This window comes from Hyla sarda, chromosome 8 (genome assembly GCF_029499605.1).
Source record: "Hyla sarda isolate aHylSar1 chromosome 8, aHylSar1.hap1, whole genome shotgun sequence".
NCBI lineage: Eukaryota > Metazoa > Chordata > Amphibia > Anura > Hylidae > Hyla > Hyla sarda.
This window is the reverse complement of record NC_079196.1, coordinates 17,729,318-17,873,496: the sequence shown is the minus strand read 5'-3', so window position 1 is coordinate 17,873,496 and position 144,179 is coordinate 17,729,318. Positions and strand designations below refer to the sequence as shown.

The 144,179-nt window shown below is 45.3% G+C and overlaps 1 long non-coding RNA gene and 1 pseudogene across 1 annotated transcript; both read right to left on the bottom strand.

The window, feature by feature from the left end:
* Positions 1–56,791: 56,791 nt before the first annotated feature.
* LOC130284963 (uncharacterized) lies at positions 56,792–115,795 on the bottom strand. The gene is made up of 3 exons (XR_008847202.1): positions 115,672–115,795; positions 114,743–114,841; positions 56,792–57,661 (listed from the first exon to the last, which is right to left on the bottom strand). It is a non-coding gene; the product is annotated as an uncharacterized LOC130284963 (long non-coding RNA).
* A 19,209-nt stretch (positions 115,796–135,004) lies between these two features.
* LOC130290116 (U2 spliceosomal RNA) lies at positions 135,005–135,150 on the bottom strand (annotated as a pseudogene).
* Positions 135,151–144,179: the final 9,029 nt, after the last annotated feature.

Genomic DNA, 144,179 nt, shown 5'->3' with positions numbered 1-144,179 from the left:
AGGTAAGGAGGTGGTGGATGATGGGGAGAGTAGTGGCGGTGAGGAGGAGGAGGTGGAACAGTCAGAGATTGTCGGAGAGGCTGAGGGGAGGGTGGAGAGTGTGGTGCTGGATGGTGGGGCCCCTGCTGTCTGTGTCACCCCTAGCCCCCCCCTCAGTGAAGACCACCTTGCTGCTGCTCAAATGGTGGCCTTACCTGTGTCATCTGCTGATGAGAGCGAGGAGGACAGTGATGGCGGGGTGCTCCGGGCCATCATCCTGCAGGAATCCCCCACTCATTTCCAGAACTTTTCTTTTGGTGATGATCTGGGCCCTGAAGGAGGGAAGAAGAAAGGGCAGAGGAGCAAAAAGAAGAGGAAAGTGGGAGAAGTCACCCGTTTTGTATTTAGTCCTTTCCAGCAGTCTGGGCCGGCTGAGAAGTCGGTACAGGCTGCTGGGCCCCCCACTCTGCAAGACCCCACTTCTGAGGTGGAGCGGGGCCAGCACGGGGGGTACAGTGTGAAATCCAAGATGGCGGAGGGAGATGCTGAGAAGCCCTCCTGTCCTGTCGGTAGGGAAGGGCAGGACAGGCTTGAAGTGGGGGGCGGTCCCCTGGGCATTGCTGGTGCTGCAGGGCACTCCCCTGTGAGGGGGGGGAGTGTCCGGGCATCAGCTGGACAGTCCATGCGGTCGTTCAGTGCAAGTGCTGACATAATGGAAACTTCCCCTGTGAGGGAGGGGATTTCCTACACGTCACATGGTGAAGGAGGGGCGGCCCTGCTCATGGAAGTGACGTCAGGAGATGGAACTAGTGACATCAGCGGCAGAGATGTGATGCCAGAGGCAGAGTTAGTGACATCGGCACCAGCAACATTACAGTCTATCTCGGCCAGCTCAGCCAAAAGTAAGAGTGAAAAAGTTACTGCACTGAAAGGGTTTAGTAATACCTGTGTGGATGAGAGGAGTGGTAGTGCTGTGAATGGGAGGAGTGGAAGTGCTGTGGATGAGAGGAGTAGTGGTGTGAATGAGAGGAGTGGTAGTACTGTGAATGGGAGGAGTGGAAGTTCTGTGGATGAGAGGAGTAGTGGTGTGAATGAGAGGAGTGGTAGTGCTGTGAATGGGAGGAGTGGAAGTTCTGTGGATGAGAGGAGTAGTGGTGTGAATGGGAGGAGAGGTAGTGCTGTGAATGGGAGGAGTGGAAGTTCTGTGGATGAGAGGAGTAATGGTGTGAATGGGAGGAGTGGTAGTGCTGTGGATGAGAGGAATGGTAGTGGTATGAATAGGAGGAGTGTCATGGATGGGAGGAATGATTGTGGTGTAAGTGCTGGTGGCTCTGGTGTGTCGGGGTCTGGTCCGGCTGCCCCCCCAGTCGCCAGGAGTTATGCAAGTGTGGCGGCTGGGGGTTCGGGAGGTTCAGGGAGTTCTTTACCTTTGGAATCTGGAAATGGTCACTTGCAGCGGCGCCTCCTGGAGGCGCTTAGGAGAGGAGAGAGGACGCTCCAGGTAGAGGGAAAGGAGGTGGACCTGTCTTTTTGGGTGGAGAGACATGGTCTTGGAGCGTTCCGAGAAAAAGATGGGGAGATCGTATGGTCCCTCCATACACCCGGGCAGGAGGCTGGCCGCAGGAATGTGGCCCGTTTGGTGTGGACTGGCAATGATGCGTGCCCACAAAGGGGCAAGGTGGTGGAGCTTCTGCTCCAGATGGGTTTCAGGGCTAGGGACATCTTTGCCCTGATTCACCCCTTCGGCTCCTCCGAGTTTGACGTCAGCTTTGTTAGGCCAGAGGGACTTGATCTTTTCTGGTCTAATTATGAGCTGATGAAGAACGAGCCCGGATGGCGTGATTTTGCTGTAAAAGCGGTATCCCGCCAAAGCATGCTGAAGAAGGTGACCGTATTAACCCGTAATGAGTCACTTTCATGCTACGATATCATGACCTGGCTGGGCAGGTACGGGGAGGTGACGGACGTCCCCCGAAAGAATTTTGATGAACACGGGATCTGGTCTGGGGCCTGGACGTTTTCAGTCCGTCTCAGGCGTTCAGGGAACACAGTCACCCACATCCCTTCGGCCACCTTCCTTGGACGCGACAGGATTCAGGTCTTCTACCAAGGGCAGCCGAAGCTGTGTCACAGGTGTGGTGACCCCAACCATTTTAGTGCAAACTGCACTCAGCAGATATGCGCCCTCTGCTGTGGGGTGGGTCACCTGGCAGCCACCTGTGGGCAGATTAGGTGTAACTTGTGTGGTGACTTAGGTCACCCTTTCAGCCGGTGTCCGCGCTCCTTTTCCTATGCTGCGACCACTCCTGCTGGGGAGAGCCTGTCGGTTGCCTCAGTGGGGGAGGGGACCAGCCATGGAGAAGGGGCACCAAAACCAGTGAGGGAGAAGCACAAGACCCCCTCTAAGCTGAGGCGAGAGGAGAAGCGCAGGTTGGAGAGGGTCCAGGAGATTTCCCAGGTGCCAGGGGTAGCTCTGGGTCCCTCTCCAGGCACTGGCTCAGTTGGTCAGCAATCTGAGGTTTTGGGTGAGACTGAGTTGGATGAGGAGGTCGGGAGAATTCGCAGAGAGGAGGGTGAGATTGCCCTCTCCTCCAGTTCTTCCCAATACGAAACAGTGGATGAGGAGGAGGAGGGAGGGCAGAAACTAAATGGTGACCGTAAAAAGAAGAGGAGGAGGAAAAGGGGAAAAAGTAAGGAGGTTCTGTTCCTCTCTTCTGTTACAGCCCCAGACCTGAAAAGGAACATCCCAGTCTCCGACCCTCTGATCGTCCTCTCGAATCGGTATGAGGCCCTCGGGGATACTATCTCGCCTCCTCCTCTTGAGGGGGAGGAAGAGGGGCGGGAAGTGGTGCAGCCTCAAGGGAGCGCCGAGCCTTCCACCCCTGAGGTGGGTTCCTCAAGGGGAAAGGCAACTCTGGATTCCAAAGGTAAAGATCCTGGGATGGATTTATCCCACAGCCTTAAAAGGGGTAAGGGGTCTTCCTCTGGCTCAGATGGGGGTGGGGGAAAGGAGAGGAAGAAGGTGTAAGGGATAGAAGGCCGTCTAACTCAATCACCCTGTATGGCGGCACTCACCCCATTGACGCTGGCATCTATTAATTGTGCCAGCATAAAATCTGATACGGCTAGATTTGCAGCCTTTGATTTTCTCGGCCGCGTTGAAGCCGACATTTTCTTTTTACAGGAGACCAGGTTGTCAGATCTTGCCTCCCTGGTAAAAGCCAGGAGAGAGTGGAGGCGCGGTCCCTCCCACTGGTCTCTTGCGGCTGAGCCGTATAGTGGGGTGGCGGTCCTTTTTACCGCTCCTGTTGAATGCCGACGGGTTATTGAATTAGAAATGGGGAGGTGCCTGATCCTAGATGTCCTCATGAAGGGGCAGGAGCTCCGGCTCATTAACATCTATGCCCCGCAAACTAAGCAGGGCCGTAAAGATCTCTTTATGAGGATTAAGCCCTTTCTTTTTACGAGTCGGCAGGTGATCTTTGGAGGGGACTTCAATAATGTCACGAGGTCCCAAGATAGGAGAGGCTCCAATGGTCCGCTGACTTGTGATAGTGTGGCACTGATTAGCATAGCTAGAGAAGCTCGCCTAGAGGATGCCCACATCCGGAACCCCTCGGGCCACGCGGGTTTCACCTATCATCAAGGTAGTCGCAGGTCTAGAATAGATAGGTTTTATTTAACCCCTTCAGGACCAAGCCCATTTTGGCCTTAAGGACCAGAGCGTTTTTTGCACATCTGACCACTGTCACTTTAAACATTAATAACTCTGGAATGCTTTTAGTTATCATTCTGATTCTGAGATTGTTTTTTCGTGACATATTCTACTTTAACATGGTGGTAAATTTTTGTGGTAACTTGCATCCTTTCCTTGTGAAAAATCCTAAAATTTGATGAAAAATTTGAAAATTTTGCATTTTTCTAACTTTGAAGCTCTCTGTTTGTAAGGAAAATGTATATTACAAATAAAAAAATTTTTTATTCACATATACAATATGTCTACTTTATGTTTGCATCATAAAATTGACGAGTTTTTACTTTTGGAATACACCAGAGGGCTTCAAAGTTCAGCAGCAATTTTCCAATTTTTCACAAAATTTTCAAACTCACTATTTTTCAGGGACCAGTTCAGGTTTGAAGTGGATTTGAAGGGTCTTCTTATTAGAAATACCCCACAAAAGACCCCATTATAAAAACTGCACCCCCCAAAGTATTCAAAATGACATTCAGTCATCATTTTAACCCTTTAGGTGTTTCACAGGAATAGAAGCAAAGTGAAGGAGAAAATTCACAATCTTCATTTTTTACACTCGCATGTTCTTGTAGACCCAATTTTTAAATTTTTACAAGGGGTAAAAGGAGAAAATGTATACTTATATTTGTAGCCCAATTTCTCTCGAGTAAGCACATACCTCATATGTCTATGTAAAGTGTTCGGCGGGCACAGTAGAGGGCTCAGAAGGGAAAGAGCGATAAGGGGATTTTGGAGAGTACGTTTTTCTGAAATGGTTTTTGGGGGCATGTTGCATTTAGGAAGCCCTTATGGTGCCAGAACAGCAAAAAACCCTCACATGGCATACCATTTTGGAAACTAGACCCCTTGAGGTACGTAACAAGGAATAAAGTGAGCCTTAATACCCCACAGGTGTTTCACGACTTTTGCATATGTAAATGTGTGTTTCCCCCCAAATTTCACATTTTTCCAAGGGTCAATAGCAGGAAATACCCCCCAATATTTGTAACCCCTTCTCTTCTGAGTATGGAGGTACCCCATAAGTTGACCTGAAGTGCACCATGAGTGAACTACAATGCTCAGAAGAGAAGGAGTCATATTTGGCTTTTTGAGAGCAAATTTTGCTCGGGGGGCATGTCGCATTTAGGAAGCCCCTATGGTGCCAGAACAGCAAAAAATACCCACATGGCATACCATTTTGGAAACTAGACCCCTTGAGGAATGTAATAAGGAATAAAGTGAGCCTTATTACCCCACAGGTGTTTCATGACTTTTGCATATGTAAAAAAAAAAAAAAAATTTCCACTAAAATGTGTGTTTCTCCCCTAATTTCACCTTTTTGCAAGGGTTAATAGCAGAAAATACCCCCCAAAATTTGTAACCCCATCTCTTCTGAGTATAGAGGTACCCCATAAGTTGACCTGAAGTGCACTATGGGCGAACTACAATGCTCAGAAGAGAAGGAGTCATATTTGGCTTTTTGAGAGCAAATTTTGCTCGGGGGGCATGTCGCATTTAGGAAGACCCTAAGGTACCAGAACAGCAAAAAAAAACCCACATGGCATACCATTTTGGAAACTAGACCCCTTGAGGAACGTAACAAGGGGTACAGTGAGCATTTGCCCTCCACTGGTGTCTGACAGATCTTTGGAACAGTGGGCTGTACAAGTTTTCATTTTCATGGACCACTGTTCCAAAGATCCGTCAGACACCTGTGGGGGGTAAATTCTCACTGCACCCCTCATTACATTCCGTGAGGGGTGTAGTTTCCGAAATGGGGTCACATGTGGGGTTTTGTTTTTTTTGCGTTTGTCAAAACCGCTGTAACAATCAGCCACCCCTGTGCAAATCACCTCAAATGTACATGGTGCGCTCTCCCTTCTGGGCCTTGTTGTGCGCCCCCAGAGCACTTTGCGCTCACATATGGGGTATCTCTGTAGTCGGGAGAAATTGCGTTACAAATTTTGGGGGGCTTTTTTCCCTTTTACCTCTTGTGAAAATGTAAAGTATAGGGCAACATCAGCATGTTAGTGTAAAAAATAAAAAATGTTTACACTAACATTCTGGTGTAGACCCCAACATTTCCTTTTCATGAAGGGTTAAAGAAGAAAAAGCCCCCCAAACCTTGTAACGCAATTTCTCCCGAGTACGGCGATACCCCATATGTGACCCTAAACTGTTGCCTTGAAATACGACAGGGCTCCAAAGTGAGAGCGCCATGTGCATTTGAGGCCTAAATTAGGGATTTGCATAGGGGTGGACATAGGGGTATTCTACGCCAGTGATTCCCAAACAGGGTGCCTCCAGCTGTTGCAAAACTCCCAGCATGCCTGGACAGTCAACGGCTGTCCGACAATACTGGGAGTTGTTGTTTTTCAACAGCTGGAGGCTCTGCTTTGGAAACAGTGGTGTACCGGACGTTCTTATTGGGGGAGGGGGGCTGTGTAAGGGTATGTGTATATGTAGTGTTTTTAACTTTTTATTTTATTTTGTGTTAGTGTAGTGTAGTGTTTTTAGGGTACAGTCACATGGGCGGGGGATTACAGCGAGTTTCCCAGCGCAAAATTTGCTGCATCTCAAGATGCGAGAAACCCACTGTAAAAGCCTCGCCCATGTGAATGTACCCTGTACATTCACAGGGGGGGGGTGCATCAGCTGTTGCAAAACCACAACTCCCAGCATGCATGGTCTGTTAGTGCATGCTGGGAGTTATAGTTTTGCAACAGCTGGAGGCACACAGGTTAGGGAACACTGAGTTAGAAACAGACAATGTTTCCCAACCAGTGTGTCTCCAGTTGTTGCAAAACTACAACTCCCAGCATGCCCAGACAGCTGAAGGGCATGCTGGGAGTTGTAGTTCGGCAACATCTGAAGGGCCAGATGTTGCTGAACTAAAACTCCCAGCATGCCTGGACAGTCAGTGCATACTGGGAGTTGTAGTTTTGCAACAGCTGGAAGAGCACAGATTGGAGACCATTATACAATGGTCTCCAAACTGGGGCCCTCCAGATGTTGCAAAACTACAACTCCCAGCATGCATGGTCTTTTAGTGCATGCTGGGAGTTCTAGTTTTGCAACAGCTGGAGGCACACAGGTTAGGAAACACTGAGTTAGAAACAATGTTTCCCAACCAGTGTGTCTCCAGCTGTTGCAAAACTACAACTCCCAGCATGCCCAGACAGCTGAAGGGCATGCTGGGAGTTGTAGTTCGGCAACATCTGAAGGGCCAGATGTTGCTGAACTAAAACTCCCAGCATGCCTGGACAGTCAGTGCATGCTGGGAGTTGTAGTTTTGCAACAGCTGGAAGAGCACAGATTGGAGACCATTATACAATGGTCTCCAAACTGAGGCCCTCCAGATGTTGCAAAACTACAACTCCCAGCATGCCCAGACAGCCAAAGGCTGTCTAGGCATGCTGGGAGTTGTAGTTTTCAGACTCCTAGAAGCAGCAGTGAAGATCTTCACTGCTGCCTCTGAGGACCACATACTTACCCGTCGCTGCTCGTCCACGTGGCCGGTCCCGCGCTGCTCCTCGGTCCCGCCGCTGGATCAGGTAAGTCCGCCGGTCCCCTCCTGTTCCCCCCCCCGTGTGCCGCAGGTCCCCGCGAGCCCCCGCAGCCTTCGTCCCCCGTTCTGCCCGACTTCCAGGGGCGGGCAGTGCGGGGGATCTGAACTTTCACCCCAGATCACTGTGATTGGTCCACAGGGACCAATCACAGTGATCGCTGACCAGGACCATCAATTGATGGTCCTGGGGGTGAAGCAGAAGTTGTCCCCTGCTGGAAACAGCGGGACTTCTGCCAGTTAACCCGTGCGATGCTGCGCATCGCCGGGTTAACTGAATGTCATTTATAAACGCCGGGATGCGCGAACGCACTGCACAACCCGGCGTTTATATATGCCATTCTGCGGGAAGGGGTTAAAGGAGGAAGCCGTCTCTTCCGCAGTGTCCGTGGTTGAGGTGGAGTTCTCCGATCACTGTATGATTTTGTTTTCCCTGAATGTTTCAGAGACCCCCCGGATGGGTAAAGGTTATTGGAAGCTGAATTCGTCCCTCCTGGAGGAAGCGGAGATAAGACAGTCCTTTGAGGATTTTCTTCAGAGTCAGGTACCTTTACTGGGCCTTTGTAGTAGTAAGTCAGAGTGGTGGGAGATATTCAAGAAGCGGGTTGCGGGGTTCTTCCACCAGCTCTCGAGCCTCAGGTCCCTGAACAGGTATCGCCTGTATCAGGGACTGAGGAGGAAACTCGAGCTTCTCGTCTCGACTGGAGGTAGCCGAGAGGATATCTCCAGAGTGAAATCCTTGCTGATGAGGTGTCAGTACGATAGGCACGCATCTTTGGTTTTTGAGAGGGATTACGGGAGGTACCGCTCGCCCGACCCTTACAGAAACTGTAAGATGTCAGTGAGTAGTAAAGTCATTTCAGGACTGATTGATAGTACAGGATCTCTGAATCGGTCCAGATCAGGGATCTTGGAGGTCGTCAGATCCTTCTACTCGCACCTCTTGGGGAGGAAGGATCTAGATCGAGACAAGATGTCGGTTTTCCTGACTGAAACCATTCCTGAGCCAGGGGTAGACCCCTCTCTTGATGTTTTGGCAGAAGAAATCAGGGAAGAGGAAGTGAGACTGGCGATCGAGGGGCTTGCCCCTAAGAAGTCACCAGGTCCGGATGGCTTAACATCCGAGTGGTACAGGACCTTTAAGGAGTCTTTAGCTCCCCTCTTGACTGAGGTATTCAATGAGTGTCTCTCCTCGGGCACTCTGCCGAAGTCATTGAGGAGGTCAGCCCTGATTCTTTTGTCAAAGGGTAAAGATCCCAGCCGTTTTGAGAATTGGAGGCCCATAGCTCTTCTCAATACGGACAGGAAGCTTCTGGCTAAGATACTGTTTAATCGGCTGGTGAAGTTTGCACCCCGGCTCCTTTCGCGGGCCCAGCACTGCTCTGTTCCAGGCCGAAGCACCTTAAGTGCGGTCCTTAGTGTCAGGGAGGCAGTGGAGCGGAGTAGTGCGGGTTTCTGGAAGGGGTACTTGCTGTCCCTGGATCAGGCCAAAGCGTTTGATCGGGTGAACCACGAGTACCTCTGGTCCGTCCTCCTGAGATATGGCTTACCGAGTCCTTTTGTTAATTGGCTTAAGATCTTGTATGCAGGGGCAGAGAGTTTTCCACTGGTGAACGGTTGGTCTGGCCGCTCTTTTGAGGTGGGGTCCGGAGTCCGTCAGGGTTGTCCTTTGAGCCCGCTGTTATACGTGTTCGCAATCGATCCCTTCGTCCGGAGGGTAGATTGTGGGCCGTTGGCGGGAGTCGGGATGAGTCTGGCGGAGCTGGATGTCGCCCAGAGAGTGGTGGCGTACGCTGACGATGTCACCATTTTCGTGTCCTCGCGAGAGGAGGTCGATGTGGTGATGTCGGAAGTGGACCGCTACTCGGAGGCATCCGGGTCTAAGATCAACCGGGATAAGTGTGAGAGTCTCTGGCTGGGAGGGGGAGATCCCACGTTTGATCTCCCGGACACCCTTCCAGGGCCCCAAGAGTCAGCAAAAGTTTTGGGCATCATATTCGGCAAGGATGATTATCCCACCAAAAACTGGGATGGTAAGCTCCAGGATGCCGCTCAGAAGGTGGACCAATGGAAGAGTTGGTCTATGACCCTCAGGGAAAGGGTACACCTGATCAAATCGTACCTGCTCCCCTTGTTTATCTATCTGGGCAGCGTATGTATCTTGCCAGAGGCTTACCACACTAGGATCTACAGCCTGTTTTTCCAACTGTTATGGGGAAACAGGATGAACCTAGTCAAGAGGGAGGTTACGTACCGCACGAGGAGACTAGGGGGTTTATCTATGGTAAACCCTGTGGTGTTCTTAACAAACACCTTCTTGAAAGCCAACATTGCAAACCTCTGGTCAGAGAGGGCTTCTCCGTGGGTACTCTCGTGCAGGGAATGGTTTCGGCCTTTCTTCCAGGAATGGGAGACAGGAGGGCAAGTGAAGGACCTCCGTACGCCCCATGGGCATCTTCCGGCTTACGCTACCCCGACTCTGAAGGTGATACGTCGGTGGGGTCTGGGAGTGTGGGAGATCAGGACCCAGTCAAGGCAGTTCCTTGACAAACGGGTTCTGTTGACCCACTTCCAGAAGCCTCTGGCGCTCAGGGACTGCCCAGGTCGGGATCTGAGGGTGGGGTTGTACCTTTTAAACATGAAAAGGATCCCCCAGAAGTTTTGGGACTTGGCCTGGCGCTGCTTTCAGGGGAAGCTATATGTGAGGGACAATTTGAAGTGTAGGAACTCTGATGACCGGGGATGTCCCCGAGAAGAGTGCGGGGACATGCTGGAAAGCATGGACCACTTCCTGCTTCATTGTCCCTTTAATATAGGGGTTTACAACAGGGTGGGCGCTTCCATCGGCTGGAGTCAACTTGCCGGCCTTACCTATCAGGAGTGGGCTTATGGGGCATTCAGGAACCTGGGTGGCCGAGATCGGGGCACTTTATTCTTAGTTAGTTTAGTGGTTAAGTACTACACGTGGAATGCACGGTGTTTAGTGTCGACCCAACAGAAAATCCTCTACGAGGTGGAGGTCTGTAGGAACATCACTGGTGACCTCGGGAAGATCAGGTCTTTGGAGTATGGCAGTCTTGGTACCAGTAGGGCTTCTCTCCTATGGAGAGGGTTTTCTTTTGATGTGCCCTAGGTACTAGACCTTTTAGGTAGAGTACCTTTATTTTGGTTAGGGACAGTGTTATAGGGATAGAGATAGGATGAGAACAGGGTTAGTTTGAATGGAGGGATAGGATTAGGGAGAATTGTAGGGGGAGTTAGGGAAAGAGTGTAAAATTATTTTGAATGTATCAAGTCTGCCATCCTTCTCCCTGGTGGTGGGCTAATGCATGTGCACGCTAGCTTTTTGTTTTGTTTTTAAGCTGATATGGTATGAAGGGCTTACAGGCGACCAAACTTGGGCCTAAAGTGGTTTGTGGTTCAGTGTGTATAAGTTTGTGTATAAGTTGGTTGGGAGGAGTGTTAGGTGGGGAGGGTGTGCTTGTGGGTGGTGGTGTTCATCTTTGGGGGACCTGACATGGGTCAGTTAAGGACTGGACTTTGTGAACTGTAAGAACGGTATGGACTCTGACCCATGTACAGGAGGGGTGGTATGGGTGAGGGTACAGTTTTAGTGTAGGGTTTTTCCTAGGGTTTTCTATTGATCTTGTAGGTGTTTTCTGTAGTGCATATATTTTGTTTATATTATATTTTATTTATATAGTATATTTAGTAATTTTGTACGTATATTGTGTTATATCTATATTGTTATACCTATATTGTTTCATATTGTTTCATGTTATAGCGTTATGGTAGCCGGACCAGTTGTTGTGTTGATATGTGATTTATTTTGTTTATTTCAGTTATTTGGTCTGTTTTATGTTTTCTTTGGTATTTTCATTAGTCCCGGATAGAGGATCCAGTTAATTTGGACATTTTGTAAGTGAATGTATGTGTGATATGATTATTTTGATTATTATTATTCTTATTATTATTGCTATTTTTTTTTTTTTTTTTTTTTTGTTTATAAAAAAAATGTGTGTGTGTGTGTGTGTGTATGTATATATATGTATATATGTATATATGTATATATATAAAAAGATTAAAAAAAATATAAATAATGTAAAAAAATAAGTAAAAAAAATATATAAAAAAAAAAAAAGTAAAAAAACATAATAATTTTTTTTTTTTTTTTTTTTTTGAGGTTTCTGTTTAGTTTTCTTGTTGCGTGTTCCCAAGTATGGATGGTTTTGAGTTATAGTCGGGTAATGATAACTTTTATGTTTATATTTTGACAAGCCAAGTTGTGCTATTTTATTTATTTATTTATTTTTCTTATGTTCATTTTCGGTAAGCGTGTGAGTGTTTGATTTAGATATTTTGGGCATATTTTAATATCTTAGTATTTTTGTATCTTAGTAAAGCTGGGCTGGCCGGTTAGGCAGGGTTTTGTTTGAGGTTTTGTTTTTGGTTCTAAAGTATTTCTTATTTATGTTATAGCTGGTTAAGCTTGCTTTGTGTTTTGTATTTGATAAGTTTTGTATTTTTCTAATAAAAAGAGTGTCAGCAGAGAGCACTTGTGGTCAGACAGGAAAGAAATTCAAAAAGAAAAGAACTTCCTCTGGAGTATACAGCAGCTGATAAGTACTGGAAGGATTAAGATTTTTAAATAGAAGTAATTTACAAATCTGTTTAACTTTCTGGCACCAGTTGATTAAAAAAAAAAATATTTTCTACTGGAGTACCCCTTTAAGTCATTTGGAGACCATGAGCTCTAGCAATTCTGGCTATATAAGATAGCTCATTGGACTGACTCTTTTGTACAGAACTTTCTGTAATGTTCTGTATCTCCTTACCTAACAGCACCATCATATAGCAGCAAAGTATAACATAAATAGAATAAAGTGTATGTGCCATACAAACATCATCAAAAACAGTAAAAATTCAAAGTTCTGTAGCATAGCGATAATACAGGTTGTGCTGCGTCAAAACTAGGGATCGACCGATTATCACGATTTTGGGCATTATCGGTATCGGCAATTATCTTGCCGATAAGCCGATAATGCCCCGCCCCCCGCACCGCCCCCACCGCACCGCGACCGCCACCCCCTCGACCCGCCGCACCTCACCCCCGACCCACCGCCCCGAGTCGCACCCCCCACCGTGATGCTAGGCGGTATACCGGTATGGATTTTTTCCCATACCGCTATACCGGTCGGGCCCCTCTCCCACCCTCCGAGTCAATAAAAAAATTTAACTTACCCGTAATGGGGGTGGTCCAGGCCATCCTTCCTTCATGTAGTGTCCGTGGGCGTTCCAGGTGGAGGGTGGTCCGGGCTGTCCTTCTTCTCCCACGGTCTTCTTCTCCACTCCGGGCAGGCTCCAGCCTAGTACGCTGCATAGACGTCGCTGCGCACGGGCGTCACTGCGCAGCGGCGTCTATGCAGCGTACTAGGCCGGAGCCTGCCCGGAGTGGAGAAGATGACCGCCGGGGAAGAAGAAGGACAGCCCGGACCGGACCACCCTCCACCCAGAACGCCCCCGGACACTACAGGAACGATGGATGGATGGCCCGGAGCACCCTGGCAGGTAGGGGGAGAGAAGCGGGTGGCGGCGGCGGTCTATGGCCCCGCAAAAGCCACTGCAGATCATTGATTTAAAGCGCCCGCTTTAAATCAATGATCTGCAGCGGTGTTGCAGGGGGTTAAATAGCCGATAACTTATACCGAAATATCGGTATAAGTTATCGGCTATCGGCCCTAACCTGCACCAATTATCGGCCCTAAAAAAACGATATCGGTCGATCCCTAGTCAAAACAACCATAAAAAAGCACTGTAGTGGGACACTGCAGTATTGTTTTTTTTTTTTTGGCAAGCTGCTGGTTTAGCCCTGGGGAGACTGTATGTGGAGTCCGAAGATTCTCCCCATTCTTTACTGGTCAGGGTGACCTCTGCTTTGAGCCATTGTGGTGTCCCAGCACCAATAACTGTCCTGTGGCTATGGACTGTTTTGGGCAGCTTTGTAGCGCCCACTAGAGACTTGTTGTTATATTAATTATGTTTACATTCTATTGCAAAATGTTATGAGTAGCGCTGCGGCCAGATGCACTGGCTGCAAGCGCACTCCTGCCCCGCCCTCCCGTGCTGGCTCTGCTGCGGTTTGCATCACGGGACGCTCCCGCATGCGAACGCAGAGCTGTCACTCACCTCCCCGCGTCTCTGTCCCCTTTGCTGTACCTTGCTACTGGCGCATGCATCCTCGCCTCCTAGGGCGCGTGCGCCAGCTTCCTGTGATTTAAAGGGCCAGCGCACCATTGATTGGTGCTTGTCTGGTCCTGACCTTATTTAAAGGGGTATTCCAGGAATTTTTTTTATTTGACTATGCTACAGGGGGTGTAAAGTTAGTGTAGTTCATAATATAGTGTCTGTACCTGTGTTTGACGGTTTTCTCACAATTCTTCTGTGATTTTCACCCCAATATTTATTTTTCCCAGCATACAAAATTACTCATGTCTCGGATTTTTCCCAGGTTGCAATGCGGTCGAGACCTGACATCACTAGTCAGCTGATGACAGGGAGCCTGTCTGCTTCAATGGGTGGGGAGAGCAATCTGCAAGTAATGCAACAGCTGGAGGCACCCTGATTGAAAACCACAGGTCTGCAGCTCATTTATGTTTCAATGGGTGGGGTGGCTGATGTGTGGGAAGGAGGAAAATGGAATTGTGGGATTTGTAGGCAAACAAGAAAACTGAAAACAGGAAATAAAAGTTCACAAAAAGCTAGCCACAGTGTTATGGTAATCTCACAACATAGCCATTTAGCCCCAAGACGAGCGCAGACCCTTCCTAAGCATGTCCATTACTGTCTGCCAGGTATATACTAAAATTACCTTATGGTGGAGAACCCCTTTAACCCTGCACTTCCTCTTGACCCCTGCCGGATCTTTGTGCCTTGACCCCTGCCGGATCTAAGAGAAAGCGTACTGTTTGTGTCTTGCCTTGCCGTGTATCTGACCCCTGCCAGTCCTGACCTCCTGCCAGTCTGTCTCTATGACTCCGTCTCATTCCTTCTGTGCCACGCATCTCCTCAGCAGCCTTTGTGGACGAATGGGCCAGGGGTAACCACTTGGGAGCCGCCTGCCGCAGAAAGTCCATCCCACTTTGCAGCGGGTTCTGGTGAAAACCTGCGGTTCCCTGGTCCAGCTCACGCCATCGTCCACTACAGGTATAGTGGATCCACACCATCTGCCTTTACACAAAATAATATATTTTTCTGAATTGATTATATTACTGATATATGTATATATGTTATTTTGTGATACTGTACCCTTAAGAGAGAGCAGTGAACCCAATGTGACCCTGCCTGCCAATGGGAACCCCTAAATTCTCCCCCTTTTATAGTGTAGTGGGGGAGGAGTCACCCCAGTTCTATGTTTCTAGTAAGCTGAGCTACAGTGTGGTTCAGGTGTGCTGTGTGTCGTGTGCTCTGAGGAGAGGCCTACCTCAAATCTACTCTCTCAGCTGGTCATCCTGCAAGGATTACTTACACGGTGGATGTTCATGCCCCTGCAGAGAGGGCTTCAGTACCTTGACAGGACCCTAGCTACCAGGATTCATCTCCCTTGTCTTACAAGTCAGTATTAATCTGTTTGGCGAAAGCACCACAAGTCTCAACAAGGCAACAGGGCTCCCAAAGGAGTTGCTATGCACTCTCTCACCCAAAACAGACGGTCCATGTATTACCATCTGCACCAGCTCATTAAAGACAGTTTTCCGTCCCCTGAAGTAACCTGGTGTGTTCATTTACTCCCAGTGTCTGGCCCAGGAGAAGCTGTCTCCAACCTCGGATCGTGTATAGGATAACAGTGCCCTGGCGTCATGAAGTGATCAGGTACAGTGACCCCTCGACCTACGATGGCCCTGACATATGATAATTTCAACATGCGATGGCCTCTTTTTTATGTCGGGGCCATCGCATAAACGGCTATCCTGCAGCGCAGACTGCTTCAGCTACCACCTGATAGCCGTTTACGGTGCCCCGTGTGCTTCGCTGACGATCACTTACCTGTCCTCGGGGCTCCGGCGCATCCTCTTCGGGATCCCCTGCATCGTTGGCGCTCTCCGTCGTCGTCATCACGTCGCTGCGCACGCTGTCCCGTCATCCAATAGGAGCGGCGTGCGTAACAACGTGATGGCGGCGACGGAGCACGCGGATGCCGGGGAAGCAGAGGCCTTGCCGGAGCGTCGGGGACACCCCAGGGACGCGGCGACAGCGATGGACGGCGACATCCCAGGCAGCGGTGACGAGCGGTGATGGTGCAGAGCGGCGGGGACAGGTGAGTACAACTTCCTCTAACAGTGGTCTTCAACCTGCAGACCTCCAGATGTTGCAAAACTACAACACCCAGCATGCCCGGACAGCCAACGGCTGTCCGGGCATGCTGGGTGTTGTAGTTTTGCAACATCTGGAGGTCCGCAGGTTGTAGACCACTGTCCTATACTTTACATTGCACGGATCCCTCAACATGTGATGGTTTCAACAAACGATGGTCCATTTGGAACGGATTACCATCTTATGTTGAGGGACCACTGTATTTCCACTAACACCACCCGTGGCACCAAATAATATCTAATTTATAGGAGGGTTCTTTAACAATGGTCTGATCACAAAAGGGGGGAAATATATCCTACAGCTGATTGAAGGGGTAGCTGGACACTTTGGGGGAGATTTATCAAAACCTGTGCAGAGGAAAACTTGCCCAGTTGCCCATAGCAACCAATCAGATCGCTTCTTTCATTTTTATGAAGGCCTGTGAAAAATGAAAGCAGCGATCTGATTGGTTGCTATGGGCAACTGGGCAAGTTTTCCTCTGCACAGGTTTTGATAAATCTCCCCCAAAGTGTCCAGCTACCCCTTTAATCAGCTCAGTGGCGTTGCTAGGGTTGGTGTCACCCGGTGCGGTAGAAAATGGTGTCACCCCCATACCTACCCCCTCCCCCCAGTAAGTTTTTAGCCTGTTGTGACAGACACCACTGTTGTAGCGCATTGTGAGAAATTCCAGTATAATAATCAGATATACCAGTTGCCACAGAATGGGAAAGTGTTAAAGAAGTTTTCACCATTTAAATATACAGCTCCCAGAATTACTTAAAGGGGTACTCCACTGGAAAACATTTACTGTTATATCAACTGGTGCCAGAAAGTTAAACAGATTTTTAAATTACTTCTATTTAAAATCTTAATACTTACAGTACTTATAAGCTGTTGCATTCTCCACAGGAAGTTGTGTAGTTCTTTCCAATCTGACCACAGTGCTATTTGCTGACACCTCTGTCCATGTCAGGAACTGTCCAGAGCAGGATAGGTTTGCTATGGGGATTTGCTCCTACTATGGACAGTTCTTGACATGGACAGAGGTGTCAGCACAGAGCACTGTGGTCAGACAGAAAAGAAATTAAAAAAGAAAATAACTTCCTGTGAATCGCTTATACAGCAGCTAATAAGTACTGGAAGGATTAAGATTTTTAAATAGAAGTAATTTACAAATCTGTTTAACTTTGTAGCACCAGTTGATTAAAAACAATGTTTTCCAGTAGAGTACCCCTTTATGCAGTGGTGAGGTTATGCTGGGAGTTGTAGTTTCACTGACCATAACTGTAGAACTGACAAGCGACTACAGCTCTGATAGGACACAGAGAGGAGAATACACAATGATATCAGTGACTACAGGTGACGTCTTCTCTATAGTGAGGAGAATGTACAATGATATCAGTGACTACAGGTGACGTCTTCTTTATAGTGAGGAGAATACACAATGATATCAGTCACTACAGGTGACGTCTTCTCTATAGTGAGGAGAATACACAATGATATCAGTGACTACAGGTGACATCTTCTCTATAGTGAGGAGAATACACAATGATATCAGTAACTACAGGTGACGTCTTCTCCATAGTGAGGAGAATACACAATGATATCAGTGACTACAGGTGACGTCTTCTCTACAGTGAGGAGAATACACAATGATATCAGTGACTACAGGTGACGTCTTCTCCATAGTGAGGAGAATACACAATGATATCAGTCACTACAGGTGACGTCTTCTCTATAGTCTTTCCTTATCTAATTCAGATGGTACATACCGCCGGGTCCAGCTAAATCTTTTCTCTGCAGAATGTGACGCCCAGACGTCTCCTCACTATGTCAGCGCATTCTCATCCTCTATATGAAAACAATTATTATTATAAACCTGCCAGACACTGTATCCTCTAAATATAATACTACTATACACTATACTCTTTGATTATAAACCTTCCATACACCGTACCCACTGAATATAATAATACCACACACTGTACATTCTGAATATAATACCAACACATACTGTACCCTCTGAATATAAATCTGCCACATACTGTACCCCTGAATATAATACTATCACATACTGTACCCTCTGAATATAATACCAACACATACTGTACACTCTGAATATATTACTACCACCCACTGCGCCCTCTGGATATAATACTTAGAGATGAGCAAACTACAGTAAATTCAACTCGTCACAAACTTCTCGGCTCGGCAGTTGATGGCTTTTCCTGCATAAATTAGTTCAGCTTTCAGGTGCTCCCGTGGGCTGGAAAAGGTGGATATTGTCCTAGGAGAATCTTTCCTATGAATGTATCCACCTTTTCCAGCCCACCGGAGCACCTGAAGGCTGAACTAATTTACGCAGGATAAGTCATCAACTGCTGAGCCGACAAGTTCGTGACAAATCGAATTTACTGTAAGTTCGCTCATCTCTAATAATACTACCACAAACTGCGCCCTCAATATAATACTACCACCCACTGTGCCCTCTGAATATAATACTACCACAAACTGCGCCCTCTGAATATAACTTTGCCATACAGTGCACCCTCTGATTATAATACCACAACCGCAGTAACACCCCTCAACATCCGTTAGCTGATGCTATTACCACGGGAGGGGGGTATTGGTGGTGTTGCTAGTGGATGATCGGGGTGCTACTACTGGGGGGGGTGTTGCTGAAGGATGATGAGGGTGCTACTGGCCATCCCCCCTGGCAGTATCACCCCCATCATCCATCGGCAGGATCATCCTCCTGGCAGGAGCACCGCCATCATCCACCATCAGGATCTGCTGATGGAGGTGCTGCTGGGGGGGGGGGGGGTAGTTGCTGGCAGATGATGAGGGTGCTACTGCCAGGGGGGGGGGGGGAGCATTAGGTAGGCAGCAGTTCCCCCACATTAGGTAGGTAGCAGTTTCCCCACATTAGGTAGCATCTTTTCCCCACATTAGGCAGCATAGATTCCCCACATTTGGTACCAGTTTCCCCACATTAGGTAGGTACCAGTTACCCCACATTAGGTAGCAATTTCCCCATATTAGGTAGCACAGATTCCCCACATTCGGTAGCACAGATTCCCCACATTAGCTAGCATAGACTCCCCACATTAGGTAGCATAGACTCCGCACATTAGGTATCATAGACTCCGCACATTAGGTAGCATATACTCCGCACATTAGGTAGCATAGACTCCCCACATTAGGTAGCATAGATTCCCCACATTAGGTAGCATAGACTCCCCACATTAGGTAGCATAGACTCCCCACATTAGGTAGCATAGACTCCCCACATTAGGCCGCAGGTTCCCTTACAGGTTCCCCACAATGCGTCAAAGTCTCCACACACACACACACGCACACACACACAAAAAAAAACCACATACAACACAGAGAGAGACACACACAAACACACACAGTCAGAGAGACACACACTCACAGACAGACACACAGTCACACAAATACACAGAGTCACACACACACTCAGAGAGTCACACAAACGCACACAGTCACACACACACAGTCACACACACAAACATAGATAGAGACAGACACACACATACCCATCCAGCGCAGCGATCCATCTCACCGGGCGCAATGCGAGTGACGTAACTGACGTCCCCCTGCGCGGCCATGCGGTGTGACGTCAGGCAGGCGCAGACGTGGGAGCGGAGGCCGGGCACAGTACTGGTGAAGGTGAGGGGGAGGCGTGATGACGGACGCACTGAAAGGGGGGGGGGTTGCTAACGGACGGCCGCACCGCACACACAGCACAGGGGGGGGGGGGGTGCTGACGGATGGGAGGCCGGTCGGGCACAGTAGGAGGGTGTCAGTGTAGCTGGGGAGGGGGTGTGGGTGCTGCGGAGCATCTTGGTGTCACCCCATTAGGTTGGTGTCACCCGGTGCGGGCCGCACCCCCCGCACCCGGGTCGCAACGCCACTGAATCAGCTGTAGGAATAGAGCCCTATGATTGGGTATTTCCCCTTTTTTGCAGGTACCAGCCCTGTTGCCCACGGGCACTAACCTGGTACCATTATATCCTTATAATGTATGTAAAGTCTTCTTTGCTCCTGTTTCCAAACAGAAGATGCTAAGAAGCTGTTTAATTTACGCCATAAACGATCAATAACAAATAGCAATAGCATGACAATAGCCTTTAGTGCTTCATGGGATGGGGAATACATTACAGATGCCCATAAGAGCTGGAGGCCATAAATCTACTGTACAGATGCATAGTAATATTTTATGGCTTTCCTCTTCCCGTCTGGCGGCGGACGCTTCTCTGCATCTTTTCGTTTTGTGGTTCCCTTCTTTCCCGATTATCAATTACTATTATTACAGATCAGTTACCTTGCGATCATGATAACGTGGGTGGCAGATACGGGAAGACATGCCTACGTGACATTATAATACATGACCCTCTTAGGAATACTGAGCGGGATGATAGTAAAGGGGGATGAGCTGCTCAATTTACACCAAAATTCGTATTAGTCCAAATCCAAATATGGCATCAGAATAAATCCCTGGATCAACCTTCCGTCCTTATAAATCTAGAATCCATAACCTGTAATGTTATTATTCTCCAAAAATGCATCCAGACCTAAAATTATTTTACAGAGTTCCCCATAACACCTCCTCCAGGAGAGAATTCCACAGTCTCACTGCTCTTACAGTAAAGAACCCCCGTCTGTGCTGATGTAGAAACCTTCTTTCCTCTAGATGTAGATGATGCCCCCTTGTTATAGATACAGTCCTGGGTATAAATAGATCATGGAGAGATCTCTGTACTGTCCCCTGATATATTTATACATAGTTATTAGGTCGCCCCTAAGCCTTCTTTTTTCTAAACTAAATAACCCTAATTCTGATAATCTTTCTGGGTACTGTAGTCCTCCCATTCCCCGTATTACCCTGGTTGCCCGTCTTTGAACCCTCTCCAGCTCCACTATATTTTTCCTGTACACTGGTGCCCAGTACTGTACACAGTATTCTATGTGTGGTCTGACCAGTACTATACACAGTATTCTATGTGTGGTCTGACCAGTACTGTACACAGTATTCTATGTGTGGTCTGACCAGTACTATACACAGTATTCTATGTGTGGTCTGACCAGTACTGTACACAGTTTTCTATGTGTGGTCTGACCAGTACTGTACTTAGTATTCTATGTGTGGTCTGACCAGTACTGTACACAGTATTCTATGTGTGGTCTGACCAGTACTGTACACAGTATTCTATGTGTGGTCTGACCAGTACTGTACACAGTATTCTATGTGTGGTCTGACCAGTACTGTATACAGTATTCCATGTGTGGTCTGACCAGTACTGTACACAGTATTCCATGTGTGGTCTGACCAGTACTGTACACAGTATTCTATGTGTGGTCTGACCAGTACTGTACACAGTATTCTATGTGTGGTCTGACCAGTACTGTATACAGTATTCTATGTGTGGTCTGACCAGTACTGTACACAGTATTCCATGTGTGGTCTGACCAGTACTGTATACAGTATTCTATGTGTGGTCTGACCAGTACTGTACACAGTATTCTATGTGCGGTCTGACCAGTACTGTACACAGTATTCTATGTGTGGTCTGACCAGTACTGTACACAGTATTCCATGTGTGGTCTGACCAGTACTGTACACAGTATTCCATGTGTGGTCTGACCAGTACTGTACACAGTATTCCATGTGTGGTCTGACCAGTACTGTACACAGTATTCCATGTGTGGTCTGACCAGTACTGTATACAGTATTCTATGTGTGGTCTGACAAGTACTGTATACAGTATTCCATGTGTGGTCTGACAAGTACTGTACACAGTATTCCATGTGTGGTCTGACCAGTACTGTACACAGTATTCTATGTGTGGTCTGACCAGTACTGTATACAGTATTCTATGTGTGGTCTGACAAGTACTGTACACAGTATTCCATGTGTGGTCTGACAAGTACTGTACACAGTATTCTATGTGTGGTCTGACCAGTACTGTACACAGTATTCCATGTGTGGTCTGACCAGTACTGTACACAGTATTCTATGTGTGGTCTGACCAGTACTGTACACAGTATCCTATGTGTGGTCTGACCAGTACTGTACACAGTATTCTATGTGTGGTCTGACCAGTACTGTACACAGTATCCTATGTGTGGTCTGACCAGTACTGTACACAGTATTCTATGTGTGGTCTGACCAGTACTGTATACAGTATTCTATGTGTGGTCTGACAAGTACTGTACACAGTATTCCATGTGTGGTCTGACAAGTACTGTACACAGTATTCTATGTGTGGTCTGACCAATACTGTACACAGTATTCCATGTGTGGTCTGACCAGTACTGTACACAGTATTCTATGTGTGGTCTGACCAGTACTGTACACAGTATCCTATGTGTGGTCTGACCAGTACTGTACACAGTATTCTATGTGTGGTCTGACCAGTACTGTACACAGTATCCTATGTGTGGTCTGACCAGTACTGTACACAGTATTCTATGTGTGGTCTGACCAGTACTGTACACAGTATTCTATGTGGGGTCTGACTAGTGATTTGTACAGCGGTAGAATTATTTCCTTGTCGTGGGCATCTATGCCCCTATTGATGCCCCCATGATTTTATCTGTCTTCTGTCTGCCCGACACTGGTCACTACACCTAAATTTACTATTAACTAAGACTCCCAAGTCCTTTTCCACATAAGTCGTCCCAAGTGTTCTCCCATTTAATACATAATCCCAGCCCGGATTTTGCCTCCCATGTGCATTACCTTACATTTATCAGTGTTGAACCTCATCTGCCACTTACCAACCCAAACCTCCAACCTATCCAGATTCATTTGTAACAGTGCACTGTCCTCTATTGTGTTATCTACTATACACAGTGCACTGTCCTCTATTGTGTTTACCGCTTTACAGAGTTTAGTATCATCTGAAAAGATTGCTACTTTACTATTCAACCCCTCTACAAGGTCATTAATGAACATATTAAATAGAACAGGACCCAAGACAGACCCCTGTGGTCCCCACTAGTAACAGTTACCCAATCAGAATAAGTACCATTAATAACCACCCTCTGTTTCCTATCACTGAGCCAGTTACTTACCCACTTACACACATTCTCCCCCAGCCCAATCCTTCTCATTTTATGCACCAACCTTTTATGTGGCACCGTATCAAATGCTTTGGAAAAATCCAGATATACGACATCCAGCGATGGCTGCTATCAACCTGTGCCACTTCATCCACCCTGTGCCGCTTCATTACCCCCTGTGCCACTTCATTACCCCCTGTACCACTTTATTACCCCCTGTGCCTCTTCATTACCCCCTGTGCCTCATTACCCCTGTGCCTCTTCGTTACCCCCTGTACCACTTCATTACCCCCTGTGCCTCTTCATTACCCCCCGTGCCTCTTCATTACCCCCCTGTACCACTTCATTACCCCCTCTGCCACTTCATTACCCCCTGTGCCACTTCGTTACCCCCCTGTGCCACTTAATTACCCCCTTGTGCCACTTCATTACCCCCCTGTGCCTCTTCATTACCCCCTGTACCACTTCATTATCCCCTGTGCCACTTCATTACCCCCTGTGCCACTTCATTACCCCCATGTGCCACTTTATTACCCCCATGTGCCACTTTATTACCCCCATGTGCCACTTTATTACCCCCATGTGCCACTTTATTACCCCCATGTGCCACTTCATTACCCCCCTGTGTCACTTCATTACCACCCTGTGCCACTTCATTACCCCCTGTGCCACTTCATTACCCCCCTGTACCACTTCATTGCCCCCTGTGCCACTTTATTACCCCCCTGTGCCACTTCATTACCCCCCTGTGCCACTTCATTACCCCCCTGTGCCACTTCATTACCCCCCTGTGCCACTTCATTATCCCCTGTACCACTTAATTCCCCCCTGTGCCACTTCCTCACCCCCTGTGCCTCTTCATTACCCCTGTACCACTTCATTACCCCCTGTGCCTCTTCATTACCCCCTGTGTCTCATTACTCCTGTGCCACTCCATTACCTCCTGTGCCACTTCATTACCCCCTGTACTACTTCATTACCCCGTGCCACTTCATTAACCCCTGAGCTATTGCTCACCCCCTTTGCCACTTCATTAATCCTTGTGCCACTTCCTCAACCATGTGCCACTTCATTACCCCCTGTGTCACTTTCTCACCCCCTGTGCCCTTTCATTACCCCCTGTGACACTTCATTACCCTGTGTCACCTCCTCACCCCCTGTGCCACCTCATTCCTCTCTGTGCCAATTTATTACCCCCTGTGCCACTTCATTATCCCCTGACACTCCATCACCCCCACTCTGTGCCATGTCATCACCACCTTTGCCATTTCATAACCCCCTGTGCCATTCCCCCCCTCCCCGCTTTTAATAACCTCCCGTGCCATTTCAATGCCTTTCCCCTTGATCCCCCTGTGCCACTTCATTACCTACCCCCCGTGCCCTGGCCTGTGTCTCTCAGTGTGCTCTGGTGGGCTTAGGTGTAGGCTCAGTGCCTTATCAGCTCTAACTAGTGACATCCTTGATGCTTCGCTGCGCAACGTCAGGGGCGTCACTCGTCAGAAGTCCTGGCAGCCACCACTGCTTAGTGATTAAAAGTGGCCGCAGCTCTGGCTGCAGGTTCAAGATCAGGCAGCATGGGCCTTGGCCACTTAAGAACAGAGGTGCTGAGGGACGGGACGGTTCTGCAACACCCCTGGGGACTGCAGCTGACACCCTAATGTGTTGTGGCACCCAGTTTGAAAGCTCTGCCTTCGAGGATCATCTGTCATTTTTCGGTGAAGCAGCAGGCCCCTATACATTTCACCTGCATTGGCCACTACAGGAGAAACGTAATATTACATGGTGCCCATTCAAATCAATTGGTGGCCATGTTGATGCTCAGAGTCCTTCAGAGGAGGAATCCTTCTTTGTCTAAAAGATGAGAAGGGGGGAGGGGGGTAGCCTATGTTAACCCCTATCTTGATGTCCATAGGTTGTTTCATGTATCGGTCGTCTTCTCCGACCTTGTCAATCAGCAGATCATTGGTCAATTCCTATAATACAATATTAGTAAATGGCGCCTCTGCTATATTAAAGGTTTTTCCATCACGTGGCCATTAAAAGATTTCCTCTGTTGATATTGGGCTATGTGGCCTTCTTCCCGGCTGTCCCTGAGGATATCTCTTGTATTTCTTAGTGCCCCTCTTCTTTGTTGTTCTTCCCTCTTGCTCCTCGGTGTCTGACCTCCTTCCTTAGTTTCCTGTTCTTCCGCTCGGCGTGCCGCCTTATCTCCCTCTGTCTATCTTACTTTCTTTCCGAGCCGCTTCTCTCTGCCCCATTTCACAGGCTCAGATCTCCCTCTGTTCCTCTCTTGTTTGCCTCTCAGATAATATAAACTCTCAGACAATGCTCTGGAGAGCGGAGATCTCACAGGCGCCCGGCTCTGAACTTGCGCGCACAATGCTCGGCGGGGAGTCGCAGCATGGGGATGTGATTTCGAGAGGACACAGATTTTTTTTCAGCTTCCAACTTTCTTTTGGTCTAATGCCAAGAGAAAAAAATATAAAGTGGGCGCCAAGGCTACAAAAAAAGGGGGTGCTCTGATTTTTGCCTCCCCCCACCTTTCTGCAGCTGAACGTCGTCTTAAAACACCAAACTCCTGCCAGCTTTCTAGGACGCAGTGGGGCGCTTGTGTACTAAGTTGGGAGATGCTAATGCCGGATACGGTTTGATCGGATGTGGACAGCGGGGCCCTTTGATTGGGAAATCAATGTAGGAATTTGTTTAAAGAGTGAAGATGTAAAACTTCCCTCAATGGCAGAACAAAGCGCTCGGCTGCTGTGAAGGGACCTCGATAACGTTCTGGAATTGTTTTCAACACAACCAACTTGGTTATTGTTGTGACTGCTTGTTCCCGTCATCAAATGTCTTTATCATGGAGAATGTCTCCTTGGCCCTTGCTGTGATCAGCATTTGGTGACATAATATCCTTAGTTATTTATTTTTTTGGTACGCAGAGTCAATACTTGTTCGTTGGCGGCTCCGCGTGACATTAGATGCTTTATTCCCGGGCACATATACATATATTGAGTTGTGGCCTGGTTCCCCAATGATCTCATTAAAGTGGCCACCGTCCTTACGAGATAATTACAGATCTGATGGCTGTCAGGCACAGGCGCTCTCCTTCAAGATGTTGGACAGTTCCTTGCTTGTCTGTCTCCAATACACATTTTTTTTCTCTGTTGGAGGAGGGAAGGGGGAGGGGGGGAGGAATATAATGTGCATTGTGTTGTAATGAATATATTTATTGGGATTGTATAATATTATTGTATGAATAAAGATAAAGTATGGGGTTCCATGCTGAGGACTAACATGAGATATGGAGCTATGCTGGAGACTAGGAATGAGATGGGGAACCATGCTGGGGACCAAAACTGAGATAGTGAGAAAGGCTGAGGTCCAGGAATGAGATAGTGAGAGAGGCTGAGGTCCAGGAATGAGATAGTGAGAGAGGCTGAGGTCCAGGAATGAGATAGTGAGAGAGGCTGAGGTCCAGGAATGAGATAGTGAGAGAGGCTGAGGACCAGGAATGAGATAGTGGGAGAGGCTGAGCACCGGGAATGAGATAGTGAGAGAGGCTGAGGACCAGGAATGAGATAGTGGGAGAGGCTGAGCACCGGGAATGAGATAGTGGGAGAGGCTGAGGACCGGGAATGAGATAGTGGGAGAGGCTGAGGACCAGGAATGAGATAGTGGGGGAGGCTGAGGACCGGGAATGAGATAGTGGGAGAGGCTGAAGACCAGGAATGAGATAGTGAGAGAGGCTGAGAACCAGGAATGAGATAGTGAGAGAGGCTGAGGACCGGGAATGAGATAGTGGGAGAGGCTGAGGACCAGGAATGAGATAGTGGGGGAGGCTGAGGACCAGGAATGAGATAGTGGGAGAGGCTGAGGACCAGGAATGAGATAGTGGGAGAGGCTGAGAACCAGGAATGAGATAGTGGGAGAGGCTGAGGACCAGGAATGAGATAGTGGGAGAGGCTGAGGACCAGGAATGAGATAGTGGGAGAGGCTGAGGACCAGGAATGAGATAGTGGGAGAGGCTGAGGACCAGGAATGAGATAGTGGGAGAGGCTGAGGACCAGGAATGAGATAGTGGGAGAGGCTGAGGACCAGGAATGAGATAGTGGGGGAGGCTGAGGACCAGGAATGAGATAGTGGGGGAGGCTGAGGACCAGGAATGAGATAGTGGGGGAGGCTGAGGACCAGGAATGAGATAGTGGGGGAGGCTGAGGACCACTATGTTTTTTAAGAAAAGCATCCAGACCACTTTTGAACTTATTTAATGCATCAACCATCTAAACATTGGCCCAGAACAATCAATCCATTATTTCATAGCGACCAATCACAGCTCTCTCACATCTTACAAATCTAATCGAGCTCTGGTAAAATGAACATGAGCTATGATTGGTTGTGCAGACATATTGATAAATCTGAGCCATTGTATGGCAGTAAGTTCCAGTCTCACCGCACTTAGTTTTTTTTTTTTAATACTACAGAATCTCTCCACAGAATCCTCCCGCCCAGAGATTCTGCTGCAGTAACCTAACATTAGTGTGAATGGGTCTTTCCCCCTATTGGGGGAGTGGCGGGGGGGGGGCGTACATAGACTCATCGGACCACCTACGGCACAATCACAGGGGTCTGATAAGTCAAGATGGCGGCTGAGATTTCATAACCTGCCTCCGGGGCAGCTCTTTGAAGTAGATCTGGATGACCATATAAGTAGATCACAGATGACACTGATCAGTGCTATTCCTAGGCATAGCAATGAACAGTATTAGCATTTAAAAGATTGCAATAAATAGTCCCCTGTGGGAACTTAAAAAAATTGAAAAGTAAAAAAAAAAAAAGTTAAAAAGGCCCTCCCCCAATCAAACAGGAAATCCCCCTTCTTTTCCCATTTTACAAATAAAATAAATATATTTGGTATCACTGTGTGCAGAAATGCATAAACTAATAAAATATATCACATCTTAAAAAAGAAGAGATAAAAAATGATCAAAATGTCACAGATAGGCAAAAGTGTTACCGATATAAACTACAGTACACTGCACATACATCCCCATATACGAAAGAAAAGGAAACTTATAGGGGGTAAGAATAGGGCCATTTTAGACATACTTCTTTGTTAAAAAAAGGTTGAGTTTTTAGAAAAGTAGTATAATAATAGAAAAGTGTGTAAAGATGGGGATCATTTTAATCGTGTTGACCAAAGAATAAAGAGAACATGTCAATTTTACTGTAAAGTGCACTGCGTAAAAACGAAACCCTCAAAAGTGGCACAATTGCAGTTTTCTTTTAAATTTCCCACCACAAATAACATATTTTGTGGTAAAATAAAAGGTGTCCTTCCGAAGTACAATTGGTCACACAAAAAACAAGCCCCTATATGGGTCTGTGGATGGAAACATTAGAGTTATGGCTCTTAGAATGCAATAAGGCAAACATGAATATTTCCTGTGTACTCAAGGGGTTAAAAGCGTTACTGCAAGTAACAAACATATATATACGAACTACAACAAGTAATGAGGGAAGCAGCGCCCACATCTTGTCCGATCTATGTTGATCGATGTTCATACCCAATGTTTCCCAACTATTGTGCCTCTAGCTCTTACAAAACGACAAATCCCAGCATGCTGAAGGCTGTCTGGGCATGCTGGCAGTTTTGCAACAGCTGGAGGCACACTTGTTGGGAAACAGTGATCTACTTGACAACATTAAAAGTCTATGATATGAAACCCCCACCTAAAAGCTGTAGTACAAAAAGCAACATTTCCCCCATGCTCCTGTGTTGGCGTTACTAGCGGGATGTTCTGACATTTAGGTGACAACCTGTATGGACATGCTGGGAGTTGCTGCTTTGCAACAGCTGGAGGCACACTGGTTGGGAAACACTGATCTAGTTGATAACATTAAATGCCTCTGATATGAAACCCCCACCTAAAAGCTGTAGTACAAAAAGCAACATTTTCCCCATGTTCCTGTGTTGGCGTCAATAGCGGGATGTTATGACATTTAGGTGACAACCTCTATGGACATGATGGGAGTTGTTGTTTTGCAACAGCTGGAGGCAAACTGGTTGGGAAACACTCCTATAGTCGATAATATTAAAAGGGTATTCCAGGCCAAACCTTTTTTTTTATATATCAACTGGCTCCGGAAAGTTAAACAGATTTGTAAATTACTTCTATTAAAAAATCTTAATCCTTCCAATAGTTATTAGCTTCTGAAGTTGAGTTGCTTTTTTCTGTCTAACTGCTCTCTGATGACTCACGTCCCGGGAGCTGTTCAGTTCCTATGGGGATATTCTCCCATCATGCACAGCTCCCGGGACGTGACATCATCATTGAGCAGTTAGACAGAAAACTTCAGAAGCTAATAACTATTGGAAGGATCAAGATTTTTTAATAGAAGTAATTTACAAATCTGTTTAACTTTCCGGAGCCAGTTGATAAATATAAAAAAAGGTTTTTCCTGGATAACCCCTTTAAAGTCTATAATATTTAAAGGGGTACTCCACTGGAAAACATTTTTTTTAATCAACTGGTGCCAGAAAGTTAAACAGATTTGTAAAAAAAAAAAAATCTTAATCCTTCCAGTACTTTTCAGCTGCTATTGCCATTCATCTGAAGTTCTTTTCTTTTTGAATTTCCTTTCTGCCTGACCACAGTGCTCTCTGCTGACACCTCTGTCCATTTTAAGAACTGTCCAGAGCATGAGCAAATCCCCATAAAAAAATCCTCTCTTGCTCTGGACAGTTCCTGACATGGACAGAGGTGTCAGCAGAGAGCACTGTGGTCAGACAGAAAGGAAATTCAAAAAGAAAAGAACTTCCTGTGGATCATAACAGCAGCTGATAAGTACTGGAAGGATTAAGATTTTTTTTTTATAGAAATCATTTACAAATCTGTTTAACTTTCTGGCACCAGTTGATTTAAAAAAAAAAAATAAAAAATGTTTTCCATTGGAGTACCCCTTCATCCCTCACCTAAAATGTATTAGTAGTTACAGTATTTAGTTCTGTATAATGTAGTGCAGAATTTTTTTTCGTAATGGGCGACACTTTCCCTTTAAACGCTTTTGATGTCGCGGAGAGTCTTTGACCACAGTGGGTCGAGTTTAAGAATTTGGCGCCATCATTAAATGGCGTTAATTAATGCAAAAGCTTATCAGCCTTGGGTAACAAGGTTGCGGCTCAATTAGAGCTGTTAGGGGAAGACGGGTGCCATGACTGCCGAATTTCAGTCGCGGACTACTTAATGCATCTGTGTCCTCTCATCAGCGCGACGCTTCTTCTTCTTCTTCTTCTCTCCCCTCCTGTTGGTTATACAGAGGTGATAGATCACACCAATAAATCCCGCAGTGTGTAAGCGGTAATATCCAATATATTTTCAAATATAGTTCAATTATTTTTCACATATATCATAGCAAAATTGGGCCGGCGCGCGGTAGAATTAAGGTCTGTGAGCGGAGTGGGGAAGCCTTAATGAGTTTTCTGTGCGATATTATGCATGAGGTCAAGTAGGACGCGGCTGGGAATTTTACAGTGACGGCCAAAGCGCTGGTGTCTGGCGACTGTCGCCGCACTAAAGTCTTCTCTACTGTATACGGATCTGTCCTGTTACTATAACCCAGTGTTTTCAAATTGTTGCAAAACTACAACTCCCAGCATGCCCGGACAGCCTTCGGCTGTCCGGGCATGCTGGAAGTTGTAGTTTTGCAAGAGCTGGAGGTGCACTGGTTGGGAAACACTGATCTAGAGTATATGATGTGAAACCCCCTACCTAAAAGCTATAGTACAAAAAGCAACATTTTCCCCCCCAATATTCCTGTGTTGGCGTTACTATGACATCCGGGTGACAACCTCTAGGGGCATGCTGGGATTTGCAGTTTTGCAAAAGATGGATGCCTAATGGTTGGGAAACACTGATCTAGTTGATAACATGTGTGGTAGCGGGGTGTGATGAGGGCAGATGTTGTTACCCTAGGGGCAGATGGCATTAACCCCTTGTATTCGTGACGCCAGGGTTAGGTTTAGCCTATAACCACCCGAAGGTATACCGCTGGATCCTGGGCTAGGCACGGGGGGGCAATGAAGATTCTGAAGCCAAGTTACGGACAACGGTAGCTTTACTGAGGGTAGACAGATGGTAAAGTCTATACAGTTCAGCCAGGGCCCAAGGAGGTGACCAGTGACGCAGAGACCTTAAGGGCTTGCTGGGACTTATAGTAGGACTGGACAATTGAATGCAGACCACGCTGACCTGACAGATGACAGGGACTGACTTGACTCATAAAGCTGTGACTTTATCTTACTTGACTTGATGGCGGCTGCAGGACTGGACTTTGAGGCTCCAACACTCTGGACACACACACTAGACAAGACTGCACTGGACCTCAGCAGAAGAGAGAGAAGCTCCACCCAGGGCTTATATGGGGGAGACTAGCAGGGAGCCCATAGGTCACTTTTGGGATCACCTGGTCACTGGTACCTCCTGGGTAACAATCACATGACATATCACATGGCATAACTCTTAATCACATTTTATAACACTTTACATGGTAAAACATATTTACAATGGGGAAACAAGTGCAGGGGCCTTGGGGACACTGAAGGAGGCCACCTGACAGGACAGCAGGAGCACGGGGTAACACCTCCCGTACTGGGACACCTCACATGAAAAGTCTATGATATGAAACCACCATATAAAAGCTCTAGTACAAAAAGCAACATTTCCTCAATGCTCCTGTGTTGGCGTTAGTAGCGGGATGCCGTGACATCTGGGTGACAATTGCTATGGGCAGCTTTGAATTGTAGTTTTGCAACAGCTGGAGGCACAACAGTTGGCAAACGTTGCTCTAACTGCACAGACAGCCAGACCCATCACCCGACAGTAACGGAAATTACCATTTCTAAGGCGTCTGGAACGTCCTTCATTATGTAATGTGACTGAATTTTAATATAAAATAATTTCCAGGGATAATGTTGCGCTGAGCAGTGTCTTATTGTGTGTGGTATCTAAACTATTCATGTGTGATACTGTCTGTTTAAATGATGTATCTACGTCTGCTATTTTGTGATGCTATTTATGCTGTATCTAAGCCTGTCAGGTTTGTTACTGTATTTTACCATCCATTGTATCTCCTAAAAACATTTTTAATACGTCTTTGTCGCCCACAGTAACCAATCAATGCACAGCTTACATATTTGAGATCAGATGGCCACATGAAAGCTGGGCTGTGATCGGTTGCTATGGGCAACAAAGGCAGTTTTATCATTAGAATAGTATTGGTAAATGAGGCCCAATGTGATGTCATAGCAGCATAAAAGAAAACCACTAGTGATGTCACATGGCCTCACCTGACAGGAACCTCTAGTGATGTCACAGCAGCTCACCTGACAGGAACCTCTAGTGATGTCACATGGCCTCACCTGACAGGAACCTCTAGTGATGTCACATGACCTCACCTGACAGGAACCTCTAGTGATGTCACATGACCTCACCTGACAGGAACCTCTAGTGATGTCACATGACCACACCTGACAGGAACCTCTAGTGATGTCACATGACCTCACCTGACAGGAACCTCTAGTGATGTCACATGACCTCACCTGACAGGAACCTCTAGTGATGTCACATGACCTCACCTGACAGGAACCTCTAGTGATGTCACATGACCTCACCTGACAGGAACCTCTAGTGATGTCACATGGCCTCACCTGACAGGAACCTCTAATGATGTCACATGGCCTCACCTGACAGGAACCTCTAGTGATGTCACATGACCACACCTGACAAGAACCTCTAGTGATGTCACATGGCCTCACCTGACAGGAACCTCTAGTGATGTCACATGGCCTCACCTGACAGGAACCTCTAGTGATGTCACAGCAGCTCACCTGACAGGAACCTCTAGTGAAGTCACAGCAGCTCACCTGACAGGAACCTCTAGTGATGTCACATGGTCTCACCTGACAGGAACCTCTAGTGATGTCACATGGTCTCACCTGACAGGAACCTCTAGTGATGTCACATGGCCTCACCTGACAAGAACCTCTAGTGATGTCACATGACCTCACCTGACAGGAACCTCTAGTGATGTCACATGACCTCACCTGACAGGAACCTCTAGTGATGTCACATGACCTCACCTGACAGGAACCTCTAGTGATGTCACATGACCTCACCTGACAGTAACCTCTAGTGATGTCACAGCAGCTCACCTGACAGGAACCTCTAGTGAAGTCACATGACCTCACCTGACAGGAACCTCTAGTGATGTCACATGACCTCACCTCACAGGAACCTCTAGTGATGTGACATGACATCACCTGACAGGAACCTCTAGTGATGTGACATGACCTCACCTGACAGGAACCTCTAGTGATGTCACATGACCACACCTGACAGGAACCTCTAGTGATGTCTCATGACCACACTTGACAGGAACCTCTAGTGATGTCACATGACCTCACCTGACAGGAACCTCTAGTGATGTCACATGACCTCACCTGACAGGAACCTCTAGTGATGTCACATGGCCTCACCTGACAGGAACCTCTAATGATGTCACATGGCCTCACCTGACAGGAACCTCTAGTGATGTCACATGACCACACCTGACAAGAACCTCTAGTGATGTCACATGGCCTCACCTGACAGGAACCTCTAGTGATGTCACATGGCCTCACCTGACAGGAACCTCTAGTGATGTCACAGCAGCTCACCTGACAGGAACCTCTAGTGAAGTCACAGCAGCTCACCTGACAGGAACCTCTAGTGATGTCACATGGTCTCACCTGACAGGAACCTCTAGTGATGTCACATGGTCTCACCTGACAGGAACCTCTAGTGATGTCACATGGCCTCACCTGACAAGAACCTCTAGTGATGTCACATGACCTCACCTGACAGGAACCTCTAGTGATGTCACATGACCTCACCTGACAGGAACCTCTAGTGATGTCACATGACCTCACCTGACAGGAACCTCTAGTGATGTCACATGACCTCACCTGACAGTAACCTCTAGTGATGTCACAGCAGCTCACCTGACAGGAACCTCTAGTGAAGTCACATGACCTCACCTGACAGGAACCTCTAGTGATGTCACATGACCTCACCTCACAGGAACCTCTAGTGATGTGACATGACATCACCTGACAGGAACCTCTAGTGATGTGACATGACCTCACCTGACAGGAACCTCTAGTGATGTCACATGACCACACCTGACAGGAACCTCTAGTGATGTCTCATGACCACACTTGACAGGAACCTCTAGTGATGTCACATGACCTCACCTGACAGGAACCTCTAGTGATGTCACATGACCTCACCTGACAGGAACCTCTAGTGATGTCACATGGCCTCACCTGACAGGAACCTCTAATGATGTCACATGGCCTCACCTGACAGGAACCTCTAGTGATGTCACATGACCTCACCTGACAGGAACCTCTAGTGATGTCACATGGCCTCACCTGACAGGAACCTCTAGTGATGTCACATGGCCTCACCTGACAGGAACCTCTAGTGATGTCACAGCAGCTCACCTGACAGGAACCTCTAGTGAAGTCACAGCAGCTCACCTGACAGGAACCTCTAGTGATGTCACATGGTCTCACCTGACAGGAACCTCTAGTGATGTCACATGGTCTCACCTGACAGGAACCTCTAGTGATGTCACATGGCCTCACCTGACAAGAACCTCTAGTGATGTCACATGACCACACCTGACAGGAACCTCTAGTGATGTCACATGACCTCACCTGACAGGAACCTCTAGTGATGTCACATGACCTCACCTGACAGGAACCTCTAGTGATGTCACATGACCTCTCCTGACAGTAACCTCTAGTGATGTCACAGCAGCTCACCTGACAAGAACCTCTAGTGATGTCACATGACCTCACCTGACAGTAACCTCTAGTGATGTCACAGCAGCTCACCTGACAGGAACCTCTAGTGATGTCACATGACCTCACCTGACAGTAACCTCTAGTGATGTCACAGCAGCTCACCTGACAGGAACCTCTAGTGAAGTCACATGACCTCACCTGACAGGAACCTCTAGTGATGTCACATGACCTCACCTCACAGGAACCTCTAGTGATGTGACATGACATCACCTGACAGGAACCTCTAGTGATGTCACATGACCTCACCTGACAGGAACCTCTAGTGATGTCACATGACCACACCTCACAGGAACCTCTAGTGATGTGACATGACATCACCTGACAGGAACCTCTAGTGATGTCACATGACCTCACCTGACAGGAACCTCTAGTGATGTCACATGACCACACCTGACAGGAACCTCTAGTGATGTCTCATGACCACACTTGACAGGAACCTCTAGTGATGTCACATGACCTCACCTGACAGGAACCTCTAGTGATGTCACATGACCACACCTGACAGGAACCCCTAGTGATGTCTCATGACCACACTTGACAGGAACCTCTAGTGATGTCACATGACCACACCTGACAGGAACCTCTAGTGATGTCACATGACCTCTCCTGACAGTAACCTCTAGTGATGTCACAGCAGCTCACCTGACAAGAACCTCTAGTGATGTCACATGACCTCACCTGACAGTAACCTCTAGTGATGTCACAGCAGCTCACCTGACAGGAACCTCTAGTGATGTCACATGACCTCACCTGACAGTAACCTCTAGTGATGTCACAGCAGCTCACCTGACAGGAACCTCTAGTGAAGTCACATGACCTCACCTGACAGGAACCTCTAGTGATGTCACATGACCTCACCTGACAGGAACCTCTAGTGATGTCACATGACCACACCTCACAGGAACCTCTAGTGATGTGACATGACATCACCTGACAGGAACCTCTAGTGATGTCACATGACCTCACCTGACAGGAACCTCTAGTGATGTCACATGACCACACCTGACAGGAACCTCTAGTGATGTCTCATGACCACACTTGACAGGAACCTCTAGTGATGTCACATGACCACACCTGACAGGAACCTCTAGTGATGTCACATGACCACACCTGACAGGAACCTCTAGTGATGTCACATGGCCTCACCTGACAGGAACCTCTAGTGATGTCACATGACATCACCTGGCAGGAACCTCTAGTGATGTCACATGACCACACCTGACAGGAACCTCTAGTGATGTCACATGACCTCACCTGACAGGAACCTCTAGTGATGTCACATGACATCACCTGACAGGAACCTCTAGTGATGTCACATGACCACACCTGACAGGAACCTCTAGTGATGTCACATGACCTCACCTGACAGGAACCTCTAGTGATGTGACATGACATCACCTGACAGGAACCTCTAGTGATGTCACATGACCACACCTGACAGGAACCTCTAGTGATGTCACATGACCTCACCTGACAGGAACCTCTAGTGAAGTCACATGACCTCACCTGACAGGAACCTCTAGTGATGTCACATGACCTCACCTGACAGGAACCTCTAGTGATGTGTCATGGCCTCACCTGACAGGAACCTCTAGTGATGTCACAGCAGCTCACCTGACAGGAACCTCTAGTGATGTCACATGACCTCACCTGACAGGAACCTCTAGTGATGTCACATGACCTCACCTGACAGGAACCTCTAGTGATGTCACATGACCTCACCTGACAGAAACCTCTAGTGATGTCACATGACCTCACCTGACAGGAACCTCTAGTGATGTGACATGACCTCACCTGACAGGAACCTCTAGTGATGTCACATGGCCTCACCTGACAGGAACCTCTAGTGATGTGTCATGGCCTCACCTGACAGGAACCTCTAGTGATGTCACATGACCTCACCTGACAGGAACCTCTAGTGATGTCACATGACCTCACCTGACAGGAACCTCTAGTGATGTGACATGACCTCACCTGACAGGAACCTCTAGTGATGTCACATGGCCTCACCTGACAGGAACCTCTAGTGATGTGACATGACCTCACCTGACAAGAACCTCTAGTGATGTGACATGGCCTCACCTGACAGGAACCTCTAGTGATGTCACATGACCTCACCTGACAGGAACCTCTGGCCTGTGACCCACTTATGATGTCATAGTAAAATACTTTACCATGGAGATGGTTATGTCACGTTGGGTTATGTTAGTTTTATTGACAGTAGAACTGAATATTCATTAATTTCCTTTCCTTGCAGCCATCACACACCATGAAATCCATTCTGTGACCCCTGGAGCAGGTATTAAATACACAATTTCTTGGTGATTTGGTTTTTACTCAGAATGAGTGATTAATATGATGTCTTATCCATGGGCTGCGGAATGACGCTCTGCATACTGAGCAGACGCTGTATGGGCTTCTTCTCTAGTGTTCTCCTAGTCAGTCCTATCAGGAAAAGAGCAAAAGATAAAAAGGATAGCCATCTTATCTGATAGGACGTGCACTCAGGTACCTGGAGTCCGCGAGACCCAGGAAAATGCAACGCAACACCGCTCCAACCTCTCTCACTCTCTCTTTAGCCCCTCACGAGTCCGCCCCCGTGTGACATCAGGCCCCACCCCCTCAATGCAAGTCTATGGGAGGGGGCGTGACGGTGTCACGCCCCCTCCAATAGACTTGCATTGAGGGGGCGGGGCCTGACGTCACACAGGGCGGAGTCGTGGCATCACGATCTTCTGTCCCCGTGGTCGGGGACCAGAACCTCCAGAGCTTCCGGAAGCAGATACGATGGGTGCTGCATGCTATATTGCGAGGGTCCCCAGCGGTGGGACCCCCGTGATCAGACATCTTATCCCCTATCCTTTGGATAGGAGATAATATGTCTAGGGGTGGAGTACCCCTTTAAGGACCAGGCCAATTTTATTTTTGCATGTAGTTTTTTTATTTCCTCCTCGCCTTTTATAAATCATAACTCGTTTTTTGCGTGACCGATTGTTCTTTGTAATTACATCACTTATTTTACCATAAAATGTACGGCACAACTAAAAAAAAATTATTTTGGGGGGGAAATTGAAAAAACAAACACATTTTAGCAAATTTTGGGAGTTTTTTTTTTCACGCTGTACACTTTACAGTAAAAATGACATGTTTTCGTTATTCTGTGGGTCAATACAATTTAATATGATACCCATGATATTTGCTTTTCTATTATTGTACCGCTTTAAAAAAAATCTCAAACTATTTTAACAAAATTAGTATGTTTGAAATAGCTCTATTTTGACCGCCTATAACTTTCTCCTTTTTCCGTATCAGGGCTCATTTTTTGCGCCGTGATCTTTAGTTTTTATCGGTACCAGTTTGGCTTATATTTTACTTTTTAATCACTTTTTTATTTTCTTGGAATAAAATGAATTAATATTATATTTTGATAGTTCAGACATTTACCCATTTTGTCATACCAAATATGTTTATTAATTTTGTTATGCTTATTGGAGGTAAAACGGAAAAAAGGAAATTTTTCCAATTTTTTTTACCTTTTTTATTTAAATTTTTTTTACCTTTTTTTTAAAACTTTTTATGTCCCCATAGGGGACTATTGTTATGCTATACGCTCCGGCCTCACACGCTGGCTGTGAGCGCATGGTCCTCTTACCTTCTGCTGCCGACGGGGCTGGGACTCCCATTCCGGGACGCACCCGCATGCGAGCCCCAGTCCGTCACTCTCCGGGTGTTTCTCCTGCCCCTGCCTCTCTGCTCCGGCGCGCGTGTCCCCGTCCCTTAGGGCATGCGCGCGCCGGAGCTTTAAGATTTAAAGAGTCAGTACACTCATTAGTGTAACCACCTGTTGCTTATTTATAAATTCCTCCACCCTCCTCAGTTCTCTGCCGGATCTTTGTTGCCTTGTGCCCTAGTGAAAGCGTTCCTCTGTGTTGCCTTGCCGTGTACCAGTTCTCCTGCTTTTGTGACTTTGACCTTGCTCCTCTGCCGCCTTCCTACTGAACTCCTACGTCCCCATGCTACTGTGCCGCCTGCCCTGACCTACTGCTATCCAGACTACGAGTTGCCTCATCCCTCCTGTGCCTCACATCTCCTCAGCCGCCTGTGTGGTCAAGCCGTGCCAGGGGTAGCGACCTGGGTGTCGCCTGCAGCTGCAAGTCCATCCTGCTTTGCGGCGGGCTCTGGTGAAAACTAGCGGCACCTTAGAATCCGCACCCTGGTACGGTCCGAGTCATCTGCCACACAGGTCCAGCGGATCCACATACACCGGAGTTCCTGTCTTCAGAAACGTGAGTGTTACAACTATTTATTGCAATCATTTGATTGATAATACTGTTCAGTGCTATGCATAGGGCATAGCACTGATCAGTGTTATCGGTCATCTTCTGTTCTGGTCTGCTCGATCTCAGACCAGAGCCGAAGACCCCAGGAGAGGGACAGAGGTAGGTGAGGAAACCTCCAGCATGCATTTCAAGTGCCGCACTACTGCAGATGCCGCGATCTGTATTGATCACAGAATCTGAGGGGTTAATGGCTTACATCAGTGCGATCGCTGATGTCCGCCATTACCGACGGGTCCCTGCCTGCTGATAGCAGCCGGGACCTGCCGTGCATGATGCGAGCACCGTTCCAGTGCTCTCGGTCATGTACATGACGTAAATGTATGTCATGGTGCGTTAAGTCCCACCGCACCATAATGCACATTTATGTCCGATAAAGAAGCACTCCAGGATTTTTTGCTTTTTTATATAGTGCAACATAGGCTATTATTAAAGAATCCTGTAGATTTAAAAGTACAAAAAGCAACATGGTTCCATGCTCCTGAGTGGCGTTACTAGCGGGATGATATGAAACATAGGTGGCCACCTCTACGGACATGTTGGAAGGTGTAGTTTTGCAACGGCTGAAGGCACACTGGTTGGGAAACACCGTATTAACCCTTTAGAGGTCGGCGATTCATTAGGCCTCCTCCTCTGGATACATTATTATGAGAGAGCTGTATCCGCTTGTCTGGTATAAAATAAGAGCTGTCCCCTGCACGTAATATCTCAGTGTGATTTGCGCTCTCTCACAGCTCGTCCCCCTTTGCCCTTCTCCTTTGCAGCGCGCAGACAGACAGCTCCGAGACGGATGTAATTCTTCAGCTCGGGGTGCCATGATTACAGAGGGCAGGTCCATCTCTTTGCAGCCTCGATGAATATTTATGTAATTTGTGGCTGTATTGCCTGGGCTAGTAAAAAGGGAAATGTCAGGGAGACTTGTGTCTCCTGCGTCATCCTGCCCCCTGGGTCCATTTATTGCTCTGCCCTCTTGTCAGGCCCATTTATGGGTGCAAAGACATAATGGAATGTGGTTGGAGGGGGGCACCACGAGAATAGCGGGGTAGTAAGTGACATTTACATTTACAGAAAGCAGAATAGTGTCATTTATAGATCTTCATGGAGCCGCAGCGGGAAAGCAATCACATTTATATAATAGGGCAGTGGCCTTTAGATAACTCATCCAGACAGTGAACTTTCCACCTATAACATGTCCTCTGCTCAGCTGCCACTATAGGATTTAACGTTCCCCCATGTGGACAAATGTCTGGGATAAATACTTTGTTTATATGGACTGTCTGATCCTTTGATTGCTACTGATTCTTTCCCCATTCTGCTACTGATACCGCCTGCAGGCAGCTAGGAGGTACTACACAGCAAGATTAAAGGGGTACTCTGGTGGAAAACATTTTTTTATTAAATCAACTGGTGCCAGAAAGTTAAACAGATTTGTAAATGACTTCTATTTAAAAATCTTAATCCTTCCAGTACTTATCAGCTGCTGTATAATACAGAGGAAATTCTGTTCTTTTTTAATTTATTTTCTGTCTGACCACAGTGCTCTCTGCTGACACCTCTGTCCTTGTCAGGAACTGTCCAGAGCAGGAACAATTCCCCATAACAAACCTCTGCTGCTCTGGACAGTTCCTGACATGGACAGAGGTGTCAGCAGAGAGCACTGTGGTCAGACAGAAAAGAAATTCAAAAAGAAAAGAACTTCCTCTGTATTATACAGCAACTGAAAAGTAATGGAAGGATTAAGTTTTTTTTTCTTTTTATATAGAAGTAATTTACAAATCTCTTTAACTTTCTGGCACCAGTTGATAAAAAAAAAAAAAAAAAATAAGTTTACCACTGAAGTAACCCTTTAAATCTATGTTACTGATGCCCATCTCCAAGGGTGGGGCCAAGGATTTCTGAGCAGCCGGCCCCGATCACGGGGACCCCAGCGGTCCACACTCTAGGACCACTTGGAAATGCCCCATCTCCATAGACAGCAATGCATTTTTGAGCCGATTTTGCAAAAAGAATTGAATGTCAATTCTTTCTGCGGAGGCCAAAAATCAGAATTCCTGCCGCAAAAATTCAGCTGTGTGCAACTGAATTTCCTAGCTGAATTTTTCAGCCGGACTACACTCGGAAATTCTCTTGTGTGAACAAAGCCTAACTGTTCAGTGCTATGCATTGGCATAGCACCGATCAGTGATATCGGCGATCTACTTGTAGAGCCTGCCAGAAGGCAGACCATAGAAGCGGATCCAGGAAGAGCAGCACAGAGCAGGTGAGGGGGCCCATCTTGACTCATCGGACCCCCCCAAGTGCACTGCAAGTGGTCCGATAATTGTTACTAAGCCCCACTAATACTTTAGATGCCATGCTCAATATAGATCATGGTATCTAAAGGGTTTATGGCGGGTATCCGTGATTAGCTCCTGCATTCGATTCCTAGATTGTACATGCCGCACGGAGTAGAAATTGTACCCTGCGTCCTCCAGGGGTTGAAAGGAGTTTTACAGGAAAAAACACGTCTGCTTACTTCCAACAACAGCGCCACACCTGTGTATAGGTTGCGTCTGGTATTGCAGCTCAGCTCCAGTAATAAGCTGCAATATTACGCCCAACCTGTAGACAGGTGTAGCGCTGTTTTCGGTAGAAAGAATATATTTTTTTGTATCCCATACGGACTTTTGTCAGCTTCCTAGTGACGATTATTATCTCCCATTAAGGGATCCAAATATTTTTCTGCGGCCGAGCAGCGAGGGACGGGAGGCAGTGACATACAATTAGCTCCTATGCATGATAGCAATTTGTCACATTTAGGCCCGATCGGAGAGGAGAACTTCTTGCTCGGCCGAAGATTTACTGCAATAATTCCTACTCCGAAGAATGGAAGTAAAACATGTTCTTAAATGACCCATTGATTGAATGAGAAGGGAACCTGAACGTTATTGCTCTGGCTGAGAGATAACATTCAGCGTTCACTGACCGGGAACACTCTGTCTCGTCCTATGGAGGATTCGGGTCATTTGGGATTTAATGAATAGTAATGGGAAGAAACCGACGCACTTTATGTTAGGACTATACACCCCATGCTGGTTTATAGGAGGCCAAATTACAGTGACCCCTCGACCTACGATGGCCCCGACATACAATCATTTCAACATACGATGGACTCTCAGAGGCAGCATCAACATACGATGCTTTTGTATGTCGGGGCCATCGCATAAACGGCTATGCGGCAGCGCAGACTGCTTCAGCTACCACCGGATAGCCGTTTTCGGTGCCCTGTGTGCTCCGCTGACGATCACTTACCTGTTCTCGGGGCTCCGGCGCGTCCTCTTCGGGATCCCCTGCATCGTCGGCGCTCTTCATCGTCGTCATCACGTCGCTGCGCACGCCGTCCCGTCATCCAATAGGAGCGGCGTGCGTAGCGACGTGATAGCGGCGACGGAGAGCGCGGATGCTGGGGAAGCAGAGGCCTTGCCGGAGCGTCGGGGACGCGGCGACAGCGATGGACGGCAACATCCCGGGCAGCGGTGACGGTCCGGAGCGGCGGGGACAGGTGAGTACAACTTCCTCTAACAGTGGCCTTCAACCTGCGGACCTCCAGATGTTGCAAAACTACAACACCCAGCATGCCCGGACAGCCAACGGCTGTCCGGGCATGCTGGGTGTTGTAGTTTTGCAACATCTGGAGGTCCGCAGGTTGTAGACCACTGTCCTATACTTTACATTGCACGGATCCCTCAACATGCGATGGTTTCAACAAACGATGGTCCATTTGGAACGGAATACCATCGTATGTTGAGGGACCACTGAATTCCAATAATACATAATAAAGGTTTATTTTATGGGACATAACTGCAACATGGCTACTGTGGACCTGCAGCTGTTGCAAAACTCCAACTTCCAACATGTCCATAGAGGTGGCCACTCAGGTGTCATAGCATCCCGCTAGTAACGCCACTTAGGACCAAGGAGACAATGTTGCTCTTTGTACTAAAGCTTTAAGGTGGGGGTTTCCTATCATAGTTTGTCATTTTATCAATTAGATCAGTGTTTCCTATTCAGCGTGCCTCCAGCTGTTGCAAAACCACAACTCTCAGCATGCACGGACAGCCAAAGGCAGTCCGGGCATGCTGGGAGTTGTAATTTTGCAACAGCTGGAGGAACCCTAGTTAGGAAATACGTCTGTTTTTGGTTTTGCAACATCTGGAGGTCCACAGTTTGGAGACCCCCCTCATGTATTCTATGGGTTGCCCAACAATCCCTTAACCATAAAGTGAAACATGTTCTTTTTTTGCCTAATCGGTTTCTATCCTCTAATAGTCATTTTATTTCATTTATTTCATTTTTTTTGTACATTATTATGGGAGACGGGCATCTTACTTTAGCTGTTTTTAAAGGGGTATTCCAGGCAAAAACTTTTTTTATATATATATATATATATATATATCAACTGGCTCCTGAAAGTTAAACAGATTTGTAAATGACTTCTATTAAAAAATCTTAATCCTTCCAATAGTTATTAGCTTCTGAAGTTGAGTTGCTGTTTTCTGTCTAACTGCTCTCTGATGACTCACGTCCCTGGAGCTGTGCAGCTCCTATGGGGATATTCTCCCATCATGCACAGCTCCCGGGACGTGACATCATCATTGAGCAGTTAGACAGAAAACTTCAGAAGCTAATAACTATTGGAAGGATTAAGATTTTTTAATAGAAGTAATTTACAAATGTTTTTAACTTTCCGGAGCCAGTTGATATATATATATATATATATATATATATATATATATATATATAAAAAAGTTTTTGCCTGGAATACCCCTTTAACAGCATTTAGAGAAATGCCTTACAGCAAGCTCCAAGGACAATTAGCGTGAATAGGAAAGGTGTGATCCCATGCTCTTTGGCTTTTCCACAAGGAGGGGGTGGCTGAGCTGTGAGCAACATCTATTGTGTGAACCTCTGCTATCTATACAATGAGGCCAGGTTCACACGTCGGTCATTTCCTCAGTGTGGACATAACCTGAGGCCACTGCCCCAACTACATTGTGTTTCCAATCCAGAATGCCTCCAACTGTTGTAATACTACAACTCCCAGCATACCTGGACAGCCTTTGGCTTTTTGGCCATGCTGGAAGTTGTAATGTTGCAACAGCTGGAGGCACCCTGGTTGGGAAACACTGCATTATAATGCTCTGAACCCCCATCTTCTAATAGACCGTGGGGGGAGATTTATCAAACCTTGTGCAGAGGATCAGTGAAGCAGTTGCCCATAGCAACCAATCAAATTACATTGCCCATAGCAACCAATCAGATTCCAGCTTTCATTTTTAAGGCCTCTTTAAATGAAAGCTGGAAACTGATCCGTTGCTATAGGCCAGTGGTCTTCAACCTGCGGACCGCCAGATGTTGCAAAACTACAACTCCCAGCATGTCCGGACAGCCGTTGGCTGTCCGGGCATGCTGGGAGTTGTAGTTTTGCAACATCTGGTGGTCCGCAGTTTGAAGACCACTGCTATAGGCAATGGAATCTGATTGGTTGCTATGGGCAATGGAATCTGATTGGTTGCTATGGGCAATGGAATCTGATTGGTTGCTATGGGCAATGGAATCTGATTGGTTGCTATAGGCAATGGAATCTGATTGGTTGCTATGGGCAACTGCTTCACTGATCCTCTGCACAAGGTTTGATAAATCTCCCCCAAAATGTCCACCATCATAAAGGATCTGACTTTCCGTGATGGCCGCCATTAAAGAAAAGGCAATTCTTGTGAAGACTTTGACGTACGGGATGTTATCTTATATTTTTCCCCCTAAAACATTTCTGTTTTTACTGTTTTGTCTCAAAATCATCCCCCCCCCCCACCCCAAAAAAAATAAAAAATAAAAATAAAAATGAATTTAGCATTTTATTGTTTTTTTTAATTCATATTTGTATAATTTTTTATATATATTTATATTTATTTATATTTTTTTGTAATAATGCGCAATTAAGAATCTGTCAAGAAGAAATCTGGAAATGATGTGTAATGTGATTTTTCGCTCATCAAGTCTTAGGTGTCAGATACGGCACAAATAATGTATCTGTAATTCTTGTCAGAGCCAGAACGGCGTGGGTGTCAATGTTTTAGACTAGAAATCGAGAAGTGCAACTCGGGGACTTATTTTTTAATTTTTGGCCTGAGACTATGATGTCACGGCAACCTAAATGACTGATAAAAGTAACCAAAATGGTGGAACTCTGTGGGGAAGATTTATCGGGAAAATGGGAGCAGTTGCCCAAAATAACCAATGTCATTGGCGAATCATCATAAACATTGATACATAGGAACTTAAATTTGAATTCCAAAGCTCCACCCACATTCTGTTGGAAACCCCAGTATAACTGCCAGAAACAGTGTTTCCCAACCAGAGTGCCTCCAGCTGTTGCTAAACCACAACTCCCAGCATTCCCTGAAATACATCTGACTGTCCAGAAGAGAGTTGAAGAGAATAGGTAGTGTGGGAGACGGAATATGAGGTCGGGATAAAATGAGGGGATGTGAGGCGGGATATGAGGTTAAGAAATGAGGACAGGATATAAGATCGGGACAAGAGGGCGGGATATGAGGTCAGGATATGAGGACGGGATATGAGGACGGGATGTGAGAATGGGAAGTGAGGTCAGGATATTAGGACAAGATATAAGGTCGGGATATGAGGAAAGGATATAAGGACAGGATATGAGGTCAGGATATGAGGACAGGATATGAGGACAAGATATAAGGTCAGGATATGAGGACGGGATATGAGGACAAGATATGAGGTCAGGATATGAGGAGGTTGGGAAGAGAGGACAGGATATGAGGACGGGATGTGAGAATGTGGGAACTGAGGTCAGGATATTAGGATGGTGTATAAGGACAAGATATGAGGTCAGGATATAAGGACAATATATAAGGTCGGGATATGAGGAAAGGATATAAGGTCGGGATATGAGGACAAGATATGAGGTCAGGATATGAGGATGGGATATGAGAACAAGATATGAGGTCAGGATATGAGGATGAGATATAATGTTGGGATATAAGGACGAGATATGAGGACCAGATATGAGGTCAGGATGGGCTGGATATGAGGTTGGGAAGAGAGGACAGGATATGAGGACGGGATGTGAGAATGGGAAGTGAGGTCAGGATATTAGGATGGTATATAAGGACAAGATATGAGGTCAGGATATAAGGACAAGATATAAGGTCGGGATATGAGGAAAGGATATAAGGTCGGGATATGAGGATGGGATATGAGGACAAGATATGAGGTCAGGATATAAGGTCGGAATATGAGGAAAGGATATGAGGACGGGATATGAGGACAAGATATAAGGTCGGGATATGAGGAAAGGATATGAGGACGGGATATGAGGACAAGATATGAGGACAAGATATGAGGACGGGATATGAGAACAAGATATGAGGTCAGGATATGAGGATGAGATATAATGTTGGGATATAAGGACGAGATATGAGGACCAGATATGAGGACAGGATGGGCTGGATATGAGGTTGGGATATGAGGAGGTTGGGAAGAGAGGACAGGATATGAGGACGGGATGTGAGAATGGGAAGTGAGGTCAGGATATTAGGATGGTATATAAGGACAAGATATAAGGTCGGGATATGAGGACAGGATATAAGGACAACATATAAGGTCGGGATATGAGGATGGGATATAAGGTCGGGATATGAGGACAAGATATGAGGTCAGGATATGAGGATGAGATATAAGGTCGGGATATGAAGACAGGATATAAGGACGAGATATGAGGATGAAATATGAGGACAGGATATGAGGTCAGGATATGAGGAAGAGATATGAGGATGAGATATAAGGTCGGGATATGAGGACAGGATATAAGGACGAGATGTGAGGACGAAATATGAGGACAGGATATGAGATCGGGATATGAGGAGGTTGGGAAGAGAGGACAGGATATGAGGACGGGATGTGAGAATGGGAAGTGAGGTCAGGATATTAGGATGGTATATGAGGACAGGATATGAGGACGGGATATGAGGACAGGATGTAAGGACAACATGTAAGGTCGGGATATGGACGGGATATGAGGACAAGATATGAGATCAGGATATGAGGATGAGATATAAGGTCGGGATATGAGGACAGGATATAAGGACCAGATATGAGGACAAAATATGAGGATAGGATATGAGGTCGGGATATGAGGATGAGCTATAAGGTTGGGATATAAGGACAGGATATGAGGACCAAATATCAGAACGAGATATGAGGACCAGATATCAGGACGATATATGAGGACAAGAGCATCATTGTTGCTTTTCCTTTCCCACAAAGTTTAGGTAGGAAGATCGGGCAGTGCCAGTTATTCTGCTAGTACTGCTATACAACATATATTTATATTCATGGTGATCACAATGTTCAGGGACAGGACATCATGACACCCAATTTATACCTCAAACGTGCACTTTGGCCATAAATAGGCGGCCATTCTCCATTAGTCTACACGAGATACGGAAACAGCCGAGCTATCTGCAGAATGAGTGGAGGACTTTTCGGGCGGCAGGGAACCCGTTTCTTTGATTGTGAAACCCTTCAGTGAGACCTTTCTAGACGATCTATCGTTGTCCCGCGGAGGCAGACATGTTTCCTGTCCCCATAGACTCCTCCGAGCCCAGTGTTCCTTGAGTCTCTTCTAGCTTCAGATTCTGCCCTAAGAATCAGCAAACAAGGAATTGATTTAAAGGCCGCCACGTGCCATCCCTTTTTATGTGGCGCGCAGCCAAATTATGAGCCGCGCAGCCAGCTGTGATGGTATCTGTCGCCATCCTGGGAGGGTTCACAAGGTCGCCATCGGATTTATCTGTACACAAGAACTGTGATTTAAAGGACGGCGTATTCACCTGAAATAAATGGGAATTATTATGTTAAGATATTGATTTACTTACAGTACCGGTGATGAATCTCCGTGGCTGGGCCTAATATGTATTTTTTTTTATTTATCTTTTATTTCTCAGATGTCTGGAGTCCGATAACTGCACAGATCCATTTATCTTCCATAAGTTGTGCAGCCGAGCATTGAATAAAGGTTAGTGAAGGGGAATCAGGTAGCGGGGCCCGCATTGATAGTCGCATTACACAGGTGGGAATTCAGCTGGAGGAGAGTTTATGGATGAAACAAACCAGATAATTGTTAAATTATTATGTAGCCCAGTTTTACATGCAACCTTTAACCGTGCGGGGAACTTTCCCTATACTATCACTGTTGTCTTTCTATGTCAGCCTGTTACGCTTCTGACCTCTTCTTCCTCTGTTATATTAGCCATTTTTAGCACATATGATGATATAATTTATTAAAGGGGTACTCCGGCCCTGAGACATCTTATCCCCTATGCAAAGGATAGGGGATAAGATGTCTGACCGCGGGAGTCCCCAGCCCCAATCTTGCATTCGGCACCCACCTCTTTGAGCTGCACGCCGCGCTGCCGGGTGCCGACCACGGGGCCGGAGTATCGTGACGTCACGCCCCCGCCACCCGTGTGACGTCATGCCCCGCTATGCAAGTCTATGGGAGGGGGCGTGACGGCCGTCACGCCCACTCCCATAGACTTGCATAGCGGGGGCGTGGCATGACGTCACACGGGGGCGTGACGTCACGATACTCCAGTCCCGTGGTCGGCACCTGGCAGTTTGTGAGCTCAAAGAGGTGGCTGCCGAATGCAAGATTATCCCCTATCCTTTGGATAGGGGATAAGATGTCTTAGGGCCGGAGTACCCCTTTAAGTCACAGAGTCACCCATGCTTCTTAGAACAGCACAACTCCTGCTTTCTCAAGATACTTTTGTGATGTGTTGAGCCACACAGCACTAGACCTACTGTAGGTCCCTGAAGAGATTTGTGTACGCAGAGGGGCCCTTGTGCAGCAATTCTTTTCTGACCTGCAGATACTCATTCTTGGTGTTGAAGCCTGAAGCAGGATGCCCTCACAGTGTGGACTGGAGACAACCTTTTGGATGAAATCCTCCAATCTCTGCACAGTGAATGTTACCCAGATCTCTCTCTCGGGATAGATGGTTCTTGCAACTGGAGCAGGATTTGAAACTCGCTTAAAGCAGACTTTAGCTCAAACAGAACTATGTATAGGCCTGAACTAAAGCTAGGAGTTACATTCTGGTGTACATTTTGGTGACGTAATGGTCTGTTCACTCTTTTCTGGCTAGTGCCAGGCTCAACAGTTTTTTTTTTTTGTTGGGGGTCCAGCTTTCCAGAGAGAGGTGATTGGACTAGGGACTCCTCAGCCTTTTTAGAACTTCTACATAGAAGCTGACTGGGAGTTTATCATGTTACCAATGGTTCACTCATCTACACATCAGCGATACCTCAGTGTATCCTGTAATTGCAGTGTAATTCACTGAAACAGTTATGCATATGTGGTATCCCAGAGCGGGGTTACCTTGTGCTACCATGAACACTGTTCAGGTGGCTGTTGCGATCTGAGATTTATGGGGGAGATTTATCAAAACCTGTGCAGAGGAAAATTTGCCCAGTTGCATATGGCAACCAATCAGATCTCTTCTTTCATTTTGCAGAGGCCTTGTTAAAAATGAAAGAAGCAAGCTGATTGGTTGCTATTGGCAACTGGGCAACTTTTCTTCTGGACAGGCTTTGATAAATCTCCCCCTATGTCTTTAGATGTATTGTCTTAGCAAGAGAAGAAGCAACACCTCACTGCTGCAGCTTTCACACCTTCCATGGGACTCTACCTCCAAGCACAATATTTCACACCCAGAAGCAGCTGCAAGCTTCCTGGCAAATCCAGCTGCAGGGGTAGAGGCATGTCAAGCAGAGCTTTAGGGATAATAGCAAAGCTGACGAGCTCTCTAGCAAAGGAGGACTAGGTTTGTGTATCCTCCAGGCTGGCCTGTCCAAAGCGACGGACTAACATCTGGGGTCTTTCTGCTGTATGCTCTTAGGTCAGTGGCGTCTCCAATCCAAGGAAACATAGTTGAGGCAGTCAGCCTAAAGTAAAGCCTTCTAAGGAGCAAGTTTAACAAATTTCAAGGACTGTGACAGTGACATATTACCAGCTAAGGAATTCCTCAGTCACACAAGGGGCAGGGGTACCAGTGTAATGGATGTGTGTGTGTATAATGTGATGATCCGTCTTGGGGATTAGCTCTGGGATCGTCCTTGACCATGCCACAGGATGCGTTTCTTCTCAATAAACCAGCAAACAAACGCTTATAATGCAAATCTGGCACCTTGCCAGTTTTATTAGACAGGTTGCAGGGTAAGAAATAAACAAAAAGCAGGAACAAAACAAAATCCTAGACCGTCTGGTCACTGACTAAACAGATCAGCTTGTCCTGACTAACAACCGCTGAGCTTCCCTCAGCCGGTTAAACATATGTCCCCTGCAACCTTCTACTCACAATGTCACTCTCTTTACTCACAATTCATGTCACTCTCTTTGAGCCCCTCATAGCTCGGGCTGTGTACTCCTCAGCAGCCTCTGTCTCTTCCCTACAGCCCACAAGCTGTCTCCTAGGAAGAGCCCCCAATAGACTGAGTCTCCATCTCATATACACCTCCCTTTCCTCCTGCCTCATTACTTAAGAAGCAGGTGAGAGCTTCTGCAGGGTGAGCCAAGGAAATACACCCTTTCCTTGCCACACTGCCACAATATATATATATATATATATATATATATATATACATATGCGTGTATGCATTATAAAAAGACTATTTGACAAAGCCCATCCCCCACGCTACTCTGCTCCTTGCTTTCCCTCCTCCCATCGTGTAGAGGAACTTCCTTTCCTGGCCAACTCCTAGAAGTTTTCTCAAAAAATCTAACAGAGAAAGCATACCTTATATGGTATGCCAAATCTATACTCATCTCCCTATTAAGGGTGGGAACGTATGCTAATTGCAATGGCTATATAACTTGGATGACTGCCTAATAAAGCTAGAATTATGTTAACACTGACAATGTGTGTCTGTGTGTGATTTACTTTTGTGCATGCACTCATAATCAGTTTGGAAGGTGGCTAGATATTTACTAGGTCACTGAATAGATCCATATCAGTTTTTGGCGCCTGAACAGGAACTCTGTGTTATGATACCATGAGGCAGTCGCGACACAAGGCATCACTATGGACCAAAAGAGATGGGACGCAGCCGTGAGTCAGATCATCTCCAAGAGTATGGTAGGACACATTTCTTGTTCCCCTGCCAAGTACCACTGTCTCCCCCCTTTGGTTCATCTTGGTGCTTGTCGACTGTCTCGTGGCCAACAAAGACAGGTAACATAAATTCTTGCCCAGAGTCATTTACCTGAACCCGAGTGTGTATGAAGTGAGTGAATAAGTGGGATTCTGAGAGGAACTGGGACTGTGTCTCTTGGGGGATTGAATTGTCTTGGAGTAAACTAATAATTGAGCCTCCAGACGTCTGTCTGGGAGGAAGAATATTAGAGGATATTGGTGCAGGACACAGGTTATACTGTCATAATTATACACTGCAGGAAGGTGTGTCTATGGCAGAGTGTATACCAGAGGGTATGACACGGGACTCTCCAACAATAACATATTACCGGGACCTGTCCCAGTGCAACTAATTGCATATGTGTCATGTTCTGTCTTAATGTGTCCATGGACTATTGTTAGTTAATTTAGAAGAAGTGAGGGAGTAGATCTTTCCTGTCTAGTACCAGACTTAGTTAAAAAGGCAGAACTGCATTTAAATCTGTCTGTTAATTGAACCCTAATGTTTTAGAGATATCTGATACGAAAAGGAGGGGTTGAGAGGGGTTTGTAGTTGGTTTGCAGATGGCAAAGCAGTTTGTGCAACAGCTGGAGGTCCCACAAATAGGTACCACCTTGAATAGCACAAGGGGGGCCTGTGAACCAGATGTAGTACAGTGAAAATCAAAGGTCACAGAGCTGCAGTTTAGAATGACCTCACTGGTAGAATTGTTGAAAGGAGAGAGAGGGAAGGGACTGCTGGACAAATGTGAAATGGGTGACTGAGCTGTAGGAAAATGAGCAAAAATGTCAAGGGAAGGATGTATGAGTTTGCAAAGATGGGAAACATATAGAGATGGTAATGAAAGCTGGAGAAATTGAAAAAGTATGCAGATGTGTGTGCGTGTGTGTGTGTAAAGGGATGAAAGGAAGGTATGATGGGAGTTGTAGTACACTCCGAAATTTCAAAACTGTGTTTATGTTGTAAACTAAGTTGTTGAGTAGGATTGCCTAATTATCTCTCAAAGAATGTCCCTTAGTGGTATTGGCTATAATAGCTTGAGTAGACAACTGTATGCATTGTGTTTGTTGAGAAAGCTGATAAGTTAGTCCAAAAGTTAATGATATATACAAGTGAAAAGACAAGAAAAAGAGGAGCAGATTGTTGTTAACAGCTTGATCGGATTAGAGAGAGAAACAAAAATGGAGTCTCGAGGTTTTGATGAATACTAGAGAAACAAAATGGAGACTCAAGGATTTGATGGAAAAGCATGTGGTGAGTGAAGAATGGACTATGGATATTAAGGCAGTTGAACGTTTGGAATATACTGATGGTAGATGGACAGAAGTATTCATAAATAGCAGTGTTATATACAGTCATATACAACAGTGTGATTCTTGAAAGCAAATTATGATTTGATTTGTTTATATTGTAGTCATCTGGACTGTTATAATTATAATCAAAATAATTAGGTAATAAAATTAACACTGATGTACAGACATTCATTTTGGAAGTCTGTTGATAGGATGTTAAATAAGAGATAAATTATATATCGAATGAAGAGAGCCTTTGTTTCAGGGAGTGGATTGTAACTTCCAGTGTTATTAGTCCAATGAATGGAGATGGAATGGAGTTGTTTTTCCCAATGGTGGAGGCAAAAGTGAAGATGATGATGAGGAGTGCTTAGTGCTATGGAATGCAGAGCTCATGGTAGGTCTTTAGGAAAGCTGAGTGAGAGCATGGTTGAAGCTGTTTGTGTAAATTTGTGTTGTAATGGATCCTTTTAGATTGGTAAAGAACAGAAGAAAATCCACGTGGTATTTATTGAACCTATTTGATGATATTTCATTAATTTCCTAATAAGTTTTGTTTTCACAGTTGCGCAGGATGGATGCCAAAAAGATGCGATTAATTGTCTGATTATATTATAGGAGTAACAAGAGAAGAAGTTTGGCCAAGAAAAATAAAAGATATTTTAAAAAAAGTGATCACTATTTAATTGTTACAAAATTATACTATTAATTAAGCATTTAAAATCAGCAAATGGTTTATTTCATTATAAACAATGAAGGTGATTTTTCCAATTTTTTGAAAGAGCTCTGTATATTATTTATTCTTTTACATTTTTGATGAGAATGTGTGTTGGGCCCTGTGTGTTGTATGTTGAGTATTTGTACATGTTGGTATTGTTATTGTATGTCTTCTTGTAAAGTGTTCAAGGGTTATTGATGACTGAGCTAAGCTGAGGGAAAACAAAAAGCTAGACTCAAAGGGTTGGTTACCAGTGACGTAGAGGAGTAGAAGGAGAAAGGTGGGGCTTATAGGGAGGTTGTGACTTTCTGTTTCAGGAGAGGAGGCTGTCAGTCGACTTGAAGAAAATATACGGTACATTTACCATTTGAAATTGAGTATGTTTATAGTACCTGCATACACAATGTGATTTACCTATACATTCTACATTGCATTTATTTGAATAACATCAATTGTGAGTGGATCACTTTATAATGATTATTTAGTGTACAGTGGGGATCAAAAGTTTGGGCACCCAGGTAAAAATGTATATTAATGTGCATAAAGAAGCCAAGGAAAGATGGAAAATCTCCTAAAGGCATCAAATTAGATCAGACATTTTTATAATATGTCAACAAAAGTTAGATTTTATTTCCATCATTTACATTTTCAAAATAACAGAAAACAAAAAAATGTCGTCTGCAAAAGTTTGGGCACCCCGCAGAGTTAATATCTTGTACTGCCCCCTTTGGCAAGTATCACAGCTTGTAAACTCTTTTTGTAGCCAGCCAAGAGTCTTTCAATTCTTGTTTGAGGTATCTTTGCCCATTCTTCCTTACAAAAGTCTTCCAGTTCTTTGAGATTTCGGGGCTGTCTGTCAGGCACTGCTCTTTTAAGGTCTATCCATAGATTTTCAATTATGTTGAGGTCAGGAGATTGTGAAGGCCATGGCAAAACCTTCAGTTTACACCTCTTGATGTAATCTCCCGTGGATTTTGAGGTGTGTTTAGGATCATCATCCATTTGTAGAAGCCATCCTCTCTTTAACTTCAGCTTTTTCACTGATAGCATCAAGTTAGCATCCAAAATTTGCTGTTGACATATTATAAGAATGTCTAATCTGTAATTTGATGCCTTTTGGCTTCTTTCTGCACATTAATACAAATTTTTACCTGGGGTGCCCAAACTTTTGATCCCCATTGTAATCTAAAGATGCTGAATAAGAAGTCCGTTCTTTGGTAGCTTTGCTACTCTCAGATTATAATTAATTGTCTTGAACCTATGAGGTTAAGAATTCAAGAATCATGATAAGATTCCATGGTTGATGCTGAGTTGTAAATGTAAGCTTGCTCCACGTTGTACAAAGATGTAATACATAAGACAGGATATATGGTGACCACATGCAATAAACCACTCGATCTGAGCTGTTGGTTCAGAAAGTAGAGTGGAAGATGATCACTGAGATGTGTGAGTTGGCTGAAGGTAAGACATAATGAGTATGGGTACACTTTTATTACCGACCACAAGTATGGGCCTATTGGAGTAAAAGTTTTCTTGAATCCTTGGGCAAACCAATCAAATGTAGAATCTGTAGGTTGTAATTCGAGTGTTCAAAGTCCTAGAGCTGCCAGAGAAGGTGGCCATCATAAAGATTAGACCCACATGAAGGAAACAACCCCAGAAGCCAAGGGGACTGGATGGTGGAGAAGGCTGCCAAGGCTGCAGTGCTCCTGTCCTCCCACAATTATGGTACAGAGTATACAGGTGGATGGGGAGATGTGGATCAGTCTGGTTAGGTCTATTGCAGAAACCCGCAATGCATGCTGAGAGAGACCAATGGAAGAAGAAAGAGGTGGTACGGGGCAAAGACGGCATCTGGAGAGTTGGTATGAAACTTTGTGTGCCAACAGTCTTGTACCCCATGTTAACATATATGGCCCCATAAGCAGAAGGGAGCTATGTGTGTAGTAATGTCCGTACATTGGGTGGCCTCAAGATTTAACAATGCAGACTTCAGACTTGTAAAGACTTCATTATTTACATCTGTTATGATCTAGGTAAAACAATAAAGGTACCTGACCAACACACTCCATAATCATCTTACCTGTTTCAGAGACTATGAGTAGACTTCATCTAACTGCCTAAGGTGGACCAATATAAGTATGTCCTTGTCTGACTGTACTGACCATATATACAGTAAAAAATATGACTAAGACCCTTCTGTAAAGTTGTGCCTAGTTCAGATTCTGTAATTGTTACCCAGTTCATTAAACCCATGATTGTGTCTCAGGAAACAAGTGAGGAAAGAGACATCTAGGTATGATGATCCCGTATAGATGTATGAGATGCAACAACGGATTGTTAGGATGTGACATTGTATGAGGAGAATCAGTGGGTGAACATTGGTGTCCTGTACAAATAGCAGGGTGAAATAAGCATCTTAGTGGGTGATAATATTGTAAGGAAAAAGAAATACTTGGTGTAAAAATATAGAAAGGATAGGCCTAGCCAGTGGGACGAGTAAATGTTAACTACCGTAAGGTATGGGATACTTGGGGATATGAAGCTCAGAACCCGATTAGAAGGGAATTGGACTGGAGAATGCACATTAGCCAATACTCTTATGCCCATACACATTTTCACTACCGGACATACAAAGGAACCCAAACCACACTCCAGAAGTAAATGTGCAGCCCCTGCTGGGAGCCTTGACCCCCATGTGTATATTGATGCTATAGGAGTCCCAAGGGGGTCCCAGATAAATTTAAAGCTAGAGATCAAGTAAAAGTCGAATTTGAGTCTATAACACCCCAGATTTCAAAAAATAAGAATTTAGACTGGATTAATTATATCTATTATAACCAGCAGAGATTCATAAATTTCTTAGTGGATGTCCTTAAAGGTCAGACCGAACAACTAAGTGCCACATCCATTATGACATTCCAAAATCATATGTTATTGGATATTGCGTTAGCAGAAAAATGGGGGGGGGGGGTATGTAAAATGTTTGGGGAGACCTGTTGCACATATATCCCAGCCAATACAGGACCCAATGGAAAAGTAACCATAGCCATAAAGAAACTAGAAACCTATCGGCAGAACTTAAAAAGAATTCTGGAATCTCAGACTCCTGGGATCAGTACTTTGATTGGATAGGAGGGTGGAAAAAGACTTTAGCCCAAATAGGAATAACCATACTTATAATCCTGGTAATCTTGCTTTTGTTGTGTGTTGTGTTTTGCCTTGCTTAAAGAAGATGTGTGAGAAGGCTGTCGAGAATGCCACACCAGTGATGACGAATTTGGACTTCGAGACTACTGAAAAGCCTATACCCTATTACAGAGCTTCAACACCATCTATAGAACCAGTGAACCATAGGGACAGCATCTGACTCCATATGTGTAAAGTCTGAGGCTAAGGGGGTCCATGAACAAGCCATGGGTCGCCTAAAGTACAGTGAAGCATTTGAGAAAACAAATTGGGGCAGATGAGTTAGGATGACAGAAATTAGGGAAAGGTAAAATAGTCATTTTAAGGGGTGATTGTAATGGATATATATATATATATACGTATGTGTGTATATATATATATATATATATATATATATATGCATGCGTGTATGCATTATAAAAAGACTATTTGACAAAGCCCATCCCCCATGCTATTCTGCTCCTTGCTTCCCCTCCTCCCATCATGTAGAGGAACTTCCTGTCCTGGCCAACGCCTAGAAGTTTTCACCAAAAAACTAACAGAGAAAGCATACCTTATATGATCCCATACTTCTCCCCGATCACAGACTGTAATATGTTGTTGTTTTTCGGCTGTGTTTCTTCGATATCGAGTGATGGTGCGGAGTGTTAGCATAGCATGTGGTACGGTGTATAGCTTAGGGAACCTGTGCTGTATATTGTACTGTCATGCTTTGTGTGATTGTAATTTATTGTATGACTTGTAATGACGACTGAATGACAAATAAAGCTCTTTCAATACCTCCCTAGTGAGGGTGGGAACTTATGTTAATTGCAATGGCTATATAACCTGTACGACTGCCTAATAAAGCTAGAATTATGTTAACGCTGACAATGTGTGTCTGTGTGTGATTTACTTTTGTGCATGCACTCATAATCAATTCGGAAGGGGGCTAGATATTTACTAGGTCACTGATTAAATCCATATTACTAAGACACTGCATAAGTCATGTCAGGGGTATTATTCTGTCAAGATAAGTACAAATATATAGATGCCCACACTGCATACTACAGATGTGAGGACATAGCCAGTATTACTGTATATGATATCTTGGGGGGGATATGGGGTAATTCACGTCCTGAGCCCCCATAGCAGTGCACTTACTGGTCACAACAAAGCACAGATGCAGAAACTGTATTCTATGGGCGTAGCGCCAGGCTGCATACTTCGCCATTCTTCTGGTACTTGCTGTCCCCTCCCTGCAGCAAAAAAAAAGGGAATATGACTGAATTGTTGGCAGTAAGAAGAAGACAGTCTGCTAAGTCTTCCTCCAGCACAAGAGAACATTCCAAGAAGTGCGAAAACCTTTTACCATCTGCAGACTCCGGTTAATTATGTCCTTTCTTCTACTTTGTCTTAATTAGAAATTGTTTTAGTGACAGTTTCAAAAATATAATCGTCTCATTTGTGGCATATTTATCACCTGTGCAAAAACTGCAAATCAAATCCCAGCGCGAGGCGGTGGAGGAAAGTAGAGAGCGCCGCATAGTTTCCTGCCAGACGCCAAGGGAATAGAAATGCAGGAGACTTCAGAATCAAAGGCTGACCGTAGGCAAGGTCATGGCTTCTATAGAGCGGGGGGGGGGGGGGGGGGGGGGGAAGTCTCCAACCTGTGGCTCTACAGCTTTTGCAAAACTACAACTCCCAGCCTCTGGCTGTCCGGGCATGCTAGGAGTTGTAGTTTTGCAACAGCTGGAGAGCACCAGGTTGGAGACCACTGCTATAGGGGAATACCATGAGTTTGCAAAGAGGCCCTTGTAGAGTGGGGGTTAAAACCTGGCTAGTTCCATCCCCTTTGTTATGGGGGTAAGATGCTATTAAAGACTCATGTACATCAAATGTCAGGAGCTGCCCTCCCTTCACTTACGGTGACTGCTAACTACAGCTGGGATTAAAGATAGCTCTAATTTCAGCATTTAGCCTCTTAGATGCCGTGGTCAATAGTGACTGTGGCTTATAGGTGGTTAGATTCTGCATGCTGGTCCTGTCTGCTCCCTGACTGCTCTCACTGCAACACTATATATGCAAAACTATAGCTACTGGAGGCCATAGTTGTGGCTGCTAAACACAGCTGGGATCGGAGATGGCTCCAATTCCAGCAATTAGCCCCCTAGATGCCGCAGTCAATAGTGACCGTGGCTTCTAGGTTGTTGAATTCTGCTTGCTGGTCCTGCCTCCGATTGCTCTCACTGCAACACAACTATGGCTACTGGAGGCTACGTGAATGCCTTCAGGCTGATAATAATAGGGCCTTAACACCCATAACAAAGGGGATGGGACAAGCCAGGTTTGAACCCCCACTTTGGTGGTCTCCCACCTGTGGTTCTCCAGCTCTTGCAAAACTACAACTGCCAGCATGCCTGGACAGCCGCATCAAATGTCTGGTCAGGGAGTATAAAGCCAGCTCAGGAGCTGACCCCCTCCACACAGCTGGCATCAGAGATGGTTCCAATTTCAGCATTTAGCCCCCTAGATGCCACAGTCAATAGCAACGGTGGCTTTTAGGTGGTTACATTTTGGAAACCGGTCCTGTCTGGCCTCTGATTGCTCTCACTGCAACACAACTATGGCTACTGGAGGCCATAGTTGTGGCGACTAACTACAGCTGGGATCAGAGATGGCTCCAAATCCAGGAATAAGCCTCTTAGATGCTGCGGTCAAAGTAGCTGTGGCTTCTAGATGAGAGAAGAATACCATGAATAACCCAATCAGGGAAATTATTCAAAACCCCACCAATAGCCAAACAAAAATCCACAGAAACTGGGTTGTACGGTGTACAAAGATAAAATATTAATTTTTATAAATCACTATTAAAATTCAAGAGTAAACATAAACAGGTGCAATAAATGTGACTAGTGAATAAATATAAAAGAGTCTAATTTGGCAACACACAGCACCATAGAGAAAGGGTCATAATAAACCACAAGGTAGTTCAGAAAGATACAGAAATCAAAGGGATAATGTGAATACTGTCCCTAGACTACCTGCCGTGACCCTATAGGGGACTCCGTGGATGACCCCTATATTCTTCCCTTACTCGTATATAGCTGCCCTGGCTGTTTGATACATAACTGGGGCACTCGCCCTAGAAAGGGCGACCCCCATATCTCCGAACCCTATGCCCTACACTACAATGCCCTATTGTGTCCAAATAATAACATACAAACACAAAGGATAAAGTGTGGTGCAAATCAGGCAAACAGCTTATAAGGTGCTATTTTGTACAAAATTCAATGAAGATGTATAAATATATAAACCATGTCCATAGATTATATGACCTTATCCTCAACGCTGCGTTTCGTCACTGTAGTGGATCATCAGGAGCCTCGCTGAGATGTTCACATGTCAAAGCATGGTTAGGTTCTGCATGCTGATCCTGTCTGGCCTCCGACTGCTCTCACTGCAACACAACTACAGCTACTGGAGGCCATAGTTGTGGCTGTTAAAGGGGTACTCCGGCCCTAAGACATCTTATCCCCTATCCAAGGGATAGGGGATAAGATGTCTGATCGCGGGGGTCACACCGCTGGGGACCCCCGCAATCCATGATCGCTCCATGTCTGAAGCCTGATGACCACGGGGCCAGAGTGTCGTGAAATCATGACTCCGCCCCTTGTGACATCACGCCCCACCCCCTCAATGCAAGCCTATGGGACGGGGCGTGATGGCCCCATGGTCCTGAGGCTTCAGACACGGAGCGATCATCGCTTTGTGCAGCTGAGGCAGGTCGGTGCTGCATGAGAGAATGCAGGGGTCCCCAGTGGCGGGACCCCCACGATCAGACATCTTATCCCTTATCCTTTGAATAGGGGATAAGATGTCTTAGGGCCGGAGTACCCCTTTAAATACAGCTGGAATGAGAGTTGACTCCACCAAAGCAGCTGGTGTAGATTTTAACGTCTAGCATGCAGGAGAACCGGAGCAACACCTGATTCATTAGGAGGTCATAGCCTCTTAAAGGGGTACTCCGCTGCTCAGTGTTTGGAACAAACTGTTCCGAACGCTGGAGCCGGCGTCATGGAGATGCCTCCTGACGTCATAGCCTCGCCCCCAAATGATGTCACGTCCCACCCCCTCAATGCAAGTCTATGGTAGGGGGCGTGACGGCCGTCACGCCCCCTCCCATAGACTTGCATTGAGGGGGCGGGGTGTGACGTCATATGGGGGCGGGGCTATGGCGTCATGAGCTTCTGGCGCTGGCTCTAGCATTCGGAACAGTTTGTTCCAGACACCGAGCAGCGGAGTACCCCTTTAATGAATCAGCCAAATGCTACGGGCAAGAGAACTGTACTAAGGACTGGCATGTGAAATCTGGTCCCTGACATCCTTGGACAGCTCTTTTGTGTTGGCAATGGTGGAGAGTTTGGAATCTGGTTGATTGATTGCTTCTTGCTCCCACGTGTCTTTTATACAGGTAACAAGCTGAGATTAGGAGCACTCCCTTTAAGAGAGTGCTCCTACTCTCACCTTGGTACCTGTATTAAAGACAGCTGGGGACCAAAAATACTTATTTCACTGAACAAAATGCAAATCAGTACATCATTTATCTGAAATGTTTTTGTTTTTATTTTCTTGTTATACTGTCAAATAAACCGACCATTAAAATTATAGACGGTTCCTTTCTTTATCAGTGGACAAAGCTACAATATCAGCAGGGGGTCAAATACTTATTTCCTTCACTGTAGAACCTGTACGATTTGAGTAGTGTTCATATTGTAGTATAATCTCCAGGCATAGCCGGACCTATTTAGGTTAAAGGGGTCCTCCGGTGGAAAACAAATTTTTTTTTTTCAAATCAACTGGTGCCAGAAAGTTAAAACAAATTTTTAAATTACTTCTATCTTAAAAAATCTTAACCCTTCCAGTACTTATCAGCTTCTGTATGCTCCACAAGAAGTTCTTTTCTTTTTTCATTTCTTTTCTGTCTGACCACAGTGCTCTCTGCTGACACCTCTGTCCATTTTAGGATCTGTCCAGTGTAGGAGCAGATCCCTATAGCAAACCTCTCCTGCTCTGGACAGTTCCTGACACGGACAGAGGTGTCAGCAAGAGAGCACTGTGGTCAGACAGAAAATAACTACACAACTTCCTGTTGAGCATACAGCAGCTGATAAGTACTGGAAGGATTAAGATTTTTTAATAGAAGTAATTTACAAATCTGCTTAACTTTCTGGCAACAGTTGATTTGAAAAAAATAGTTTTCCACCGGAGTACCCCTTTAACCATTGATAGACTGGCTTCTATGGCTCCCCCCTCCCTCCCCTCCCCCTCTGTGTATTACGGCAGATTAATTGCATAGGTTGTGTCTGTACGTTTTTGCTTACTCTTTGCATTTTTTCCATATTCTATTTTGCTCTTTTCATTTGTATTTTCTCCACATTTATTGAAGGCTGCCGTGTAAATTTGCATCGCCGAAGCCGCTCTCAGTTTTCTGTAAACTGGTATTTTCGGGGGAAGATGAGTTCTTAGGAGCACTTGAGAAAAAAATTATTGTGCCTATATTATTTATAGCCTACATTTCCCGAAAAAGATATATTTTATGGGGATTGTTTAGTTTTAAAGGGTGATTCCTCTGGGAATTGAGCTGTGAAAACAAACCAGGTAGATGAGTGATGAAAGATAGGCTTAAAGAGGTACTCCGACATCACGGGGAGAATACAGCATCCCTAACCTGTCTGCCCCAGTTCTGAAATATATTTGTTTTGGGGGTCCTGTCATTTGTTGTAGTCCTGTAATTCCTGGTTTTAAAGGGGTATTCCGACCCTAGACATTTTATCCCCTATCCAATGGATGGGGAAATGATGGATGATCGCTGGGGCCCCACAGCTGGGACCCCCGTGATCTCTGTGCAGCAGCTGGCATTCATTTAGAACGCTGGGTGCTGGCGGCCCCTTATGATGTCACACCATGCCCCCTCAATGCAAGTCTATGGGAGGGGGCGTGGCGGATGCCACGCCCCCTCCTATAGACTTGCATTGAGGGGCCGTGGTGTGATGTCACGAGGGGCGGAGGGGCATGGTGTGATGTCACGAGGGGCGGAACAAGATGTTAGGAACGCTGGAGCCATGGAGTCCCTCTTTAATTATTGGATGAGCAGTTGCTCAGTACTACAATTCCCAGTAGGCATTGCCTTCTCTTATTTTTTTTTATAATACATAAATGTAGGTGCCCTACTGTGGTAGATGTAGACAGTAACGTATGACTAACCCTCAAAAGGATGTTAAAATGGATGCGCATTAAAGGGGTACTTCGCTGCTCAGCGTTTGGAACAAACGCTGGAGCCGGCACCGGGAGCTTGTGACGTCACGCCACCTCCCATAGACTTACATTGAGGGGGTGGGGCATGATGGTGCGGTGCTATGACGTCACGAGCTCCCGGCGCCGGTGCATTGCCGTGGAATGAGATTTGCCATAGAATGAGATGGTCCGCCTCCATCATATCCTACTGGCTCTCTCGTGTCACGTGACATATTTAAACGTCACGCATCGATGCGCACAGTAGTGTCAGTTTGGCTATCACAGGGAGAGGATCTCCTCACCCTGTGATAGCTGAAGCTGTACGGAGCTCTCATGGCCTCTGTGGCCCGACAGAAGTTCACACACGTACGCAGCTCATACGGCTGCCTCATATACATTTACTGTTGATCCACAGCGCTATGGGGATCCCGATGCCCGATGGCGCTGTCATCAGTGTGCGTCCCCGCGAGCGCCCCACGCCCGCAGCTCTACTCCCCGTCCCCCGCAGCTCTACTCCCCGTCCCCCGCAGCTCTACTCCCCGTCCTCCGCCCCCCGCAGCTCTACTCCCCGTCCCATTAACGCTCAGGGAGCGGGGAACAGAAAGTAGAGCATCGGGCGCAGGTAAAGTTATTCGCATAGTGCTGCGCATGCGCAGTACTACTTTACCTGCGCCCGATGCTCTACTTTCTGTTCCCCGCTCCCTGAGCGTTAACGGGACGGGGAGTAGAGCTGCGGGGGGCGGAGGACGGGGAGTAGAGCTGCGGGCGTGGGACGCTCGCGGGGACGCACACTGATGACAGCGCCATCGGGCGTAGGAATCCCCATAGCGCTGTGGATCACTCCCTGAGCGTTCACAGGGGACGGGGACGGGGAGTAGAGATGCGGGGGACGGGGAGTAGAGCTGCGGGGGACGGGGAGTAGAGATGCGGGCGTGGGGCGCTCGCGGGGACGCACACTGATGACAGCGCCATCGGGCATAGGGATTCCGATAGCGCTGTGGATCAACAGGACATGTCATAATACAGTAAATGTATATGAGGCAGCCGTATGAGCTGCGTACATGTGTGATCTTCTGTCGGGCCACAGAGGCCATGAGAGCTCCGTACAGCTTCAGCTATCACAGGGAGAGGAGACCAAACTGACACTACTGTGCGCATCGATGCGTGACGTTTAAATATGTCACGTGACACGAGAGAGCCAGTAGGATGTGATGGAGGCGGACCATCTCATTCTATGGCAAATCTCATTCCACGGCAATGCACCGGCTCCAGCGTTTGGAACAGTTTGGTGCACCTGTGAGGCCGGCAACATATCAGCCTACTTGGGTGGGGGGGGCTCATAGCCTTTCTCCCTCCTCCCATTGTATGTGTGTTCAGCCATACTGGAGTGAACTGGGAGCAGGCTGCGAGTCGGACCTAATTGCCCACTGGCCCCTGGTATCGCCCATACGGCACGGGTAGGTTAGTGTTAGGTAGGTCCTGTGCCACTTGAGAAACCTTGGCATTGGTGTGCGGGCTCAGGTATGTCGTTCATATAATGATATACTGGCTAATGTCTCAATTTTAACATCATTTTGAGGGTTAGTCATATGTTACTGTACATTCACCACAGTAGTGCACCGAAATGTATGTATTACTCTATATGTTACACATCCACACCGTTTATCTGGTGTAGGAGGCCATTGTGGCACTTGTAGTCCGCTGCAGGAATCCCCCATTGTATGCATTTTATGCTGGGGATCGGCCTTAGCAACAGACTACAAGGGCAGGATCTGCTCCCCCAGTATAAAGGCACAACTGCACTTGGGCACCTCCAGCCATTAGAAACCACGTCTTTTTTTCTTGTTTTTCTTTTCTTTTTTTATCACAGCCCTCCCACCCTGCCGCCTTCTTCTCTCCATTAGCACTCCTGCCAGCCGCCCCAGAGCATCTGCAGAACATTGCTCCCCACAGCAGACCATCTCTTCACACAAGTCTTGAAAAGCTGCTGTATTTATTCCCTGTCTGCTCCTCTGCCTGTGGCATTGCTCAGCACCAGACAGCATGCTATAACCACACCTCATTCTTCACTAAGGCTGAGTTTCCACTTGCTTTTTTTTCCCGGCAGTTTTTGGAAATCTGCCACTGCAGTTTTTGAGCCTAAGTCAGAAGTGGATCCATAAGGGAGGAGAAGTGTAAGTCCTTCCTTTATATGTCCTATTCCTTTTGAATACATTTCTGACTTTGGCTCAAAAACTGCAGCGGCAGTATTCCAAAATCTGACAGAAAAAAAAAAGGGGTGGGAAACTTAGCGTTAAAGGAGTAGTCCAGTCCTGAAAAACTTAGCCCCTATCCTAAGGATAGGTGATAAGTTTCAGATCGCGGGGGGTCCGACCGTTGGGGCCCCCCGCGATCTCCTGTACGGGACCCCGGCTTGTTGGCCATAGAGCGCATGTCGACCACAGCACGAAGCGGCGTCCGACACGCCCCCTCAATACAGCGCTATGGCAGAGATGCCAGAGATTGCCAAAGACAGCACTCCGGCTTTGCCATAGAGTTGTATTAAGGGGGCGTGTCAGCCGCCGCTTCATGCTGCCGGGGCCCTGTACAGGAGATCACGGGGGGCCCCAGCGGTTGGACCCCCCCATGATCTGAAACTTATACCCCATCCTTAGGATAGGGGATACATTTTTCAAGACTGGAGTTCTCCTTTAATGTCCTATTAAAGATATATATATACAGGGGTGTGGACATCTACAAAAAAATCTACTTGTCCAAGGGACTAAAACAGAACACAATCTACTTGTCCCTCATGAAAATCCACTTGTCCTGGTAGATAAAATAATTTCAACCAAAATAGTCTGTAAATAAGGGTCCACCTCACTAGACCACCACGGATGGTTAACAGGTCTTTGTAGACACCGCTGTCAACTTTGACAGCGGCGATCTAAAGGGTTAACAGCCGCATGCTAGGCTATTAGTGGCGGCCCCCGGCTACTGATATCAGTTGGGGGCCGCCAGGTATGGAGCGGGCTCAAGTCAGGAGCCCGCTCCATACACCCTGAGCGCCAGTGTGAGCTGCATACTTGCGTACCATGCCAGTCTGCGCCCGCTCCTGCACCTCACACCGGCATAATAAAAATAAAGGGGGAAGTGGGTCCGGCCTTGCTTGCCCGAAACATGGCTTAGTGCATGAAAAATTCACCTGCCCGGTGCACAGAACTATATGTCCCGGGCGTCGGGTGATAGGATTTCCACATCCCTGTATATATGCACACGTGTATATGACAGGGAGATGGTGATATAGAATGTAGGGGCTGGTCAAAGGTGATGACATCAGTCAGGGGGCGGGGCTAGAGTTCAGAGACAAAATCCATCCACACCTCCTGAGACTGCAGAGAATGATGCCTTGTCTTGAGAGAGGGGAAGGAAATGGGGGGCTGCTTAGACAACATTACACTGACAATGAGAGGACTACTCAACTTCCTGTAAGAAGAGAGGAAGGACATGAGGAGCTTCTGAGACATAACCTCACTGAAAGGGAAAGGACGACACAACTTCCTGTAAGGAGTGAGGGACAGAGCTGGGAATTGCTGAGACAATACCACATTGACAATACAACTTTCTGTCAGGACAAAGGGAGGAGCTGAGCAGCTGCTGAGACAACCCAACACTGACAGTGAGAGGACTACACAACCTCCTGTCAGGAGAGAGGGAGGAGCCAGGCAGCTGCTTAGACAACATTACACTGGCAATGAGAGGACAACACAACTTCCTGTAAGAAGAGAAGAAGGACATGGGGAGCTGCTGAGACATAACCTCATTGACAGTGAGAGGACTACACAACTTCTTATCAGAAGAAAGAGAGGAGCCAGGAAGCTGCTGAGACAACACCACGCTGAAAATAATAGAACTACACAAATTTCCTGTCAGAAGAGAGGGAGAAATTGGGGAACTGCTGAGACACCACCACACTGACCATGAGAGAATTACACAACTTCCAGTCAGGAGAGGTCGGGGAGCTGCTGAAACACCACACTGACAATGAGAGGATAACACCACTTCCTGTGAAGAGAGAGGGAGGAGCCAGTGAGTTGCTGAGACAACACCATACTGACAATGAGAGGACTACACAACTTCCTACACATACAAGTACTGGCTGTGAGCTACAGTTCTATGTGAGATTGTCAACAATATCCTATATCTTCGCTACCTGAATGTTCAGGGTTTTTTTTTTTTTTCATTCTGTTTAATTTAATTCTAAATATTCTAGAAGCCTTTATCCGCTCCTCGGGATGTGCCTGTGGGGTGAAGGTGACCCCTGTTTAGTCTCCCCAATCAATGTGTGGTGGCCCAGTATGTGAGGTGTTACCCTGTACCCTTGCTGTCCTGTCAGGCAGCCTCCCTACAGTGCCCCCTGGGCCTCCTTCCAGTACTTATTAGCTGCTGAATACTACAGAGGAAATTATTTTCTTTTTGGAACACAGAGCTCTCTGCTGACATCATGATCACAGTGCTCTCTGCTGACATCTATGTCCATTTTAAGAACTGTCAAGAGTAGAAGAAAATCCCCGTAGCAAACAAATGCTGCTCTGGACAGTTCCAAAAAATGGACAGCAGAGGTCAGCAGAGAGCACTGTGCTCGTGATGTCAGCAGAGAGCTCTGTGTTCCAAAAAGAAAAGAATTTCCTCTATAGTATTCAGCAGCTAATAAGTAGTGGAAGGATTCATATTTTTTTTAATTGAAGTAATTTACAAATCTGTTTAACTTTCTGGCAACCAGTTCATTAAAAAAAAAAATTCTACCGGAGTACTCCTTTACGGTCTCTGAGTCAGTGGCGTTGCTAGGGTTGGTGTCACCCGGTGCGGTAGAAAATGGTGTCACCCCCCCCCCCTCAGTAAGTTTTTAGCCTGTTGTGACAGACACCACTGTTGTAGCGCATTGTGAGAAATTCCAGTATAATAATCAGATATACCAGTTGCCACAAATTGGGAAAGTGTTAAAGAAGTTTTCACCATTGAAATATACAGCTCCCAGAATTACTTAAAGGGGTACTCCACTGGAAAACATTTACTTTTATATCAACTGGTGCCAGAAAGTTTAAACAGATTTTTAAATTACTTCTATTTAAAATCTTAATACTTACAGTACTTATAAGCTGGTGTATGCTCCACAGGAAGTTGTGTAGTTCTTTCCAGTCTGACCACAGTGCTATTTGCTGACACCTCTGTCCATGTCAGGAACTGTCCAGAGCAGGATAGGTTTGCTATGGGGATTTGCTCCTACTATGGACAGTTCTTGACATGGACAGAGGTGTCAGCACAGAGCACTGTGGTCAGACAGAAAAGAAATTAAAAAAGAAAATAACTTCCTGTGAATCGCTTATACAGCAGCTAATAAGTACTGGAAGGATTAAGATGTTTAAATAGAAGAAATTTACAAATCTGTTTAACTTTGTAGCACCAGTTGATAAAAAAAAATGTTTTCCAGTAGAGTACCCCTTTGAGCAGTGGTGAGGTTATGCTGGGAGTTGTAGTTTCACTCATCATAACTGTAGAACTGACAAGCGACTACAGCTCTGATAGGACATAGAGAGGAGAATATACAATGATATCAGTGACTACAGGTGACGTCTTCTCTATAGTGAGGAGAATACACAATGATATCAGTCACTAAAGGTGACGTCTTCTATATAGTGAGGAGAATACACAATGATATCAGTGACTACAGGTGGCGTCTTCTCTATAGTGAGGAGAATACACAATGATATCAGTGACTACAGGTGACGTCTTCTCTATAGTGAGGAGAATACACAATGATATCAGTGACTACAGGTGACGTCTTCTCTATAGTGAGGAGAATACACAATGATATCAGTGACTACAGGTGGCGTCTTCTCTATAGTGAGGAGAATACACAATGATATCAGTGACTACAGGTGACGTCTTCTCTATAGTGAGGAGAATACACAATGATATCAGTGACTACAGGTGACGTCTTCTCTATAGTCTTCCCTTATCTAATTCAGATGGTACATACCGCCTGTTCCAGCTAAAACTTCTGTCTGTAGAATGTGACGCCCAGACGTCTCCTCACTATGTCAGCGCATTCTCATCCTCTATATGAAAACAAGTATTATTATAAACCTGCCAGACACTGTATCCTCTAAATATAATACTACTATACACTATACTCTTTGATTATAAACCTTCCATACACCGTACCCACTGAATATAATACTACCACACACTGTACATTCTGAATATAATACCAACACATACTGTACACTCTGAATATAAATCTGCCACATACTGTACCCCTGAATATAATACCGCCACACACTGTACCCACTGAATATAATACCCCCACACACTGTACCCACTGAATATAATACCCCCACACACTGTACCCACTGAATATAATACTACCACATACTGTACCCTCTGAATATAATACTACCACCCACTGCGTCCTCTGAATATAATACTACCACACACTGTGCCCTCTGAACATAAATCTGCCACATACTGTACCCTCTGAATATAAATCTGCCACATACTGTACCCCTGAATATAAATCTGCCACATACTGTACCCCTGAATATAATATCGCCACATACTGTACCCTCTGAATATAATACTACCACCCACTGCGCCCTCTGAATAAAATACTTAGAGATGAGCAAACTACAGTAAATTCAACTCGTCACAAACTTCTCGGCTGGGCAGTTGATGACTTTTCCTGCATAAATTAGTTCAGCTTTCAGGTGCTCCCGTGGGCTGGAAAAGGTGGATACAGTCCTAGGAGACTCTTTCCTAGGAATGTATCCACCTTTTCCAGCCCACCGGAGCACCTGAAGGCTGAACTAATTTACGCAGGATAAGTCATCAACTGCCGAGCCGAGAAGTTCGTGATGAATCGAATTTACTCTAAGTTTGCTCATCTCTAATAATACTACCACAAACTGCGCCCTCTGAATATAATACTACCACAAACTGCACCCTCTGAATATAATACTACCAGCCACTGCGCCCTCTGAATATAATACTACCACCCACTGCGCCCTCTGAATATAATACTACCACAAACTGCACCCTCTGAATTTAGCGTTGCCATACAGTGCACCCTCTGAATATAATACCACAACCGCAGTAACACCCCTCAACATCCGTTAGCTGATGCTTTACCACGGGAGGGGGGTATTGGTGGTGTTGCTAGTGGATGATGGGGGTGCTACTACTGGGGGGGTGTTGCTGGAGGATGATGAGGGTGCTACTGGCCATCCCCCCTGGCAGTATCACCCCCATCATCCATCGGCAGGATCATCCTCCTGGCAGGAGCACCGCCATCATCCACCATCAGGATATGTTGATGGAGGTGCTGCTGGGGGGGGGGGGGGGTTGCTGGTGGATAATGAGGGTGCTACTGCCAGGGGGGAGCATTAGGTAGGCAGCAGTTCCCCCACATTAGGTAGGTAGCAGTTTCCCCACATTAGGTAGGTAGCAGTTTCCCCACATTAGGTAGCATAGATTCCCCACATTTGGTACCAGTTCCCCCACATTAGCTACCAGTTACCCCACATTAGGTAGCAATTTCCCCACATTAGGTAGCACAGATTCCCCACATTAGGTAGCAATTTCCCCACATTAGGTAGCACAGATTCCCCACAGAAGGTAGCACAGATTCCCCACATAAGGTAGCATAGACTCCCCACATTTGGTAGCACATATTCCCCACATTAGGTAGCATAGACTCCGCACATTTGGTAGTAGTTTCCCCACATTAGGCCGCAGGTTCCCTTGCAGGTTCCCCACAATGGGTCAAAGTCTCCCCACATTAGATCGCTGGTTCAACCCCCCCACACACACACACAAAAAAAAAAAACATACAACACAGAGAGACACACAAACACACACAGTCAGAGAGACACACACTCACAGACAGACACACACAGAGTCACACAGTCACACACACACACAGTCACACAAATACACAGAGTCACACAGTCACACACATACATACACAGTCACACACACACAGAGTCATACACACAAACATAGATAGCGAGAGACAGACACACACACTCACCCATCCAGCGCAGCGCTCCTTCTCACCGGGCGCCTGCGAGTGACGTAACTGACGTCCTCCTGCGCGGCCATGCGGTGTGACGTCAGGCCAGCGCAGACGTGGGAGCGGAGGCCGGGCACAGGGCTGGTGAAGGTGAGGGGGGGTGTGATGACGGACGGGCGCACAGTGCAGGTGAAAGGGGGGGGGTTGCTGACGGACGGGCGCACCGCACACACAGCGGAGGTGAGGAGGGGGCTGCTGACGGACGGGAGGCCGGTCGGGCACAGATGGGGGGTGTCGGTGTAGCTGGGGGGGGGGGTGCTGCGGAGCGTCTTGGTGTCACCCCATTAGGTTGGTGTCACCCGGTGCGGGCCGCACCCCCCGCACCCGGGTCGCAACGCCACTGCTCTGAGTCACTGGTCACCTCCTTGGGCCCTGGCTGAACTGTATAGACTTTACCATCTGTCTACCCTCAGTAAAGCTGCCGCTGTCCGTAACTTGGCGTCGGAGTCTTTATTGACCCCCCCCCCCCCCCCGTGCCTAGCCCAGGATCCAGCGGTATATCTTCGGGTGGTTTTAGGCTAAACCCTGCCCTGGCGTCACGAATACAAGGAGTTAATGCCATCTGCCCCTAGGGTAACAACATCTGCCCTCATCACACGAATGTTTGCGCGCCAATCCTATTTCCATGTAAATGTCAGCTTTTTGCATCAGTTGTAGAGGGAATGTAATGAATGTTCTGCCTCCATTTAATCCTCTAAGACGTCTCCACAACAAGTTGACACAACATTCGCCTTCTTCCTCTTATCTTCCGTCATCCCTTTAAGGTGCAGCCTCAGATCCGTCCGCTTTCGCGTATCGCGGATGACTCGTGTGGTTAAACTTGCTGGAGGGGGTTTCGGGGGGGGGGGGTCTGGGGGTTGCGGAATTGATAATGTGTTTGTGTTCCAGCCGAGATAGAATATAATCTGCATGTCTGCGGAGGGCGTTAATTCCTTACCCCCCCCCCCCCCCCACAGACTGAATATGACCGGTCTTTTGTACTGAATTTCTGAAATGTCAAATTTCCATAAAGATGATACACGGGAGCCGTAGAACATGCATTCAATTACCATGTAGCCGTAACAGCGGGAAAAAATAAGCCTCCTCCAGCCAAGTGCTGTGCGCCAGCTGCTTAACCCTTTCACTATCCTCCAGAGTAGTGTGTTCCATTCAGGGTGTCTTCAGCTGTTGCAAAACTACAACTCCCAGCATGCCCGGACAGCCGTTGCAAAAGTTGGTGGCACCCTGATTGGGAAACACTGACTTACTGCAGCATATACTGTATATATTAGTATCCTCTCCCCTCAGTCTTTCGTGTCCTTTTATCTCTCCCTGTGTCACAGTCATTAGTGTCCCCTCATCTTTCCCTGTGTCACAGTCATTAGTGTCCCCTCATCTTTCCCTGTGTCAGTCATTAGTATCCCCTTATCTCTTTCTGTCTCAGTGTCACGGTCATTTATGTCCCTTCATTTCTCCTGGTAGCACAGTCATTAGTGTCCCCTCATCTCTCCTCCTGTGTGTCACTGTCATTAGTGTCCCCTCATCTCTCCCTGTGTCACAGTCATTAATGTCCCCCTTATATCTCTGTGTGTCATACTCATTGATATCCCCTTATCTCTCAGTGTCACAGTTATTAATGTCCCTTCATCTTTCCTTGTATCACAGCCATTAGTGTCCCCTCATCTCTCCCTGTGTCACAGTCTTTAGTGTCTTCTTATCTCTCCCCGTGTTACAGTCATCAATGTTTCCTCATCTCCCCAGGTGTCACAGTCATTCATGTTCCCTCATCTCTCCCTGTGTCACAGTCATTAGTGTCCTCTCATCTCTCCCTGTGTCACAGTCATTAGTGTCCCCTCATCTCTCCCTGTGTCACAGTCATTAGTGTCCCCTCATCTCTCCCTGTGTCAGTCCATTAGTGTCCTCTCATCTCTCCCTGTGTCACAGTCATTAGTGTCCCCTCATCTCTCCCCATGTCACAGTCATTAGTGTCCCCCCATCTCCCTGTGTGTCGGTCATTAGTGTCCCCTCATCTCTCCCTGTGTCAGTCATTAGTGTCCTCTCATCTCTCCCTGTGTCACAGTAATTAGTGTCCCCTCATCTCTCCCTGTGTCACAGTCATTAGTGTCCTCTCATCTCTCCCTGTGTCACAGTAATTAGTGTCCCCTCATCTCTCCCTGTGTCACAGTCATTAGTGTCCACCTCATCTCTCTCTGTGTCACAGTCATTAGTGTCCTCTCATCTCTTCCTGTGTCACAGTCATTAGTGTCCCCTCATCTCTCCCTGTGTCACAGTAATTAGTGTGGTAACGGGGAGTGATGAGGGCAGATGTTGTCACCCTAGGGGCAGATGGCATTAACCCCTCGTATTTGTGACGCCAGGGAATGGTTTATCCTCAATACCACCCGAAGGTATAGTGGTATATATAGTTATAGATAAGATATAGATATAGATAAGAGAGAAGAGAGCGAATTTAGAGACTACAGCCCCTTATATACTAGGGGGGCTGGACTAATCCCATTGGTTGTCAAGCCTCGAGGTTCTCTGGGTACATCACATGACAATATCACATGACCCCGGAAGGTCCTATACATTTACTATACAACCTTGTACACAATTGTATACATATTGACCAATATACATTATGGCCCTCATTTACTATTGCAAACCCAACATGTTTTGTCGGGTTGTGCACCAGATTCTGTTGCATTGCGCCAGAATTTGCGCCAGAATTGAAAAAAACCCACGACTAACTCTCCATTTTGCTAAGAAAACCTGAAAAGGGGAGTGGCCGCTGGTAAAAGGGGTGTGGTCTCTGAAAAGGGGCGTGCTCCCGACATTTTCACAAAAACCCAACATATTTACTAAGGTTTCCACATAAAATGTGGTGGATTTGAGGTGAGGAAAACCCGACAGATCAGAACATGGGTAAAAAAAAAAAAAAGCAAAATGTAGGGAAAGTGGAGAATATAGGGAAACCTTAGTAAATACCGTGGAAAATAAATTGTAGGGAATTAAAACCCACAAAGAAACCTACACAACACTCTTAGTAAATAAGGGTCACTGTGCACCAAAATAACTTGGAAAAACCCGACTATGGCTGGGTTCACACTACGGTTTGTCATTACGGTTCCCGTATACGGCTGGGAGGAGGGGTGGGCGGGGCTTAATCGCGGCACCCGCACTCAGCCGTATAGGGAACCGTAGTTAATGTATTTCTATGAGCCGACCGGAGTGAACCGCAGCCTCCGGTCGGCTGCTTTTTCGGCCGTATGCGGTTTCCCGACCGCAAGCAAAAACGTGGTCGACGTGGGTTTTAGCTTAGTAAATGAGGGCCTATATGTTTAGTAAAACATGACACTGGTCCTTATTTACTAAGACTGTTGTGTAGGTTTCTTTGTGGGTTTTAATTCCCTACAATTTATTTTCCACGGTATTTACTAAGGTTTCCCTATATTTTGCACTTTCCCTACATTTTGCTTTTTTTACACATGTTCTGATCTGTGGGGTTTTCCTCACCTCAAATCCACCTCATTTTCTGTGGAAACCTTAGTAAATATGTAGTTTTTTTGGGAAAATGTCGGGAACACGCCCCTTTTCTGTGATTACGCCCCTTTTTTACTGATTGCCACGTCCCTTTTTCGTGATGTGATGACGAGGAAGGAGAGCGCCGGCCATACAGGGGATCCCTGAACGGAGAAGACACCGAGGAGGCAGGTAAGGTCCCTCCCGGTGTCCTGTAAGCACTAACCCGGCTATTCAGTCGGGCTGTTCGGGACCGCCGCGGTGAAATCGCGGCGGTCCCGAACAGCCCGACTGAACAGCCGGGTTAGTGTCACTTTCCCTTCAGACGTGGCGGTCAGCTTTGATCGCAGCGTCTGAAGGGTTAATACAGGGCATCACCGCGATCAGTGATGTCCTGTATTAGCCGCGGGTCCCGGCCATTGATGGCCGCAGGGACCGCCGCGATAGGGGTGTATTTGCCGTATAAGATGCACAGACTTTTCCCCCCCAGTTTTGGGGAAGAAAAAGTGCGTCTTATACGGCGAAAAATACGGTACTTAGAAAATCGGGTTGTAAGTCTATGTTGCTTTCTTACCCGACTGCTTTTTTCCCCTGGTATTTATTATTATGTCGCATCCTGTTTGTCGCACGTGGGTTTTGTAGGTTTTGGTTTCCAACTCCTCCGAGTTGTCGGAAAAAAATCCACAACAATTCAACAAATTTGGGTTGGAAACCTTTATAAATACGTGGGAAAGCTCAGAAATGTCGGGAGAATCCACATCGGGTCCGTCGGGAAAAAATGTTGCATCGTGTCGCAGACTGGCGCACGATGTCTGCGACATGGCGCAGACAAAGATGCGCCAAAAAAACCCGACAAAACAGGTCGGGTTTACAATAGTAAATGAGGGCCAATGTCATCACACTTCAAAACCGAAAGGTGTATAAAAATAATATTTTTTATTTCCTCGAATTGCTTGGAGTATGATGTAGTAAATGTGGGAATGTCCTTATATGAGGGATTTAAAGTGCTACTATGTGCAGGTTTAGCTTCAAACCAACTATGCCCACCGCTCTTGCTATCTAATGGGTACCATAACCCCTCTCTCTTAGACGTACTCTGTAGTATTGGGCCCGAATATTCGTATTTCGAATTTGTGGTGAAGCACCGTGTGGAAAGCCTTGTGGGGTGATGTAGGGTAGTTGGGGTGTTGCTGTTCAATATAATAAAGGGCGCTGTTAACCCTTGTCACTCATGATGCCAGGGTGAGGGTTAAAACTCTGTAGTGATGCTGGGCCTATCGCCACCCTTCCCAAGAGCGATAGGTGAGTGTAAAATAAATGGATTGTTTACGATGGTTTCAACAAACGATGGTTCATTTGGAATGGATTACCATCGTATGTTGAGGGACCACTGTATATGGGTGCCCCTCCACACTAGGAGGATGCTTAGGAGAAGGTGTGAAAAATACAGGGGGCGCTCCCTGGTGAGGTGTATCCACTGGTGGGTACCCTACACCACACACAGGTGATATACCAACCTTAGAGGTAGCTGCGCTGGACTGTGTCATGCTTAAGAAGGTGGAGATAGTTGAGGTTTCCGGCTGCTGCACTCTTACCGGTATCGGGCCACTAAGGGTGGTGCCCGATAGAGGACAATGGAGTTTAAAATAAGAAAAAAAACGGTTCGGCGAGGTGATGCTCAGTGTTCGGTCGATAAAGAAGGACTCGAGTAGCACAGGACAATCAAAACTTTATTGGTGTAGCAGGGACAACGCGTTTCGGCATCCACTGATACTTTCCTCAGGTCCACTTACAGTTCCCAGTAGCAGTACTTGCTACGCTCTGGGTTGCTGGAGAGGAGTCCTGTTGTGTTTCTGTGCCATTTTGATCCGTCACGGACCGAGACAGCACAGAAACACAACATGACTCCTCTCCAGCAACCCAGCGCGTAGCAAGTACTGCTACTGGGAACTGTAAGTGGACCTGAGGAAGGTATCAGTGGATGCCGAAACGCATTGTCCCTGCTACACCAATAAAGTTTTTATTGTCCTGTGCTACTCGAGTCCTTCTTTATCGACCGAACACTGAGCAGCGCCTCGCCGAACCGTTTTTTTTTTTCTTATTTTAAACTCCATTGTCCACACTAGGAGGACGTCATCTATGTATCTCCCATACCAACCCACAAGATGAACAAATGGGTTGGACGGGGAGAACAACCTCCTCCCAGTATGCCATGTAAAGATGGAGAGAATTTGGAGCCCACGGGGCATCCTTTGACCTGTACATAAAACCTCCCGTTGAAACAAAAGAAATTGTGTTGCAGCAAAAAATGTAAAACTTGCAACATGTATTCCTGAAGATCCTGACTCTAGCAGTTGTATTTATTCAGATGACACAATACTGCTACTAATGCTCTATCATGCGGAATACATGTGTACAAGGCTACTATATCAAAGACATCCAGCTCTCATTTTCTGACAACTTCATGGACCTTGTTGCTTGTAGTAATGATTACCGTATTTTTCGCTCTATAGGACGCACCGGCGTATAAGACGCACCCTATTTTTAGGGGCAAAATCTAAAAAATTTTAGATTTTGAACCCAATAGTGGTCTTCAACCTGCGGACCTCCAGATGTTGCAAAACTACAACTCCCAGCATGCCCGGACAGCCGTTGGCTGTCCTGGCATGCTGGGAGTTGTAGTTTTGCATCATCTGGAGGTCCGCAGATTGAAGACCACTGCATAGGAGGTAATACTCACGTGTCCCCGCCGCTCCGGACCCGTCACCGCTGCCCTGGATGTCGCTCCATCGCTGTCGCCGTGTCCCCGTCGCTCCGGAACGTCTCTGCTGCCGGCCGGGTATCCTCGCTCTCCGTCGCCGCCATCACGTCGTTACGCATGACGACGCACGTACGCGACGACGAGGAAGGAGAGCACCGGCCATACAGGGGATCCCTGAACGGAGAAGACACCGAGGAGGCCGGTAAGGTCCCTCCCGGTGTCCTGTAAGCACTAACCCGGCTATTCAGTCGCGCTGTTCGGGACCGCCGCGGTGAAATCGCGGCGGTCCCGAACAGCCCGACTGAACAGCCGCGTTAGTGTCACTTTCTCTTCAGACGCGGCGGTCAGCTTTGATCACCGCATCTGAAGGGTTAATACAGGGCATTACCGCGATCGGTGATGTCCTGTATTAGCCGCGGGTCCCGGCCGTTGATGGCCGCAGGGACCGCCGCGATAGGGGTGCATTTGCCGTATAAGACGCACCGACTTTTCCCCCCCAGTTTTGGGGAAGAAAAAGTGCGTCTTATACGGCGAAAAATACGGTAAGTGCCTTTTATAAAGCCAATAGGCCCACATTTATCTTTGTCTTTAGACTATTTTGTGTTTACAAAAGGCGCAAAAAAGGTGCAAGCAGGGTTTATTTGCGCCTTTTTGTTTACACATTTCTGCTGATTTTGAGTGGCAATCCACTGATTTTGGCAATACACATGATAGGGAAGGGATTTATGAACTGCGCCTTTTTGTGAAAAGGCGCAAAGCAACTGAAAAGTCTCTAAAACTACACCAGCCCAGACTTAACTTAACTTTTTAGTGTATGTGAAGAGAAATTTCGGAAAATGTTTATCTGCACAAAATTTATCAAATGGTCTGTGACCGTTTAAGAGATTTGGCGCTCCTACACATTGCCAGCACACAAAAAAAAAAAAAGGTGTAGAAAAATGCTTCACTTACACTACAATGATAAATGCCGGCCATAGTGCGGGACACTAATGGTTGCAAAAGTCCGTCAAGCCAAGCGCTAAGCCTTTCTAAAAGTGAGTCTATTCCCGCAACAATTGGCCTTAAAGGGTACCTTTCATCAAAAGAAAAAAAAAAAAACTTTTGATATATTATAGATTATTGTATGCAGAATAACTTGCCAATAGCATGTCATTAAAAAATATGCTTCTTTCTATTTAATTTTCCACTTTGAAAAAATGACCACTAGGGGTCTCCCTACCAGTCCTGACCGCAAGCCTTTTTTAAATTTTTTTTTTTATAGATTTCAGACTCATGCTGGAGTCCTAAATCTCAGACTGCAGCCGGGACACAGACAAGCTCAGCACTGCTCCCTAGCAGGGAGCAGTGCTGAGCTTGTCTGTGTCCCAGCTGCAGTCTGAGATTTAGGACTCCAGGATGAGTCTGAAATCTATAAAAAAAAAAAAAAAGGCTTGCAGAAAATTGAATTAAATTAAAGAAGCATATTTTTTAATGACATGCTAGTGGAAAGTTATTCTGCGTATATTAATCTATAATAAATCAAACGTTTTTTTGATGAAAGGTCCCCTTTAAAGAGTAGCTATCATTAACTAAACTTTCCCCCCTCCCCATCTGTCCCCGACACTAACTTCCTCTATCCCTGTATTTATTTTTTATGTAAAACCCCATTTAATTACCTTTCTAATAGCGTCTTTGGTAGCTTTGTGTTGAGCTGTTTGCGAGGCCCGGAAGTGAGCAGGGATATGTAAATTACACGCGCCGCATGTGCACAAGCTGCACTGAGAAGAGGGAGATGCAGGGGGCGTGGATATTTAAATTACGCACGCCGCACGCGCACGAGCATTGTGCTCGCTCTCTGCCTGTTTCATATACAGAGCGAGCTGAGGACGCGCATTTCGGACCCCGACGTGAGGGAAGAGAAATGATTCCTGGACCATGTAGGGCGACACCTAGTGGCCAGGATTTCAAATGTAAAATAAAGTGTCAAAGAGTGAAAGTGAAAAAATTTTTTTATGACATATATTAGAAAGATTTTTATTTAGGCATAATCTACTGAATTTAAAAAAATTATGTTTAATGAGTGTAGCCATTTAAGGGAGGAGGAAACTTATTCTTGTGCAATTTCGGGAATGCGTGAAATTCTGGGCATTTTGGGTAAGTTGGTTGCAAATAGTCTGACTGCCTCTCCGGTCCCTGCTGCAGTTGCTGCAACTGCGGGTATTGCTGCAGTTAAGGATGCCGTGGCTGCAGCGCCCAAGGAGGTGGGGGGGGGGGGGGGGTGACCAAGTGCGCTTGGCTGATGCGGCAAAAGGGGAGGTGTATGTTTGCTTTTGCTTTGGAGGGCCGTTTAGGGCGCATTTGAAGCAAGAAGTAAGCACTGAAGATCTGGCAGAGGGGTGTGAGAGATGCAAGTAACTTATAACATGGTGACAGGTGAATTCACTAATTATGGGTGCACTGGCCCTTTAAATTTCAAAGCATCCTAAGGGACGGGGATGCGTGCGCCGGGGCTGAGAGGAAGCAGTTGCAGGAAGCAGATGCGAATCCCGGCCCCTGCCGTCGGTCAGGGATATGGGAACGCTGCGCTCACGTCCGGTGTCTGTGGCCGGAGCGCAGTATGTAACATGTGCTTCTGTCTTTCAGGGACCCTTCTACGTGAAGTGGGGTGCCATCCAGGCTGACAAGGGTTTTTGAGGTCGGTAGTGGTGGTCCGTTGGATAGGTATCGGGGGCATGGTTTGGAGCCGTTTGTTGCCGGAGGTTCATCGTCACGCTTCCTTGGATCGTCCTCCGAATGTGCTGGTGGTACACCTAGGGGGTAACGATTTGGGGTGGCGCCCTTCACATGAGTTGATTCGTGACATCAAGCTAAGATTTATTGCGCTTGCAGGCATAGTTTTATCTGGTCAGAAATGGTGACGCGGCGAGTTTGGCAGAATGCTAGGTCAGTGGCGAAATTGAATAAGACTAGAATCAAGGCAAACAAGGAGGTGGGCCGTTTTGTGCAGCGCAATGGCGGTATAGTGGTGAGGCATAGTGAGTAAGAGGGGGAGCCTGGGGAGTTTCTGAGGAGGGATGGGATCCACTTGAATGCGATAGGCATTGATTTGTGGGCTTTGGCCTTGCAGGACGGGATAGAGACGACTCTTCAGGTTTTGCCGGGATAAAAATGGGTGAGGTTTCACATACTTTCATCAGTGGCATGAAAAGGGTCCTTGGAGGTGGTATCTCAGGATAAGTTTGGTTATTTTCAGTTGGAATGGGCCTCCTGGTGGTGGTTCGGGGCCCAAGGAGTAATTGGGTACATGCACGTCGGTCACGTAGGTGCCTGTGGGTCAGGTGGTTGTGGCGATGGGTAATGAGTTTGGTAGTGCATGTGGTGGTGAAACGTGGTGTGAGTTACATAGTGCTTTTAGTTGCTCTCCAGGGATCCTTCTTATTAATTATACTGTTAATATTGTGAATATTGTTTAAATGTTAAATATTTAATATACTTTTGTTAAATAAATGGGCCTTGGGGCCCAATTTTTCTTCAGACATGTGTCAAGTGTCATTTATGGGAATGGGTTTGGGTAGTCAGGGAACAGGAACACAATCTAAAGTCCCTTCAGTCAAAAACCTGATTTAAACAATAGGCCATTTTCTGATGACAAATACCCAGTAGTCTGTCAGTCCCTGTTGCAAATCTACACCCCAGAGTCTCATGTTACACCCCTCTGATATAAAGGGTGCCAGGACATTCATGGGGTACCACCCACTTAATCTCCTACAGCTTGTCAGAAAATCGGTAACTGGAGATCCCCATCAAATGGTCACTGTCAGAATCAAAAACTTCTTATATCTTGCACATTTTGGCAAAACATTTACCATTTTAATATACTTAATAAGAACATTTTATCTTATTTTATAACAAATTATGGCTTATAAATAAAACAAAACACCAGGGTTCCCCATACTGTCCAGAACATAATCCTGTCCGGCTGCAGGATCATCTTTGTCCCAGCTGAAGCACAGGCTGAGAAAAAGTCCAGGAAGTGAGGGCGGGACTAAAACTCCTCTGTGCTCACTCCTGTCCTATCAGAATCCTGTCTGAACACAGAGAGGAGGGGATTACAGAACAGCCTGCAGTGATTGGATGAAGAGACCAAGCACAGTACAGAAGACTCAGGAAGGAAGTGAATGGATGGCAAGAGAGGACGGGCTCAATGCTTGCCTCAGACATGCCCCTTCCTGAGCAGTGGATATCAAAATGAATGAGCAGCAGAACAGAGGGATTTGTGAGCAAAATACAGAAGCTAGACAAATAAAAAAGACATGTAAAGCATCTGCACGACCATAGAAGCAGTATTTGTTTTGTGATATGATAGGTAGGCTTTAAATCACTCTGCTGTATAATCTAGCATTAAATTGCATATATATATATATATATGTGTGTGTATAATTTTAGCACCATATAAATATTTTCAGGTTAGGATCTTCAAATACTAATCAGAAAAAAAAAAGTCTTCACTCCGTAACTAAAAAATAAAATCATTAAACTCAAAGCTTCAGGCTGGAAAGAAAATGTACGACAAAGCATAAAAAATTTAAATGTTAAATTGATTATTATAGATGACGCCTTAAAACTCATTTTTGTTAAATGTGATAAACCTGTTTAGTAAGTTTGATAAATTTTCACTACTTAGCTTGGTACAGCTGGCACCCAAACCACCCCCCTTCCTGGCTGCAAGACATGATGGCATCTGCCTTACTTCTTAAAGGGGCTTTTCCATCTGAATAACTAGTCCTTTAAAGGGAGTTTGTCATTTAGGAATGACCTGTTGTTTAAATAAAGTTTTTATGTAAAATTTTTGGTGATGTTTTTTCGTAACAACAAGTTATAAAATACGGTACTCCTGAAATCTGTAGTTCTCAGTCTGGCCACTAGGTGTAAAACTAACCTGTGAACCTGTTGTGTGTGATGATAATGAGGAGCCTGCTGGGGGAGGTAACACCAGTATATAGAGAAGACATCAGGAGCTCAGCCTCCCCCTTCCAAAGTAGAATGACCTCTGCACAGGTCACAGTGCCTGCCCCATACATAAAATAGGTTTTGGAGATGTTCATTGTGTCTATGTCCACGGGGCTTGCAGTAAAGCATATCACTAAATGCTGTTGAACACTAGTGTTAAGTGTGAATATTTTCGAAATGCTAATTTTTATAGCAAATATCGGCACTTTGCGATTTCGCAAATATTTAGAATTTAGTGATATATATTTGTAATGCCAAATTTTTTTTACGTATATGCAAATATTCACAAATATGCAAATATTTGCGAATATCAGCACCTTCAATCAGAGGACACTGATCCCTCCCTTTTTTTCGGTGAAAGATATAATCGCGCATGCGCACTATGCGAATTTAATTACGAATTTTTGCATGGAAAGTCCCAGCGGTCAGACCCCCACAATTAGACACTTATCCCCTATATCCTGTTGATAGGGGATAAGTTGTCTTTTGCTGCAGATGTCCTTTAATACTTGGTCACTAGTATATGTGATGTCCCAGTACAGGACATGATCCTGCACTACACTTAGGCCCTGTCAGGTTGAGTCCCTCAGTGACCTGGCGGCTCTCCTGCAGTTTCTCCCCTGCTGTTAGTATAATGTTATGGTCTCAACATACAATAGTTTCAAAATGCAATGGACTTTTCTGGACCATTGTAACTTGAAACCAGACTCAACATACAATGTACAGACAGTCCAGATCTGTGAATCGTGTCAATGGCTGGAAGAACTGACCAATCAGAATGGACATTCACTGGTAAAACACCTGTATTACTGAAGCGTATGCACTGACTGGTGTCTGGTAGCGCCCCCTACAGTACAGGGAGGTATTACATGTTCTGTACACTTTACCTGTGCCAGGGTTACCTGCTCCTTTGGACACCAGTTTAGGGCGGCTCCATGTTACTTTTTTAGGACACTGTGTACTGTACCCCGAAGAAGCTCCTGTCCTCTACATAGACCAGTGTTTCCCAAGCAGGGTGCCCCCAACTGTTGCAAAACTACAACTCCCAGCATGCCCGGACAGCCTTCGGCTGTCCGGCCATGCTGGGAGTTGTAGTTTTGCAACAGCTGGAGGCTCCCTGGTTGGGAAACACTGACATAGACAGTGATTTACAGCTTCCAGCAGATCTTTATTACTTTTATATGTAAGGATTTGCTTTATCTATATTAGTTATCTACTTATTTTTCTTTAATCCTCACTTTTTCCTATTTTTGGATGACATTTTGGTGCCTTTAGAACCAATTACCAGGTTTCCATAGAGTAATGGTCTCAACATACAATGGTTTCAACAAACAATGGTCGTCCTGGAACCGATTAATATTGTAACTTGAGGGACCACTGTAATAGGTTGATAATCAGTATGCTATTGTATAGTTGGTATAAAGGACCTTTTGAGGACTCCAGTAAATGTCTAAAGAACCTGTGAGATGTCACATGTTATGTTTATGTTATCACATGTTACCTAGGGGGCACCAGTTTAACACATGACCTGCAGCTTGACCAATGAGCTTCTAGTACAGCCCCCCCTTTATAAGGAAGGGAGGTGCTGCAATCTGGCTCTTTTGCTCCTGAGGAAGGCCACAAAGCCTGCACACCAGCCACATTGTCAGTAAGTCATCTCATCTATGTCTGCTGTCTCTACTAAAGTCAAGACACTGATCAAGTCTATTCTAGTCTGCGTGGCTGAACTAAAGTCTATTACAATAACTACAAGTCCCAGCAAGCTGCATGACCCTTTCCGTGTTACTGGCTGACTCTCTGGGATTCTGGCCTAGCTGTGAAAATAATATCACGTATCTTAACTCAGTAAAGCCTCCGCTAAACCATAACCTGGTCGTGGACTCTCATTTCACTGCCTAGCTATTGGAATAGCTGAGATATCATTTGGGTGTATCCCGATACGCAAAAACCACTCTGGCGTCACGAACATTAGGGATTAATAACACCTTGCCCCTGGGGTTAATACCATCTGCCCCATCCACCTACAGCCCTACACCCTGTGGTCCCGCCATTACTGTGGCTCACCACATATACATATCTTATTAGCCAATACATTTGAGGTGCACATAATGTCAAAAGCATCTCTCATAGTAAATAAACCATCCAAACAAGCACACATAGTCCCATCCCAACGTGTTTCTACACCGGCGACAATTTCTCTTGAGTCACATGCGCTTCCTTAGGGGACGCAAAGGAAATGTGCAGGCAAAAATATGAATATACTTATAGATATAGATTACAATATTGCTACTCAAAATTGTAGTTTCGGATTTCGGTAATTCTGAAACTTTTGGATTTCATTTGAGGCAAATTGCTCAAAAGCTGCAAAATTTTTTTGGTCCGCAACAGGAATTGTGCAACCATGAATCACTGTCACTCTGCGTGGATCATGCTGCGCCAGGGCTAAAGTAACTAAATGGGGGTCAAGTCGTGACCCACCAGTGACCGTGACTGTCATGTGACAGTGGCAAGAGATCCATCTCTGAAGGATTTTTATGCAGCTGTTGAGTCGAGGCCATTTAGGCGGTAATTTACTTTGCTTAGCCTCAACACAGCATGATCCAAGCAGAGCAACAAGGTGGAGTGACCACTGTCATGGCCGAAATTGCTGTGTAGCCCTAGCTTTAGGGTTAGGAGGGTAAGGGTTAGTATGGTTAAAATTAGGCAATGGGACCTGAACTTTACCAACGTTAACCCTGACTAAGGTTGGGACGACGTTTCCAAACAAGGTTGTCCCCAGTTCACAATGTGATGACATTGGGGGAGATTTATCAAAACCTGTCCAAAGGAAAAGTGTCCCAGTTGCCCATAGCAACCAATCAGATTGCTTCTTTCATTTTTAACAAGGCCTCTGAAAAATGAAAGAAGGGAGCTGATTGGTTGCTATGGGCAACTGGGACACTTTTCCTCTGGACAGGTTTTGATAAATCTCCCCCATTGTTCTTCAAGAATCCTGTTTTCATCTCCAAGAAGGAGAATCTACTGGTTGGAAGTGTGATAGCCTGGGGGGAGTAGGGTATATGGGGTATAGCTGTGCGGTGACTAAAGGGTGTCTGGTTAACCCTTTCTATTCGTGACGCCAGGGTGAGGGCTCCTCTGTAATGCTTGTCCTACCGCCACCCTTCCCAAGAGCGATAGGGAGGTATGAAATAATTGAATGTCCACAACAGGAGAGTTTGCTGAAAACAGTCGGAACTTTACTGAAGATTTTATGCAAGCTTCATAACCGGAACAGTCTCTATACAGGCAAAGTCTCTTAGAGATTGACAGTGGTTGGGACCTTAAGCGTTTTAGAGTCCGTAGACTGATTTGCGCTGTTCCACTGGACTTAGGGGATTTAGTTTCGGTCCAGTAGTCCAGTAGTTTGATTTAGGCTGAGGCCGGCAGGTTTTCTGGCCTATCTTGTCTTTGAAAGTTGCGCAGATCCGTCCTGATAGTCCGGCATCCACGAGAGCAGCAACCCAAGAGAGCGTTCATTGTCTACAGCTCCCTTATATGGGCAGGGGCTGGACTAAAGCTGATTGGTCCAATACTTCTGTCAATCATCTTTACATAGAGTTATGGGTAAACATGTGACCCAAATACCTCCAAAAGGTCCTCCAACATACCATAGAGGAATTAACATAGTCACATGACCGAAGGTCCTGCGACGCTAACAAGGTAAGCAGACTAATATACGTTATATTAAATATACACATTATTAAATAAGTATACATAAACATTATGAAATTAGAGGAGGAGGAGGCGACTAGGGGCTGTCCCACCTGGGGGACCCTACCTGAACGTAGTGACTCTGACTTTGGGGACCACCATACAAGGTACGGTATACAATATGGTACCGGGACACCACAGAAGTGAGGACCCAGCTGAGCAAGGGCCCTTCTGCGAACACTAATCTTTATGATCACTAATCAGAGTGTCATATGCAACTTAAGGGTATTCGGGGAAATTAAGAATCCAAATTAAATTTAATGGCAAATTCAACTGAAACAGGCCTGAAATATTTTTTGAGGAAAATTCCCTTATTTCCAGTCCTGGGCATTTATATATTTTGCTGCTATTGTCTATTTGCCCATAGCTGTGGGAGCTGAAGACGTGGCCATACTGTATATCAGTGGTCTTCAACCTGCGGACCTCCAGATGTTGCAAAACTACAACTCCCAGCATGCCCGGACAGCCGTTGGCTGTCCGGGCATGCTGGGAGTTGTAGTTTTGCAACATCTGGAGGTCCGCAGGTTGGAGACCACTGCAGTGTATATATAAATCCTTCTAAAAAGCAGCCGAATAGAATTTTTCCAAACTTCCTATAAGAAGACGACTCGAGAACTAGTTTATTCTGAGGATTTTTCTTCTCAGTGGAAATGCTCCTTAATTTTGTTGATTTTCCATGACACCGGCGTCTCCTCCAGTCCCTGCTGCATCTGCCCGGGACGAATCTCAATCGATTGGAGAGAAACCGGTTAAATAACAATTGGAGACTCTCAAATTGAATTTAAAAGAACGGTATAAATCAGGAGGCGATGGCGGTGCTGCCGGGGTCTGCGCGCTCTGCGGGAGCAATCACAGCTTCCTCTCCGCTTCCCCTTTCACCAAGGAGAGGGGGCGCCAGCCTTGTTCTCCATCACACTCCCAGCCCTGATTTATGTTCTGATTCATTTCAAGATTTCTGCAGTTTTATGCTTTTTTATGTATTTCTTCTGTTATTCATATAGATTTTTCTCTTTATTATTGATTTTTTTATTTTTTTTGTGCTCTATTTTCCCTCGTTCTCTATGTGTGGTCTATGGGGTCATTGGGAAATGGGAGTTGTTACCCAGCGCTACTTTATAAGTAAAGATGAAAAAAGGTGCACATGTGGCCTGGGCTATAGGGATAGGACACACAGGCAACCAAATATTTACTGCAGTGTTTCCCAACCGGGGTGCCTCCAGCTGTTGCAAAATTCCAACTCCCAGAAAATCACAGCACCTTACATAGAGAAATCTAATAACATTTTTACACAATTCACTAATAGAGTAGCCGGCACTGCCCGATCTTCCTACCTCAACCTTGTGGGAGAGGAAAAGCAACAATGATGCTTTTGTCCTTATATCTCATCCTTATATCCTGTCCTCATATTCTGATCTCATATCTCATCCTCATATCTCATCCTCATATCCCGCCCTCATATTTTGATCTTATATCTCATCCACATAGCTCATCCTAGTATCCCATCCTCATATCTCCACCTCATATCCCAACCTTATATCTCAACCCCATATCCCAACCTTATATCTTGTCCTCATTTCCCAACTTCATATCTTGTCCTCATAGCTCATTCTCGCATCCCATCCTCATATCTCGCCATCATATCCCATCCTTATTTCCCGGCCTTATATTTCATCCTCATATTCCGCCCTAATATCTCATCCTCAAATCCCGACCTCATATCTCACCCTTATATCTCATCCTCATATCCTGACCTCATATCTCACCCTTATATCTCATCCTCATATCCCACCTCATATCCCATACTCATATCCCATCCTCATATCCCATACTCATATCCCATCCTCATATCCCGTCCTCCTATCCCGACCTCATATCCCGACCTCATATCCAGACCTCATATCCAGACCTCATATCCAGACCTCATATCCCGTCCTCATATCCCGTCCTCATATCCCATCTTCATATCCCGTCCTCATATCTCCTCCTCGTATCCCGTCCTCATATCCCAACCTCATATCCCAACCTCATATCCCATCTTCATATCCCGACCTCATATCCTGACCTCATATCCCGTCCTCATATCCCATCCTCATATCCCGTCCTCATATCTTCTCCTCATATCCCTTCCTCATATCTCCTCCTCATATCCCGTCCTCATATCCCGACCTCATATCCCGACCTCATATCCCTTCCTCATAGCTCATTCTCATATCCCATCCTCATATCTCGCCATCATATCCCATCCTTATTTCCTGGCCTTATATTTCATCCTCATATTCCGCCCTAATATCTCATCCTCAAATCCCGACCTCATATCTCACCCTTATATCTCATCCTCAAATCCCAACCTCATATCCCATCCTCATATCTCCTCCTCATATCCCATACTCATATCCTGACCTCATATCCCGACCTCATATCCCGACCTCATATCTCGTCCTCATATCCCAACCTCATATCTCGTCCTCATTGCTCATTCTCGTATCCCATCCTCATATCCTCACCTTATATTTCATCCTCATATTCTGTCCTCCTATCTCGTCCTCATATCCCAACCTCATATTCCGTCTTCATATCTCGTCCTCATATCCCAACCTCATATTCCGTCCTTATATACCGTCCTCATATCCCCACCTCATATCCCCTCCTCATATCCCCAATTCATATCCCAACCTCATATCCCAACCTCATATCCCGTCCTCATATCCCAACCTCATATCCCGTCCTCATATCCCAACCTCATATCCCCTCCTCATATCCCCTCCTCATATCCCCATACTCATATCCCATACTCATATCCCATACTCATATCTTCTCCTCATATCCCCACCTTATATATGACCTCATATCCCAACCTCATATCTCGTCCTCATTGCTCATTCTCGTATCCCATCCTCATATCCTGACCTTATATTTCATCCTCATTGTTACGCAGAGCGCTCCGGGTCCCTGCTCCTCCCCGGAGCGCTCGCGGCGTTCTCCTCTATGCAGCGCCCCGATCGGACCCGCTGACCGGGAGCGCTGCACTGACATTCATGATGGTGATACGATTCGCATAGCGGGACGTGCCCGCTCGCGAATCGCATCCCAAGCCACTTACCCGTCCCGGTCCCAGGCTATCATGTTCTGGCGCGCGCGACTCCGCTCTCTAGGGCGCGCGCGCGCCAGCTCTCTAAGATTTAAAGGGCCAGTGCACCAGTGATTGGTGCCTAGCCCAATCAGTCTAATTAGCTTCCACCTGCTCCCTGTCCATATAACCTCACTTCCCCTGCACTTCCTTGCCGGATCTTGTTGCCTTTGTGCTACTACTGTGTTTACCATTACTGTGTTCCAGACCTTCTGCTATTCCATTTGACTACGAACCTTGCCGCCTGCCCTGACCTTCTGCTACGTCTGACCTCGCCTCTGTCTAATCCTTCTGTTCCACGCCTTCTCAGCAGTCAGCGAGGTTGAGCCGTTGCCGGTGGATACGACCTGGTTACTACCACCGCTGCAAGACCATCCCGCTTTGCGGCGGGCTCTGGTGAACACCAGTAGCAACCCTAGAACCGGTCCACCGACACGGTCCACGCCAATCCCTCGCTGACACAGAGGATCCACATCCAGCTAGCCGAATCATAACACTCATATTCCGTCCTTATATCTCGTCCTCATATCCCAACCTCATATTCCGTCCTTATATCTCGTCCTCATATAGCCACCTGTGAAAGATGCTAACCCCATATCTGCAGGATAGCGGATTAGCGTCTGCTGATCGGGTTTGACCCCATAACACATATTCTGTGTCTGTACGCTGTATATAACATTATGTAGACTATAGCGATATCTTTTCGATGGACATCTGTTCTATACATTCCGCAGCACATTATATACACTGTATATATTCTATTTCAATCTGCCAATTAGTGAATGCTAAAGATAAAAGCAAAGCTTCAGGGCCTGATTCTCTATAAACACTGGATTCCAATCACAGGCCGACCTGCAGGAATACATGCAGTATGAATGGGAGCGAAGACAATCACACAGGTGGAGGAAGATGTTCTTCCATATACGCCAAAATATCAAATGAATTTGTATATATCCTTCCCTGCTGCTAAATAGTCTGTATTTTCTATTCCAATTTGTTTTCCTTCCAGTAAAGTTACTGAGGATAAGGGAACTGTGGAAAATGAAGCAGCCAAACCATGCAAAATAAATAAAAATATAGCTACTACATAGAAGACAGCCATAGCAATGAGAACAGTCAGAAACTAAACTATTGAAGTACCCCCCCCATGTAAAAGTATATAACTACTATAATACTGCCCATATATACAAGAATATAACTATAATACTGCTCCTATATACAAGAATATAACTATAATACTGCCTCCTATATACAAGAATATAACTATAATACTGCTCCTATATACAAGAATATAACTGCTATAATACTGCTCCTATATACAAGAATATAACTACTATAATACTGCTCCTATATACAAGAATATAACTACTATAATACTGCTCCTATATACAAGAATATAACTACTATAATACTGCTCCTATATACAAGAATATAACTACTATAATACTGTCTCCTATATACAGGAATATAACTACTATAATACTGCCTCCTATATACAAGAATATAACTACTATATTACTGCTCCTATATACAAGAATATAACTACTATAATACTGCTCCTATATACAAGAATATAACTACTATAATACTGCTCCTATATACAAGAATATAACTACTATAATACTGATTCCTATATACAAGAATATAACTACTATAATACTGCCTCCTATATACAAGAATATAACTACTATAATACTGCTCCTATATACAAGAATATAACTACTATAATACTGCTCCTATATACAAGAATATAACTACTATAACACTGCCTCCTATATACAAGAATATAACTATTATAATACTGTTCCTATATACAAGAATATAACTACTATAATACTGCTCCTATATACAAGAATATAACTACTATAATACTGCTCCTATATATAAGAATATAACTACCGTATATACTCGAGTATAAGCCGACCGAGTATAAGCCGAGACCCCTAATTTCAACCCAAAATCCCAGGAAAAGTTATTGACTCGAGTATAAGCCTAGGGTGGGAAATACATCATCCCCCCTGTCATCATCCAGACCCGTCATTAACATCCTCATCATCATCACCGCCTGTCATCATCCAGACCCTCATCATCATCCCCTTGTCATCATCCCACACACCCCCCTTAATCATCCCCTTGTCATCATCCCACACCCCCCCTTCATCATCCCCTTGTCATCATCCCCACCCCCCTTCATCATCCCCTTGTAATCATCTCACACCCCCCCCCCCTTCATCATCCCCTTGTAATCATCTCACACCCCCCCCCCCCTTCATCATCCCCTTGTAATCATCCCACACCCCCCCCTTCATCATCCCCTTGTCATCATCCCCACCCCCCTTCATCATCCCCACCCCCCTTCATCATCCCACACCCCCCCTTCATCATCCTCTTGTCATCATCCCACACCCCCCCCCTTCATCATCCTCTTGTCATCATCCGCCCTCAGTGGTCTTCAACCTGCGGACCTCCAGAGGTTTCAAAACTACAACTCCCGTGCTGAAAACACCCCCCTCGGCTTATACTCGAGTGAACTCTCCACCCGCAGTGGTCTTCAACCTGCGGACCTCCAGAGGTTTCAAAACTACAACTCCCAGCAAGCCCGGTCAGCCATCAGCTGTCCGGGCTTGCTGGGAGTTGTAGTTTTGAAACCTCCGGAGGTCCGCAGGTTGAAGACCACTGCGGCCTTCGACATCATCCAGCCCCCTCTCACCCCCTTTAGTTCTGTACAGTACTCGCCTCCGCTCGGCGCTGGACCGATGCTGCAGGACTGTCCGGTGAGGAGGTGGTCCGGTGGGATAGTGGTTCCGGGCTGCTATCTTCACTGGGGGCGCCTCTTCTCCGCGCTTCGGGCCCGGAATAGAGGCGTTGCCTGGACGATGACGCAGAAGTACGTTGGCAATGAACGTACCTCTGCGCCGTCGTCAAGGCAACGTGACTATTCTGGGGCCGGGCCCGAAGCGCTTAGAAGAGGCCTCCCCGGTGAAGATAGCAGCCCGGAACCACTATCCCACCGGACGACCTCCTCTCCGGACAGTCCTGCAGCACCGGACCAGCGCCGAGCGGAGGTGAGTACTGTACAGAACTAAAGAGGGTGAGAGGGGGCTGGATGATGTCGAAGGCCGCAGTGGTCTTCAACCTGCGGACCTCCGGAGGTTTCAAAACTACAACTCCCAGCAAGCCCGGACAGCTGATGGCTGACCGGGCTTGCTGGGAGTTGTAGTTTTGAAACCTCTGGAGGTCCGCAGGTTGAAGACCACTGCGGGTGGAGAGTTCACTCGAGTATAAGCCGAGGGGGGTGTTTTCAGCACGAAAAATCGTGCTGAAAAACTCGGCTTATACTCGGGTATATACGGTACTAAAATACTGCTCCTATATACAAGAATATAACTACTATAATACTGCCCCCTATATACAAGAATATAACTACTATAATACTGCCTCCTATATACAAGAATATAACTACTATAATACTGCTCCTATATACAAGAATATAACTACTATAATACTGCTCCTATTTACAAGAATATAACTACTATAATACTGCCCCCTATATACAAGAATATAACTACTATAATACTGCCTCCTATATACAAGAATATAACTACTATAATACTGCTCCTATATACAAGAATATAACTACTATAATACTGCCTCCTATATACAAGAATATAACTACTATAATACTGCTCCTATGTACAAGAATATAACTACTATAATACTGCTCCTATATACAAGAATATAACTACTATAATACTGCCTCCTATGTACAAGAATATAACTACTATAATACTGCTCTTATATACAAGACTAAAACTACTATAATACTGCTCCTATATACAAGAATATAACTACTATAATACTGCCCCCCTATATACAAGAATATAACTACTATAATACTGCTCCTATATACAAGAATATAACTACTATAATACTTCTCCTATATACAAGAATATAACTACTATAATACTGCCTCCTATGTACAAGAATATAACTACTATACTGCTCTTATATGGAAGACTATAACTACTATAATACTTATCCTATATACAAGAATATAACTACTATAATACTGCTCCTATATACAAGAATATAACTACTATAATACTGCTCCTATATACAAGAATATAACTACTATAATACTGCCCTTATATACAAGAATATAACTACTATAATACTGCCCCTATGTACAATAATATAACTACTATAATACTGCTCCTATGTACAAGAATATAGCTACTATAATGCTGCTCCTATATACAAGAATATTACTACTATAATACTGCTCCTATATACAAGAATATAACTACTATAATTCTGCCCACTATATACAAGAATATAACTACTATAATACTGCCTCCTATATACAAGAATATAACTACTATAATACTGCTCCTATATACAATAATATAACTACTATCATACTGCTCCTATATACAAGAATATAACTACTATAATACTGCTCCTATATACAAGAATATAACTACTATAATACTGCTCCTATAAACAAGAATATTACTACTATAATACTGCTCCTATATACAAGAATATAACTACTATAATACTGACTCCTATATACAAGAATATAACTACTATAATACTGCTCCTATATACAAGAATATAACTACTATAATACTGCTCCTATGTAAAAGAATATAACTACTATAATACTGCTCCTATATACAGGAATATAACTACTATAATACTGCTCCTATATACAAGAATATAACTACTATAATACTGCCTCCTATATACAAGAATATAACTACTATAATACTGCTCCTATATACAAGAATATAACTACTATAATACTGCTCCTATATACAAGAATATAACTACTATAATACTACCCCCTATATACAAGAATATAACTACTATAATACTGCTCCTATATGCAAGAATATAACTACTATAATACTGCTCCTATATACAAGAATATAACTACTATAATACTGCTCCTATATACAAGAATATAACTACTATAATACTGCCTCCTATATACAAGAATATAACTACTATAATACTGCTCCTATATACAATATACAAGAATATAACTACTATAATACTGCTCCTATATACAAGAATATAACTACTATAATGCTGCTCCTATATACAAGAATATAGCTACTATAATACTGCTCCTATGTACAAGAATATAACTACTATAATACTGCTCCTATATACAAGAATATAACTACTATAATACTGCTCCTATATACAAGAATATAACTACTATAATACTGCCTCCTATATACAAGAATATAACTACTATAATACTGCTCCTATATACAATATACAAGAATATAACTACTATAATACTGCTCCTATATACAAGAATATAACTACTATAATGCTGCTCCTATATACAAGAATATAGCTACTATAATACTGCTCCTATGTACAAGAATATAACTACTATAATACTGCTCCTATATACAAGAATATAACTACTATAATACTGCTCCTATATACAAGAATATAACTACTATAATGCTGCTCCTATATACAAGAATATAGCTACTATAATACTGCTCCTATGTACAAGAATATAACTACTATAATACTGCTCCTATATACAAGAATATAACTACTATAATACAGCTCCTATGTACAAGTATATAACTACTATAATTCTGCTCCCTATAAATTCCCCTGTGCCACATCATTTCCTCTTGACCCCCCCTGTGCCATTTAATTCCCCCTTTATCCCCCTGTACCACTTCATAAAGAGGGGGGGGGGGGGGGTTGATGAATTTACACAGAGGGTAATAAAGGGGAATTAAATGGCACAGGGGGATCAAGAGGAAATGAGGGTAAGGGGGAGATAATTTGGCACGAGGCACAGGGGTAATAAGGTGGCACAGGATAAAAAAGGGGGGTTGATATACAAGGGAGGGATAAGGGGAGATTAAACAGTTCTGGGAGATTCTACTGTATTATTGCTTTTTATCATGTTTTATAGGTAATTACACTATGGAGTGAGTACAGTACAGGATTCCGTCATTTAGAAAGATTTTGAGCCTTTTTTCCCAATAGGGGACATCTCTCAATAGTGGACACTTTTTTATTCCCTATGAGAGTCCGCTATTGGAAGATTCTACTGTAATACTGCTCCTATGTACATGATGTTGTATGCAACGCCCCCTACTGTAATACTGCTCCTATGTACATGATGTTGTATGCAGCGCCCCCTACTGTAATACTGCTCCTATGTACATGATGTTGTATGCAGCGCCCCCTACTATAATACTGCTCCTATGTACATGATGTTGTATGCAGCGCCCCCTACTGTAATACTGCTCCTATGTACATGATGTATGCAGCGCCCCCTACTGTAATACTGCTCCTATGTACATGATGTTGTATGCAGCGCCCCCTACTGTAATACTGCTCCTATGTACATGATGTATGCAGCGCCCCCTACTGTAATACTGCTCTTATGTACATGATGTTGTATGCAGCGCCCCCTACTGTAATACTGCTCCTATGTACATGATGTTGTATGCAGCGCCCCCTACTGTAATACTGCTCCTATGTACATGATGTATGCAGCGCCCCCTACTGTAATACTGCTCTTATGTACATGATGTTGTATGCAGCGCCCCCTACTGTAATACTGCTCCTATGTACATGATGTATGCAGCGCCCCCTACTGTAATACTGCTCTTATGTACATGATGTATGCAGCGCCCCCTACTGTAATACTGCTCCTATGTACATGATGTATGCAGCGCCCCCTACTGTAATACTGCTCTTATGTACATGATGTTGTATGCAGCGCCCCCTACTGTAATACTGCTCCTATGTACATGATGTATGCAGCGCCCCCTACTGTAATACTGCTCCTATGTACATGATGTTGTATGCAACGCCCCCTACTGTAATACTGCTCTTATGTACATGATGTTGTATGCAGCGCCCCCTACTGTAATACTGCTCCTATGTACATGATGTTGTATGCAGCGCCCCCTACTGTAATACTGCTCCTATGTACATGATGTATGCAGCGCCCCCTACTGTAATACTGCTCCTATGTACATGATGTTGTATGCAACGCCCCCTACTGTAATACTGCTCTTATGTACATGATGTTGTATGCAGCGCCCCCTACTGTAATACTGCTCCTATGTACATGATGTATGCAGCGCCCCCTACTGTAATACTGCTCCTATGTACATGATGTTGTATGCAGCGCCCCCTACTGTAATACTGCTCTTATGTACATGATGTTGTATGCAGCGCCCCCTACTGTAATACTGCTCTTATGTACATGATGTTGTATGCAGCGCCCCCTACTGTAATACTGCTCCTATGTACATGATGTTGTATGCAGCGCCCCCTACTGTAATACTGCTCCTATGTACATGATGTTGTATGCAGCGCCCCCTACTGTAATACTGCTCCTATGTACATGATGTATGCAGCGCCCCCTACTGTAATACTGCTCCTATGTACATGATGTTGTATGCAGCGCCCCCTACTGTAATACTGCTCCTATGTACATGATGTTGTATGCAGCGCCCCCTACTGTAATACTGCTCTTATGTACATGATGTTGTATGCAGCGCCCCCTACTGTAATACTGCTCTTATGTACATGATGTTGTATGCAGCGCCCCCTACTGTAATACTGCTCCTATGTACATGATGTTGTATGCAGCTCCCCCTACTGTAATACTGCTCCTATGTACATGATGTTGTATGCAGCGCCCCCTACTGTAATACTGCTCTTATGTACATGATGTTGTATGCAGCGCCCCCTACTGTAATACTGCTCTTATGTACATGATGTATGCAGCGCCCCCTACTGTAATACTGCTCTTATGTACATGATGTTGTATGTAGCGCCCCCTACTGTAATACTGCTCCTATGTACATGATGTTGTATGTAGCGCCCCCTACTGTAATACTGCTCTTATGTACATGATGTTGTATGCAGCGCCCCCTACTGTAATACTGCTCCTATGTACATGATGTTGTATGCAGCGCCCCCTACTGTAATACTGCTCTTATGTACATGATGTTGTATGCAGCGCCCCCTACTGTAATACTGCTCTTATGTACATGATGTTGTATGCAGCGCCCCCTACTGTAATACTGCTCCTATGTACATGATGTATGCAGCGCCCCCTACTGTAATACTGCTCCTATGTACATGATGTTGTATGCAGCGCCCCCTACTGTAAAGGCTGAGCACAGGGACAATAATGAGAAGATTTCTGTAACGAGCTTCTTTCAAGTAATTGGATGTTATCACTTTCTTCCTCTCATGTCATCCCAGATATCAATCTGAGGTGAAGAAGACATTGGAGAGGTTATCAGGGCAAAGTGCCCCCTCTAGTGGTGGCACATGAGAAGTTATTGGATCCATATAGCATTGGGGTCAGAACCAGTGTTGGTCAGCAATTTTGGGGTGAGGGGTTGTGCAGATTTCATGGCAGGATATTAGGCCCCAGCACTTGTGACAATGTCTAAAGATCCTGAGATCTCACACTTGCCGTACTGACTGTGGAGAGTCTCCCCCTCATGTCCTCCCCCTCACGTCTCCCCCCCACGTCTCCCCCCCCCATGTCTCCCCCTTACGTTTCCCCCTCATGTCTCCCCCTTACGTTTCCACCTCATGTCTCCCCCTTACGTCTGCCCCTTACGTTTCCCCTTCATGTCTCGCCCTCACGTCTCCTCCTCACATCTCCCCCTCATGTCTCCCCCTCACGTCTCCCCCTCACGTCTCCCCCTCACGTCTCCCCACATGTCTCTCTCTCATGTCTCCCCCTCACGTCTCTCTCTCATGTCTCCCCCTCACGTCTCCCCTCACGTCTCCCCCTCACGTCTCCCCCCTCACGTCTCCCCCTCACGTCTCCCCCTCACGTCTCCCCCTCACGTCTCCCCCTCACGTCTCCCCCTCACGTTCCCCCCTCACGTCTCCTCCTCACGTCTCCCCCTCACGTCTCCTCCTCACGTCTCCCCCTCGCGTCTCCCCCTCATGTCTCCCCCTCATGTCTCCCCTGACGTCCCCCCCTGACGTCTCCCCCTCACGTCCCCTCCTCACGTCTCCCCCTCACGTCCCCTCCTCACGTCTCCCCCTCACGTCTCCCCCTCACGTCTCCCCCTCACGTCTCCCCTCGCGTCTCCCCTCGCGTCTCCCCTCGCGTCTCCCCTCGCGTCTCACCTCGCGTCTCCCCCTCACGTCTCCCCTCACGTCCCCTCCTCACGTCCCCTCCTCACGTCTCCCCCTCACGTCTCCCCTCACGTCTCCCCTCACGTCTCCCCCTCACGTCTCCCCCTCACGTCTCCCCTCACGTCTCCCCCTCACGTCTCCCCCTCACGTCTCCCCCTCACGTCTCCCCCTCACGTCCCCTCCTCACGTCTCCCCCTCACGTCTCCCCCTCACGTCTCCCCCTCACGTCTCCCCCTCACGTCTCCCCCTCACGTCTCCCCCCATGTCTCCCCTCATCTCTTGTAGATATCTAGAGGAGGTGAAGAGGTTCCTCCTTGGCCCTTGTTGACATAAGAGCTAATCCATATCTGTGGAGATGACTTATGGATCGGGTGCACGGGGGAGAGCTGTAATAGGGGAAGAATTATTGACTTCTATTGATCTTTCACTGACCCCTTAATGTACAATCTTTGCCATAAGCCAGGGGGTGGGTGCTGAGATCAGGGCGCACTGAGCCAGGTGATGGTTATAAATGAAACACCTGTCCCGCTGCTGCATTCCTGGTGCCCACAGGGTTAATATGACCATGTTTATTATCAGGATATTTCTCGATTCTGAGATGTTTAGTTCTGACTATAGCCCCACTGATAAGGATGGACCCAGTGGGGGCTTTCAAATGTGATTGACTGTGCTGCTATATATTTTGCTAAGTGTCGACATAAAAAATATACACCACATAGAGGATGATGGTATGCACTCTTTCTTAGCAGGAAACTCAGCCGCTCCCAAAAGAGTTCTGGTTTATTACAGGAAGTAAATTTGTTTTTTACATTGTACAAAGAAGGAGGGTTAATTATGACATCACAATTACATTTTGATTGGTTGTTCGATTATTGTGTCCGTATATATTAGCATATCTAGTGTCCATTAATTTCTTGGCAGAAGTTTCTGTTCGTCAGATGTTGAGTCTTTCTACTCCTGCATGGAGTCATTTCAAGGCCTATATTCAGAGTCACGAGCAGATAGGATTCTGATGTATATGCGTTAAAGGGTAGGTAACAGATATATTTTTCCAGCAGCAATGGAATTTTTGGATTAGTATATTGATCAGTCATTAGAAACATAATTTAAAAGGGTCCTCTGGGGAAGTCAACTTATCCCCTATCCACAGGAGAGGGGATAAGTGTCTGATTGTGGGAGGTAGTTGACCACTGGGACCCCCCTCAATCTTCTGTACAGGGCCCGGCAAATCACCCAACCAGACAAGCATGAAGGCCCCAAGTGATTGTTAAGAGGGCCGTTATTCTCGAAAGGTGGAGAATGGAGCAAAAGGTGGAGACCGGAGCATTCCGAGGATGAGTGTCATTCCTGGAATATCCCTTTAAAATGTCACTTTAACCAAAACTTTTGACTTGTCAGAGAGATGTCAAAAGTTTTGATTGGTCAGGGCCAAATACCAGTCCCATACTATGTCCACATAATATTGCTCAGACCCCGAATGATCGCTATAAGGGTTTGTTTACACTATGGGATTTCACAGAATTGACTCCACCTGGAATTGGCACTTATTTCAGGAGCCATAGAAGGTGTATGAAAGAAACTTACTTCAGGAGGAATCCATTGAAATATGGGGCTTGGTCATTAGGGTAAAAACAGGAGGCGTCCTTAGGGTTAACTTTACGTGACTATTATTTAAAGTGCACCAGTCAGGTTATTCCTATTGCCTTATGGGGAAGCAGGATACAATGGAGGGAAAAGACGCTGTGCTCTGTGATATACGGCTTTATATGATTTAGGATTTCTGTATAAGAAGTGGAGTAAATCCTGACTGGACTCCTAGGAGAGAGTCCTGCTGACCCCGCCCACACTGAATGATTGACAGCCTTCTCCGCACACACACACACGTACATACTGATACAGGTGAAGCTGTCAATCATCCAATGTGGGCGGGGTCAGAAGGACTTACTGTCTCTCCTAGGAGTCCTATTAGGATTTTCTTTACTCATAATTCCTATATTCTACTCTATACAGTAATATTATGTGGCCATTGGTTGGGACTGATTTATGACACTATTATGTAGGCACTGTAATGCAATATTATCTTTTTTATGCTCTGAGATTTTGCACTATGTTGTGTTGTTTTATGTTAACTTTATGGCACTGTTATGTAGACACTGTATAGCAGTAGTATGTGAATAATTATTGGGGCTGTTATTTTGCACATTTTGATAGCACTGTATAGTACAGTGGTCCCTCAACATACGATGGTAATTCGTTCCAAACGACCCATCATTTGTCGAATCCATCGTATGTTGAGGGATCCGTGCAATGTAAAGTATAGGAAGCTGTACTTACCTGTCCCCGCCGCTCCGCACCAGGTCCTCACCGCTCCCGATGCTGTCTGAGGGGCTCCCGATGCTGTCCCGCTGCTCCGGTGTCTTCTTCGCGATCCTCCGGTGTCTTGCGCATCTTCTACAGGGTCCGGGCCTCGCTTTCTGGTGACGTTATTACGCTGCTGCGCCGGCGCGACGTGCGTAGTGACGTAATAACGACGCCGGAAAGCAAGGCCCGGACCCTGGAGAAGATGCGCAAGACACCGGAGGATCGCGAAGTGGACCCGGAGCAGCGGGAATAGGTAAGCAAACCTGCCAGGGATGCTTAAACTGCTATCTGACAGCAGCTTAAGCATTTTGTGCTGTCGGATAGCAGTTAATGCGATGGCCCCGACATATAAAAGCATCGTATGTCGATTTTATCATATGTTGGGGCCATCGTAGGTCGGGGGGTTACTGTATTATTATTATTATTGAATTACTAGCAGAGTACCCAGTGTTGCCTGGTCTTCCTACCTAAACTTTGTAGAAGAAAAGCAACAATGACACTTGTCCTTATATCCCGACCTCATACCCTGTCCTCATATTGTGGGGACCCAGTACAGAATCATGTGTTGTTCTGTACTCCTGCCCATCCTGTGTGGCAGATGCTGCTTCAATGTCCGTCTTGGGGCCACACTCCTCAGGACTCTATATTTCTCAGTATAATGCAATGGTTAATGTATTGGTATTTTCTATGTACTTGTCACTTTAAACTTGTTGTCAAGGACCTTGTTGTTAGGGGAGTATGCAGAGGGGAACCATGTGACTTATCTGCCCAATGGGAATGCACAAAGCCTGCTCCTTATATGGTACGGTAGGAGTTCAGAGTTCACTACTGCAGAGTGCAGTCTTATGCTGAGGTCCAGTTGACAGATGTCTGAGGAGTCTGTGAGGTGATTCTGAAGGAGGCCTGAGGCCTGGTCCAGCAACCACACCATCTTCTACTACCAATTAACCCCTGTGCCTGGGTGAAAGTCAAAGCCTGGCGGTAAGCACTAAAGTCCGGGGATCAATTCAAGTCAGCCAAGTTAGTCAAGTCCAAGTAACTACAGTCTAGCATGGGTTGCATACAATTTAAGTCAGTCATATACAGCACAATCAACTATAAGTTTCAGCAAGCCAATAAGCTTCCCAAAGTTCACCCTGCATCTCCTTCATGCTAATCTGAGCTGTAATGGATTGTACCATCTTTCCAACCTCAGTAAAGCCAGTTATACATAACCTTTCATCAGAGTAATTATTTGCCCCATGCCTGGCACAGGAGAAGCTGGTCTACCTCGGGTGGTGTATAGGTAAACCACGCCCTGGCATCACGAAAAGGTTAATTTACACATTATCCTCACCCGACCCCACAATATCATGTCCTCATATAATGTCCTCATATCCCGACCTCATATCCCATCCTCATATCATGTCCTCATATCCCGACCTCGTATACCATCCTTATATCCCATCCTCATATCCTGTCCTCATATCCCGTCCTCATATCCTGTCCTCATATCCCAACTTCATATCCCAACCCCATACACCATCCTCATACCCTGTCCTCATATCTTGTCCTCATACCCTGTCCTCATATGATGTCCTCATATCTTGTCCTCATACCCTGTCCTCAGATCTTGTCCTCATATAATGTCCTCATATCCCATCCTCATATATGTCCTTATATCCTGATCTCATATCCCTTTACTCATATCCCATCCTCAGGTTGGGCTGAGTTCTGATAAAGAAACTGTATGTCGAAAAAATAGAAGGAGGTGTGCTATTATGGGGGTGTGGCCTTATAGGAGAGGGTGTGGCTTGCAGGCCGTACAAATACACAATAAAGAACCATAATAGAAGGGGGTATGGCTTGTAGGAGGGGTGTGGCTTGCAAGACAAACTGACACAGTCACCTGAAAATGCAGTGTGTGGCCAAGTTTCATCTAAATATCTCCCGCTGTTTGAAAGTGATGATGGAACATACATATACAAACATACATACATACACATAAACATACATACACACATACATGCACACATACACATATACATACATACACACATACATACCTATATATACATACACATAAACATACATACATGCATACACATATACATACATACCTATATATGCATACATACATACCTATATATACATACAACACATATACAGTACATACAAATATACACATACAGTGGGGATCAAAAGTTTGGGCACCCCAGGTAAAAATTTGTATTAATGTGCATAAAGAAGCCAAGGAAAGATGGAAAAATCTCCAAAAGGCATCAAATTACAGATTCTTATAATATGTCAACAAAAGTTAGATTTTATTTCCATTATTTACACTTTCAAAATAACAGAAAACAAAAAAATGGCGTCTGCTAAAGTTTGGGCACCCTGCAGAGTTAATATCTTGTACTGCCCCCTTTGGCAAGTATCACAGCTTGTAAATGCTTTTTGGAGCCAGACAAGAGTCTTTCAGTTCTTGTTTGAGGTATCTTAGCCCAGAAATCTCAAAGAACTGGAAGACTTTTGTAAGGAAGAATGGGCAATCTGTCACGCACTGCTCTTTTAAGGTCTATCCATAGATTTTCAATTATGTTGAGGTCAGCAGATTGTGAAGACCATGGCAAAACCTTCAGTTTACGTCTCTTGATGTAATCCCCCGTGGATTTCGAGGTGTCTTTAGGATCATTATCTATTTGTAGAAGCCATCATCTCTTTAACTTCAGCTTTTTCACAGATGGCATCAAGTTAGCATCCAAAATTTGCTGAAACTTTATTGAATACATTTTTCCTTATCATGAGATGTTCCCTGTGCCACTGGCTGCAATACAACCCCAAAGCATAATTGATCCACCCCCATGCTTAACAGTTGGACAGAGGTTCTTTTCATTAAATTCTGTTCCCCTTCTTCTCCAAACGTACCTTTGCTCATTCCGGCCAAAAAGTAAAATTTTAACCTCATCAGTCCACAGAACTTGTTTCCAAAATGCATCAGGCTTGTCTATATGTTCATTTGCAAAGTTCAAACGCTGATTTTTGTGGTGAGGACGTAGAAGAGGTTTTCTTCTGATGACTCTTCCATGAAGACCATATTTGTACAAGTCTCTCTTTATAGTGGAATAGTGTACCACAACTCCAGTGTCTGCCAGATCTTTGTGGAGGGATTGTGCAGTCAAACGTGGGTTTTGAATTGTTTTTCTCACAATCCTGCAAATTGTCCTATCTGATAATTTTTCTTGGTCTTCCAGATCTTGCTTTTAACTTCCACTGTTCCTGATGACTGCCATTTCTTAATTACATTCCGAACAGAGGATATTGACATCTGAAAACATTTTGCTATCTTCTTATAGCCTTCTCCAGCTTTGTGAGCGTCAACTATTTTCAGTTTCAGATTTCTAGACAACTGCTTAGAAGAACCCATGGTGCTGATTGTTGGGGCAAGGTCAGACGAGTCTGGGCATTTAAAACCTTTGAGATTGACATCACCTGGTCTTCCCAGATGATGATGGAGAACAATCCATGAGACTGGCAGGTCTCAGCTTTGCAAAGGGGGCAGTGCATGCTATAAATTCTGCAGGGAGCACAAACTTTTGCAGACACAATTTTTTTTGTTTTCTGTTATTTTGAAAGTGTAAATGATGGAAATAAAATCTAACTTTTGTTGACATATTATAAGAATGTCTAATCTGTAATTTGATGCCTTTTGGAGATTTTTCCATCTTTCCTTGGCTTCTTTATGCACATTAATGCAAATTTTTACCTGGGGTGCCCTAACTATTGATCCCCACTGTACATACATACACATATACATACATAAATATACACATGCATACATACACACGTATATACACATTGATTTTCATGTACTTAAACTCACTAGTTGTTGCAAAACTACAACTCCCAGCATGCCCGGACAGCCTTCGGCTGTCCGGGCATGCTGGGAGCTGTAGATTTGCAACAGCTGGAGGCACCCTGGTTGGGAAACACCACCTTGAGTGCTGGTCTGTGAAGTAGCAGCAGAGCCCCCCGATTTGGCCTTGTTGCCCCACTCACTTTTCCTCCATCTCCCATCATCCCACGGGGGCCCCAGAATTGTAATATTTAAGTATAATTAATTGGAAGCTCCCCAGATGCTGCTCCTGCCATGGGCTCCACCAGAACCAGTGAGGAGGGAGGTGGAAGTAATATTTATGGGGCTGTCCTGCTCCAGTGGCCTTCATAAAGCCGGAGGCGCTGTTTATTTGCATCAAATCAATACTCATAATCAAGACAACATTGTAAAAGCCGTCACCGAAAGAAAGCGGTAACATTGTGAGCGGCACGGAGCGTTCTGCTCGCTCAGGCCCCCGCCACGTCCTCTCCTCGCCTGTAATTGTGCCCAGAAGGAGGGAAGTAGATCAGGTTCGGGAGTAAAAGGAAAATAAACAGAGGAGGTGACGGAGCCCAGATCAATCCCTACATTGTGGAAAGAAGTCCGTGCGGAGCCCCGGAACAAAGCGTTCACTTATAATGCGGGTCCTCCTGTGTATTATGGTGGGGGGAGTCCTGTGTATTATGGTGGGGGAGTCCTGTGCAGTATGGTGGGGGAGTCCTGTGTAGTATGGTGGGGGGAGTCCTGTGTAGTATGGTGGGGGAGTCCTGTGTATTATGGTGGGGGAGTCCTGTGTATTATGGTGGGGGAGTCCTGTGTAGTATGGTGGGGAGTCCTGTGTAGTATGGTGGGGGAGTCCTGTGTATTATGGTGGGGGGAGTCCTGTGTAGTATGGTGGGGGAGTCCTGTGTAGTATGGTGGGGGAGTCCTGTGTAGTATGGTGGGGGAGTCCTGTGTATTATGGTGGGGGAGTCCTGTATAGTATGGTGGGGGGAGTCCTGTATAGTATGGTGGGGGGAGTCCTGTGTATTATGGTGGGGAGTCCTGTGTATTATGGTGGGGAGTCCTGTGCAGTATGGTGGGGGAGTCCTGTGCAGTATGGTGGGGGAGTCCTGTGTATTATGGTGGGGGGAGTCCTGTGTAGTATGGTGGGGGAGTCCTGTGTAGTATGGTGGGGGAGTCCTGTGTATTATGGTGGAGGAGTCCTGTGTATTATGGTGGGGGAGTCCTGTGTATTATGGTGGGGGAGTCCTGTGTATTATGGTGGAGGAGGCCTGTGTATTATGGTGGGGGAGTCCTGTGTAGTATGGTGGGGGAGTCCTGTGTAGTATGGTGGGGGAGTCCTGTGTAGTATGGTGGGGGAGTCCTGTGTAGTATGGTGGGGGAGTCCTGTGCAGTATGGTGGGGGAGTCCTGTGTATTATGGTGGGGGGAGTCCTGTGTAGTATGGTGGGGGAGTCCTGTGTATTATGGTGGGGGGAGTCCTGTGTAGTATGGTGGGGGAGTCCTGTGCAGTATGGTGGGGGAGTCCTGTGTAGTATGGTGGGGGAGTCCTGTGTAGTATGGTGGGGGGAGTCCTGTGTATTATGGTGGGGGAGTCCTGTGCAGTATGGTGGGGGGGGGGGGAGTCCTGTGTATTATGGTGGGGGAGTCCTGTGTAGTATGGTGGGGGAGTCCTGTGTAGTATGGTGGGGGAGTCCTGTGTATTAAGGTGGGGGAGTCCTGTGTAGTATGGTGGGGGAGTCCTGTGCAGTATGGTGGGGGAGTCCTGTGTAGTATGGTGGGGGAGTCCTGTGTAGTATGGTGGGGGAGTCCTGTGTATTATGGTGGGGGAGTCCTGTGTATTATGGTGGGGGAGTCCTGTGCAGTATGGTGGGGGAGTCCTGTGCAGTATGGTGGGGGAGTCCTGTGCAGTATGGTGGGGGGAGTCCTGTGTATTATGGTGGGGGAGTCCTGTGTATTATGGTGGGGGAGTCCTGTGTAGTATGGTGGGGGAGTCCTGTGTAGTATGATGGGGGAGTCCTGTGCAGTATGGTGGGGGAGTCCTGTGCAGTATGGTGGGGGAGTCCTGTGCAGTATGGTGGGGGGAGTCCTGTGTATTATGGTGGAGGAGTCCTGTGTATTATGGTGGGGGAGTCTTGTGTATTATGGTGGGGGAGTCCTGTGTATTATGGTGGGGGAGTCCTGTGTATTATGGTGGGGGAGTCCTGTGTATTATGGTGGGGGAGTCCTGTGTAGTATGGTGGGGGAGTCCTGTGTATTATGGTGGGGAAGTCCTGTGTATTATGGTGGGGGAGTCCTGTGTAGTATGGTGGGGGAGTCCTGTGTAGTATGGTGGGGGAGTCCTGTGTAGTATGGTGGGGGAGTCCTGTGTATTATGGTGGGGGAGTCCTGTGTATTATGGTGGGGAGTCCTGTGTATTATGGTGGAGAAGTCCTGTGTATTATGGTGGGGGAGTCCTGTGTATTATGGTGGGGGAGTCCTGTGTATTATGGTGGGGAGTCCTGTGTAGTATGGTGGGGGAGTCCTGTGTAGTATGGTGGGGGAGTCCTGTGTATTATGGTGGGGGAGTCCTGTGTATTATGGTGGGGAGTCCTGTGTATTATGGTGGGGGAGTCCTGTGTATTATGGTGGGGGAGTCCTGTGCAGTATGGTGGGGGAGTCCTGTGTATTATGGTGGGGGAGTCATGTGTATTATGGTGGGAAGAGTCCTGTGCAGTATGGTGGGGGGAGTCCTGTGCAGTATGGTGGGGGGAGTCCTGTGCATTATGGTGGGGGAGTCCTGTGTAGTATGGTGGGGGAGTCCTGTGTATTATGGTGGGGGAGTCCTGTGTATTATGGTTGGGGAGTCCTGTGTAGTATGGTGGGGGAGTCCTGTGTAGTATGGTGGGGGAGTCCTGTGTATTATGGTGGGGGAGTCCTGTGTATTATGGTGGGGGATTCCTGTGTAGTATGGTGGGGGAGTCCTGTGTATTATGGTGGGGGAGTCCTGTGTATTATGGTGGGGGAGTCCTGTGCAGTATGGTGGGGGGGGGGAGTCCTGTGTATTATGGTGGGGGAGTCCTGTGTATTATGGTGGGGGAGTCCTGTGTAGTATGGTGGGGGAGTCCTGTGTAGTATGGTGGGGGAGTCCTGTGTATTATGGTGGGGGAGTCCTGTGTATTATGGTGGGGGAGTCCTGTGTAGTATGGTGGGGGAGTCCTGTGTAGTATGGTGGGGGAGTCCTGTGTATTATGGTGGGGGAGTCCTGTGCAGTATGGTGGGGGAGTCCTGTGTAGTATGGTGGGGGAGTCCTGTGTATTATGGTGGGGGAGTCCTGTGTAGTATGGTGGGGGGAATCCTGTGAATTATGGTGGGGGAGTCCTGTGTAGTATGGTGGGGGAGTCCTGTGTATTATGGTGGGGGAGTCCTGTGCAGTATGGTGGGGGAGTCCTGTGTATTATGGTGGGGGAGTCCTGTGCAGTATGGTGGGGGAGTCCTGTGAATTATGGTGGGGAAGTCCTGTGTATTATGGTGGGGGAGTCCTGTGTAGTATGGTGGGGGAGTCCTGTGTAGTATGGTGGGGGAGTCCTGTGTAGTATGGTGGGGGAGTCCTGTGTATTATGGTGGGGGAGTCCTGTGTATTATGGTGGGGGAGTCCTGTGCAGTATGGTGGGGGGGGGAGTCCTGTGTATTATGGTGGGGGAGTCCTGTGTAGTATGGTGGGGGAGTCCTGTGTATTATGGTGGGGGAGTCCTGTGTATTATGGTGGGGGAGTCCTGTGCAGTATGGTGGGGGAGTCCTGTGCAGTATGGTGGGGGAGTCCTGTGTATTATGGTGGGGGAGTCCTGTGCAGTATGGTGGGGGAGTCCTGTGTATTATGGTGGGGGAGTCCTGTGCAGTATGGTGGGGGAGTCCTGTGCACCGGCTTCACACTACTGGGGCCTCCTCAAGTCCATGACAAAAATGTTTAAAAGGTTATCTCAATGTGTCTTCATATCTATCTATCTCATATCATCTATCTCATATCTATCTCCTATCTATCTATCTATCTCATATCTATCTATCTATATAATATCTATCTCATATCTATCTATCTATCTATCTATCTATCTATCTATCTCATATCTATCTCATATCTATCTATCTCATATCTATCTATCTCATATCTATCTATCTCATATCTATCTATCTCATATCTATCTATCTCATATCTATCTATCTCATATCATATCTATCTATCTATCTCATATCTATCTATCTATCTATCTCATATCTCTCATATCTATCTATCTCATATTATCTATCTATCTATATCTCATCTCATATCTATCTATCTATCTATCTCATATATATCTATCTCATATCTATCTATTTATCTCATATCTATCTATCTCATATCTATCTCATATCTATCTATCTCATATCTATCTATTTATCTCATATCTATCTCATATCTATCTATCTCATATCTATCTCATATCTATCTGCCATGAATGCGTCACGTAGGGCAGGGAAGAAGTGAGGTCAGAGCTTTCCCAGAACCCCTTTCCCTGCATACTTTCATAGTCCCCCTTAATAGTGGCTCTACAACTTGGAGGCGGTCCATACACTAACCAAAATGCAGGGGCATCACTGTCAAAACAATAAACAGGAAACTGTAGGATGTCGTAAACACAAGCCAGGATACAAAAGGTAACAAGCTAACATAGAAACAGATAGGGATAAAAGTATTTGTGAACCCCTAGAACAGTAGTCGCAAACTGTGGCCCTCCAGATGTTTCAAAACTTCAACTCCCAGCATGCATACTGGGAGTTGAAGTTTTGCAACATCTGGAGGGCCACAGTTTGGAACCACTGCCCTAAAGACTTCCCATACTCCATTTTCCAATGCAGTGGTCCGCAACCATTCCCAGCATGGCGGTTATAGATTGACAAATTACAGTCCGGTTCCCTGATGAATTCTCAGTGATGTGAAATACGTCGGAGCTTTTATGACCCCTGTATCCAATAGACCCAAGTCCCATCATTAATCCAGTCCCGTTTAATACTGAAGGAAATTTGGTCCTAAATATTCCGACAGATCCTATCATATTCTCTTACGAAATCAGAAGTCGTTTTACATTCCACTTCTTATATATATATTTTCCTTATGTCGCAGATTAATTTTTGCAGCATCTGATTTATTTCGTGATTTAAGATGTAGATTTGTGAAATTCTAAATTAAATTTTATTCCGTCGCTGCATTATGTGATTACGAAATTAAATTTCTACCGCAAAGTATACTGTTTGCAAATGCCGCCCCGCCGAGCTCTCAGTATAATGGGAATGTGTGTTACAATCTCAGCATGCTGTACTCCGTATGCAGCATTCTGTATTATTCGGAGAGGCGTGAAACGGGCTGTTTGGCTGAATAATTCCCGTCTTCACACCAGCACATTCCAGAACGACGAGACGGGTCGACGGTAAGCCCCGGCGCAATCACACATGATAGGCTTAGATACATCATCTCGGCAAACTGTATCACGCATGATAGGATCGGATACACTAGGCTTAGCAAGCACAGTATTACACATGATCGGTTTAGATACACCAGCTCCGCGGCACAGTATTCCTACCGTCAGCGCGGAGATAGTGCCAACTATTGATCCAAGTCCTTCTGTCAATCTTCCGGAAAAAAAAATCAATAGTTTAAGCAAACATGAAAATCTTTGTTATATCTTATTAGGATAATTTCACAGCGTATTAATGCAGTGCAACCTAGTTATATGTTGGCATCCCATCAAAAAAAGGTAAGCTGACATATACCGAGGCGCACTGCCCATCCGTATTAAAGGGGAACTCCGGTGGAAAACATAACTGGTGCCAGAAAATTAAACAGATTTGTAACTGACTTCTATTAAAAAAATCTTTACCCTTCCAGTACTTCTTAGCAGCTGTATGCTACAGAGGAAATTCTTTTCTTTTTGAATTTCTTTTTCGTCTTGACCACACTGCTCTCTACTGACACCAGATGCCCGTATCAGGAACTGTCCAGAGCAGGAGAAAATCCTGATAGCAAACCTATGCTGCTCTGGACAGTTCCTGACACGGGCAGAGGTGTCAGCAGAGAGCACTGTGGACAAGACAAAAAAGAAATTCAAAAAGGAAAGAATTTCCAATGTAGCATACAACTGTTAATAAGTACTGGAAGGGAAAATATTTTTTTTACTAGAAGTCATTTTCAAATCTGTTTAACTTTCTGGCACCAGTTGATTAAAAAAAAAAATAAATAAATAAAATATATATATATATATATATATATATATATATATATATATATATATAATTTTTTTCCCCCACCGGAGTACCCCTTTAAGTACTGACTACATTCGGGGGAACTTCCCTCAGCTATAGATTTATTAAAGGGGTACTCAGGTGGAAAACATTTTTTTTTTCTTCATATCATCTGGCTCTAGAAAGTTAAACAGATCTGTAAATTACTTCTATATAAAAATCTTAATCCTTCCAGTACTTATCAGCTGCTGTATGTCAGGAACTGTCCAGAGCAGGAGAGGTTTGCTATGAGGATTTGCTCCTACTCTGGACAGTTCCTGACACGGACAGAGGTGTCAGCAGAGAGCACTGTGGTCAGACTGACAAGAACTACACAACTTCCTCTGGAGCATACAGCAGCTGATAAGTACTGGAAGGATTAAGATTTCTTAATAGAAGTAATTTGCAAATCTGTATCATTTTCTGTAACCAGTTGATATGAAAAAAAAATTTGATTTTCACCGGAGTGCCCCTTTAATGGGGGATCCAAAGTGCAGCAGATGGCACTACTGACTCCAGCTCAATAAATGTACATGTGCAGGAATTGTCACTAGCTGACTACATTTGGGCTATTAAAGGGGGCACCCGGCATTACTGTGGCTAATGTGCGGGTCGTTGACCTCACTGTGGTGGACTACACGCCCCTTCTATACAGCTCTATGGGAGTGGCGGGGCCCCGTACAGGATATTGGGGGGATCCCAGCATTCGGACACCCTGTGATCAGACACTTATCCCCTATCCTGCGCGTAGGCGACAAGTGTTTAACACAACAGATCTCCTTTATAGTGTATGGGATCACTGCAGTGCGCCTCTGTATATGTTGGAATCCCATTTATGATGAGATGACCACGTACACCTAGGACGCACTGCAGTCACACAGTGTGAACCGGCCTTATAGCAAAGTGACACATCAGACTCATCAGACTCATCAGACTCCTCTCCTCTTCCGTCTCCTGCGCTGATCACTCACACTCAGTTTATTTATTCAGAACTATAAAGCAGAAAGTTCTACTATCTCACCACATTTCTATATTCACAACAGCACTGATATTTGTGTTATATAATGTCCTCGATCCTGCGGCTTCTTCTGTATATGCAAGAAATACACTCACACACAGAAACAGCAGCGTCTTCTCTCTCTTTGGCTTCTCCCTACTCCTCCTCTCCTCCCACACTTCATAGACATCTATTGGGAAAAGCTGTAACTTAGTCTACTGTACAGCTAAGTGTACTGTGACATCACTGTGTGTATTATCCCTGTACTGTGACATCACTGTGTATTATCCCTGTACTGTGACATCACTGTGTGTATTATCCCTGTACTGTGACATCACTGTGTATTATCCCTGTACTGTGACATCACTGTGTATTATCCCTGTACTGTGACATCACTGTGTATTATCCCTGTACTGTGACATCACTGTGTATTATCCCTGTACTGTGACATCACTGTGTGTATTATCCCTGTACTGTGACATCACTGTGTATTATCCCTGTACTGTGACATCACTGTGTGTATTATCCCTGTACTGTGACATCACTGTGTATTATCCTGTACTGTGACATCACTGTGTATTATCCCTGTACTGTGACATCACTGTGTATTATCCTGTACTGTGACATCACTGTGTATTATCCTGTACTGTGACATCACTGTATATTATCCCTGTACTGTGACATCACTGTGTATATTATCCCTGTACTGTGACATCACTGTGTATTATCCCTGTACTGTGACATCACTGTGTATTATCCCTGTACTGTGACATCACTGTGTATTATCCTGTACTGTGACATCACTGTATATTATCCCTGTACTGTGACATCACTGTGTGTATTATCCCTGTACTGTGACATCACTGTGTATTATCCCTGTACTGTGACATCACTGTATATTATCCCTGTACTGTGACATTACTGTGTGTATTATCCCTGTACTGTGACATCACTGTATATTATCCCTGTACTGTGACATCATTGTGTATATTATCCCTGTACTGTGACATCACTGTGTATTATCCCTGTACTGTGACATCACTGTGTGTATTATCTCTGTACTGTGACATCACTGTGTGTATTATCCCTGTACTGTGACATCACTTTGTATTATCCTGTACTGTGACATCACTGTATATTATCCCTGTACTGTGACATCACTGTATATTATCCCTGTACTGTGACATCACTGTGTATTATCCTGTACTGTGACATCACTGTGTATTATACCTGTACTGTGACATCACTGTGTATTATACCTGTACTGTGACATCACTGTGTATTATCCCTGTACTGTGACATCACTGTGTGTATTATCCCTGTACTGTGACATCACTGTGTGTATTATCCCTGTACTGTGACATCACTGTGTGTATTATCCCTGTACTGTGACATCACTGTGTATTATCCCTGTACTGTGACATCACTGTGTGTATTATCTCTGTACTGTGACATCACTGTGTGTATTATCCCTGTACTGTGACATCACTGTGTATTATCTTGTACTGTGACATCACTGTGTATTATCCCTGTACTGTGACATCACTGTATATTATCCCTGTACTGTGACATCACTGGGTATTATCCCTGTACTGTGACATCACTGGGTATTATCCTGTACTGTGACATCACTGTGTATTATCCTGTACTGTGACATCACTGTGTATAATCCCTGTACTGTGACATCACTGTGTATTATACCTGTACTGTGACATCACTGTGTGTATTATCCCTGTACTGTGACATCACTGTGTGTATTATCCCTGTACTGTGACATCACTGTGTGTGTTATCCCTGTACTGTGACATCACTGTGTGTATTATCCCTGTACTGTGACATCACTGTGTATTATCCCTGTACTGTGACATCACTGTGTGTATTATCCCTGTACTGTGACATCACTGTGTGTATTATCCCTGTACTGTGACATCACTGTGTGTATTATCCTGTACTGTGACATCACTGTGTATTATCCCTGTACTGTGACATCACTGTGTATTATACCTGTACTGTGACATCCCTGTGTATATTATCCCTGTACTGTGACATCACTGTGTATTATCCTGTACTGTGACATCACTGTGTATTATACCTGTACTGTGACATCACTGTGTATTATCCCTGTACTGTGACATCACTGTGTATATTATCCTGTACTGTGACATCACTGTGTATATTATCCTGTACTGTGACATCACTGTGTATTATCCCTGTACTGTGACATCACTGTGTATTATACCTGTACTGTGACATCCCTGTGTATATTATCCCTGTACTGTGACATCACTGTGTATTATCCTGTACTGTGACATCACTGTGTATTATCCCTGTACTGTGACATCACTGTGTATTATCTCTGTACTGTGACATCACTGTGTGTATTATCCCTGTTCTGTGACATCACTGTGTATTATTCCTGTACTGTGACATCACTGTGTATTATCCCTGTACTGTGACATCACTGGGTTCTACACATAGAGGTGTCCTACCTATAGAGGGGTCCTACATATAGAGGGGTACTACATTATAGAGGGGTCCTACCTATAGAGGGGTCCTACCTATAGAGGGGTCCTAGTCCTACCTATAGGGGGGTCCTACCTATAGAGGGGTCCTACCTATAGAGGGGTCCTACCTATAGAGGGGTCCTACGGATAGGGGGGTCCTACCGATAGAGGGGTCTTACCTATGGAGGGGTCCTATCTATAGAGGGGTCTTACTTATAGAGCGGTCCTACCTACAGGTTCAAAGTACATGTAGGGGAGGGATTAATATTTGGTAGATACCCTGAGGTAAAATAATGTTTGTGCCCCTCTGCTTCAAGTTACACTGTTACAGAGCTGCTGTATCTAAGCCTCTCATGTGTGATACCGTCTCTGAGATCCAGACAGCTCTGCCATCCCTCATTTCGGGTAATGTCTGCACCTCATATGCCGCGGCTACACAAAGTAATTTCCCTGCGATGAGATGACCTGACACCGAGCAGACAATGTACACAACACAAGAGAATTGTCCTTTGTGGTGCAGAATAAACCTATGATTGTAAACGAAACTCCAGAAACTACGGTGACTCCTTCATGACTTCAAGGTGACGGAGCCGATTGAAAGTCTAGAGAAGTCTCCACGTTACCTGTGTTTACTGCAGACTGAACGTTCCGGAGCCGCGGATAGAAAATTCCTTGTGGCCGAGCAAAAGGACCATAATTTATACCATAGAAAAATGGAACTTCTGCAAAATATAGAAAAAATACAGTATACAATAACCAGCTGCATAGACTCACAGTGCGCTCCCAACCCCCCCCCCCCCCCCGGACTCAGACACAAGAGAAGTCATTCTATCTATCTATCTATCTATCTCATATCTATCTATCTATCTATCTCATATCTATCTATCTCATATCTATCTATCTATCTCATATCTATCTATCTCATATCTATCTATCTATCTCATATCTATCTATCTATCTATCTCATATCTATCTATCTCATATCTATCTATCTATCTCATATCTATCTATCTCATATCTATCTATCTATCTCATATCTATCTATCTATCTATATATCTATCTCATATCTCTCTCATATCTATCTATCTATCTCATATCTATCTATCTATCTCTCTCATATCTATCTATCTATCTCATATCTATCTATCTATCTCATATCTATCTGTCTATCTCATATCTATCTATCTATCTCATATCTATCTATCTCATATCTATCTATCTATCTATCTATCTCTCTCATATCTATCTATCTCATATCTATCTATCTCATATCTATCTATCTCATATCTATCTGTCTATCTCATATCTATCTATCTATCTCATATCTATCTATCTATCTATCTATCTATCTCTCTCATATCTATCTATCTCATATCTATCTATCTCATATCTATCTATCTCATATCTATCTATCTCTCTCATATCTATCTATCTCATATCTCTCTCATATCTATCTATCTCATATATATCTATCTACTTGTCAGTGACTTGTATGACTGACTTGAATTGATCCCTGGGACTTTATTGCTGACCGCTAGTCTTGGCATTCACCTGGGTACTGGGGTTATGACTTAGCAGATACGTGGTTGCAGGATTAGACTTGAGGTCTCATCAGAATCACCTCACACACTTCAGACTTCTCTAAACTGTACCTCAGCATAACACTGCAGTTTGCAGAACTGGACTAGCCTGACCTCTGAACTCCTACCACACTATTTATGGAACAGATTTAGAGCATTTCTATTGGGCAGATAAGTCACATGGTTCTCCTCATGCACACTCCCCTAACAACAGGGTTTTTATGGTTTAGGTTTAAAGCAACAGGTACACAGAAAATGACAATAAATTAACCATAGCATAAGATTAGTAGATATAGTGTCCTGAGTAGTGTGGGCCCAAGACGGACACTGAAGGCAACATCTGCCACACAGGATGGGCAGAATACTATATTCTGTACTGGGTCACTATATATGTGTGTGTGTGTGGTGACGCAGTACGGAATACCGTATCCTGCCCATCCTGTCAGGGAGATGTTGCCCTCAGTGTCCGTCTGGGGCCCACACTACTCAGGAATCTCTATAATATATTGTTATGCCATTGTTGTTATTCTAGAATTTTCTATGTCACTGTTTCTTTAAATAGTACCTGTCATGCCTTTATTTTTATAACTTTTTTCTTTTCTACCCTGATATTGCTCTGTTTTTTCTGCTCAGTCTCAGTCAGATTCACGGACTAGGAAGGGGCGTTCCCCAGCAGGCGTGACATCATCTGAAGCCATACAGGGGAGAACTTCCTCCCTCACTCTGCTACACACAGCCCAGAGCAGTTCAGTGTGAGATGAGCTATGATTGGCTAATGCTGCACCCTCCCCCCCCCCCCCCCCTCAGCACTCCAGACTGCATTTCCTGCATATATATATATATATATATATATCAAACCAAGGATAGGTGGCACTACCACTGTAGTAATAAGTCCTGAGGTGCAAGCTTAAAACCACAGTCCCAATCGCAGACTGTGTAGATAATCCAGAAGCGAAAAAATGCCAGCAGCATACCCGTTGTTAAAGTGCAAAAGGTGGGATTTTATTGACCTATATCAAGTGCGACATTTCGACGGCATCCCACCATCTTTTTCAAGCATGATATATATTTTTATTTTTTTTAAGGACTGTAATGCAAGTGCCAGGGGCAATGTCAAGATGTTGGAGGGGAGCAAAGACAGCCGGAGGGTTAGAGACATCCCATAATGTCTCTACATTAAACCGCCTTCACGTAGCCGCATATAGAATGCATACAGGCCTCTTCCCTTATGAAAAGAATTTCCAGCTCCCAGCCGCGGGTTTTCAGTGAAAATGTCCTCTAAGCCGGGAGCCTGGGTGACTGATATACTGCCCCATTACGTCTGATATGTTGGTCCTATAAAGTAACTTAATAACACAGTGAGGTATCAGAGACGGCCCGGGGCGTAAACATGTCCTTCTCCTCCGCGCCGCCACCGCCGCCGATTCTTTACAAAGGACAAAGACGGAATTGAATTTGTGATAGAACAGGAGAAATTTATAAGGAATACGGTCTAGGTCTGCAGGAGAATTACCGCAACATACTGTGTGTTGTTCTCAAAAAAACATCTCCCGTCCTCATCCTCAGCTCCTTAATTTTATCTTACTAGTATGTACTGCCCATGATAGTATAAAGTAAGTGCCCCTACTTGTCCATTATATGATAAGTACATAGGAGCAGTATTAATAGTCATATACTTGTATATAGGAGCAGTATTATAGTAGTTATATTCTTGTATATAGGAGCAGTATTATAGTGTTTATATTCTTGTATATAGGAGGCAGTATTATAGCAGTTATATTCTTGTATATAGGGAGCAGTATTATAGTAGTTATATTCTTGTATATAGGAGGCAGTATTATTGTAGTTATATTCTTGTATATAAGAGCAGTATTATAGTAGTTATATTCCTGTATATAGGAGCAGTATTATAGTAGTTATATTCTTGTATATAGGGGCAGTATTATAGTAGTTATATTCTTGTATATAGGAGCAGTATTATAGTAGTTATATTCTTGTATATAAGAGCAGTATTATAGTAGTTATATTCTTGTATATAGGAGCAGTATTATAGTAGTTATATTCTTGTATATAAGAGCAGTATTATAGTAGTTATATTCTTGTATATAGGAGCAGTATTATAGTAGTTATATTCTTGTATATAAGAGCAGTATTATAGTAGTTATATTCTTGTATATAGGAGCAGTATTATAGTAGTTATATTCTTGTATATAGAAGCAGTATTATAGTAGTTATATTCTTGTATATAGGAGCAGTATTATAGTAGTTATATTCTTGTATATAGGAGCAGTATTATAGTATTTATATTCTTGTATATAGGGGGCAGTATTATAGTAGTTATATTCTTGTATATAGGAGGCAGTATTATAGTAGTTATATTCTTGTATATAGAGGCAGTGTTACAGTAGTTATATTCTTGTATATAGGAGCAGTATTATAGTAGTTATAATCTTGTATATAGGAGCAGTATAATAGTAGTTATATTCTTGTGTATAGGAGCAGTATTATAGTAGTTATATTCTTATACACAGGAGCAGTATTATAGTAGTTATATTCTTGTATATAGGAGCTGTCACGATGCCGGCTGGCAGGTAGTGGATCCTCTGTGCCAGAGAGGGATTGGCGTGGACCATGCTAGTGGATCGGTTCTAAGTCACTACTGGTTTTCACCAGAGCCCGCCGCAAAGCGGGATGGTCTTGCTGCGGCGGTAGTGACCAGGTCGTATCCACTAGCAACGGCTCACCTCTCTGGCTGCTGAAGATAGGCGCGGTACAAGGGAGTAGACAGAAGCAAGGTCGGACGTAGCAGAAGGTCGGGGCAGGCAGCAAGGATCGTAGTCAGGGGCAAGGGCAGGAGGTCTGGAACACAGGCTAGGAACACACAAGGAACGCTTTCACTGGCACAAAGGCAACAAGATCCGGCAGGGAAGTGCAGGGGAAGTGAGGTGATATAGGGAAGTGCACAGGTGAAGACACTAATTGGAATCACTGCGCCAATCAGCGGCGCAGTGGCCCTTTAAATCGCAAAGACCCGGCGCGCGCGCGCCCTAGGGAGCGGGGCCGCGCGCGCCGGGACAGGACCGAGGGAGAGCGAGTCAGGTACGGGAGCCGGGGTGCGCATCGCGAGCGGGCGCTACCCGCATCGCGAATCGCATCCCGGCTGGAAGCAGAATCGCAGCGCCCCGGGTCAGTGGATCTGACCGGAGCGCTGCAGCGGAGAGAGTGTAGCGAGCGCTCCGGGGAGGAGCGGGGACCCGGAGCGCTCGGCGTAACAGTACCCCCCCCCTTGGGTCTCCCCCTCTTCTTAGGGCCTGAGAACCTGAGGAGCAGACTTTTATCTAGGATGTTGTCCTCAGGTTCCCAGGATCTCTCTTCAGGACCACAACCCTCCCAGTCCACTAAAAAAAAGTTTTCCCTCTGACCTTTTTAGAGGCTAAGATCTCTTTGACAGAGAAGATGTCCGAGGAGCCGGAAACAGGAGTGGGAGGAACAGATTTGGGAGAAAAACGGTTGAGGATGAGTGGTTTAAGAAGAGAGACGTGAAAGGCATTAGGGATACGAAGAGAAGGAGGAAGAAGAAGTTTGTAAGAGACAGGATTAATTTGACACAAAATTTTGAAAGGACCAAGATAGCGTGGTCCCAACTTGTAGCTAGGGACACGGAAGCGGACATATTTAGCGGAGAGCCATACCTTGTCTCCAGGGGAAAAAACGGGAGGAGCTCTTCTTTTCTTATCCGCGAACTTCTTCATGCGTGATGAAGCCTGTAAGAGAGAATTTTGGGTCTCTCTCCATATAATGGAAAGGTCACGAGAAATTTCATCCACAGCGGGCAGACCAGAGGGCAAGGGGGTAGGGAGGGGGGGAAGAGGGTGACGGCCGTACACCACGAAAAATGGGGATTTGGAGGAAGATTCAGAGACTCTGAAGTTATACGAGAATTCGGCCCATGGAAGGAGATCTGCCCAGTCATCCTGGCGGGAGGAAACAAAATGTCGCAAATAATCACCCAAGACTTGGTTAATTCTTTCTACTTGTCCATTGGACTGGGGATGATATGCAGAAGAAAAATTTAATTTAATCTTGAGTTGTTTACAGAGAGCCCTCCAGAATTTAGACACGAATTGGACGCCTCTATCCGAGACGATCTGCGTAGGCAACCCGTGAAGACGAAAAATGTGTACAAAAAATTGTTTAGCCAACTGAGGCGCTGAAGGAAGACCAGGAAGAGGGATGAAATGTGCCATTTTGGAGAATCGATCAACGACCACCCAAATAACAGTGTTGCCACGGGAAGGGGGTAAATCAGTAATAAAATCCATACCAATCAGAGACCAAGGCTGTTCGGGGACAGGCAGGGGATGAAGAAAACCAGCGGGCTTCTGGCGAGGAGTCTTATCCCGGGCACAGATAGTGCAGGCTCGCACAAAGTCCACAACATCCGTCTCCAGAGTCGGCCACCAATAGAAGCGGGAGATGAGTTGCACAGATTTCTTGATGCCCACATGACCAGCGAGATGGGAGGAGTGACCCCATTTGAGGATTCCGAGGCGTTGGCGTGGAGAGACGAAGGTCTTTCCTGGAGGAGTTTGCCTGATGGAGGCTGGAGAAGTGGAGATCAGGCAGTCAGGTGGAATGATGTGTTGCGGAGAGAGTTCAACTTCTGAGGCATCCGAGGAACGAGAGAGGGCATCGGCCCTAATGTTCTTATCGGCAGGACGAAAGTGAATCTCAAAATTAAATCGGGCAAAGAACAGAGACCACCGGGCCTGGCGAGGATTCAGCCGTTGGGCAGACTGGAGGTAGGAGAGGTTCTTGTGGTCGGTGTAAATAATAACTGGAAATCTTGATCCCTCCAGCAGATGCCTCCATTCCTCAAGTGCTAATTTAATGGCTAGAAGCTCTCGATCCCCGATGGAGTAGTTCCTCTCCGCCGGAGAGAAGGTCCTAGAAAAAAAACCACAAGTGACAGCATGCCCGGAAGAATTTTTTTGTAAAAGAACAGCTCCAGCTCCCACTGAGGAGGCATCAACCTCCAATAGGAAGGGTTTGGAAGGGTCAGGTCTGGAGAGCACGGGAGCCGAAGAAAAGGCAGACTTGAGTCGTTTAAAGGCGTCTTCCGCTTGAGGAGGCCAAGACTTGGGATCGGCATTTTTTTTGGTTAAAGCCACGATAGGAGCCACAACGGTAGAAAAATGTGGAATAAATTGCCTGTAATAATTGGCGAACCCCAAAAAGCGTTGGATAGCACGGAGTCCGGAGGGGTGTGGCCAATCTAAGACGGCAGAGAGTTTGTCTGGATCCATTTGTAGTCCCTGGCCAGAGACCAAATATCCTAGAAAAGGAAGAGATTGGCATTCAAACAGACATTTCTCAATTTTGGCATAGAGTTGATTGTCACGAAGTCTCTGAAGAACCATACGGACATGCTGGCGGTGTTCTTCTAGATTGGCAGAAAAAATTAGGATATCGTCCAGATATACAACAACACAGGAGTATAACAGATCACGAAAAATTTCATTAACAAAGTCTTGGAAGACAGCAGGGGCGTTGCACAGGCCAAAGGGCATGACCAGATACTCAAAGTGTCCATCTCTGGTGTTAAACGCCGTTTTCCACTCATCCCCCTCTCTGATGCGGATGAGGTTATAGGCGCCTCTTAAGTCCAATTTAGTAAAGATGTGGGCACCTTGGAGGCGATCAAAGAGTTCAGAGATGAGGGGTAGGGGGTAGCGGTTCTTAACCGTGATTTTATTAAGACCGCGGTAGTCAATGCAAGGACGTAGGGAGCCATCTTTTTTGGACACAAAGAAAAATCCGGCTCCGGCAGGAGAGGAGGATTTACGGATAAAGCCCTTTTTTAAATTTTCCTGGACATACTCAGACATGGCAAGAGTCTCTGGGGCAGAGAGAGGATAAATTCTGCCCCGGGGTGGAGTGGTGCCCGGGAGGAGGTCGATAGGGCAATCATAAGGCCTGTGAGGAGGTAGAGTCTCAGCTTGTTTTTTGCAGAAAACATCCGCGAAGTCCATATAGGCCTTAGGGAGACCGGTTACTGAGGGAACCACAGAGTCACGGCAAGGGTTACTGGGAACCGGTCTTAGACAGTCCTTGGAACAAGAGGGCCCCCAACTCTTGATCTCCCCAGTGGACCAATCCAGGGTTGGGGAATGAAGTTGAAGCCAGGGAAGTCCAAGGAGAATTTCCGAGGTGCAATTGGGGAGGACCAAAAGTTCAATCCTCTCGTGATGAGATCCGATGCTCATTAGAAGGGGCTCCGTGCGGAAGCGTATGGTACAGTCCAATCTTTCATTGTTTACACAATTGATGTAAAGGGGTCTGGCGAGACTGGTCACTGGGATGTTGAACCTGTTGACGAGAGAGGCCAAAATAAAATTTCCTGCAGATCCAGAGTCCAAGAAGGCCACAGTAGAGAAGGAGAAGGCAGAGGCAGACATCCGCACAGGCACTGTAAGACGTGGAGAAGCAGAGTAGACATCAAGGACTGTCTCACCTTTGTGCGGAGTCAGCGGACGTCTTTCCAGGCGGGGAGGACGGATAGGACAATCCCTCAGGAAGTGTTCGGTACTAGCACAGTACAGGCAGAGGTTCTCCATGCGGCGTCGTGTCCTCTCTTGAGGTGTCAGGCGAGACCGGTCGACCTGCATAGCCTCCACGGCGGGAGGCACAGGAACAGATTGCAGGGGACCAGAGGAGAGAGGAGCCGAGGAGAAGAAACGCCTCGTGCGAACAGAGTCCATATCTTGGCGGAGCTCCTGACGCCTTTCGGAAAAACGCATGTCAATGCGAGTGGCTAGGTGAATAAGTTCATGTAGATTAGCAGGAATTTCTCGTGCGGCCAGAACATCTTTAATGTTGCTGGATAGGCCTTTTTTAAAGGTCGCGCAGAGGGCCTCATTATTCCAGGATAATTCTGAAGCAAGAGTACGGAATTGTACGGCATACTCGCCAACGGAAGAATTACCCTGGACCAGGTTCAACAGGGCAGTCTCAGCAGAAGAGGCTCGGGCAGGTTCCTCAAAGACACTTCGGATTTCCGAGAAGAAGGAGTGTACAGAGGCAGTGACGGGGTCATTGCGGTCCCAGAGCGGTGTGGCCCATGACAGGGCTTTTCCGGATAGAAGGCTGACTACGAAAGCCACCTTAGACCTTTCAGTGGGAAACAGGTCCGACATCATCTCCAGATGCAGGGAACATTGGGAAAGAAAGCCACGGCAAAACTTAGAGTCCCCATCAAATTTATCCGGCAAGGATAGGCGTAGCCCAGGAGCGGCCACTCGCTGCGGAGGAGGTGCAGGAGCTGGCGGAGGAGATGACTGCTGAAGCTGTGGTAGTAACTGTTGTAGCATAACGGTCAGTTGAGACAGCTGTTGGCCTTGTTGCGCTATCTGTTGTGACTGCTGGGCGACCACCGTGGTGAGGTCAGCGACAACTGGCAGAGGAACTTCAGCGGGATCCATGGCCGGATCTACTGTCACGATGCCGGCTGGCAGGTAGTGGATCCTCTGTGCCAGAGAGGGATTGGCGTGGACCGTGCTAGTGGATCGGTTCTAAGTCACTACTGGTTTTCACCAGAGCCCGCCGCAAAGCGGGATGGTCTTGCTGCGGCGGTAGTGACCAGGTCGTATCCACTAGCAACGGCTCACCTCTCTGGCTGCTGAAGATAGGCGCGGTACAAGGGAGTAGACAGAAGCAAGGTCGGACGTAGCAGAAGGTCGGGGCAGGCAGCAAGGATCGTAGTCAGGGGCAACGGCAGGAGGTCTGGAACACAGGCTAGGAACACACAAGGGAACGCTTTCACTAGGCACAATGGCAACAAGATCCGGCGAGGGAGTGCAGGGGAAGTGAGGTGATATAGGGAAGTGCACAGGTGAAGACACTAATTGGAATCACTGCGCCAATCAGCGGCGCAGTGGCCCTTTAAATCGCAAAGACCCGGCGCGCGCGCGCCCTAGGGAGCGGGGCCGCGCGCGCCGGGACAGGACCGAGGGAGAGCGAGTCAGGTACGGGAGCCGGGGTGCGCATCGCGAGCGGGCGCTACCCGCATCGCGAATCGCATCCCGGCTGGAAGCAGAATCGCAGCGCCCCGGGTCAGTGGATCTGACCGGAGCGCTGCAGCGGAGAGAGTGTAGCGAGCGCTCCGGGGAGGAGCGGGGACCCGGAGCGCTCGGCGTAACAGGAGCAGTATTATAGTAGTTATATTCTTGTATATAGGGGCAGTATTATAGTAGTTATATTCTTGTATATAGGAGCAGTATTATAGTAGTTATATTCTTGTATATAGGAGCAGTATTATAGTAATTATATTCTTGTATATATGAGCAGTATTATAGTAGTTATATTCTTGTATATAGGAGCAATATTATAGTAATTATATTCTTGTGTATATGAGCAGTATTATAGTAGTTATATTCTTGTACATAGGAGCAGTATTATAGTAGTTATATTCTTGTATATAGGAGGCAATATTATAGTAGTTATATTCTTGTATATAGGAGCAGTACTATAGTAGTTATATTCTTGTACATAGGAGCAGTATTATAGTAGTTATATTCTTGTATATAGGACCAGTATTATAGTAGTTATATTCTTGTATATAGGAGGCAGTATTATAGTAGTTATATTCTTGTATATAGGAGCAGTATTATAGTAGTTATATTCTTGTATATAGGAGGCAGTATTATATTAGTTATATTCTTGTATATAGAAGCAGTATTATAGTAGTTATATTCTTGTATATAGGAGCAGTATTATAGTAGTTATATTCTTGTATATAGGGGCAGTATTATAGTAGTTACATTCTTGTATATAGGGGGCAGTATTATAGTAGTTATATTCTTGTATATAGGAGGCAGTATTATAGTAGTTATATTCTTGTATATAGGAGGCAGTGTTATAGTAGTTATATTCTTGTATATAGGAGCAGTATTATAGTAGTTATATTCTTGTATATAGGAGGCAATATTATAGTAGTTATAGTCTTGTATATAGGGGGCAGTATTATAGTAGTTATATTCTTGTATATAGGAGCAGTACTATAGTAGTTATATTCTTGTACATAGGAGCTGTCACGATTCGGCAGGCTGGAGGTGGATCCTCTATGCCAGAGAGGGATAGGCGTGGACCGTGTCAGTGGACCGGTTCTAAGTTGCTACTGGTATTCACCAGAGCCCGCCGCAAAGCGGGATGGTCTTGCAGCGGCGGTAGCAACCAGGTCGTATCCACTAGCAACGGCTCAACCTCTCTGACTGCTGAGATAAGCGCGGTACAAGGGAGTAGACAAGAGCAAGGTCAGACGTAGCAAAAGGTCGGGGCAGGCAGCAAGGATCGTAGTCAATGGTGATAGCAGATGGTCAAGAACACAGTAGAGGTAACACAGAGTAGCTTTCTCAAGGCACAAGGCAACAAGATCCGGCAAGGAAGTGCAGGGGAAGTGAGTTCATATAGCCAGGGAGCAGGTGGAAACTAATTAGGGTGATTGGGCCAGGCACCATCATTGGTGCACTGGCCCTTTAAATCTCAGAGCGCTGGCGCACGCGCGCCCTAGAGAGCGGAGCCGCGCGCGCCAGAGCATGACAGCCGGGGACCGGGACAGGTAAGTGACCTGGGATGCGATTCGCGAGCGGGCGCGTCCCGCTATGCGAATCGCATCCCCGCCGGCAATGTCAATTCAGGGCTCCCGGTCAGCGGGTCTGACCGGGGCGCTGCAGGGAGAGAAACGCCGCGAGCGCTTCGGGGAGGAGCAGGGACCCGGAGCGCTCAGCGTAACAGGAGCAGTATTATAGTAGATATATTCTTTTATATAGGAGCAGTATTATAGTAGTTATATTCTTGTATATAGGAGCAGTATTATAGTAGTTATATTCTTGTATATAGGAGCAGTATTATAATAGTTATATTCTTGTATATAGGGGCAGTATTATAGTAGTTATATTCTTGTATATAGGAGCAGTATTATAGTAGTTATATTCTTGTATATAGGAGGCAGTATTATAGTAGTTATATTCTTGTATATAGGGGGCAGTATTATAGTAGTTATATTCTTGTATATAGGGGGCAGTATTATAGTAGTTATATTCTTGTACATAGATGGCAGTATTATAGTAGTTATATTCTTGTATATAGGAGCAGTATTATAGTAGTTATATTCTTGTATATAGGAGCAGTATTATAGTAGTTATATTCTTGTATATAGATGCAGTATTATAGTAGTTATATTCTTGTATATAGGAGCAGTATTATAGTAGTTATATTCTTGTATATAGGAGCAGTATTATAGTAGTTATATTCTTGTATATAGGAGCAGTATTATAGTAGTTATATTCTTGTATATAGGGGGCAGTATTATAGTAGTTCTATGCTTGTACCATTTGGTTTGTGAATGCAGTTGTTGAGATTCATTGATAACAACATTATTACACATTTTATTGAACCTCAGGACATTTTTGCGTTTTATTTAGTCGCCATTCACTGAGGCCATTTCTATATTTCTCTTGTATTTTACCTATGACATCTGCTGACGGATATTTTCACACGCTTTGGTTGAATTCCTTAAAATTATGACTGACAGAGATTTGACAATGTTCTGCGGTTGTATAAATGCAGACGCTCCGGAGGCCGAGGATCTGGGCACTTCCATGTATGAATTTAAAATGTAATATTGTTATTCAGTTTTAGAATTTCCCCTGGGGATTCCCTCTGACATGAAGACAGACTTGTACTTGAAGTCTCTATTAGGACTAAAGAACGGCCCAGTCTGAATCATATATATACAAGAGATATTTGTTGTTTGTATTAACATAGAAAACTACAGGACTGGATATTGGGGGAAAAAAGTAATTAAAGGGGGTTTCCAGGATTGAAAAAGAACATAGTTGCTTTTTAACAAAAATAGCGCCACGCCAGTCCTCAGGTTGTGGGTGGTATTACAACTCCACTTCATTCACTTCAATGGAACTGAACTGCAATGACACACACAACCTGAAGACAGATGGGGCACCGTTTATGGAAGAAATTTGCTCAGTTTTTCTAGTCCTGGATTATGAAGCCTTTGGATCTATATACATGGCAGAATTTCTGCTTGCATAATTCTGCCTCAAATTAAAGCCCATAGACTTATATGGGATTACACAATCCCATTCACACTTCTGAATTTCCGCTTGCGGAATTCCGCAAGCGGAAATTCAGAAGTGTGAATGGGAATGCGGAATCTCATAGAAGTCTATGGGCTTTAAATTGAGGCGGAATTCATCTACTGATCAAAAATGGAAGAGGATATTAGAGAATTATTTTATTGCTTATATAGTGCAGCGGCCACAGGTCGCGATACTACTCCCCATTCTCCCAGCTTCAGGCCGTTCTCATCACTCCTACCTCCACAGCAGGATCATTGCAGGTTTCTGAGGAAGGTCCTTAATTGGATCGAAACGTCAGACGCAATTCTGCATTTAAGGACTGCACTGATAAAAAAAAATTCTTTTTTTTTGTGGGATATAAAGCATAGGGATCCTACTTGTGCCCCACTAAGATGAATGCCATATACCTTTTTTATAAGTATTATCAGTATGAGTAGATAGTATGTGTCCTGAAAATGATCAGACCACGGCGGTGTCACCGGGACTTGCAGGGACAATCCTCCCCCATGTCTCTGTAGACTCTGTGGGGGCAGATTGCTCTCTCCACCTGTAACTTCACAATTCTTAAATCTCTTTTCGGATGGCGTGCGTCTTACCTGCAGACACTGACCCCCGCGGTGACAAACTCATTTGACAGTCCACGCTTTGTAACAGGTGGGGATTTTATGTAGACACGGCCGCTCATCTGCAGGACACGGCGGGTCTCTCCATGTCTTCTATTCACTCATTCGATTCCCATGAAGTTCACTCCACAAATGTCTTCACCTGTTTCTTTCTTATATTTTTTTTTAAATGGTTCAATCTGCCGTATTCTTCACATTTTCTCCCTCATAAATCAAGGCTCGAGAATTACACTCCTTGTAGAAAGCTGTAAAATCATCTCCTTAAACGACAATACTGTGATCGGTATCTTCTGAAATGTCATAGTTACAATGGCGGAATGAAACAAAAAGTATTTCATTTCAAAAATAGATGTTTTTTTGTAGGTGGAAATTGTTAAAATTACTACACATCGTCTACTCACCAAAACAGCACCCCCTCAAGGCCAGGGTGAGCACATGGTAAATATAATGATGCTTTCTGAACTACTATAATACTGCCCCCTATGTACACTAATATAAATACTAAAATACTGCCTCCTATGTACAAGAATATAACTACTATAATACTGCCTCCTATGTACAAGAATATAACTACTATAATACTGCCTCCTATGTACAAGAATATAACTACTATAATACTGCTCCTATATACAAGAATATAACTGCTATAATACTGCTCCTATATACAAGAATATAACTACTATAATAATGCTTCTATATACAAGAATATAACTACTATAATACTGCTCCTATATACAAGAATATAACTACTATAATAGTGCCTCCTATGTACAAGAATATAACTACTATAATACTGCTCCTATATACAAGAATATAACTACTATAATACTGCTCCTATATACAAGAATATAACTACTATAAAACTGCTCCTATATACAAGAATATAACTACTATAATACTGCTCCTATATACAAGAATATAACTACTATAATACTGCTCCTATGTACAAGAATATAACTACTATAATACTGCTCCTATACACAAGAATATAACTACAATAATACTGTTCCTATATACAAGAATATAACTACTATAATACTGCTCCTATATACAAGAATATAACTACTATAATACTGCTCCTATATACAAGAATATACCTACTATAATACTGCTCCTATATATAAGAATATTACTACTATAATACTGCTCCTATATACAAGAATATAACTACTATAATACTGCTCCTATATACAAGAATATAACTAATATAATACTGCTCCTCTTTACAAGAATATAACCACTATAATACTGCTCCTATATACAAGAATATAACTACTATTATACTGCTCCTATATACAAGAATATAACTACTATAATACTGCTCCTATATACAAGAATATAACTACTATAATACTGCTCCTATATACAAGAGTATAACTACTATAATACTGCCCCTATGTACAAGAATATAACTACTATAATACTGCTCCTATATACAAGAATATAACTACTATAATACTGCTCCTATATACAAGAATATAACTACTATAATTTTGCTCCTATATACAAGAATATAACTACTATAATACTGCTCCTATATACAAGAATATCACTACTATAATACTGCTCCTATATACAAGAATATAACTACTATAATACTGCCTCCTATATACAAGAATATAACTACTATAATACTGCTCCTATATACAAGAATATAACTACTATAATACTGCTCCTATATACAAGAATATAACTACTACAATACTGCCTCCTATATACAACTACTATAATACTGCTCCTATATACAAGAATATAACTACTATAATACTGCTCCTATATACAAGAATATAACTACTATAATACTGATCCTATATACAAGAATATAACTACTATCATACTGCCTCCTATATACAAGAATATAACTACTATAATACTGCTCCTATATACAAGAATATAACTACTATAATACTGCTCCTATATACAAGAATATAACTACTATAATACTGCCTCCTATATACAAGAATATAACTACTATAATACTGCCTCCTATATACAAGAATATAACTACTATAATACTGCCCCCTATATACAAGAATATAACGACTATAATACTGCTCCTATATACAAGAATATAACTACTATAATACTGCTCCTATACACAAGAATATAACTACTATAATACTGCCTCCTATATACAAGAATATAACTACTATAATACTGCCTCCTATATACAAGAATATAACTACTATAATACTGCTCCTATATACAAGAATATAACTACTATAATACTGCTCCTATATACAAGAATATAACTACTATAATACTGCCTTATATATACACAAGAATATAACTACTATAATACTGCCCCTATATACAAGAATATAACTACTATAATACTGCTCCTATATACAAGAATATAACTACTATAATACTGCTCCTATATACAAGAATATAACTACTATAATACTGCTCCTATATACAAGAATATAACTACTATAATACTGCCTTATATATACAAGAATATAACTACTATAATACTGTCTCCTATATACAAGAATATAACTACTATAATACTGCTCCTATATACAAGAATATAACTACTATAATACTGCTCCTATATACAAGAATATAACTACTATAATACTGCCTTATATATACACAAGAATATAACTACTATAATACTGCCCCTATATACAAGAATATAACTACTATAATACTGCTCCTATATACAAGAATATAACTACTATAATACTGCCTTATATATACAAGAATATAACTACTATAATACTGTCTCCTATATACAAGAATATAACTACAATAATACTGCCTCCTATATACAAGAATATAACTACTATAATACTGCTCCCTATATACAAGAATATAACTACTATAAAACTGCCCCCTATCTACAAGAATATAACTACTATAATACTGCTCCTATATACAAGAATATAACTACTATAATACTGCTCCTATATACAAGAATATAACTACTATAATACTGCTCCTATATACAAGAATATAACCACTATAATACTGCTCCTATATACAAGAATATAACTACTATAATACTGCTCCTATATACAAGAATATAACTACTATAGTACTGCTTCTATATACAAGAATATAACTACTATAAAACTGCCCCCTATCTACAAGAATATAACTACTATAATACTGCTCCTATATACAAGAATATAACTACTATAATACTGCTCCTATATACAAGTATATAACCACTATAATACTGCTCCTATATACAAGAATATAACTACTGCAAAAAAAAAAAGAAAGAAAACTTTAAGAGAACTTTATTAATTATTTTGGCTCTTACTGAATTTCCCCCATTAATGAATATTGGGATTTCTTTTGTCCAGTCCAGAACATCAGGTCTCACCAGTAATTACTTCTCTTTCTTCTTCACCCAATAAGAGTTAACCCCTGATTTGCATGCTGCAGGTGAGCGCTCTGCTGGAGTCTGGTCCGGTTTGGGGCCCCCGGGGCTGCAGATAAATCCCCCCCTCTAATCCTGCCTCTTCGTTCTTTGATCCAATTGAATATAGAATATTTCATCTGAATATTTCTTTCCTATTATCATACGACTCACAACGCTCACCCACAATCCTCCGCTGTCCGGCTCCTTAGGAGAACATTCCGAAATGAAATAATATTTGCAGTTCTCATTAAATCCATCCGCGAGGATCGGGCTCCGTAATGAGACTGGGGAGCTCCCAATAACCTGAACTTCACATTAACCCCTGAACTACTGCTGCACCAATCATGTAGATCAGTGGTCTCCAACCTGCGGACCTCCAGATGTTGCAAAACTGCAATTCCCAGCATGCCCGGACAGCCAACGGCTGTCCGGGCATGCTGGGAATTGTAGTTTTGCAACATCTGGAGGTCCGCAGGTTGGAGACCACTGATGTAGATCAATCTCATATCTCAATCTCGTCAACTATTTTCCATGGAAGAAAATCTGCGCAAAATTCATTGAGACATTTACCGGCAGTGCGGACTTCCGATCTGTCAGTTTTAATGTCAAAAACAATGAAACTGCAAAATTCTCAACTTCAATGTATTAAAGGGGTACTACCGTGGAAAACTTATTTTTTTTTTATTTTTTTTTAAATCAACTGGTGCCAGAAAGTTAAACAGATTTGTAAATCACTTCTATTAAAAAAAAAAAAATCTTAATCCTTCCAGTACATTTTAGGGGCTGTATACTAAAGAGAAATGCATTTCCTGTGATGTCCTGACCACAGTGCTCTCTGCTGACCTCTGCTGTCCATTTTAGGAACTGTCCAGAGAAGCATATGTTTGCTATGGGGATTTTCTCCAGTTCCTAAAATGGACAGCAGAGGTCAGCAGAGAGCACTGTGGTCAGGACATCACAGGAAATGCATTTCTTTTTTTGGATTTCTCTTTAGCCTACAGCCCCTAAAAAGTACTGGAAGGATTACGATTTTTTTTAAAAGAAGTGATTTAGAAATCTGTTTAACTTTCTGGCACCAGTTGATTTAAAAAAATAAAAATAAAAAGTTTTCCACGGTAGTATCCCTTTAAATACTTGTTTGTTTCTTTTTGTTCATTTACATAATCTGCATTAAAATGGATAAACAATGCTCTGTGAGCTCAACAGACTGAACTCCAGGCTGATACATTGTAGATAGAAATTCTACTCTCGGCTGAGAAGTAATATAATTCTATCCGGTCTAGACAATTCTCTGTTGGCCAAACAGCCCTTTTTAAAATATACCTTTTAATAATTTAAAATATAAACAAATTTCTAAATTGGACATACACATATAATTACCCCAAAAAGTCAGTAGGTATATGTCTGATCAATCCACCAGGGTATAGTGTAAATGTAGTTATACACAATTCAGTGCACCACTAACAGTCTCATATGAGCAAATAGCAAATAAATATGTATGTACAGCAAAACACCAAAATAATACAGGTGAAAATGAAATAGACTCACGTATGGAGGACGTCTACAAGGTGGGGTGTCAGATGGAGCTGTGGTGTCCCAGTACCGCATCCTATCCGGTACCTGTTTATATAGGTCCCCATAGCCAGAGTCCCTAGGACGTCGGGGTCCTTTTTTGTCTAGTTTGCCCCTTGTCACCTCTCATCTATATAGTCATTAAACTAATAGTTTATTCAGGATTTATGTAAATATAATAGTACTAATGTATATAACTAGTTAATTACCTGTCCAGAGCGTAGCAGGACCTGCGGGTCACGTGATCAGGTAAACTCTATGGTTTTTGCTTAAGGACCTTTGGAGGTCCCTATGACGTATTGCACCCACCATGCTTTGTGACGGTGAGTGACAGATATTCGGACCAATAGAAACAGTCCCGCCCCTGCCCATATAAGGGAGCGGCGGCCATGATTCTCTCTCTTGTTCCTGTGCAGCCAAGCAGTAAGCATCTCTCTTGTTCCCGGGCTGTCAAACGAGCAGGATCTGCGCAGCTGTCTTCTGCAGTGAGTTAGGCCTGAGCCTTGCGGCGACGGCTGATCTATTCGGAATTGTGAGTGTATCAATCCCTAAGCACTCTGCAGGATCACCGGACCTTATCTATCCCCTAAATCCGGACGGATCTTCGCAAACTACCCTAAATTCAGAGACTTGTATTACGATTCAAGGTCCGCAACAACTGTCAGTCACTGAACTATATAGAGACTGTTTGCATGAGACTGTTACTGTTCATTGGATGTACCACAAGCATTTAAGTAAAGTTTATCCAAGTTCAGGTTCAACTACCTTGTGGACCTTCAGTCATTTCATGCACCTATCGTTACTGGGAAGGGCGGCGATAGGCCGGGGAATTATCTCAGCATACTAGCCCTCAGCCTGGCGTCACGAACTATAGGGTTAACCTTAACCCCTCATCTACCTAAACAACACCCCAGCTACCATACACCCCCCAAGGGCTACCACAGAGCCACTGGAGAAAGGTAATATTAGGGTACTGAAACCTTTCTGATTCTCCTAAATAACTGTAATGTCCCAGTACAGGATATAATCCTGTACAATACTTAGGCCCTGTCAGGTTGAGTCCCTCATTGTCCTAGGGACTCTCCTGCAGCATCTTCCTCATAGTAGTAAGTTAATTGTTATGTCTAGTGTTGAGTACGAATATTCGTAATGCAAATTTTTATCGCAAATATCGGCACTTCGCAATTTGGCGAATATTTAGAATATAGTGCTATATATTCATAATGACGAATATTCGGGTATTTTTAGGGTTTTTTTCACATGCAAATTTTTATGCAAATTTTCCTTGCGAATTTTCACATTGGAAAAAAAAGTGAATGTACATAGCGAATATGCGAACATAGGACGAATAATCGTCAATATATTCATGAAATATCGCAAATTCGAATATGGCTCCTGCTGCTCATCACTAATGTTAAGTACATAAGGTATAAAAGGACCTTTAAGGACCTTAGGAGGTATCACATGTTATGTTATCACATGTTATGTTACCCAGAGAGCCCCAGCTAAACACCTGACCTGCAGCTTGACCAATGGGTGGCTTGCTCTGCCCCCTTTTACTAGAGGGGCAGCCATTACAATCTCTCTCTTAATCCTGAGGCACAGCCAAGCACAGACACCTCAGATCCAGTATCCAGTACACATGGAGGCCTCAAGCCTATGTGTCAGTAAGTCCAGCCATCTATGTCTACTGTCTCTACCTGCCACCAAGTCAAGTTACCAGTCAAGTCAATTATAGTCAGAGTGGCTGCATTGAAGTCTGATCCAAAAGTATTGCAACCCAAGCAAGCTGCAGGGCCCTTTCCGTCTTACTGGCTGACTCTCTGGGAATCTTTATTTTTATTTTTTTATTTTTTTAGAGCCGAGGCACGTGCTCTCTATCACCCAAAGTGCAAGAAAAAGTGCAAACGTGTCACACTAAAAAAGAACGTGCACAAAGGATGCGGTCTTTCACTAAGCCCTTCTCCAACAGGAGAGAGGCCCCCAACAAACCTACCCTTCACCTCCGGGCCAAAAGGCACCTACAAGGATCCAGGTTCGATGCCCCTTTTCTCTGAAGCTGCTAAGGGTCCGCAAATGCTCCTGGCTTCAACCTAGGCGTTAACCAAGGTATCAGCCGAGGAGCCGTATACTGGTGGCATCTCAACCGAAGCCAAGATGCTCAGGGGTTGCAGGGAGGTGAGGAACCTAATGGCCACACACACCTCCCCTAGACCGCCAGGAGGGACACCCAGAAGGGCTACCGCATCCTGACAAATCCTGTGTACAAAGAAAACACGCAAAGTGGCACAGTGACATAAAAAAATAATAAATAAGTGAATAAGTGCAGATATACTGCCCGGTCATCCGGCCGGATCTATGAAAATTTCCCTGATCCTAGCCAGAAGTCCGGGATACCAAGGCTGAGTGCCAAAGGGGAAGAGTAATCGTGCAGTGCGTTCACTCAGTGAGTTATAACACCCAGTGAGTTTCAGCACCACAGGGTCACCACTCCCTGAGGCACAAAAGTACCTCGGCTCTACACCCTCCCAGCCTCATGGCGAGACCCGGAGGAAACAGGTCACATCAGGACAGCCGTTGAGTTGGTGTTGTGGCACCAGCTCTGGAACGTGCCGATACACCTGCTCCTCCATGCAGCACCCATCTTACATCAATGGGAAAGACCAAACCACTGATAAGAACAGATACTACACTTGATCTTAGCCAAAAGGACGAGAAGCGACTCTCTGGGATTCTGGCCTAGCTATAGAGACTTTAACAACTGCCTAACCTCAGTAAAGCCATTGTTAACCCTAGCCTGGCCTTGGACTCGTCTTTGCTCTGTTAGGGATAGCGGAGAAATCGTTCGGGTGGTTATCGATCACCAGAAAACCTTGCCCTGGCGTCACGAACATTGGGATTTAAAAACACCTTGCCCCTGGAGTAAATACTACCTGCCCCTACATCTGCACCATACACCCCTTGGCTCACCACATAACAACCTGTCCCTGCCTAACAGTGGAGGAGGCGACCCCACTTCGATCATCGACTCTCCCCTCCCTGGACTCTAGACTAATACACAAATGCATGTATACCTACACCCTATGATGATGCATCATCATATACTAATGACTATGTACAAATTAAAGTGAAGAAAAACATGTTTATTAAAATCCAACACACACATATACAATGTGGCGGCGGGGTTCCTCAGGAGATAGATATCAGTAGTCTGACAGATAACCAGTGACCTAATAATCCAGCACTGATCTGATACCATAGATTAGGGGCGGCACATTGATGGTTCTGCACGCCCTCCATCAATGTGCAACGCCTATACCAGTGGTCTCCAACCTGCGGACCTCCAGATGTTGCAAGACTACAACTCCCAGCATGCCCGGACAGCCAACGGCTGTCCGGGCATGCTGGGAGTTGTAGTTTTGCAACATCTGGAGGTCCGCAGGTTGGAGACCACTGCCCTATACTATGGTATCGAGATTGCTGCAGAGAGACCAGGTGACCCTGACACCCCAATGGGAGCCTCCCAACATTGGCCTTTATGTAGTGTAGGATGGGGGGAGGAGCTGTTCAGTGTGTGTTCAGTCTAAGTGCAGAGCTCAGTGTCTGTTCAGTTTAGTGAGGAGAGAATGAGGAGCAGTACAGTTCAGTGCTGTGTGGAGAAGTCAGAGGAAGCCTAAGGATGAGAAGTCAGTCAGTCTTAAAGGGGTACTCCACTGGTCAGCATTCAGAACATTTAGTTCCGAACGCTGTGTGCGCTCTGCAGGGGTTGGCCATGCCCCCTCGTGATATCACGCCACGCCCCCTCAATGCAAGTTTATGGGAGGGGGCATGACAAGGCATGGACTGCTATTTAATCTCAAGTCTCAGCAACTACAAATCCCAGCAAGGGACAGGCTATTCCAGATCACTCTGCACTTCCCTCTGCACCAAAGTCTGTACTAAGTGCTGCAACAGTAAAGATAATTATCCATAACCTTGCATCAGTGTATTCATTACCCCCACGCCTGGTCCAGGAGAAGCTATCTCATCCTCGGACCGTGTAGGTTAACAGTGCCCTGGTGTCACAAAAATACATTCCACCTTCCTTCGACTCGTGGTGTCGCCACACAGAAGTCTAAGTATCCTAGATCACGCTGCTCTGCTCAGCATAGTGTCACACTATCTACAGGGGAGCGCTGGCTTATGGGCCCAGTTGCAACTGCAACCTCTGTATCCAGTATTGTTATGCCACTTCCTGGACTTCAGACTAATACATTGTAGCAAAATAGCAGGAAGTTCTGTGCAGCTTCTGATATTAGTCTATGATGGGATATCTGTGCCGCTGCTGAGATACATGGTATTACAGAATGCCAGATGATATATTCGGCTCTGCTACTTCACAATATAATTTAATGAGCACGAAACTAAAAAGAAACAGTATTTTGGGGTTAAGGGGCCAGTGGACATGAACTCGGGGGAAAAATGTGATATTGGGGCACAGGATGGTTCAATTGTGTAACCAGTGATGAAGAGATCCTGATGTGGTACTATTCCTGTACAGGGGCTCCCTATGCTGTACTATTCCTGTAAAGGGGCTCCCTATACTGTACTTTTCCTGTACAGGGGCTCCCTATACTGTACTATTCATATACAGGGGCTCCCTATTGTCATGTCTGTCTTGGTCTGTGTTCACACACAGCTATTGGATTTGGTTGTGTTTGAACAGTTATATGTTCCCTGGTCAGGGAATAGTTTAAGCCTTTGGCTTTCTATCCAATAGCTCTTAGGGTGTGTCTACATAAGGTGTGCTCAGTCCAGTCTCTTGGGGGGGGGGGGGGGTGATTACATCTTGACATCCTGTTTGCTGCTAACATGCTGCTATGGAGCTTTTTGGTGAAACACTCCTTGTTTGAGCTTTTAATCTCCTTTCTCTCTTTTAGCATGCATCTTGCATTTATCTTTGATATGTTTTGGGCTGTTATCCATGGTTATATAGCATGCTCATTGTAGATTTTCATCTGTGTATAGTCGGTTTTAGGATGTGTATGTCCTTTCTGCTATGTATCTGTTCACACTGTGTTTTCTCTTGTATCTGTTTTTCTGTGTTTCTATAACTAGTTATCCCCGTTACCGGTCCATGGGGACTCTGGGAGATTGATCCTGCGTCTACTGGAGGTTTTCTGAGGGATTTCGATTATTCCTGTCTTGTGTTCTGTGTGTGAACAGTGTTCAATAATTTCCTGTTTTGGGTTCAGTGTGAACAGTGTTCTATAATTATATCCTGTTGTATACGTTTTTCTAAGTTGTAACTAGGTATCCCTGTTACTGGTCCATGGGGACTCTGGGAGATTGATCCTGTGTCTACTGGAGGTTTTCTGAGGGATTGCGATTGATCCTGTGTCTACTGGAGGTTTTCTGAGGGATTGCGATTGATCCTGTGTCTACTGGAGGTTTTCTGAGGGATTGTGATTATTCCTGTCTTGTGTTCAGTGTGAACAGTGTTCTATAATCTGGAGTCTTTGTTGACTCATCCGTTTCCTTGTCTGGTGTTTTGAACTCTTTATGTTTATTAGTTCTTTATTCAGATCTTTGGAGTTTTTGTACATGCACGGATCATAGAGTATATGAGTCCAGTTTTTATAGAGTTCTATGTTCCTGTTATGTTTCTGGCTTGTGACCGATTTATTAGTATGTGTTTTTAAGACCACTGCACTGTAGCTCAGGGAGGGACCCGCGCCCAGTTGTCAATCCACCATTTAGGGTGGATGGGCAAGTAGGCAGGGAGAGATGTTTTAGGGTCAGTTTAGGGCTGTCGCTGACACCTATACTGTTCTATTCCTGTACAGGGGCTCCCTATACTGTACTATTCCTGTACAGGGGCTCCCTATACTGTACTATTCCTGTACAGGGGCTCCTTATACTGTACTACTCCTGTACAGGGGCTCCCTATACTGTACTATTCCTGTACAAAGGGTTCCCTATACTGTACTATTCCTGTACAAAGGGTTCCCTATACTGTACTATTCCTGTACAGGGGCTCCCTATACTGTACTATTTCTGTACAGGGGCTCCCTATACTGTACTATTCCTGTACAGGGGCTCCTTATACTGTACTATTCCTGTACAGGGGCTCCCTATACTGTACAATTACTGTGCAGGGGCTCCCTATACTGTCCTATTCCTGTACAGGGGCTCCCTATACTGTCCTATTCCTGTACAGGGGGTCCCTATACTGTACTATTCCTTTACAGGGTCTCCCAATACTGTACTATTCCTGTACTGGGACTCTCTATACTGTACTATTCCTGTACAGGTGCTCCCTATACTGTACTATTCATTTACAGGGTCTCCCAATACTGTACTATTCCTGTACTGGGACTCTCTATACTGTACTATTCCTGTACAGGGGCTCCCTATACTGTACTGTTCCTGTACAGGGGCTCCCTATACTGTACTGTTCCTGTACAGGGGCTCCCTATACTGTACTGTTCCTGTACAGGGGCTCCCTATACTGTACTATTCATATACAGGGGCTCGCTATACTGTACTATTCCTGTATAGGGGTTCCCTATACTGTACTATTCATATACAGGGGCTCCCTATACTGTACTATTCCTGTACAGGGGCTCCCTATACTGTACTATTCATATACAGGGGCTCCCTATACTGTACTATTCCTGTACAGGGGCTCCCTATACTGTACTATTCATATACAGGGGCTCCCTATACTGTACTATTCATAGGCGTGCGCAGCCTATTGCATTAGGGTGTGCACCCTAAAGCACAAACTCACACCGCGCGCGTGCATATATATATATATATATATATATATATATATATATATACGCACACATACACACAGTTAGTATAGTTCCCCCACATTAGGTGCAGTATAGTTCCCCCACATTAGGTGCAGTATAGTTCCCCCACATTAGGTGCAGTATAAGTCCCCGCACATTAGGTTGGCAGTACAGTTCCCCCACATTAGGTTGGCAGTACAGTTCCCCCACATTAGGTTGGCAGTACAGTTCCCTCACATTAGGTGCAGTTCAGTTCCCCCACATTAGGTGCCACCTAATGTGGGGGAACTGTACTGCACCTAATGTGGGGGAACTGTACTGCATCTAATGAGGGAGAACTGTACTGCACCTAATGTGGGGGAACTGTACTGCACCTAATGTGGGGGAACTGTACTGCACCAGTACAGTTCCCCTACATTAGATGCAGTACAGTTCCCCCACATTAGGTGTAGTATAGTTCCCCACATTATGTGCAGTACAGTTCCCCTACATTAGGTGAAGCATAGTTCCCCCACATTAGGTGCAGTACAGTCCCGCACATTAGGTGTAGTATAGTCCCCCACATTAGGTGCAGTATAGCTCCCCACATTAGGTGCAGTATATCTTTCCACATTAGGTGCAGTACAGTTCCGCCACATTAGGTGCAGTATAGTTCCCCCACATTAGGTGCAGTATATTTCCCCCACATTAGGTGCAGTATAGCTCCCCACATTAGGTGCAGTATAGTTCTCCAAATTAGGTGCAGTACAGTTTCCCCACAGACATACAGCCTTCAGCCATATACAGTGTATGGCTGGAGGCTGTATGTCTGTGTACTGCCCCACTTCAGTGTTCCGACCACCGGTCCTCCGGTCTGGGGTCACGATCTACTGCTATGGCCTATAGACCATAGCAGTAGGTCCCGGGACTGGAGGACCGGTGGTCGGAACACTGAAGACGATGTGCTGCCAGCTCGTGTTGGTCACTTACCATTCCGGCCAGCGCACGCATCCTCTTCCTTGAATCTCCGCTCCTCCGTTGCTATGGGCGCACGAATGGGACGTCAATGACGTCCCTGCGTGCGCTACTTCCCGGCGGCCCCTGTCGTTTTAAAGTTAACACGGGGGCCGCTGTACAAAGGTAACCGGGACATTCTTGTGTCCCGAAAAGATCTTTCGGGACACAGGGATGTCCCGAATGTGACGGGGGGGGGGACCTCTGCAGGCTGCTCAGTGGTGGCCTCGGATGCCCCCCTGGGCTTGATTAGGGTGTGCCTGGGCACACCCGGCACACCCTGTGCGCACGCCTATGGTACTATTCCTGTACAGGGGCTCCCTATACTGTACTGTTCCTGTACAGGGGCTCCCTATACTGTACTATTCATATACAGGGGCTCCCTATACTGTACTATTCCTGTACAGGGGCTCCCTATACTGTACTATTCCTGTACAGGGGCTCCCTATACTGTACTATTCCTGTACAGGGGCTCCCTATTCTGTACTATTCATATACAGGGGCTCCCTATACTGTCCTATTCCTGTACAGGGGCTCCCTATACTGTACTATTCATATACAGGGGCTCCCTATACTGTCCTATTCCTGTATAGGGGCTCCCTATACTGTACTATTCATATACAGGGGCTCCCTATACTGTACTATTCCTGTACAGGGGCTCCCTATACTGTCCTATTTCTGTACAGGGGCTCCCTATACTGTCCTATTTCTGTACAGGGGCTCCCTATACTGTCCTATTCCTGTACAGGGGCTCCCTATACTGTACTATTCATATACAGGGGCTCCCTATACTGTACTATTTCTGTACAGGGGCTCCCTATACTGTACTATTCCTGTACAGGGGCTCCCTATACTGTACTATTCATATACAGGGGCTCCCTATACTGTACTATTCCTGTACAGGGGCTCCCTATACTGTACTATTCATATACAGGGGCTCCCTATACTGTACTATTCCTGTACAGGGGCTCCCTATACTGTCCTATTCCTGTATAGGGGCTCCCTATACTGTCCTATTTCTGTACAGGGGCTCCCTATACTGTCCTATTCCTGTATAGGGGCTCCCTATACTGTACTATTCATATACAGGGGCTCCCTATACTGTACTATTCCTGTACAGGGGCTCCCTATACTGTCCTATTTCTGTACAGGGGCTCCCTATACTGTACTATTCATATACAGGGGCTCCCTATACTGTACTATTCCTGTACAGGGGCTCCCTATACTGTACTATTCCTGTACAGGGGCTCCCTATACTGTACTATTCATATACAGGGGCTCCCTATACTGTCCTATTTCTGTACAGGGGCTCCCTATACTGTACTATTCATATACAGGGGCTCCCTATACTGTACTATTCCTGTACAGGGGCTCCCTATACTGTCCTATTCCTGTATAGGGGCTCCCTATACTGTCCTATTTCTGTACAGGGGCTCCCTATACTGTCCTATTCCTGTATAGGGGCTCCCTATACTGTACTATTCCTGTACAGGGGCTCCCTATACTGTCCTATTTCTGTACAGGGGCTCCCTATACTGTCCTATTTCTGTACAGGGGCTCCCTATACTGTACTATTCATATACAGGGGCTCCCTATACTGTACTATTCCTGTACAGGGGCTCCCTATACTGTACTATTCCTGTACAGGGGCTCCCTATACTGTCCTATTTCTGTACAGGGGCTCCCTATACTGTACTATTCATATACAGGGGCTCCCTATACTGTACTATTCCTGTACAGGGGCTCCCTATACTGTACTATTCATATACAGGGGCTCCCTATACTGTACTATTCCTGTACAGGGGCTCCCTATACTGTACTATTCCTGTATAGGGGCTCCCTATACTGTCCTATTCCTGTATAGGGGCTCCCTATACTGTCCTATTCCTGTACAGGGGCTCCCTATACTGTACTATTCATATACAGGGGCTCCCTATACTGTACTATTCATATACAGGGGCTCCCTATACTGTACTATTCCTGTACAGGGGCTCCCTATACTGTCCTATTTCTGTACAGGGGCTCCCTATACTGTCCTATTTCTGTACAGGGGCTCCCTATACTGTCCTATTCCTGTACAGGGGCTCCCTATACTGTACTATTTCTGTACAGGGGCTCCCTATACTGTACTATTCCTGTACAGGGGCTCCCTATACTGTACTATTCATATACAGGGGCTCCCTATACTGTACTATTCCTGTACAGGGGCTCCCTATACTGTACTATTCCTGTACAGGGGCTCCCTATACTGTACTATTCCTGTACAGGGGCTCCCTATACTGTACTATTCCTGTACAGGGGCTCCCTATACTGTACTATTCCTGTACAGGGGCTCCCTATACTGTCCTATTTCTGTACAGGGGCTCCCTATACTGTACTATTCCTGTACAGGGGCTCCCTATACTGTCCTATTCCTGTATAGGGGCTCCCTATACTGTCCTATTTCTGTATAAGGGCTCCCTATACTGTCCTATTTCTGTATAGGGGCTCCCTATACTGTACTATTCATATACAGGGGCTCCCTATACTGTACTATTCCTGTACAGGGGCTCCCTATACTGTCCTATTTCTGTACAGGGGCTCCCTATACTGTACTATTCATATACAGGGGCTCCCTATACTGTACTATTCCTGTACAGGGGCTCCCTATACTGTACTATTCCTGTACAGGGGCTCCCTATACTGTACTATTCATATACAGGGGCTCCCTATACTGTACTATTCCTGTACAGGGGCTCCCTATACTGTACTATTCATATACAGGGGCTCCCTATACTGTACTATTCCTGTACAGGGGCTCCCTATACTGTACTATTCATATACAGGGGCTCCCTATACTGTACTATTCCTGTACAGGGGCTCCCTATACTGTCCTATTTCTGTACAGGGGCTCCCTATACTGTACTATTCATATACAGGGGCTCCCTATACTGTACTATTCCTGTACAGGGGCTCCCTATACTGTACTATTCATATACAGGGGCTCCCTATACTGTACTATTCCTGTACAGGGGCTCCCTATACTGTACTATTCCTGTACAGGGGCTCCCTATACTGTACTATTCCTGTACAGGGGCTCCCTATACTGTACTATTCCTGTACAGGGGCTCCCTATACTGTACTATTCATATACAGGGGCTCCCTATACTGTACTATTCCTGTACAGGGGCTCCTTATACTGTACTATTCATATACAGGGGCTCCCTATACTGTACTATTCCTGTACAGGGGCTCCCTATACTGTACTATTCCTGTACAGGGGCTCCCTATACTGTACTATTCCTGTACAGGGGCTCCCTATACTGTACTATTCCTGTACAGGGGCTCCCTATACTGTACTATTCCTGTACAGGGGCTCCCTATACTGTACTATTCCTGTACAGGGGCTCCCTATACTGTACTATTCCTGTACAGGGGCTCCCTATACTGTACTATTCCTGTACAGGGGCTCCCCATACTGTACTATTCATATACAGGGGCTCCCCATACTGTACTATTCCTGTACAGGGCTCCCTATACTGTACTATTCCTGTACAGGGGCTCCCTATACTGTACTATTCCTGTACAGGGGCTCCCTATACTGTACTATTCCTGTACAGGGGCTCCCTATACTGTACTATTCCTGTACAGGGGCTCCCTATACTGTACTATTCATATACAGGGGCTCCCTATACTGTACTATTCATATACAGGGGCTCCCTATACTGTACTATTCCTGTACAGGGGCTCACTGTCGGCCTCTGCCAAAATCTATCCGTAGAGTCAATTTCATTTTCTATTTTCTGCTTACCAGGTGTCAGAATAATGAAACCCGTCCTCCTCAATAGACCTACATCTTAGATGCCACCTTTCCCTAATCTTCAGGGCCCAATGTCAAGATGGCACTTGTCAGCGACCTGGCATTCGCACTGAGCCAATATTTAGCCCCTGCGGCTGGTAATGGAGGGCAGGCTGTGACATATGATAGCTGCGAGTCTGTT